Source organism: Astatotilapia calliptera, chromosome 10, assembly GCF_964374335.1.
Source record: "Astatotilapia calliptera chromosome 10, fAstCal68.1, whole genome shotgun sequence".
In the NCBI taxonomy this organism is placed as follows: Eukaryota; Metazoa; Chordata; class Actinopteri; order Cichliformes; family Cichlidae; genus Astatotilapia; species Astatotilapia calliptera.
The window spans coordinates 251,767-395,945 of NC_137431.1; the positions used below are offsets into that span (position 1 = coordinate 251,767).

General features: G+C 42.3%; 4 protein-coding genes and 1 long non-coding RNA gene across 17 annotated transcripts in view; 4 read left to right on the plus strand and 1 right to left on the minus strand.

Annotated features, from left to right (window-relative positions):
- The first annotated feature begins 4,964 nt into the window (after positions 1-4,964).
- On the plus strand, positions 4,965-34,033 carry LOC113009881 (uncharacterized). Of its 11 annotated transcripts, none has more exons than XR_013911834.1 (12): positions 7,926-10,199; positions 16,340-22,574; positions 23,313-23,440; positions 23,745-23,809; positions 24,223-24,676; positions 25,429-25,502; positions 26,217-26,359; positions 26,457-26,622; positions 27,231-27,319; positions 27,497-27,669; positions 31,059-31,286; positions 32,027-32,498. XR_013911834.1 is itself a non-coding variant. In XM_080307400.1 (9 exons), exons 1-4 carry the CDS (start codon positions 22,552-22,554, stop codon positions 24,310-24,312), a joined length of 303 nt encoding a protein of 100 aa, XP_080163526.1. In that variant the 5' UTR covers positions 21,218-22,551; the 3' UTR covers positions 24,313-24,676; positions 25,429-25,502; positions 27,231-27,319; positions 27,497-27,669; positions 31,059-31,286; positions 32,027-34,033. The 11 variants fall into 11 exon arrangements, 2 of the variants coding, with proteins under 2 accessions (XP_080163526.1, XP_080163525.1); XR_013911833.1 differs by having other exon boundaries at positions 26,217-26,309; positions 26,450-26,622; XR_013911840.1 differs by lacking the exons at positions 7,926-10,199; positions 26,217-26,359; positions 26,457-26,622 and adding an exon at positions 4,965-5,683 and having other exon boundaries at positions 16,804-22,574; positions 32,027-32,507.
- A 1,694-nt stretch (positions 34,034-35,727) lies between these two features.
- On the plus strand, positions 35,728-40,354 carry LOC113030463 (rab3 GTPase-activating protein catalytic subunit-like). Of its 2 annotated transcripts, none has more exons than XM_026181948.2 (3): positions 35,728-35,953; positions 36,245-36,347; positions 40,216-40,354. In XM_026181948.2, exons 1-3 carry the CDS (start codon positions 35,793-35,795, stop codon positions 40,255-40,257), a joined length of 306 nt encoding a protein of 101 aa, XP_026037733.2. In that variant the 5' UTR covers positions 35,728-35,792; the 3' UTR covers positions 40,258-40,354. The 2 variants fall into 2 exon arrangements, 1 of the variants encoding a protein (XP_026037733.2); XR_003273585.2 differs by lacking the exon at positions 40,216-40,354 and adding an exon at positions 36,861-39,583 and having other exon boundaries at positions 35,730-35,953.
- On the minus strand, positions 39,537-119,538 carry dmpk (DM1 protein kinase). Of its 2 annotated transcripts, none has more exons than XM_026181946.2 (15): positions 118,301-119,533; positions 101,265-101,356; positions 61,550-61,633; positions 61,279-61,374; positions 61,005-61,153; positions 58,795-58,888; positions 57,451-57,648; positions 54,361-54,609; positions 54,048-54,127; positions 52,569-52,665; positions 52,290-52,438; positions 49,640-49,737; positions 46,968-47,029; positions 46,702-46,776; positions 39,537-40,405 (listed from the first exon to the last, which is right to left on the minus strand). In XM_026181946.2, the coding sequence occupies exons 1-15, from the start codon at positions 118,464-118,466 to the stop codon at positions 40,316-40,318; spliced, it is 1,779 nt and encodes a 592-aa protein (XP_026037731.1). In that variant the 5' UTR covers positions 118,467-119,533; the 3' UTR covers positions 39,537-40,315. The 2 variants fall into 2 exon arrangements, 1 of the variants encoding a protein (XP_026037731.1); XR_013911832.1 differs by having other exon boundaries at positions 40,393-40,405; positions 49,636-49,737; positions 118,301-119,538.
- On the plus strand, positions 58,872-60,257 carry LOC145431514 (uncharacterized). Its single transcript, XR_013911842.1, has 2 exons — positions 58,872-59,423; positions 60,009-60,257. It is a non-coding gene; the product is annotated as an uncharacterized LOC145431514 (long non-coding RNA).
- A 16,404-nt stretch (positions 119,539-135,942) lies between the features above and the next one.
- The window catches only part of LOC145431331 (uncharacterized), a 9,879-nt gene continuing 1,642 nt past the window's right edge, over positions 135,943-144,179 (plus strand). Inside the window, exons 1-3 of the mRNA XM_080306948.1 lie at positions 135,943-136,191; positions 137,807-137,885; positions 142,817-143,064. Of these exons, the coding sequence (XP_080163074.1) occupies positions 136,166-136,191; positions 137,807-137,885; positions 142,817-143,064 (353 nt within the window). The 5' untranslated portion in view covers positions 135,943-136,165. The remainder of the gene's footprint in view (positions 136,192-137,806; positions 137,886-142,816; positions 143,065-144,179) is intronic.

A 144,179-nucleotide genomic window follows, 5' to 3' on the forward strand; every position in this document is an offset into this window, starting at 1 on the left:
GGGGGACGCTTTGGAGCTCTGCTGCTCAGCAGCAAAATATTTCAGATCACTATGTAAATACTCCAACTCTAAAACCAAGTAAAATAAATATGCTGCATATGTGTATAGTGCGTTCATGTGTGTGTGTGTGTGCGCTGCGTGGTAACGTAGGCGCGTGCATGTGTGCCCCGGTCACAGCTCCTTTCAGCATGGCCGGAGGTAAGTCACTGCCACGTTGCTCTCAGCTAATTAAAGTTTGTTCAGATCCCAAGCTGCAATGTGAATACAGCCAAACCGCCGCGTTTTTGTTTGTCATTAAGAGACTCATTCGGGATAAGTTTTGTGGAGGGCGGAGTTCACTAATATACACTTATAATGAGTTTTAGCCGAGAACGCAGCTAAAATGCTAGCATGCTAAGTTAGCCTGATTGCTAGCGGCTACTCGCGGCAGTCTTTTTTTAACAGCATGCACTCTTTTTTCCTTCGTCAGGAGAGGTGTACTGGCAGTCGCGTGACACACACAGATCAGACACATATTTCTGTGTTGCAGGTATGGAGATGTTCTTATGTTTTGGAGATGCTGTCTTTCATTCATTGTTTTTATAAGTACAGTGTTGTACTGCCTGTTAGATGGCGGTTATTAATATAATTGTACTGAAGTATAATGTTTGAACTATAAGTACCAGAATATTGGGTCCTGGTTATTGAATTGTATTTATCTGACTGTTTATTTGTTTTTGAATTATTTTGTTTATTGTTCTTATAAGTTGTTTTTGATGTTTTTTCAGTGACATATTATTTATTTTGTGCTTTTTGTTTTTGAGAGCTTAAGTTAATGTTTTAAAACAATTTGTTGTATTTGATTCATTATATTATTGTAGTGTTAATGAAGCTGCAGACACAGCTGCTTTCAGCATGGCCGGAGGAGAGGTGTACTGGCAGTCGCGTGACACACACAGATCAGACACATATTTCTGTGTTGCAGATGTGCAGTAAAGAGCCAAAGACCCAGTACTGTCTCCTGCCTCTTACTTTCACGCCAGAACACAACGCAAGAACAACAGGCGTAACACATGAACGGGTTACACATACTGAGGTGAGTTGTTGAGGATATGTCGAGCTGTTGATGAGCACGGCTGGTTTTGTGCTCTTATATACTGTTAGCCTGTTTTGCTGGCGTTAGTGAAGCTGTTTTCAACTGGATGTAACATTGTTGAACTCTGATGATTAATGAATAAACTCTCGATGTGACGACGTGAGCATGTAATTGTAACCCTGTGTTCATTTAGTCGTTTATTGTCACATTGTGCGCCATGTTATTGTTTCGGTGAAATGAATTTCTACAATGGCGGACTTAGACAAAATAGTGTTACTGTTAAGACACAGACACTGCAAACCTCATCTCTGGAGAAAAACCACAAGAACAACATCCAAAAGAAAGAAAACATACCTTAGAAACATGCCGGGTTAGAGGAGACGGCAGCACTGCAGAGGTGAGGACAGGCATCTGTTTGAAATAGACAAAACAGTAAACATAGTCATACAGACTCAGAGACGCTTTCCATCCAATCTGTCTGAGTTTGAGCTGTTTTACAGTGAAGAATGGGCAAATAATTCAGTCTCTAGATGTGCAAAGCTGGTAGAGACGTACTCCAAAAGACCTGCAGGTGTAACTGGAGCAAAATGTGGCTCTATGAAGAGCAGGGGGTGAATAGAAAAGAATGACACACTTTTCCAAATTTAATTTGCTTAGAATTTTGACAACCATGTATTATTTTCATACCACTTCACAATTATGTGCTACTTTGTGTTAATCTACCATTGAAACTGTCAATAAAAACATCTTTTGTTTGTGGTTGTAAGGTGACAAAATGTGCACAAGTTCAAGGACTATGAATGCTTTTTCAAGGGACTGTAATGTCAAATCACCCCACATGCACACATCAGTGCACAGGCATGTACACACATGCAGAGTTACATTATCAAAGAAGCTAAAAAAACAAGCTCTGCTTTAACTTTTAACTAAAAAAAAAGACTGCAAACTTTAGGAACAATATGGAATGAGTGATAATGTCATCATTCCATGAATTGAAAAAATTTGTTTCACCTTAAATCTTTTTTTCTTTTCTTAATTGCAAAAACTGTAAATTTGGCTCAAGGGGACCTGAAAGCCAGGAGACAATTTATTGACTTTGCCCACAATCTTATGAAGAAAAAGATTTCCAATAAATATTAACTCATTCACTGCCAGCCATTTTCAAACGTATGCTTTCAATTGACGTCTATACACGTCAATGGCAGTGAATGAGTTAATAGAGCAAAATCTCTCTCTCTTAAGTAGTTGTTGCCTAACCACGTCCTAACCTAGCAGTCATATACAGCTATTAATTAATCCTGCATTTTTTTGTCAAAGACATTTCTCACCATGAAATTACCCGATTACAGTTAGCCTTTGCAGTAATTTCCATAGCTTAGTACTGCAAAATCAACAGTAAAAAACTCTAAAGGATGTTAGCAGTTTAGTACTGTAATTTGCATGTAATTGTGGGAAAATTCCATGAGATTACACTATTTTTACGGTAACTCACTGTACTCATGGAAACAGCTGTAAAATACAGCAAATGTAACAATTGGTGATGTTACTGAGATTATACTATTACACCATCCGGATTTCTGTTGTTTTCTACTGTAGATCTAAGAGTAATTACTTAAATCCTCATTCAGAGTGTATTACTATAAAATGTGATTCACTGTGAAAGCAGTATAACATATAAACTACAATATACAGCATAATTTTTAACTTAAGGAGTAAGTTGCAGCCACACTAAAATTTAATTCCTTGAACTGAATGGAACCTCATATATTAATAAATGCATTTGTTTAGTCAAACAATGTGAAACATTAGTAATACTATTAATTAATAGTATACTTGTAAGGTTAGTATTGTGATAGAGTCGAGTATATTTTAATTATACCCTTGTAGACATTATGACATTATGCTAGTACAATTATGGTGAACAAAAAGTACATCTAAAAGTTAATTTCAAGAATACTGTTATGTACTAAAACGGGGGCCAATATAGTCCCAAGAAGCATTATTAGTATACGTACTAGGTAAGGTATACTTGGGAAATATAATTGAAGTATACTTATTTTTGTATGGCCAGCAACAAAAACTAATGGCTACATTTAGAGTAATGTTTAAAAATGACTTCATTTAGCAGGATGTTGCTTTTTTCTCTTCTTATTCTTTCTTATACTGGACCTTCATTTGTTTTGTATAAGGTGGTACTTTTTAAGACACCTCTGCCTAACGAGTGAACTGACCTAATAATATGCTCTGGTCGTCATTTTACACAAGGTGTCACATCCATGAAACCTACACCACTAACCAGCATCAGTCCTACAACTTCACTCTCAAAATTAATAAATTCTGGGACAAGCAGAAACTGTATTTTTAGCGGTGCATTTTGTTGCAGGCCAGACTGCTATTAAATGCTCTCCTAAAGCAATAATTCCTTTGTAGCACCACTTCGTCTTGGTTCAGAAGAGATGTCCTGATATACGTGATAATGTAACACATTATCACAGTTTAGCGCGTTGGGTTGTGTTTTTAAAGCGATTGTTACGTTTTTAAAGCTTTGTAATGCGACAGGTGCGATAGCCGACACCACACCTTCACCTGACGTACAACGTGACGTATGATGCACACGTCGGGTATTCACTTTCAAAACAACAATGGGGATAGAAAATATTGCTCGAGGTGGTTAATGCTCCTTTCGCTGGTTGCCAACCACCATTAAATAACAACAAGAAGAAAATATTGATCTGCTTCTCTTAGTTTTGCACGTTTAAGCCGCAATTCAGACTCAAAAAAAGCTGCAAAGCAGGAGAACAACATGGCCATCAACTATTCTGTGCCACAGATACAGTTCGCTGCAGCACAGAGTGATGATGAGACCGTTAACATGTGCAACTTAGAAGTAGTCAGAGGTAACTGGATGTTCAATCGGGTTAAATGCAAGGTTGATTGGATTATATCTGAAGGTCGTATGCTATTCGTGGTAACTCTGCTAGACTCCAAATTGCTGCTCGTCCATGCGGGAGTATCTCAAAATTAAATGAAACCACTTAACACTTTTTCCCTAAAACGGACTGACATGGGACACATTAAAGTTGGATCGGAACCAGCTAATCAGTCTGAAGGTAAGTGTTTTTTTCACTTATTCGAGAGAAGTCCGAAATGCGTTCTTAGTACTGTTTGTTTTGACTTTTAAGCTACCAGGATATTTTCATTTAAAGACAAAATGTCAATATCTCTGAATGTGGAGACTCAAAAGACTAGTTAGGTAATTTGCCGATGGATTTATGAGACTTGATAGAAACTTGGACGTTTGCAACAGGTGAATCGGTGAACTACCGAGGTTGCGCCCAAATGCTTAAAGCTGTTAGCTGGTCAGTGTTTTCAGGTGTGCTTGTACTACCTGTACGGTGCGGAGTGCTGACTAAGTCATGTTAAACCCATTAAAGCGTCGAGCTCAAATATCTTTTCATGTTTGTGCACTGCTCTCTTGTCGGCACACATTTTCTGTTTATTGAAGCCTTTTGTGAATAATTTTGATCATGTAAAAACTGGGAATTGGTCCCTATTGACAATACTCTTATTTTTTGCATTGAATATGTCATTCAGGAAAGGTAATTGGTCACTGAAGTTTTTGCAACTGTGTATTTCTAAATTTTGTGGCTTCAGTGCACGCAAATTTATATTGTTCAGTTTGCATGTTAAAAGCCTGCCAAGCACCCCAAGGCTGATTATGCTTGGTAAGAAGTCATTTATGACATAGAGCTGATTAGACCATATTAAAATTTCTGTTTGGCACAGGAGCTTTTTGTGGACACAGGTTGTTAGAGTTTGTATTGTTGATTGTTATTTATGCTTAGAAATATTTAACCATAGATGCTTAGAGGTGTATAATCAATTGTGTAGTGATAAGTTGTGTGATCTTTAACAGGCTACAGAGGCTTGGTGTGCATTCCACACCTACATCCTGGGAGCATGAGAGAGGTCATACCTTCTCTTATTGTTTTATGGTAGGATTAACGTAGCTACGTCTGTTTTAGTCTAAGTGCTTTTCTGTTTAGATGAACTGCTGGACTTCCTCACCGGGGGGGGGTCTAGTCTACCCTCTTCCTGACCAAGGATGTTTGACCCTTTGATCAGCAACACACACACACACACACACACACACACACACACACACACACACACACACACACACACAAGGTACTCTTTGTTTGTATGTAGACGTCGTATGTTAATGAACCTATGCATATTCATGTAACCTCAATAAAAGGATAGTGTATGGGAGGACGGACGAGAGCTACTGGGGTCAAGCGAAGGGACGGCGCTCTGTCCAATCTCTCCCGTGCACGAGTACCATGAAGAAGTTTGCCTACTTGCGTCTTGCTTGCAGTGTAATTATATTGTCTTAACGTTCCAGCGAATAGGTTCAAGCTACAAACCTAACATTAATTGGTCCTTCGATGCCGGAGCCCTGGAATCGCATTCACCGAGGGAAGGAGAGGCACGCTGAAAGACTGACGTCAGCCAGGAAGTTCCTGTGGATTCGCTGTATGTCTTTTCTCCTCGATGAATGGCGATTGGCGGGATTCGAGGCTGATATTACACGCTAAGCAACACCGAGTAAGTTTAGAGTCCAACTCTATAACTGTACGTCTTCGCCGCTCAGTGGGGCGTTGTCCGTGGCCGCTTAGTGGGGCTAAAATTACGTCTTCGCCGCTCAGTGGGGCGTTGTCCGTGGCCGCTCAGTGGGGCTAAAATTCGCCGTCTAAGTGGGGCGATGTACAAAGCCGCTCAGTGGGGTTTTTTGTACAGAAGCATTAAGTCGCAGAGTTGCGCAGTTCGAACTTTTTTTGGTTCGCCGTCTTAGTGGGGCGAAATACAGACCGCTGTGTGGGGTACTGTAGTGAGTTCTCCACCGCTCAGTGGGGTGTTGAGAAGTTCCGCGGGGTCCAGATTGTGCTGGACAGTAGGCCTATTTTGTGTTGTTTTTGTTGTCGTCGTCGTTGTTGTTGTTGTGTGGGTGTGTGCGGAGCAGAACATGTGGTCTGTGACACCGACTGTTGTTGTTATCATGGGTTTCTATGCAACCAAGAGTGAGTCGGAGGGAGACAGACGTTTGTGCTGGACTTTGCTCCTGGCAGCACAAAGTATTTATGTAAAAAAGAGAGAGAGCGACGGCTCCACAGCTGCGCGGGTTCACGCGAGCGCGGTCACGCGGGTTTCACGCGGACCTGAGCCGTGCGGTTAATCGCAGGCTTATAAATGGAAGAGATTAAGATGTTAAGAAGTTTTCAGAAAACACACCAGCCTTGAAGAGCGTGTGGAGAAGGCCAGCCCACATCAGCAGCTATGCTCTGGTGGGTGGCTGTCCCCCCACCCCTTGCTGACACAAAACGTTAACTCTTCAGCCTGTGTGCCAGACCATAGACGTAATTGAGGTGGATAGTTGTTAAAAGTAACCTACATTAAACTTGTGGTTGCTTAAATTCAGTACGATGACATGTGAGGTGAAGTGATATAGGTAAATATTTAAACTAATGAAGTGCATAGAGGCACTTGACCTGTGTGAAAGACTGTCGTCTTATTATGAACCATTGTTGAGATATACAGCACACCTGTGAAAACAACTAATATGCTCAACCCTGTATGAAACATCTAAAAGTACATGATGGAGGAGCTGTGTTGAATATGAAAGTGTAAGACTTTGCCGCTGTGGGCAGAGCATGCAACTACTGTGTGATGTTGCGTTGCAGTTTTTTTTTCTGAGCTGATGAGCAAGCTACACGTTATCAGATCAAGAGCTGTCTGGGAACTACTCAAAGAGGGGGAAACAGGGAGTGTGCAGCGTTTCCGTGAGCAGTTTTCCTGCATCTTGACTTGTGTGTAGAGTGTTCATAACATCAGCATCATGTTTTTGTTTATTTGTTTGTTGGGTTGAAAAATAGTTAAATAAACTGGTGATCATATTTACGGATCACCATGGCACATATCATCAGCCATGTGATTTATTTTTGCAGATGACAAAGTGAGTGTGAATGTGTCTGACGTCACAGTGTTTTTGTGCGCTGTGTAAAAGTAATTGCCTTTGATTGTGAGTGAGAGCGGTGATTCTGCAGGTCACCAGCTATTGTAACGAAAAAAAAGAAAAAAAAAAAGAGTGAAAAAGAAAAATCATAGGAAAAAGGTTTTGTGTTGATCAGCCAAAAACAACTACAATTTCATTTTCTGCTTTTAAGAAAAGACTGTTCACAAAAACACACACAGAGAGAGAGAGATGTGTGTTGATTAAGCAGTGATGATAATAATGAAATGTCTTAGTTTGTCACTTTCAGGTGAAAAGCAGACCTGAATCAATTTTCCACATGCAGCAGTCGGAAGAAAGTTATAGTTTAACATCATTGGAAACATGCAGGCCAAGTTTCTGGCTGACTTATTTACAGTGCCATGTGTCTCTCAACCTCACAAGCAAGCAAGCTCTCACCCCTCCCTGAAGACAAGGAATGCAGCTCCAAAGCAATAACATGATAAAGAGACAGCAGCAAGTCCTGAGCAAAGAGTCCCAGCAAAGCAGCAGCAATGTGGACAAACAGTATCAGAGAAGAAGAGCAAACCCATCATCCTGACTGATCGGATGGATGGCACTGTGTTTACAACAGGCTGTGACTTCACTGTGCATGTGAAGAAAACGTTTGAGGAGAACTGAACAGTTGGAGTTTGACATTTGCCACCTGTGGAGTAAAATGGCAAGAAGAGACAGTGGAACACAGGACAAAGCTGAAGGAGAACTGCCGGCTGTTTGGACTGTTGAAGTGGGAGAGGACAAAAGAGTGAGAGGACAACAGAGTGAGAAGACTAGGTGAGAACACATAGGAATTATTTAATGTGGGAAATCAAAATTTGGGTTAGCAAACCTGGGGAAAAGAAAACTGACTGCTTAAGTTGGAAAATTGAGACGGAGTCTGAAACATTGCGAAAATAGAAACATATACAAAATCACACACACACAAGCAGAACATGCATTAACCCTACTAACAATTCCAAACACAAAATGACTCATGAGGACTCATAGCACATTAGTTAAGAAATGATTAAATAATAGCAGAGAAATGTGTAGGAAAGGCACAAACACCCATGCAATGAAAATTAGCTTGTTATCTTTCATCAGTGTTAAAATAGTGTCAATTTAGCAGACACTTGTTATTAAATACTGAATTTATCCAATGCAAAAAATTGACTCTCCAGGTTGCAGGACAACAGTTTAACTTTTGTGGGAAAAAAGATCCTGGTTTGACCAACCAGTGATCAGACAATAAATTTAGTTGTTAATATAGTAAATTGGGAGAAGCTTCCTGCTTGATTAATGCAGCACAAGTGATTTACTGTATGAGGGAAATTGTCTTTTGTGATACTATTTTGAACATGCTTTTCTGTCGTCCTGTCAACTTAGTGGGTTAATAGCTGATATGCAAATTAGTTGATCGGTTTTAGATTAATGAAAGGTGACTGAATTCTAGTATGAGTGAATGAGATGTGTTGGAGTTGTTGTGTGTTGAGTGGAGACTCTAAAACACTGAGTTTCCTGTTTTGATGTGCGAGTGAATCCTGTATTTAGATACACAACTCTGAATACGTCAGAACAAACTTCTTTTGTGAAGTGCATGACAGCATGTCACATGTTTTATGATGAATGGAAAAGGAAAATTGAATAAAATAGATCTGTGGCCTAAATGAGTGAAGAACACAGACCTGGTGATTAAACTCATAAGTTAAAGAAGACATTAGGCTTATGTTGTGAGTGGTGCAGCTGATGGTTGGTTTGGAGTGAATCTAGCTGATGATTCTTCTCCTGTTGTGAAGTTGATGAGGAGTTTGTGTCATGACTTAACAAGGCCTTTTTATTTTGATACTTTCACAGTGCACTGAAAGTTTTGTTTGATAATCTCTGTTCTTTAAGCAGATCTGCACGTCGGGAATTAAAAGCGCTACACGTCGTCGAGAAAATTGTGCCAAGTGAGTTCTCCACATTTAAATGGACTCTGGAGAAAGCCACTTATTTGGGACAATTATTAAATGACAGTCCCAGTCCAAAAGGATTCAGCGATGTAATCCAAACTAAAGTTCTTCTTTTTCTTTTTGAAATGACGTCATTTTGCTGAGAGTGGAAACTAAATGCGACGATAGGTTCCACTATCAGCAAAGAAAGAAAGAATGAATGCATGAATGAGTGAGTGAAAGGAAAACAAACTGACTGACTGGTAAAAGCTGACAAGACTTTACTGATGTAACACGACTGTGTGAAGTTGACCCCCGCCTGGCAGGGGTGCAGATGAGTCTGTGTGTGCTTCCCTTTACAGAAGCAGAAAGATGACAGCAACACTCGAGGTTGCGTGATGATTTAACATTTTAAATGCCATTTTCTGTGTCTGTGAATTTACTATGTGTGTGTCATTCATTAGCTTGTGTGCTCACAGAGATAGCTGTGACAAAGTATGCAATACGCCGGCGCAAGCGCTAACATTTGCATTTTCGTTTTTACAGCATTACGGTTCTTCATGTGTTTGATCATGTGATTTATAGGAATACTGGCTAATGTTTCTCTACTACAAGATTTCTGGGTTTATGTGTGAAGAAAACTGTAGTTACAGGCTATATGTTGATGGAGAAATTAATATAGTTTGAGACATACTGTGATGAGACCAGTGTTACTTTTTCCACAGCGAGTGTTAACTTTATGGTGTTTTATGGCACCTCTGGAATGTGGATGGCCGACGCCTGCCCACCAGGATAGTCAATGTATATTGCTAATGTTTGTTTTTCTGAGACTGCATTTAGAAGATTCAGCTGAAGCGGACAAGTGACATGAGTAAAACAAATAAGAGATTACGGTAATTATGGAATAGTTTATTATGGGCTCATTTGCTGGCCACTTTTGAACCCATAATAATAATATATGAGTGGAGTGACTTTGCTTAAGAGAAGTCACTGATTACATTAATGTTAACAGAGTACATGGGATAATCCATGTCCGAGGTGAATTAGGGTAATAGTTGTAGTTACTGATTTGAGAAAACCTGCACATGACACTTGTCTTGCTGATGTTGAATGCTTATTACTCTTATGATACAATTGTTTACAGGTGTTACGGCTGTGGCCATAAGAACACTGTGTGGGCTGTTTGTTCTGTGTCTCTTTACTGTGCTTAAGACTCTCTACAGGTACCTCCCCTAATGAAGAGTAGTGAGCTGATTGGACCATGGAACAGGTGACCACATTCAAAAAGCCGCTCTGACAGCTCCAGAGAGAGAGAGAGAGAGTGTGGAACGAGCGAGTAGCCTGACAGCCGTCGCAGTCCTGACCCTGGTTTTCCCAGCCTGCGTTTATCTTGTGTATTTGTGGGAGTGTGAATTGTAAGCTTAGGCACTCGTGGGCTGAAGCGGAAGGGGTGAGCTGCCTTTTCTTTTGGAATCGTTTTCTCCTGTTTTCTTGGTCAGGGAGCGAGGGATAGCTCTGTCATTTGTTTGTTCTTTTTTCTTTCTTAGGGTTTAGTTAGTCTTTTCTGGTGGGACTTAGTTGGTTTTGTTTATTATTTTGGCCTGGGCTCACCCCGGAGCTATGCTTCTTGTCCTTAAATAAAATCACTTTTTTTACTTACAACTGGTTTGGATGTTTGGCTTGGGAACCAGGGCGGGGATTTGGTCTCTCTCTCCTCCAACCTTATGTGCGTCCCTACCCGCCTAGACTAGGGGCGTAACATAAATGGGGGCTCGTCCCTTTTCGTTCGTGTGATTGGTTCGTTTCCTTTTTGCGTTTGTGGTGGGGGGGAAACGTCGTGCGCGAGTTTTGCGGCTCTGGAGTGCGCGGATGCGGTTGGGTGTCTGCGGTGTTGTGTTTTCCTTTTTCGCTTTGCTCGTGATGTCGTTTGACATGGATGATTTTGCGCAACGTCCCTCCATTGAAAAGTTGGAGCGGTGCCCAAAAGCAGATTTGTTGGTAGTGGCTAACTTATTCAGGGTGGATGTTCCGTTGAATGCTAAGAAGGCGGAAATTAAACACTGTTTGGTGGAGAGACTGGTGGACAGGGGAGTGTTTGGGGGGCAGAAAACCTCGCCGAGTGGGTCTGGGAGTTTGGAGACGGCAGTGGGGGCGGAAGCTGCTGGGGCCGTCCCGAAGCCTTCCAAGGGGCGGATGCCGTCGGGGGCGGAAGCTCCTGTCGCCATTCAGTCTCCTGTATTTGACCCGGCTGGCCAGGTTGGGGCGGGTTTGGTGACGGAGGATCTCAGGCTTGCCCTTCGCTTGAAGGAGGTGGAGTTGGCGGCTAAGGCTAAGGAAGTCGAGCTCATGCATCTCCGCATTCGAGCTATGGAGCTTGATCGTTCTCGAGCGAGTGACGCTGCTCCCGTTCCTGTAAGTACACTCCCCGACACTCCCACCATAGACCAGTTTAACGCTAGCAAACAGGTTGTTTTGGTACCTCCTTTTAGGGAAGGAGAGGTTGACTCATATTTCACTGCTTTTGAGCGCATCGCAACCACTTTAAAATGGCCAAAGGATGTCTGGAGTCTGTTGCTGCAATGCAAATTAATGGGAAGAGCGCAGGAGGTCTGTGCGAGTCTTTCTATTGCGGACAGCTTGGATTATGAGGTTGTCAAATCCACTATTTTGCGGGCTTATGAACTTGTCCCAGAGGCGTATCGACAGAAGTTTCGTGCCTGTCGCAAGTTTGATAGTCAAACGTTTGTGGAATTTGCACGTGAGAAAACTGTCTTATTTGACAAGTGGGTGGCTGCCAGTCACGCGGAGGACTTTACTCAGCTAAAGGAGTTGATCCTGCTGGAAGAGTTCAAGACATGTCTCCCTGAAAACATTGTCGTGTATCTTAATGAGCAGAAGGTGGGGTTACTGTCTAAAGCCGCGGTCCTTGCCGACGAGTTTGTGTTAACTCATCGTGCTGCACTTTCGACAGAGCGCCGTGAGTACACTTCCTCACCTCGTCCTGTCAGAAGTTATAGGGTTTCCCCTAAGCGCCAGACACGTTCTGCTGCTATTCCTATGTCAGATCGCAAATGTTTTTATTGTCATGAAATCGGGCACCTCGTTGCTGCTTGCCCATCACTACAGCGCAGGGAGCAGGCCAACACGGTGAGGAAGCCGAAAAGTGTGGGTTTCGTTCGTTCTATGTCAGCTTCCACTTCACCTAGCAATGGAGTGGGAAGTGAAGGCTTTGATGAGAGCTACCGCCCTTTTGTGTCGGAGGGGTTTGTTTCGTTGAATGAAAAAGAGGAGGATCGGGTGCCGATCATGATTCTGCGTGACACTGGGGCCGCGCAGACTCTTATTTTGAAGGGTATTCTACCTTTTTCTGATGACTCTTTTTGTGGTTCGGATGCTCTTGTCTGGGGTGTAAAAATGGATGTACTGCGTGTGCCACTGCACAATGTGTTTCTTCAATCGCCGCTCGTTTCGGGTTCGGTACCGGTTGGCGTGCGCGACCAGTTGCCAGTGCCCGGAGTTGCGATGATTCTGGGGAATGATTTGGCTAACGGAAAAGTGTTTTCTACCCCGAGAGTGGTTGAGATACCGGTGCCTGATATTTCATTACCTAACCCTGTCGCTGAGGAGCATTCCTCCTCTGTTTTTCCTGCTTGCGCGGTAACTCGTGCGCATAGGCGCAAGTACGGTGACGTGGATTTATCTGATTCTTTTCTCTGTGCTGGTGGTGGTCCGGAGTCTGAATCTGAAACCCGTGTTCCACTGACGGGCGACTCTGAGGCGATGCTGCCTATTAGCCCATCAGTGACACCTCAACTGTCTTTGGAAATCAACAAAAAGGAGTTGGTTTCGGCACAGCAGAGTGACCCAACTCTTGTGAGTTGTTTTTCCGCGGCCAACTCTAGCGACCAGTACCCTCGTGTTTATAGTGTCGAGGATGACGTGTTGATGCGTACTTGGTATCCGCCTACAGCTGGTGATTTGGGTTGGAATGTGTTTAAACAGGTTCTGGTGCCTCAACAGTACCGACCCAAAGTTCTTGGTCTTGCCCATGACAGTTTTTCTGGACATTTAGGTATTAGGAAAACCTATCACCGCATTCTGCGTCATTTCTTTTGGCCAGGATTGAAGAATGACGTCGCTCAGTATTGTCGTTCTTGTCACACCTGTCAGATTAGTGGTAAGCCTAACCAAGTCATTCCACCCGCTCCATTACACCCTATTCCAGTTTTAGGGGAACCTTTTGAACACATCCTCATCGACTGCGTTGGTCCGCTCCCTAAAACAAAATCGGGTCACCAGTACCTCTTGACTCTGATGTGTGTTGCTACCCGTTTTCCCGAGGCAATTCCGTTGCGCACCCTTAAGGTTAAACCAGTTGTTAAGGCATTGGTGAACTTTTTCTCTATCTTTGGTTTACCAAAAGCTGTTCAAACTGACCAAGGCTCTAATTTCATGTCTAGGATTTTTGCTCAGGTTTTGCAGTCACTTGGCATTAAACATCGGAAATCTAGTGCCTATCATCCGGAGTCGCAAGGTGCGCTCGAGCGGTTTCATCAGACATTGAAATCGATGATGCGGAAATTTTGCCTTGAGTCTCAAAAGGAGTGGGATGAGGGGTTGCCGCTGCTTCTTTTAGCAGTGAGAGAAAGTGTGCAGGAGTCGTTAGGATTTAGCCCTGCTGAGCTGGTGTTCGGTCACACAGTGCGTGGCCCCTTGCGATTGCTTAAGGAGAACTTCCTGTCCGACACTGTTGCCCCTAAGGAAAATGTGTTAGACTATGTGAGCTCTTTCAGAGAGCGTTTGCATAAAGCGTGCGCAATTGCACGGGATGCTCTCAGTGCAACACAAGGTAGGATGAAGAGGAAGTTTGATGTGAAGGCTGTGCAGCGAAAATTTGAGGTTGGTGATAAAGTTTTAACACTTTTACCAGTCCCTGGATCTTCCCTCCAGGCCAAGTTCAGTGGTCCGTATACAGTGCAGGCGAAATTGAGTGACACGGATTATGTCATCGACACCCCAGAGCGAAGGAAAAAGTGCCGTGTGTGTCATATTAATATGATGAAGCCCTACTTTGCTGGTGGTGTGTCAACAGTTGCGACTGTGGGGGTGCCGGTTTCCGAAACTCGGTATGACCCAGTAGGTGACGATTTGGTTTTCGGTTGTGCTGTGGGCTGCGCACGACTTAGGAATTCTGAAATCCTACGTGATTTAAGGTCACATTTAACTGGGGTAGACGATGATGTCCGAAATGACGTGTGTCGGTTGATTGAAAATCATCCTAATCTTTTCTCGGACACTCCATCCTGTACCACCGTGTTGGAGCATGATATCGATGTGGGGGACCATCCTCCAATCAAACAGCATGCCTACCGGGTGAATCCCGCTAAGCGTGCTCTTTTCCAGACAGAAGTCTCTTATCTGTTGGAGAATTGTCTTGCTGTCCCTAGCTCTAGTGCGTGGAGTTCCCCATGTCTCCTAGTGCCTAAAGCGGATAAGACCCCACGGTTTTGTACAGATTTTCGGAAGGTGAACAGTGTGACCAAGCCTGACTCCTATCCTCTGCCCAGAATGGAGGATTGTGTTGATAGGGTCGGTTCTGCGACCTTCGTTACCAAGCTGGACTTGTTAAAGGGCTATTGGCAAGTTCCCCTAACATCACGTGCGGCTGAAATCTCTGCTTTTGTTACTCCTGACCATTTTCTCCAGTACACTGTCATGCCTTTCGGGTTGCGCAACGCTCCCGCCACATTTCAACGGCTCATGAATATCGTGCTGGGCGGCGTCTGCAAGTGTGAAGTGTATTTGGATGACATTGTCGTCTATTCAGACACCTGGTCAGAGCATATGGAGACACTCACTGATGTGTTCCATCGCTTGGAAAGGGCATCCCTCACCCTCAACCTCGCCAAGTGTGATTTTGGTAAAGCCATGGTAACGTACTTAGGAAAGCAGGTGGGTCAGGGGCAAGTGCGCCCTATCTCGGCCAAAATCCAGGCCATACTGGATTTTCCTGCCCCTCAGACTAGGCGTGAGCTTCGCCGTTTCCTCGGCATGGTGGGCTACTACCGGAGTTTCTGTCAAAACTTCGCGGACGTGGTCGCACCTCTCACTAGCCTCACTAGTGTGTTGAGACCTTTTGTGTGGACCTCTGCGTGTCAGAGTGCGTTCCGGGCTGTTAAGACTCTCCTGTGCAGTGCGCCAGTGCTGGCCGCCCCTGATTTTGCACGCCCTTTTAAGTTGGAAGTGGACGCCAGTGCAAACGGGGCAGGTGCCGTATTGCTGCAGGAAGACCATCATGGTGTGGATCACCCAATCGGCTATTTCTCAAAGAAATTCAATGTCCATCAGCGAGGGTACAGCACGATTGAGAAAGAGGCCCTCTCTCTGCTGTTTGCATTGCAGCATTTCGAGGTGTATGTCGGTGGCAGTCCCTCGCCTGTGATTGTTTATACCGACCACAATCCCTTGGTATTCCTAATGCGGATGCGGAACTCGAACCAAAGGCTGATGAGGTGGTCCCTCCTGGTGCAGGACTTCAATTTGGAAATCCGTCATAAAAAGGGCACAGAGAATGTGTTAGCGGATGCCCTATCACGTGTTTTCCCTTAAACATGACTGTCCAAAACATCTACAAAGGAGATGTCTTTGATTTTGGGAAGGGGGGTGTTACGGCTGTGGCCATAAGAACACTGTGTGGGCTGTTTGTTCTGTGTCTCTTTACTGTGCTTAAGACTCTCTACAGGTACCTCCCCTAATGAAGAGTAGTGAGCTGATTGGACCATGGAACAGGTGACCACATTCAAAAAGCCGCTCTGACAGCTCCAGAGAGAGAGAGAGAGAGTGTGGAACGAGCGAGTAGCCTGACAGCCGTCGCAGTCCTGACCCTGGTTTTCCCAGCCTGCGTTTATCTTGTGTATTTGTGGGAGTGTGAATTGTAAGCTTAGGCACTCGTGGGCTGAAGCGGAAGGGGTGAGCTGCCTTTTCTTTTGGAATCGTTTTCTCCTGTTTTCTTGGTCAGGGAGCGAGGGATAGCTCTGTCATTTGTTTGTTCTTTTTTCTTTCTTAGGGTTTAGTTAGTCTTTTCTGGTGGGACTTAGTTGGTTTTGTTTATTATTTTGGCCTGGGCTCACCCCGGAGCTATGCTTCTTGTCCTTAAATAAAATCACTTTTTTTACTTACAACTGGTTTGGATGTTTGGCTTGGGAACCAGGGCGGGGATTTGGTCTCTCTCTCCTCCAACCTTATGTGCGTCCCTACCCGCCTAGACTAGGGGCGTAACAACAGGTATGAAGTTTGATTTCACTTCCAGATTTTGCTTTCCAGGCCGTGATGGTGTGTATGCAGGCTCCTGGGAGAGCCAGGTGTTAAGCAAACTTAATATGCAACACACGCTAACATCTTTTATTGCAGGGTTACGGAGCTACTCCGGAGGAGGTGCCCTGATGTTGCCTGGGACATGATCTAGCTAATCTTTTTCTTTAAGACAGGGATCCAGGTTTGGTGAGTTGACGCATGGGAATGTCCATGCGTCAAGAGGTGGAGTGCAAGGATTAACATTAAACAATGTTTACTATTATTGTTGCAGTGATTTGTGTGATTAGCTGTTTATTTACAAGTATTAAACCTATGCAAGTGGTGCATCCATGTTCAGATGAGGCTTTGATGGCCTATAAGTGAAGTTCACTGAACTAAAGAATGTGGTTTGATGATTGTTGACATGCTCTCCAAATAGAAGTTTTTCTTCTTAGCAAGGAAATACAGGTGCAGCAGTAATCTCCTGAGAAATCTTCAGAGGCCCAGTGAGAAGCGTGAACCATTCCAGGCATAGCTGACAGCCAGGCAGTGGTTGAGGTCAAAGGTCAAGCTGGTTGGGGCCCATCATGAGATCAGACCTTGGAGCCACAGCAAGGACCATGAAACTGCCTGCAAAATAGAGGAGAGGATCGTCCACAAGATGGGAGCTGAGGCCAGGAGAGAGGCTTCAGGAGGATCAGAGATCATCTTCAGCACAGCAGACATCACACAGAGAGCTGTGCTACTGAGCTTCCAGGAGATTTTAAATAAAATGAAAGATTCAATATTGACGCTGAGGAAGACAACTAAGGTGTACGACGTGCTCTGCCTTAAACCTTCAGCAGCGTTGGAACATGAAAACTCGTGGGATGAGGGGAGCGTGCCAAGCTCCATCGACAGCGTAGAAGCAGTTCGAGGATGACATCATGATTCTGTGAAAAGCACAGGAACCAGAAGCTACGGTGGTGATGACAGCAGTTTCCTATGAACATCACCTAATGCTGTGCCACTATACTGTGCATACGATGACACTCTGAAGGCTGCTGGGATCATAACAGCAGTAAGACAACTGAACCCTGCACCCTTTCCACAGAGGTGTTTCTCTGCAGAGCGTGGACAATGAAGGAGTCATAAATATCCCCCTCGCAGGATGAAGGCCTGAAGTGAGGTGATGGGAGGCCATAAAACTAGAGTGCTGAGAGGTCTGCAGCTTTGGAAATAGCTGAGACCCATGTTGACAAACAACAAAACTAACTGGTATGTTTGAATGTTTATTCTACATACATTTGGACTCTGGTCCTATGAACAACGAAACAACTAGAAGAGACATTATGACGCCCTGCAGAACTCAAACCACTCTGCAGAGAGACATGTGATTTGCACACCCGGAGGAAGCATCACCAAGCTGAGATGTTTTTGAAAATGTTATCTTCTTAGTTTCACTATTAAATTAACAATTTCTTTGGTTGCTCGTAAGATGCAGTTTGCCATGAGATGAGCTCAATGAATGGGGTAACTGCTAATACATTTATTAAACTGTGTAACTTTTACAGTAATTTAGGGTGATTTGACATATGCTGAGTAAAAAAATGTTTGCATTGAAACTGTCAGACATGAGGTATGCATAACTGGGAACTTTCTAGCATAAAGGTCAAAAACGGGGGAATGTTAGAGTTTGTATTGTTGATTGTTATTTATGCTTAGAAATATTTAACCATAGAGGCTTAGAGGTGTATAATCAATTGTGTAGTGATAAGTTGTGTGATCTTTAACAGGCTACAGAGGCTTGGTGTGCATTCCACACCTACATCCTGGGAGCATGAGAGAGGTCATACCTTCTCTTATTGTTTTATGGTAGGATTAACGTAGCTACGTCTGTTTTAGTCTAAGTGCTTTTCTGTTTAGATGAACTGCTGGACTTCCTCACCGGGGGGGGGTCTAGTCTACCCTCTTCCTGACCAAGGATGTTTGACCCTTTGATCAGCAACACACACACACACACACACACACACACACACACACACACAAGGTACTCTTTGTTTGTATGTAGACGTCGTATGTTAATGAACCTATGCATATTCATGTAACCTCAATAAAAGGATAGTGTATGGGAGGACGGACGAGAGCTACTGGGGTCAAGCGAAGGGACGGCGCTCTGTCCAATCTCTCCCGTGCACGAGTACCATGAAGAAGTTTGCCTACTTGCGTCTTGCTTGCAGTGTAATTATATTGTCTTAACGTTCCAGCGAATAGGTTCAAGCTACAAACCTAACACAGGTATCCAGTCTCTGTTTTGTTAGCTCAAATTTCTGTAATTTCCTTTATAAACCAAGGTTGTTGGACATGTGTCTCAGTGAATCCAGCAAAGTAACAATATCACATTTCACATTACATATTACTGATCAACAGTAGTCTAGCTACACCAACAGCAGAAATACTGAAGTCAATACTGTAAAGTTTAACAGCAGCACAAACTATAAACTCCAAAATAACCATACAGTTGATTCACCTCCGGTAATTTAACTGGGCTGACTCTTTGTTAGGTGTGTTTAATGGGCAGAATAATTCCCAATTATGTACAATTATAATATGTTAAAATGGACTTATGTACATAAGGCCATTAATAATTAACTGTACGTAGGTATTTGCTTTATGACTATCTAGACAGTGTGAAGAAGTGAAGTATTGAAATTATTTTATGTTGCATAATGACAACATGTTACCCCTATACATTTAAGGACAAAGTTCAATGACCGCCACCTGCTGGATGGTGAGTGCAGAGGGGCGTGTAATTGTTGAGCTGGACAAAGAGAACACCTGTGCTGATGCAATGTCAGTCTTCTTTGGTTCATTCTATGTATTGAACCTGGAATACCAGGAGTCAGCGGGTGCAAGGTTTTTTGTAAGGATAAACCCTGAAGAGGGAACAAAATGTACCTCCAAGGTTGGGACAAGCAGGAAGACTGGGACCACTGTGAAGCGAAAGGTTGTTCACATTAACCCTCATGTCACAACTTTCCTCCAGTGGCTTACTGAATTTGAGTGGAGAACTTCAAATTAGGGAAATTAGTAAATTTCTTGTATAATTTAAGTGACCAATGTGTTGTTACCCATGTCTCCACAGATGATCCATGGCCCATGCTTTCTGGACATTTACACAAGACGAGCAACAATGAAGACAAGCTCTCTCGCCATCTTGCAAGACGCTGTCTCTGTCCAATAGGTTTTTTTGAGTGCAACAGTTTTGATTTTTTTTCCTTCTTTTACCCATCCATCCATCCATCCATCCATCCATTCGCTTCCGCTTATCCTTTTTCAGGGTCGCGGGGGGCGCTGGAGCCTATCCCAGCTGTCATAGGGCGAAAGGCGGGGTACACCCTGGACAGGTCGCCAGTCTGTCGCAGGGCCAACACACAGGGACAGACAACCATTCACACTCACATTCACTCGCACATTCACACCTAGTGGCAATTTGGATTATCCAATTAACCTATCCCCACAAGCTTCATGTCTTTGGACGGTGGGAGGAAGCCGGAGTACCCGGAGAGAACCCACGCAAACACGGGGAGAACATGCAAACTCCACACAGAAAGACCCCGGCCTGATGGTGGAATTGAACTCAGGACCTTCTTGCTGTGCAGCACCAGTGCTAACCTTCTTTTACCCGTTTGTTAAAAATTATTTCAGCTACTTACACTTTAATTGTCACATGTATTGGCTCACCCTACAAATCAATGAACTCAGTCCACAAAGCAAGATCAGGGTTCAGTGCAGGTCAGTCAAGTTCCTTCACACCACACACGCTCATCCATGTCCTTGTGGACCCTGTTTTGTGCAATGATTTGGTCGTGTGAGCCAGTATTTTGGACAAAGTGTATATAAAGGCAGACGTGTGGGGCTTGATATTATATCCATTACAATTCAGTTTATTTGTATGGTGCCAACAAAATGAATGCCAAGGCACTTCACATTGTAGGTTTGAGACCCTACAAAATATAAGTAAGGAAACCCAACACTTGAGCATGTGTTGTCTGCCATGATATGGATATGACATAATATCGTTATTGTTTGTACAACCATCTGAGAAAATAATGGATTACATGGTTTAGTAAAAACAAGTGCTTCCTCAATGAAAATATGTTTTCAGTTCTTTTCAGTTTTTGATTTTGGAAATGTGTATTTCAGCAGGGAAAAATCAGAATTGAAATAAAGTGGTGCAAAGCACATGAATTATATTTTGTGTGTGTGTGTGTGTGTGTCTATCCATCCATCCAATTTTTTTGGAACCCTCCAGTCTCTTACAGTATGTTACTGTTAACTGAAATTACGGTAAATTACGACCTGTTAAAAGAGTAAATGACCGCCTGTTGGGACACGGTATCCTCTAGCAGAGATGAATATTTTTGGTACTGATGATGCGTGATAACGGTAAGTTACTGGTTAATATATTGCAGTTTATTACCTTGCAGCGGGCTTACAGTGACATACCGTGAATAAGCGGTAGTATACCAATTTCTTAATCACAGTATGATGTTACTTTGTTGACGTAATTTACGACATAACGACATAACGGTATCTCACTGACATAACTGTCGCCAGTGAGATACCGTAAAAAAGGCTACGGTGCGTTACCATAATTTGTCCAAGAGTATTATACCACACCAGCAAAAAACGGTATCATCCTGCAGAAAGGTAAGCTAGCGTAACACGGCGTCACGGTATGACGCTGGCAGCAGTGACGCCAGTATGTTACCGTAAAGTGGCGATGAAAAGTCTAACGGTGCAGATACACGGAGTAATCAGAAAAGTTTAGCATGAATCTGGACATTAGATTTAAGATTTAAGTTTTAAGCTTATCAGATATCACTTGTTAGAAGCTCCTTACCGTTTGAAGAAATCTCTTCTCAATCTGCTGTCCTCTTCTGCTTGCATCTTTTTTTTTTCATCTAACACTGACGTTATTCCATGTTAATTATTTTTTCTCCGTGAAAAACACAGCAACTCATCTTATCCCGGGGTGCCAGGAAGTCGAGCTGCGGATCTCAGCAGAAAACTTTTCAAACTGATTCCAGGTTGATCCAGGTATACATTTGAAACAGGTTCTCCTCTGTGACGTGACAGTCGGAACGCATCTGCGTAACCATGGTTACAGGGGGACGCTTTGGAGCTCTGCTGCTCAGCAGCAAAATATTTCAGATCACTATGTAAATACTCCAACTCTAAAACCAAGTAAAATAAATATGCTGCATATGTGTATAGTGCGTTCATGTGTGTGTGTGTGTGCGCTGCGTGGTAACGTAGGCGCGTGCATGTGTGCCCCGGTCACAGCTCCTTTCAGCATGGCCGGAGGTAAGTCACTGCCACGTTGCTCTCAGCTAATTAAAGTTTGTTCAGATCCCAAGCTGCAATGTGAATACAGCCAAACCGCCGCGTTTTTGTTTGTCATTAAGAGACTCATTCGGGATAAGTTTTGTGGAGGGCGGAGTTCACTAATATACACTTATAATGAGTTTTAGCCGAGAACGCAGCTAAAATGCTAGCATGCTAAGTTAGCCTGATTGCTAGCGGCTACTCGCGGCAGTCTTTTTTTAACAGCATGCACTCTTTTTTCCTTCGTCAGGAGAGGTGTACTGGCAGTCGCGTGACACACACAGATCAGACACATATTTCTGTGTTGCAGGTATGGAGATGTTCTTATGTTTTGGAGATGCTGTCTTTCATTCATTGTTTTTATAAGTACAGTGTTGTACTGCCTGTTAGATGGCGGTTATTAATATAATTGTACTGAAGTATAATGTTTGAACTATAAGTACCAGAATATTGGGTCCTGGTTATTGAATTGTATTTATCTGACTGTTTATTTGTTTTTGAATTATTTTGTTTATTGTTCTTATAAGTTGTTTTTGATGTTTTTTCAGTGACATATTATTTATTTTGTGCTTTTTGTTTTTGAGAGCTTAAGTTAATGTTTTAAAACAATTTGTTGTATTTGATTCATTATATTATTGTAGTGTTAATGAAGCTGCAGACACAGCTCCTTTCAGCATGGCCGGAGGAGAGGTGTACTGGCAGTCGCGTGACACACACAGATCAGACACATATTTCTGTGTTGCAGATGTGCAGTAAAGAGCCAAAGACCCAGTACTGTCTCCTGCCTCTTACTTTCACGCCAGAACACAACGCAAGAACAACAGGCGTAACACATGAACGGGTTACACATACTGAGGTGAGTTGTTGAGGATATGTCGAGCTGTCGATAAGCACGGCTGTTTCTGTGCTCTTATATACTGTTAGCCTGTTTTGCTGGCGTTAGTGAAGCTGTTTTCAACTGGATGTAACATTGTTGAACTCTGATGATTAATGAATAAACTCTCGATGTGACGACGTGAGCATGTAATTGTAACCCTGTGTTCATTTAGTTGTTTGATACCGTTTAATATCCAGTACATCTATTGGGTGTTTTATAACATGCCCTGGAATCATTTTAAGTTTTACAATGCCGGTGATTTACGACTCTTTCGCGACAGTCAACTGTGGCGTAAACTCTGGCGGGTCTCAGAGCTAGCTTATGTGAGCCAGCAGTGACATCTATACATGCAGTAGCCTTAAAATACTGATTATTTATTCTCCTGCTAGGTAAGAATTTGTGTTTTATACGTTTATTGTCACATTGTGCGCCATGTTATTGATTCGGTGAAATGAATTTCTACAATGGCGGACTTAGACAAAATAGTGTTACTGTTAATTTGACTCTCTGCAGTGTTTAAATGCTTACATATACACACACAGTTACTGTCCCTCCACACGTAGGACTCAGTTCTGCTTCTATGCCCCATCTTTGTTTACTCTTTCCCACCCAACAAGTGCATAAATAAGATGTTAAAAACGTCATCATCATATCAAACATGATAGATTTGGGGGGAGTTTGTTTGGCACATGCTGACTGCATTCTAATTATAACCAGAAGAGGAGGCGAGAGCAGAGAACGAGAGTGCAGCAGTTTGGTCAAAGGAACAGGTGAAGAAGAGGTGAGCATCCAAGAGACGAGCAAGAGGACAGTTTCAAAGCAGACATTATGGCACAATAAAAGCTGTAAGAGCAGAGATTCATTCATATCTTTACTATTTTTCTTTAGCTTTTACTCCCGCTGCTTACAATAAATCCGAGATAAAGAACAAACAAGAACAACTCACATGGCATTGATTGTTTAGTTCAGTGTCACTCTGTGATTGTTTGACATTTCATATAAATGTGACTCTAAAATATAGCCAATAATATTAAAAAGCTGCTGTTACTGAGTGAAACTTGAAGGATTATGATAAACTTCAGTTCTTACTGAATCTGTAACATTGCTTTTTTAAAAATTGTTAAATTACTTTTGTGTCACTGTGCACAGTGAAAAGCTCACCTGATGTAGTGGTGAGGCCATGTTCACCACTAGATGGAGACAACCTGGCACAGGTATTTTCTATACACAAAATTTCACACTGAAAAGCCTTGGTGGGAATTGTTGTTTCATAGAAAGTAAAGGAAAACATGTCTTGAGGTCTTTTTCCAGTGTTTTCAAAATTGTGTTTTTCACATACACATCAAAACTTCACACAGACAAACACACACACAAAACAACAAAATATGTCAAATTAGGGAGGGCAGAGAGCGCAGCCTTTACATTGTTTTATTGTAGAGTGACAGGAACTGCCTATGAGCTTCTAATCAAGCAGAAGTGTTGACGGAAAATCTATCAAAGGAAATACATTGATGAAAATCAAAGAAGAGCAAATGTATGTGATGTTCCATTTTCCTGAGAGCTGATTGGCTGTGATGACTCCTTCAAGTACTTTGTCCTGCTAGTTAAGCCTGCTGTCTGTTCTCAGGCCTCCTCCTGTTTCACTGCCATATATCCACCACCAGAGGGCTCCACTGACCTGCCTGCTGACATCAGAGCACACCCCTGTGTCATGTGACCTGGCAGGAGTAGCAAAGCTGGACTCAGACCTGGCCCAGGCAAGTTCAAAGGCAGCTGTGGTAGAGAGAGTATATGGGCTCAAATTGTGCTCATAAATATTTTGTACTTGTAAATCAATTTGTGTGTGTATGGGATCAGAACGATGCCACCTTGAAATGAAACCGAAAAAAATATTGAAACTGAAATAAATGTACAGCGCGGCTGCGGTCACGGACAAACTTGCATGTGTCTGTTCGGGAATGGCAGATGCTGAGAGGTCCAGCGTTTACATTACCGGCTATTTCAAAGTGACAGCCTGAGGTGTTCTTCAGTAAATTGGACTACCAGACAGGAGGACCTGAGGCCCCACCGTATTCTTTTCGGTAAGTTAAATGTGTGTGTAAGCTAATCCATAACTTAGGTCCTTAGGTGAGCACTCGGCTGTCGGGGAAACTTGTTTTGTAAAGTTCGTTTAGCTAACCCGTGCAGGTGAATGAATTTACCCTGACTAAAGAAATCAAGAGAAACGCACCGGGCTGCTCAGTGACTAACCACGGTTACTGTACTTTTATTATGAGTATTATACTGTAAGAGCAACAGGCTGGACTCTGCTTCTGCTCCTGTGCAGAGCTGATTATTAATAAGAAGCTCGGTATACAGACAAGGATAACACAGTACCCGGGCTAGAAAGACAACTCCAGTTTGAGGCGCATGTCCTCCTGACATTTGGTGTTTGTGTTAACGATCCAATGGAAAAGCTTTGATGGGAGTGAGCTGTTCACTTGCACTATAGCACACAAAACGCTGCGCTGAGCACTGAGTGTTGCATCCGTGTACACACTGCATTGCTTCATATTTCCCTCGTAAAGTAGGAAATGGGTGGAGCAGTTTATTAAAAGGGTAAACGTACATGGGTTTGATTGTAAGGCCCAAACAGAGCTGGCACAGGTCTAACAAGCATGAAGGGACAAACTGAGTGTGACATAAGGAAATGCTTACATGTGTAATTATCTTGATTACTGGTGAAGGACTACGTCACATGTAATCAAACATGACTCATTACTTATAAAAACCCTTTAACTAAAAGTGTATCAGAAACTCTCCTCTACTGTTTACTCTGTTTATCACCCAACAGTGACCTCGACCCTCTTCAAGCTCCTCACTGGTCAGTTCGAGTCAGGACGGCTGAAAATCCTCAGTGTTTACTGGGTAAGTTAAACTGATCAGTGGGACACTCAGGGACAGAGACCATGATGCTTTGGGGCAGACCACAGAGGTTTTACTAGTCAGTACAGATTTCAAACACACCGCTACATACTACATTAAGGTCAGTGCATTAAGTGCACTGATCTTAATGTTGTATTTTTCTGGTTGCTAATACACTTGGATCCATTACAAACATACACATTGTTGTGTGATGTGTGAAGACTTTTTATGGCTTTGTTTTTTGTCCAAACAGCACAGAGGAAACTATTTCTAAGCTAAAATTCATGCATCAAATGATACGCAGCAGATAAGACGGATGTAATCAAGCTACCGATAGAAAGAACATAGTCAAGGACAAATAAAGTGTCTTTTTTTCCTCATTGTTCTATGTGTGGGCCTCCTACTTCCTCCCACAGTCCAAAGACATGCAGTTAGTGGGGACAGGTTCATTGGGGCTCTAAATTTCCCACGGTGTGAATGTCTGTCTCTGTGTTTGCCCTGCGACAGACTGGCGACCTGTCCAGGGTGTGCCCCGCCTCTCATGATAGCCCCAAGCACTTTACATGTGATGTAAAGTGGACTTTTCTTTTGTTGCCACATCCATGATTTAGAAAATGTTACACAGATGTTGTCCTGCTTCGCTGTGCTGAAGCGTGTGCTTCATGAAAAGTTTGAATAAGAAAATATCAGGTCAGTAACTGTTTGTGTTCCCTGTAGGTGAGGCTGTGACAGAACTCTTTAAACTCTGCTGTAGGACTGAGTGTACAGAGGAGATTCCTGGAAGAGGATACGCTGAAGATGAGGGCAATGGTCAGGTTCCTGGCTTTACTTGTTGAGTGACCATACTGCATTCTGGAAACGTGCGTAGCTTACTGGGAGATCTGGGCATCTGTGCTGACCCAGGCCTCAGCAATTGAACAGAAACTCTTGGATGTGTTTGTCGTCTGTAGAAAACAGTGATATCAGCTCTGCTTTGTCCAAGCTGACCGAGCCAGCAGCAACTGTGCCCATTTCCAAACTGTCTGTCTCCAACATGGTGCACAGTGCCCGGAAGCACATTCGCCGCCATCGACGCATCGATGAGTCGCCCCTTAACACCGAGATACTCAATTCTGTCCTTCTGGTAAGAGTTAATCATGTAACCTGTTTAAAAGGCATTAACTAGTCGGAGTTGACTAATACTTGACTGAGTTTTAATGGTTTCAGCTCATTTTATGAGGAAACTGATTCTGACAGAAGAGGTGTGGATCCCGTGTTAGGAGACGGTGAGCGTGATATTCAGAGCAGCAGAGACCTCGGAGCGTGTGGTAGTTTGACTCGTACTGATGTGGCTCCTCTGCTTCTTTTCACAAACAGTTTTTCCTTCCTGGTCACTGTTGAGCCCGTCACACTCAGCAGCTCGAGCTCGAGCTAAGACAGCCTTGAATCTTAAAACTACAGCCGTAATTGCATTTATGTCTTAGAGTGCTGGCCACAGATATTGATCCCATCTGACAGCAGCTCAGTAAAGCACAAGAGCGTCATCTTAAACAGGATATCAGGCAGCGTTCTTATTTTTATTGTCTACTTCTGGTCACATCCTGCTTTTGCCACTGAGCGATCAGCATCCTGTGTTTTATCATGAAGTGATGACTACGTGAGCTGCACTTGTTTAATTCTTCTAACATCTAGAAAACAACAGAGTTTCTAAATGACAGACTTATTTATTTGTGTTTGTGTCTCTGTTTCCAGATGCTGCTGTGGAGAAGTCTGACTGTAAGAATAACACTCAGCTGTCCAACTCCAGTGGGACATCGGAGCAAGAGAAAACCTCTGATTATGTATGTTTGCCTCTTCACCACTCGCACACTCAAGGTTACACTCAGGTCAGGTCCAATATAAGTTTCAGAGTGAAGACAGGCTCAGTGCTGTCAGTACTTTGTCAGGATTTTTATTAGAATGTATTAAATTTGGTGTCCTGCTGTTTGATTTCATGCTGGTCTTTTCCCTCGTTGTAGAACCTTTTCCACCAGCTGAAGTCAGCCCCCAGTGACAGTCTGACCTACCGTCTGGCTCTGTGTGTGTGTCTGGTCAACTATTACTACGGTGGGCTGCGGGCTGTTGGACACCTCTGGCAGGAGTTTGTCCTTGAGTTGCGTTAGCGGTGGGAAAATAACCATTTTATTTGTGGGTGGGTACCTCACAGGCTCGTGCTGCTTTGATTTTAAAGATGTCACACATATTAACATTTTCATTTTATAGCAGGTAAAATAAGTATTGAACACGTCAGCAGTTCTCTAAGCAAATATATTTCTAAAGGTGCTTTGATGTGAAATTATCACCAGATGTCGGTAACACAGGGACATTAAACACACAGACATTTATTTAGTACTTTATACAAATGTTGGTGATGACAGTTCATGGCAGCTTCTGTATGGAGAAACCAGTCCCATCATTGCTCATGATTTTGACCCACTCACCACACAAACAGTCTCTAAATCCCGAATGCTCCGTGGATCCTTCCCACAGATTCAGCTCAGGTGATTGGCTGGGCCGTTCCAGCAGCTTTACTTGATTTCTCTGAAACCAACAGTTTCCATTGGCTGTGTTTGAGATCATGGTCTTGCTGAAACATCCATCCTTGTTTCATCTTCATCATCCTGGTAGATGGCAGCAGATTTTAATCAACAATGTCTCCATTCATCCTTCCTGGAGTTAGATTTAATGGCTCAGTCCCTTTTGCAGCTTGTTATAAAGTTTTTATGCATAAGTTTTCTAAGCAATCACACATTTTTTTGGGAACATCAAAATCATAATGCTCCCACCTCCAGTGTTGCTGTGGTGTTTTTGGGATGCAGCCACCCAAACACGGTGTGTTTACAGCATTCAGAGAGTTTTGCTCTTAACAAAGGCAGTCGCACTTTTCTCCTCTCCCTTATCTTCCCTGCTTAGCCTCTTCTGTCCTTGTCTAGTCTCGTGTTTTTTGTATTACTTTTCCCTGGAACACTCTCTCACAGTCTGTTCTCTAAAACCTAAAAGAGGAATTATGGATTGGATCAACTGCTCCCTGAATGCAATTGACACCCCTTTCTCAACGAGAAGTCTGGGCTCGGGTGAGCCTGAGTGCTGAAGATATCTACCTATTCGGAACCATGGTAACAGGGTTCTGGCTGATTGGAGCTGGCTTGGCCCTGACTTATCGAAGAATTAAGAAAGCGGAACCGGCTGTTCAAACCCCCACAAGGCTGCCCGCTGGGATTCAAACGATGGGAAGAGGCGTGAGTTTCTCAAAATGGGCTCATTGAACGCAGCATGGATAAGATCTTGGAGAAGCTTACGGCTGCTGTGAATACTCAGAATAAGACTTCTGAGTGCAAATTGGATCACATCTTGGAGAAGCTCACTGCGGTCGTTGTTAACTTGTTATTTTCTGTTATATTGCGAGAGTACTGTTGCCCGCGAAGGGTTGTTGTTGGTGTGGAGAAAAATGGCGTAACAAATAAAGCGCTGGGAGTGAGACTACGACGTCGTGTCTTTTGAGTTAACAGTCGTGAGTTCTCAGAATCGGCTCTCTGAGCACAAGAATGACAACATCACGGAGCGCAAGTTTGATAACATCATGGAGAAGCTCACGGCTCTCCAACGGGAGATTGAGAGACCAGTGTCGGAGTGTTAGAACAGCTTTGAAATTCATATGAGCTGTTCGCACTAAAGTAAAAACCTCCATCACTTATGCGGATACCCCTTCGGCCCCAGCCGTGGGCTCAAGGCTGGAGCCGAACAACAACTCCCTGATAACGACTGTGTGTAGACTGTTCTTCCCACTCCATGCAAGGCCACCTGGGTTGGCTGGAAGACTGTTTACTTAGCCTGGCAGGGAGGAGGACACTGTCTCAGCTGAACTCTGGACACGCACACACTTACACAGACATATATATACACATGCAGATGTACACTCCTCCCCCCTCCAAACGCCTTCGACGCTTATTCCCCTCCGATGCTGACGGTGGATCAAGGAGACCAGCGCACGCAGGCCCGGATGTGCTGTCTACACTGGCTGTCTCTCACCCTTTACCCATCCCTGTTGCTTGTCATGTGTTTCTTTCGTGTATTAAGAGTTTTTTCATGTGCAGAGGTGTTTTTTTTCTGTTCTCAAACTGATCTCCCTGTTGGAGCTCAGTCTGGGGGGAGTTATTTTTGTCTCCTTATCTTTGGTGCATTGTGGTGCATTTTCCATTGTTATACCTCTCTGACCTGTCTTCCCCATGTGATGTTTGTGCCATGTATGTATGGTCAGAAGGGTAAGATGGCGCTGGCAAAGGTCGGCAGCCTTAACCCAATTTCCATCGGGGTCAGCCTTCAGGATCAATAAAGTTTTATTGAATTGAATTGAATTATGTGACCAAACTATATTAAAGTTAAAGCGTATTGTTGTACCTATGCATTACACTGGAGCAGAGCTTACATACATTCTTACCTGCTTACACTCATCATTCATTGGTGGAGTTGCCCACCCCTGGGTTAAATGTTTGTCTGTCTCTCTGTGTTCGCCCTGCGACTGGCGACCTGTCCAGGGTGAACCCCGCCTACATAAGTAAAAGAAATTCTTATACACACATTAGCGTCAGTGTGCCCTCGAGTTGCTACATGTCTGCTAGTTTTACTGTTCAGGATGTTTTGTGTGTGTGTGTGAACTGCCTGCAGTGAACATAACTGTGCAGTCACACACACAGTAGTCACAGAGAGTACTGCTGTGGTAGGGTGACCATAAAGAGGACACTGGGCCCAGTCATGAAGAACTTTAATAATACTGTTAGCTTAAAGAAAACGACGTCTTCTCTGTGCAGTTAATGAATGGGATATTAATGAATTAATAATAAATGTCATGTAGGCTTTTACAAGTAAACTAGTGTGAAATAAGAGGACTGTTGATCAGCCTACGCTGTGGAAAGCTGTGACTCTGTCACTGACACGTGTGGCATGATGGATGCAGTCATGCTGGGAGAAGCTACGTGAGTGCAGAAACCTCTTATCACCAGACGATCACGTGGTCGTCAGTTTTCAAACAGCTCATTGCAGTTTGATAAATCATCTTCAGAGGTTATTTGAACCTTGTCTTTGCAGAGACCTGCAGACCTGAGGCAGTAATGCAGTGATAATGACCAGCACACAGTGTAAGTCATGCTGCAGCTGCCCTGAATCTACAGTGTTGGTTATTCCCACCATGTCTCTATGTTTCTGATCCAGTGTGGACGAGCTCTTTATTCAGTCTGAACTGGTTTTAATACTAAAATACAATTGATTTGTTATTCATAGATTTTCAGATTTACTCTTACACAAAAAAGTAAAACATTTTTGTTGCCAGATCACACGTATTTACTTCCAGTCCTGAACAGAAGGAAATCGTTTTGATGCCTAAATGACATTTTATGTTCAGTGACAGCCTGGTGTGCTTGGGTCCATGAATGCAGTGGTGTCGTGAGTGGGCCCTGTTCGAGTCGTCAGTGCCAGTATGAGGTGTCAGTGAATATATTTACACATTACTTCATTTAAAGTACGAGTTTGTGTCTCTGTCCACAGGCAGCCAACCCCGGCTGTGTCCTGGAGGATTTTGTGCGCTGGTATTCACCTCGGGATTACGTAGAAGAGGAAGTGGTCGATGAGAAGGGCAACACGATGGTGACGGGGACACTCAGTCCCAGGATGAAGATCCCAGGCAACATGTGGGTGGAGGCTTGGGAGACTGCCAGGGTCACACCTGCACGACGCCAAAAAAGACTTTTTGATGACACCAAGGAGGCCGAGAAGGTCTGAAGCAGGTCGTTCGTTTTGCCACATGCGTGTTTTAAGCCAAACGTGTTTACTAAGTGGATCACAAAGTGTTTTCATGAATGTTTCTGCTGATTTTCAGGATCCGCTTGTGCCATGGGACCGTTTTGGCTCATGTATGTTGGAGAAGTCAGTTTAACACAGATCTGTGCTCACAGACATGTTGAAGCATTTTCACATGTTGATGAAAAAGGATCTGATGCTGTCACACACGATGTTTAACTGACACACAGCAGCTCTCTGTGGTGTGATGGTGTTAAATGAAGAACAACTTTAAACCAGCTTCTATTAATGATCCGGTCGGCTTTATGGGAAAGGGACAAACAGTAACTGGGGTTGTTTCCTCACCCAAAGAGGGTCCTGGATTTGGACCCGGGCAGGTCCCTGCCAAGCGTTTGCATGTTCTTCCTGCACATATGAAAGCAGAGCTCGGAGCTCCAGTTTGCACCATCACTGAAAATGTTGCCTGTCTTTTAAAGACATTGTTTATCCAAAAAGAGAAAGTTAAAAATAATGCTCACTGATAGTCTTATGACAGATTTAAAGATCTGGGTATGACTGGTCCCTCTGTGAATAACCATCATAGAGAAAGGTCACCGTTTATCTGGAGTCTTCTTCAGAGGCAGCCTGTTGGCTGTGCAAAAATATTCTGTTGATCTGAAAGAGCAAAAGGAAAACAGAAGCCAGGCAAACTAAACTTTTTGGGGGTTTGTCTTTAGGTTCTGCACTACATGGCGATGCAGAAACCTGCAGACCTGGCCCGTCACCTCCTGCCCTGTATACTTCATGCAACTATTCTGAAGGAAGAAGGTAAGTCCTCACCGTTTGGTTGAGAAACACGTTTATATGAAATAAAATCAGGGAAAATAACTCTAAGCCCACAGCAGGTAAATTACAGTAAGACCGAAACACAAAAAACTAAAGATATTAAAATAAGTACTAAGAAAATGAAATGCAACCCGAGATGTTAATGGAGAAAAAAAACCAGAAGCTGCATGAATAAAAAAGTAGAAATCTTGGACGCTGCCAGCATAATGCACAGGCTTTTGACGGGGCTCGCACACAAACACAAAGCAGAGGATTAAGCATCACCAAATATGTTTCCAAGCCAAAGAAGATAAGATGAAGCATACCTGCGCAGCGGTGGGTGATGAGGAGAGGCCGCAGCGTGTCTGACTTAAAGTGCAAGTTTGTGACAGTTTAAAGCTTAGCAAGCTAAGACGCCAAATATCCAGAGCACAAAGACAAGTCAGAGGGCTTTTTCAGACACACACTTCTAAACCGTCGTGCTCAACAGTGTCTCTGCTAAAACTGCGTCTGTGCTCTGCTCCTGTAAAGTTGCCTATCGAGTGCTTAATGATAAGGTGCATGGTAGCTGCTTTCCTCTGCAGGTGGACAAAGGAATGACTTCTCTGCAGACAGGCTCCTGGCAGAGCCACTGCAGAGGAACTCTTTATAATCACTGACTGTGAAACGTGAGGACTGTGTGGGGATGTGCAGACGGGGGCGCGACGGCTGGGAAACGAGGAGGGCTGCAAGTGGATGCACTGTATGATACACGCTGGCGTCTAGACAGCTCAGTCCTGAGCTGAGTGATGTAATGACTGATTGCATCGACACAGTCATTACATCAAAATACAACCCCTTTTTTTCGGCACTGAAATGAAACAGGCTCCGCCCACACAGCCGTTCTGTATCACAGCTGTGATGCAAAAAGATTTGGGCACCACTGGTATAGAGTGACTGGAACCCAGAACCTGGAAGTGTCCAGTGATGTGAGGGTAAAGGACGTCTCACTGTGTACTTTGGTGCACAGATGAGTTTGGTCGGTTCAGTGAATGCAGCCCATGAGCTGCAGAAAAAGCTCAAATCCTGAGCCCCCCAAGATTTGGGCTCAAGATGTGTTCTGCACTGCAGGCCCTTGGACTCCATCAGGGTTTGGGCCAGTTTTGAGCTCTTATAAGTATCAGAGATGGACACGTGATATTTTCAGGGCTGCGTAGGCATGATGGGTAGAACATGACCCTGGTGTTAAAATGCAGGTAAATGTGATTTAGTTTAGCTACCCAACCCTCACTGTGAAAGGAGCCTGGAAAGTTTCCCCAACATGAATTTCTTTCAGTCAAGTTTTCTCCAGTAATGATCAGAAATCAGATAAAACCCACTCTTTATTTTATTCTACACACAATAAATTGATAATTATTCCAGGATACAGAAAAGTCTAGATTTCGTCTTCAGACTGTCACATCTGGAGCAGGGCATAATTTGATTTGGTTTTTAGAAGAAGCTAAAGATCTTTCAGTCGTGTTGCTGTTGTTCCCTGACACCTGCAGTGCAACCATTAATTTAGCTAATGAGAGTTCACGTATAATTATAACAGGTCTTAGTTTCTGGATCGTCTCTAAGTTGACGGTATACTGCTAAGACCAGTTCTGAGTCTAGAGACAGCCAATGAGAGACACTAGTAAGGACATCACTGAGGAGAGTTTTCTAGTACTTTGGAGAAACCTCAATCAGCTAACGTCCTGCTGTGATACTCAGACCTTTTCTCTAATTAAACCAGAAAGCTAGTTTTCATTTATTCTGTAATATCCCAGAATGTTTCAGCAGGTCAGAAATGCTTTGGTGAATATCCAGGTTGTATGCAAATTAATTCTGATTAAGTCTGGACTACAAAATACAAAACATAGCAACAATAATGTCCTCGTTTCACTTCTTTAAAAAATGTATTTTGATCTTATGACACTTACTAAAAGCTTTACTTCCAGAGGTTGGCAGAGACGCTCTGTGCTGATAACACGTGAATGTGTGAAGGTTTGTATCATATCTATCTAATAGACTCCAGTTTGTGCATGTACAGTGGGGCAAAAAAGTATTTAGTCAGCCACCGATTGTGCAAGTTCCCCCACCTAAAATGATGACAGAGGTCAGTAATTTGCACCAGAGGTACACTTCAACTGTGAGAGACAGAATGTGAAAAAAAAATCCATGAATCCACATGGTAGGATTTGTAAAGAATTTATTGGTAAATCAGGGTGGAAAATAAGTATTTGGTCAATAACAAAAATACAACTCAATACTTTGTAACATAACCTTTGTTGGCAATAACAGAGGTCAAACGTTTACTATAGGTCTTTACCAGGTTTGCACACACAGTAGCTGGTATTTTGGCCCATTCCTCCATGCAGATCTTCTCGAGAGCAGTGATGTTTTGGGGCTGTCGCCGAGCAACACGGACTTTCAACTCCCGCCACAGATTTTCTATGGGGTTGAGGTCTGGAGACTGGCTAGGCCACTCCAGGACTTTCAAATGCTTCTTACGGAGCCACTCCTTTGTTGCCCGGGCGGTGTGTTTTGGATCATTGTCATGTTGGAAGACCCAGCCTGGTTTCATCTTCAAAGTTCTCACTGATGGAAGGAGGTTTTGGCTCAAAATCTCACGATACATGGCCCCATTCATTCTGTCCTTAACACGGATCAGTCGTCCTGTCCCCTTGGCAGAAAAACAGCCCCATGTTTCCACCCCCATGCTTCACAGTAGGTATGGTGTTCTTGGGATGCAACTCAGTATTCTTCCTCCTCCAAACACGACGAGTTGAGTTTATACCAAAAAGTTCTACTTTGGTTTCATCTGACCACATGACATTCTCCCAATCCTCTGCTGTATCATCCATGTGCTCTCTGGCAAACTTCACACGGGCCTGGACATGCACTGGCTTCAGCAGCGGAACACGTCTGGCACTGCGGGATTTGATTCCCTGCCGTTGTAGTGTGTTACTGATGGTGACCTTTGTTACTTTGGTCCCAGCTCTCTGCAGGTCATTCACCAGGTCCCCCCGTGTGGTTCTGGGATCTTTGCTCACCGTTCTCATGATCATTTTGACCCCACGGGATGAGATCTTGCGTGGAGCCCCAGATCGAGGGAGATTATCAGTGGTCTTGTATGTCTTCCATTTTCTGATGATTGCTCCCACAGTTGATTTTTTCACACCAAGCTGCTTGCCTATTGTAGATTCACTCTTCCCAGTCTGGTGCAGGTCTACAATACTTTTCCTGGTGTCCTTCCAAAGCTCTTTGGTCTTGGCCATGGCGGAGTTTGGAGTCTGACTGTTTGAGGCTGTGGACAGGTGTCTTTTATACAGATGATGAGTTCAAACAGGTGCCATTCATACAGGTAACGAGTGGGGGACAGAAAAGCTTTTTACAGACGACGTTACAGGTCTGTGAGAGCCAGAGATTTTCCTTGTTTGAGGTGACCAAATACTTATTTTCCACCCTGATTTACGAATAAATTCTTTACAAATCCTACCATGTGAATTCATGGATTTTTTTTTCACATTCTGTCTCTCACAGTTGAAGTGTACCTCTGGTGCAAATTACTGACCTCTGTCATCATTTTAAGTGGGGGAACTTGCACAATCGGTGGCTGACTAAATACTTTTTTGCCCCACTGTATGTGTATAAATGTGACAGTCTTGGGGTCTCATGCTGTCAGGATTGAGCAGACAGTTGTTCTTGTCCTGTGTGCAGGATTTCATTAACCAGCTGCTGAGCATGGAGACAGTCATCACTCAAGCTCGCTCGCTCAAGGCCAAGTTCTCCGTTCCTGAGGACGACAGCGGAGAGGCTGCTGATGAACTGAAGAAGTGAGTCGCAGAGTTTTAGCTGCGCTCACTGACAGCTTTGTTTGTGCTGTTGGTGACATGTAACCGTCTTCACCGTCACTACAGATAGTTAGTCAGTAACTTGTTGTCACGATGAATCTGTTTCACAAAGACGGCGTCTGAAGGATCACAGTCAGTTCACACGTTTCTTTCTCGCTCATGTTGGTGGTCTTATTTTATAGTTTTGGTGTCTTCAGGTTTCACATGTTCTTATTTAAGTGTTTTGTTTTGTGGGAATATTGTAACATTTTCCACATTGTGTGTTGTCTCTAGGTTTGTGAGCTCCCTGCTGGAGGAACCAGAGGTGGTAGTGACAGGAGCAGGCCAGGGCCTGGCTGGCAGTATAATCCACAGACTCTTCATCAGTGCTCAGAGGGTAACTCTCACTCTGCCTCCGTGTCCTTCCCACGTCTTGCTGTCAGTTTCATGCATACAGTCATGTATTTGTCATCTATAGAGACATCTTTAGAGGTACACACACACACCACACTTATTCAATATCAGCATCAAGAATAGGTCGGTGTCCCGGTCCTAGAACAAGACATGAAGTCAGCGCTGTTTTATTTATATATACTTCATGTAGATGAAACTGGAAGGACGTGGTCAGCACTGATGTAAAGACGCAGTGTTTTCTGTCAGTGTCAGGAGAGTCTGCTCTATTGTAACGTTGTTTCTTCCTGAAACACACAATTGCTGCTGCTGTGCTGTGAAGCACGTTCAGAGCTATAAGAACCAGTCTGTTAATTATCAGTTAGACTGTGTGACAATTCTTCAGGAAAAAAGTTGTGCAGCTCTCTCCACAGTGGAGCAGATCTCCTTCCTGTCTTTGACGCTTCTTTTTCTCTTTCTGCAGTAACAACTATTAATGTGCATTTGTATATGTTTACAGTGTTAGCAGAAACAAAGCTTTGGTGGCCGTGACTCCAGAGATGGAGCCGAGTATCTAATCGAATCATCGGTTTGTTCTTTAAGCCTTAAAAGTGTCCATGTGCTCCACACTGGATCCCAGATTGACTCTGATGCATCAACTGGAACATGAATTCAAAATCCTGCTCCTCACATACAAGGTCTTAAATAATCAGGCCCCATCTTATCTTAATGACCTTGTAGTACCATATCACCCTATTAGAGCACTTCGCTCTCGCTCTGCAGGCCTACTTGTTGTTCCTAGAGTATTTAAAAGTAGAATGGGAGGCAGAGCCTTCAGTTTTCAGGCCCCTCTTCTGTGGAACCAGCTTCCAGTTTGCATTCAGGTGACAGACAAAACTTTCCTCTTTGATAAAGCACATAGTTAGGGTTGGATAGGCAACCTTGATTAGTCTGCAATAGACCCTGTGCACGAGAAAATGCTAACTTCCTGTTTTAAGATCGGATGCAGGGTTGTACATTTCCGGTAGCTTTACTTTGCGGTCAATTGCTGCTGCAAAGATGGACTCCAAAATCATGTCCAAAATATGAAAACAGAAAGATGGCGTTAAGTTACAAAGAGCAGAAGGTGGGAACACGCACCACTGCTGTGTCATTAAAAAAATCAAATGATCAGTTTTGACGTTTGAAGCGTGCAGATCGATTGGTGGTTTACATCACTCAACACAAGCAGAACTGCATTACAGAATCAGAAGCACATCTCTGTATAGTGACAGTTCTTATGATTTAAACAGGCAGATGTTCAGCATTCAAACTACAGGTGAACAATAGTCAAAGGTTTCCCTGCTAGTCAAGTACACACCTACACAGCATGTCAACAAACCGTGGTAAGGGTCTCTATGCATGAGTATTTACGAAGGGTATGTTGTGACGTACCTTCAAAATTACAGCGGTCCCTCGCTATAACGCGGCCTCGCTGTTTCGCACATTTTTTTTGTGCAGGTTTGCATGGTTTTTTTTTTGTTTTGTTTTTTTTTTGCGCACAGCGCTTTGTGTTCTGCGTCCTGATTGGCTGCAGACTATTGTTGATCTCCTCCGTGCCGTCTCTCCTGTACAGTACAGAATCGCTGATTCATTAATGATTCATTGATGTTGAATTATCTCTCAGCTGCTCTGTTCTCATGTGCTGGACCTGAAAACACGGTTTGATCTTTGGTTTCTGTAATACTGGACTTATTTGTCTACGAAGGTTTGAACTTTGAGAGCTTAAACAAGAGAGAAACGTGTGAAAATGTTCATGCCTGTCTGAGTGTATATCAGAATCAGAATACTTTATTGATCCCCCAGGGATCAATAAAGTGTGTAGTGACGGGTTTTACCTTAAAACATCTATAATAATTGTAAAAAATAAAGTTGGCTACTTCAGATTTCCCCAATCGCAGGTTATTTTTAGAACGTAACTCCCGCGATAAACGAGGGAGCGCTGTATACAAATACTGAGAAGTATAAAATTTGAATCCTGTCTCTCTCTGAGGCGCGGGGGGAAAAAATATCGACAAGTCGATCAACATCATCTACAGATACATTCGACATCTCGAGAAATGTAAATCGCCACTTGATTCGTCCATTTGGTTGAAAAACCCGACCGTGAACAAGGAGCGAATATCACACCGGAAACTAAGCGCTATGCGCCGGAAGTAGCATATGCTAAGGCGCACACAGGTCTAAGTTATAGGTCTAAGTTCCCCATAATGCACTGGATGTTTCTTCTTCACTCAACATGTGTTAGTAGACCTCTCTGCATTCAGTCCGTCTGCCCCTCATCTATCGATGGATGTTTGTTAGAGGCTTTGGTTCCCACTGTCGCTCACAGACGGTCACCTAATGTTTCCTGTGTAACTGCAGGGTCTTTGCCTTATAACATAGAAGCAGCTTGAGGTAACTGTTGTTGTGATGCTGTGTGTGTGTAATAAAGCTCCCTTACTGACAGTGGGTCACCACAGCTTGTAGCTCCATGTATTTGATGTGGCACGTTTGCCCTCGCTGACACAACCTTAAAGGGATTTGTGTGTATGAATAAAGTTTATTGTTCATACAGTTCATTGCCGTATGTCTGTGAAAGGCTGAATGAGGGTTGTAGCTCCCTCAGCAGCTGTGGAGCGATGGAGATGTGGTTGGTTAGACACGCTGCTTTAGTTTACACTACAAACCACACTCACCTGTTTACACTCCTTTTGTGTTACAACCACCTTGTTACACTCAAACACCAGATGATGCATCTGAGCCAACTAAGGATTCACTGAGACTGAAGAAGCTCGAGATCATAAGAATTTGAGGCTCAGCTGATACAGTATCATAGGAGAATCCAACCATTGTATGTCAAGAGACTATAGGCAGTGAAAGCTCCATCTGGAGGAGGAACGACGTGGTTCAGAGCGTTGCCTCCTGCAGCTGGTGACATGTTCAGATTTCAGCTCTGTCGGTTAGAAAGTCTGTTTTTGTTTTTCATCTGTGTGTTGCTCTTTCATCCTTTTCTTCTTCCTGTTTCTTGCATCAAGCTGGCTGACTTCACCACTGATGAGGTAACCATGAGCAGTAAGCCTCGTGTCGCTCACAGTTACATTTAACATAGTGCGATAAACACACTCAGTCATTATAAGGTACATCCTCTAAAGGTTCACATAACAGACAAACAGGATAATAAAAATAATCTGGTTCTTTGCAGCGTCCTCAGATGAACAACACACGACATTATTACACGTCTCAGTATTTGTTACACTGAACACAAATATAAACACAACACTTTTGTTTCCATGAGCTGAACCGGATCCTGACTGGTTTTGCGACATGTGTGTCATTGTGCTACACATGTACGGCATATTTCAGAGTGGCCTTTTATTGTGGGCAGTCTCAGACACACCTGTGCAATATTCATGCTGTCTAATCAGCACCTTGACATACCACACCTGTGAGGTGGGATGGATTATCTGCCATAAACAGATATTGTGGTCAACAATTTCAGTTCTAAAGTCACACAGCAAACCATTGTTATGGAACACAAATACAAACTGTGTTGATACATAATACAAAAAAATTGTAGCAATATGGTTTGAAATGCGTAAAGGTAGTGTGTTAGGGAGCAATTTATCTGACTCGTTTCCCTTTCAGTGTTCACACAACAAAGTAAATTCAGTGTGTTCTGAAATCAATATATTTCTTCTATGACTTTCAGGCTGGTAAGCAGGCAGGGCAGGTCAGAAGATGTCTTCATCATTTCTTCCTCATTAGCTTCCAGCAACTGCTTTTCTCTTCATATCTTCTGTAACACATTCACAACAGTTGATATTAACAGTGTTTAACCTGCTTTTTCTTTTCAGGTGGAAGTTTGGAAAGCTGTGAGGGTCTCAGGCAAGGAGTGAGCAAAAAACAGAGGCTCAGCTCTTTTCTCCTGTTCTAGTGGTGACATCTTCAGAGAGCTTAGGATAAGTGTCTCCTCCATATTTGGAGCTTCCCCCCTTCTGCACACACCAGAAGGTATGATTCACTCTTTACTTGTGGCAGACGAATCTGTAGAACAAAGAAAGAACATTACAAAAATATTTTCTTTAATCATTCATTAAACTGAATTGTACATCATGTTTAATTTGGCCATTAGAGGTAAAGTATTCTTGGGGAAGACTAAACCCCAAATTGCCCCAATTCTATTTATACAGCACCAACAGCATAACGGTCAGTCGGTGCCTTTTTATATTGCAAGGTAAAGAACCTGTAATACCTATAACATATTACAGAGAAATCAGAGAAAAAATCAGTTTAAAAAAAAGACTTTAAGTGAAACTTGAAACTAACTGATTTGTGTCATCTGGCTTCATAGATAAATGTATGTTGTCTAAGGGAAGCATGTTTACCCACACAAGCTTGAATATATCAATAAATAACATTTAAATAAATGAATAATCCCCTTTTTACTAGTGGTATATTATTATGTCTGTAATACAATGTTATCATGAACATTATGAAATACTGCTCTGAGGTTCAACACAGAGATTAAACCCTGTCATAAGAAGATTGTAACATTCACTAGTAATGTGCTATGATACAAATCTAAATCCTGGATGAATTCATTCAAACAAGCCATTCCTCTACAAATGAATCACAGTTGATGTTTCTATTCCACATTTGATGATGAAAGTCTTTGAATAACCTTGTAGGAGTGTGGTCTAATAGACATTGATGCTTTGGATGAAGTAATTATTGAAGCTGACTTGGTAAGTTCAATAGGACCAAAAGTGTTTGAATACATGTCAGCAGTTAATAAAGTTGTTATACTTTCTAAGTACCTGGTGTTGCTGTGGTTTCTCTGTTGTGCTGTTGTTTGGTTGTTGTTTTTTTCAGCAGGTAACCAAGCAGATTTTCAGTGTGTGTGTCACACTGATCAGTGTCAATTTAGGATTCAATATCTAACCCAAGGATATTTGACAAGGAGACCGGATTAAAACATCAACACAACTGGACAAACCAGTCTACCTCATGAGCCACAGCCTCCCATAATTTTAATAGAAATCCAGTAAACCTTGCAGTGAACTCATATTTATCATTATACATCCTAGTAAGTATAGTGAAATAAAATGCATTCTTTTACAAAGTAGGAGCATTTACAAACACGTTTCATGAACGTTTAATTAAAAACGCGTCTTATTTCATAGTGTAATCATCACATAACTTTTTCAAAGCACACTTTGTCTTGAACCGCCCACTAATTATATTCACACTAAGTATATATCCACACAATAATATCAGGGATTTTAAAATCTAGTCCCTTTATTGAATTCACACTGGGTCTTTATGGACTCACTAGCTTAGCTTAGCTTGTAACCGACTCGCTAGCACCATGACCTTTTCACCTATCCCTCATGCCCATTCTTGCGCAGGGTTTCAGATGTTTTTGTTACTTCTGTGCATCCTATAGCAGTAATGATACTTGTAATAAATGTAGTCTGTTTCATATGGAGGCCAGAATCACTGAAGGCCCAACTCCACACCCTTGAAAAACCCATAGCTAGCTAGTCCCCTGTTGGTGTGCCCAAAGCTAGCATAGGCACTGTTAGCGCGCCTCCAGCAGATTGTCCCGAGCTCCTGGGAAAACAGGATGGCTGGGTGACGTGAGGATGAAGCATAGTCCTAAACAGAAGACCTCTGTATATCGCCAACCTGTTCTTTTTCTAATCGTTTTTCCCCAATGGGCAACGTTTGCTGAGAAAAAAACAAATTCATAGATTTATTACTTCTAGACTGGACTACTGTAATTAGTTATTAGCAGCATGTCCTAAAAACTCCCTGAAATGCGTTCAGTTGATTCAAAATGTTTTTGTCAGATCATTTCTCAATATTACTTACATTTACAATAATGGTTTATGCCGCAGTGGGGAATAGATTGTATCACAGTAGATGTCTTTCTGAAAGTGCTGTAACTACGTTTTTAAAAAAAAAATTCATCCAATGTTATCATCTTTAACGCCATGTGGCTGTAGCTCAGGAGGTAAAGCAGGTCATATATTGATGCAAGGTTGGTGGTTTAAACCCTGGCTGTACCACTCTGCATGCCTGAATATCCTTGGGCAAGATACTAACACTAAGTTGTTCTCCCATGCATCCATTGGAGTATGAATGAGTGTAATTGGTAGATAAAACGGACTTAAGCATAGAAGAATGTGATTGTGTGAATGAGGAATAAAGTGCTCTGGGAGAGTAGGAATCAGTCCTGTTACCATGTGCCAGTGCAGAGCAGCTACCTGAACTCTACTCCCACAGAGGTTGATTATCTTGTTTATAATTTTACATCTTTACTATGTACAACTCTGAAAAAGACCACTTCCAATCAGAAGTCCTTGACTCTCTGGTATAACTTTCAGACGCACACATTGAAGCAGATAATTTGGAAGCTGGAGAGAAAATGGCATCTAATTTAGAAGATCATAATTTAGCCTGGAAAAATACAACACATTACAATTCACCACTGAAGGAAACAAGAACAACCCTTGGTTTGTCTTCAGCACTGTAGCCAGGCTGACAAAAAGTCAGAGCTCTGTTGAGCCAAACTTTCCATTAACCGTAACTAGTAATGCCATCATGAATTTCTTCACAAATAAAATTTGAACAGTTGGAGAAAAAAAATGGTTGCATGGTTGTTGGCCAGCTCCCTTGGTGGTCCAGGGTAGCTCGGACTTTTTGAGAACCTGGGGCCACGGCTTATACCAGGGTGGCCTCTGGTCCTCTGTGACTCTTGCCCTTTGGTTGTAGGCACTCCATCTGGGGCCTCCCTCCTGTTGGGATGGACGTGCAGGTGTTGCAGAGATGTGTGGCCTCTGGTCTTAGGTACTCTTGGGGGCTGCGGATGGAATGGATCTCCTGGATCTACCTCTGTCTGCCTCTGACTCCTGGGGGCTGTTATTGCAGCTTCCCACCCTTATTTTCAAGTACATTTCATGACAGAGACACAGACATTCAGTCTCTTTCTCACAAACCACAAGACATCTGTGCATTTTCATATTTTTGTGTTCCAGGTGCTATATGTTTTTTCCAGTTGGTGATCCAGTGTGCATTTCTATTTGTACTGTATCCTTAGTTTGACCTCCTTCCTTTTTTTTCTCCTGCCTGTCCTGCCTTAGGATTTGTCATACTATAAAAGATATAGATATAGATCATTTAAGGAAAATGTGTTTGGCACAACAGTGCCTTCAGATCATAATTCTGATTGCAAAACCTTCTAGACAGGACAGGATTTTTGTTTTAAAAAAAAGAGTTTCAGTCAGGTTTCAGAGCTCATCACAGCACAGAAACAGCTTTAGTGAAGGTTAAAAATGATCTTCTTATGGCCTCTGACAGTGGACTCCTCTCTGTGCTGTCCTGCTATACCTCAGTACAGCATTCAATACTGTTCAATATATAATAATTTATTACAGCTTGCTTCCCTTGTGCAGTATCATTAGAAAGCACAGAGTACATTTTCACTGCTATGCAGCTTTATCTATCCAAAAAGCCAGATACCACACATCAATTTGTTAAACTGCCTGTCTTAATCTAAATGTCTTAAAGACATAAAGACCTGGATGACCTCTAATTTTCTGCTTCTAAATTCAGGTCAAACTGAGGTTATTGTACTCAACCCAAAATTTTAGATGTATGGTATCTAATCAGATGCTTACTCTCTGGATGGGGTTAGGATATGTTCTTCAATGATCACGTTAAAGAAACACGTAGGCCTGCTTTCCTACATGTTTCTTTAACGTGTAGAATGCAATATCTCTAAAATTGGAAATATCCTGTCTCAGAGTGACGCTGAAAAACTAGTTCATGCATTTATTACTTCCAGGCTGGACGACTGTAATTCATTATTATCAGGAAGTCCTAAAAACTCCCTGAAAAGCCTTCAGCTAATCCAAAATGCTGCAGCAGGAGTCCTGACAGGGACTAGAAAGAGAGCAGATTTCTCCTGTTTTGGCTTCCTGTTAAATCCAGAATTCAAAATCCTGCTCCTCACATACAAGGTCTTAAATAATCAGGCCCCATCTTATCTTAATGACCTCATAATACCATATCACACTAATGGACTGCTTTGCTCTCAGGCTGCTGGCTTTCTTGTAGTTACAAGAGTAATTAAAAGTATAATGTGGTGGGATGGATGTGGATGGATATGTGTGTCTGTGCAGTTTCTGTGTGTGGGTCTGTGTGTGCATGTGGCTAGGAATGGGCCTTGATCCTCAGGGACATTGTTATTAGGGGTGGGGGATTCCCTTCCTGCTGCTCCTCACTGGTTGCCACAGACCTACCCACTTCCTCGGGATTTGAGCGCTTGGTGACTCCGGGGTACCTGACTGGGCGTTTTGGCGTGGTTGGTCGGCTCCCTTGGAGATGTGGTCTGGGGTAGCTTGAGAGCCTCTTTATCATATGGTGGAGCACAGCTGGGTTTTGGGTGGTTCTCGAACATCTCGGGGACTGTGGCTCCATCTGAGGCTCGTGTTGGGGTGGCCGGCCTCCAGCAGGGTTGACTGTCCAGTGCCTCTGGTCTGACACCCCCATCCGAGCTGTTGGAGCTTGTTCCGGGACCTCCCTCTTCTCTTGGCTGGGGTGGATGCATGGTTGTCATCGGGCTGTGTGGCCAGGTCTCTTAGGTGCCGTGAACAGTCAGGATCTCCTGGGTCTTTCCCTGTCTGCTTCTGGCTCTAGGGGCATGGCATTATTGCAGCCGCTCATCCTCAATTTTCAAGTACGTTCAATGACAAACACTTATACACAGGCACTCACATTGCCTGTCTCTCTCTCTCTCTCTCTCTCTCTCTCTCTCTCTCTCTCGCTCTCTCACACACACACACACACAGAGGAAAATTGCATATTTGTTTGTTTGTGTTTTTGTGGTGTGTATCGTTTGTGTGTGCTTTGTTACAGAATCTATTCACTTCATCCTCAACCCCCCCCCCCCCCCCCTTTCTATTTTTCTGCTTTCTTCACTTATCTTTCACTAGTCTGGCCTTTACCCCTGTCTCGTCCTGCATAACAACATCTGCAAGACAGTCATATGAATAGTAAAATAAACTAAACCAATAAAACAAAAACATTAGACTACATGGATTCTATGGTGCTTCCCTTGGGAAAGCAAATATGGTTAGCACAACAAAGTATTCAGAACATAATTCTGCTTGCCACAACTGCTGGACAGGATAGGTTAAAAAAAAAAGAAAAAAAAAAAAGAAACTACAATGGGAGGCAGGGCCTTCAGCTTGCAGGCCCCTCTGTGGAACCAGCTCTGAGTCTGGATTTGGGAGACAGACCCCCACTCTACTTTTTTGATTAGGCTTAAAATTTTCCTTTTTGACAATGCACACAAAGCAAATCGTTGCGGCTGGATTAACACTGTATTAGGTCAAGGCTGCTAGGGGGTTCCCATGATGCATGAAGAAGAGTGTTTCTTCTTCACTCACTATGTGTTTATACACCACTCTGCATTTAATCATTGGTTATTATTAATCTCTGGCTCTCCTCTACAGTATGTCTTTGTTCTGTCTTCCTCCCCTCACACCTAACTAACTGGTCAGGGCAGATGGTCGCCCCTCCCTGAGTCTTCTTCCTGTTGAAAGGGAGGTTTTCTTTCCACTGTTCCCAAAGCACTTGCTTATAGGGGGTCATATGATTGTTGAGATTTTCTCTGTTTTGTCTATATTATTGTAGAATCTTTACCTTACAATAAAAAGTGCCTTGAGGCAATTGTTGTTGTGGTTTTACGCTATATAAATGAATTCAATATATAAACAATTTTAATGACAGTGACATTGCTGACAAATCTGTAGAAACTATATACTGACTTGCAAAATCTCAAATGATTTTTTGTAATCCACTACACCAAGTTCTGAAACTGTTTGAGAGTAGAGGTGATGTTATTTTCAGTATAAATAAATAGTACATTCAAAATCAACCCAAGACCCAAAAAGATATGAGCCCCCCAGAACAAAGCAAAACAATATTTTTTTATGTTTTGTACGGTGTCTTGTATATGAAATGAAGTATCAAATAAAAACATTTCACTGAAGACGTGTTGAAGCTTTGACATATTGTTGAACATCCCATAATTTAAATCTGAAAAATAATGTTAGGCCAAACAAGGACATAGAGTCTTTCCCAGAGTTATTTTAAGGAGACTTGCAAATTACATATTTGTTGAGGAAAAATCTATTCTACTCAACCAATGTGGAAGTTAAATGGGAGACACAGATTCATTTGATTGATGTTCCCGATCTTTTTACTCAGACATTCTAATGTAGAACACTAACTGTAACTGATACAATATTTCTATAGCATTATGTCTGTACCCTGTGGAACAGGAGCAGGTGGCGGTGGAGAGGAATCACCAGTGGGTAATGGCAGGCTGGAGGTGCTTTCCTTCTCTGTAACAAATGCAAGTTTTCAATAGTGAATGTACACAGAGACTATGGGTAAGCTAACTGTGACAACCACTGTAATAGTTTATCAAATACATTGGAGAATCAAACAGATACATGCTTGTTTTTAAAAAGTGCTTTGTTTCTCATGTCAGGCAGAGAAAGACAATATGAAAGTGGATTAAAGATAGGCTTACATCCCTTGTTGCTTCCACACAGTGGGCAGGCAGAGCAAGAGATGATGGGCAGCTACTCAACTCTGTCATTGGATGAGAGAGAGGAATGTCAATGTTTATGATGTGTGTGCACTGTTGCAGGCATTTGGCTGTTTGTGTGCACTGTTTGCCATCCACATTTGTAGTAACACAAAGAAGAGAGAGAACCGATTAAAAAACAGTACGTATATGAGATGAACAGAAAGAAAAGCAATGCGTGTAAATAGAGGAAGAAAGCAGGTGGGTGAAAGCTGTGAAGTCAAATTGACTACTCACTTTTTTAATAGCCCCAAATGAAGCAAGGCACATGCTTCATGTCACAGGTGTCGAACTCCAGGCCTCGAGGGCCGGTGTCCTGCAGGTTTTAGATGTGTCCTAATCCAACACAGCTGATTTAAATGGCTAAAAGACCTCCTCAACATGTTTTAAGTTCTCCAGAGGCCTGGAAATGAACTAATCATGTGATTCAGGTGTGTTGACCCAGGGTGAGATATAAAGCCTGCAGGACACCAGCCCTTGAGGCCTGGAGTTTGACACCCCTGCTTTATGTGTACATGCTTTTGCACCACATTTATCCATCAGTCCAGCAGTATCACTGATCTTTAAAAACCTCATGACACTGTATTAAGATCCAATTTTCTGCATACGAGCGGTATCTTTAGAATCGCTTTTTATCACCATGTTCTGACTGAGGCCTCCAATATAAACAGACATGGCCGGGATTGTACAGCACTTTGTTTATTCATAGTGGATCAGTGTCGTTTTTCAGGACAATACAGTGAGTTATACAGTATCTCACAAAAGTAAGTACATTTTTGTAAATATTTTGTTATGTCTTTTCATGGGACAACATTGAAGATTTGGCACTTTGATACAATGTAAAGTACTCAGTGTGCAGATTCTATAACAGTGTAAATTTGCTGTCCCCCTAAATAACTCAGCGCACCATTAATGTCTAAACCGCTGGCAACAAAAGTGAGTACACCCTTAAGTGAAAATGTCCAAATTGTGCCCAATTAGCCATTTTTCCTTCCTGGTGTCATGTGACTCGTTAGTTTTACAAGGTCTCAGGTTTGAATGATGAACAGGTGTGTTGAATTTGGTGTTGTTGCTCTCACACTCTCTCATACTGGTCATACTGGAAGTTTAACATGGCACATCATGGCAAAGAATTCTCTGAGGATCTGAAAAAAGGACTGATACTCTATACAAAGATGGCCTAGGCTATAAGAAGATTACCAACACCCTGAAACTGAACTGGAGCACGGTGGCCAAGACCATACAGCAGTTAAACAGGAGAGGTTCCACTCAGAACAAACCTCGCCATGGTCGGCCAAAGAAACTGAGTGCACATGCTCAGCCTTATATCCAGAGGTTATCTTTTAAAAATAGATGTATGATTGCTGCCAGCATTGCTGCAGAGGTTGAAGGCGTGGAGGGTCAGCCTTTCAGTGCTCAGACCATACGCCGCACATCACATGCCTGTCATCCCAGGAGGACGCCTCTTCTAAGGATAATGCACAAGAAAGCCCACAAACAGTTTTCTGAAGACAAGCAGACTAAGGACATGGATCACCTGTGGTCTGATGAGACCAAGATAAACTTATCTCAGATGGTGTCAAGGATGTGTGGCAGCAACCAGGTGAGGAGTACAAAGACAAGTGTGTCTTGTCTACAGTCGAGCGTGGTGGTGGGATGTCATTGTTTGGGGCTGCATGAGTGCTGCTGGCACTGGGGAGCTACAATTAATGGAGGTAACCATGCCATTAATACACAGTACATGCCACCATGTACTGTGACATACTGAAGCAGAGCATGAACCCCTCCCTTCAGACACCGGGCCACAGGACAGTATTCCAACATGATAACAATCCAAACACACCTCCAGAAAGACCAGTGCCTTGATAAATAAACTCAGGGTAAAGGTACGTGACTGGGCAAGCATGTCTCCAGACTTAAACCCCATTGAGCATCTGTGGGTGATCCTCAAATGGAAGGTGAAGGAGCAAAAGGTCTCTAACATCCACCAGCTCCATGATGTCATCATGGAGGAGTGGAAGAGGAGTGGCACCCTGTGAAGCTCTGGTGAGCTCCATGGCCACAGGGTTAAGGCAGTGTTGGAAAATAATGGTGGCCACACAAGATATAGACACTTTGGGCACAGTTTAGACATTTTCACTTAGGGGTGTACTCACTTTTGTTGCCAGTGGTTTAGATATTAATGGCTCTCTGTTATGTTATTTAGAGGGGACAGCAAATTTACACTGTTATACAAGCTGTACACTGACTACTTTAAATTGTATCAAAGTGTCATATCTTTAATGTTGTCCCATGAGAACATATAACAAAATATTTACAAAAATGTGAGGGGTGTACTCACTTTTGTGAGATACTGTATAGATTTCCACGTATCTTACTAAAATACCTGGATTAACTGGACTAAATTTAAAATACATCTTTATCTTAACGTGGACTAGACTTCTGTCTATTTCCCTGCTTTCATAAATGGTCACATAAATATTGGTTGACTGATAAAAGTCGACAAAGATCTTCACCATGTCAGAATGATATTGACTGTACTTAAACAGAGGTAGACTGTACGGACTGATGTTGATGACATGAAGATGATGGTGTGGTGAAGGTTGCTCACTTGCCTGTCTTCTTGGGGATTCTCCATTCCTGCATTTCTTCCCTTAATCTATCCATTTCTTTCTCCAGCTCACAATATCGCATCTCTGCTTCATGAAATGGTCTGTAGGATAAAGTAAACTCTGTTCAGTGTCTTATTCTAAAAATGAATTTTAATATGTTGCAGTTACGTCATAGTTAGGGTTTCAAAGTTGATCTGCAGTCAAAACCCTAAATTTTAGCATTGTAAAAAAAATACCTCATACTATTTAACGAACCTTTAAAACCTGTCTGTACTTGACAATGCTACCTACAATTCAGTTTTGAGATCCCTTCCCTGGCGCGTCAATCCCCACTTACATCTTGCGTCAGGTGACCTCAATGGGTACATATTAGGGTGAGGCAAGCTCTCACAATGGTTTCACCCAAAGCCTCTGCTGACAATGACCCACGGCTTTTATCACACCTTGGCTCATGTGATGAGTCACATGATTAATATGACCCTCTTAAAGGATAACACCGACTGGGGATTAAATACCTGGGATGCTCCACCATTTGATTTTAGAACTGAAGAAGCTTCTCGGATGAGAGGTGAAATGTCTTCAAAAAAATTAAACAAGTCTAGTTGCTTTCTTTCCAAGCTCCTTAGAAAACCATGACCTTGCTAACTGAGAACCTATGGAAGCAGAGTCTGGGGAGAAGGGGGACAACTTGCCCATCACTGGGGTTTAGGTCACTATGTGGTTAAGCAACTGCACAGTAACAGAAAGGCTCCTGGAAACTTTTCATGTTGTAGGACTGTTTGACACATCTCCACAACATTGCATGGAGGTCTGGGACAGTGCCTCTGGACTGGCAGACTGGAGTGGTTCCCCTGTTTTAGGAGAGGGACAGGAAGGTGTGCTCCAACTATACAGGATCACACTGCTCAACCTCCTTGGGAAAGTCTATGCCAGGATACTGGAAAGAAGAGTCTCTCCATTAGTCAAACCCCAAATTGAGGAGGAACAATGCAATTTTCATACTCGCTGTGGAATACTGGACCAGCACTTTATACTCTCGAGGTTATTCATGGGAGTTTGGCCAACCAGTCTACATAATGGATTGGATTTATATAGCGCTTTTCAAGGCACCTAAAGCGCTTTACAATGCCACTATTCATTCACTCTCGCATTCACACACTGGAGGCAGCTACAGTTGTAGCCACAGCTGCCCTGGGGCAGACTGACAGAAGCGAGGCTGCCATATCGCGCCATCGGCCCCTCTGGCCAACACCAGTAGGCAGTAGGGTAAAGTGTCTTGCCCAAGGACACAACGACCAGGACAGAGAGCCCAGGGATTGAACCGGCAACCTTCCAGTTACAGATGCGCTTCTCAACCCCCGGCGTCATGGTCGCCCCTACATGTGTTTTGTGGACATTATACCAATCCCTTTGAATATCCTGCGGGGAGTGCTTTGCGGGTATTGGGTGTGTGGCCAGTTGTTATTCAGTCCCTGTAGCGAGAGCTTGGTTTGTATTGCAGGCAGTAAGTCAGGCTCATTCCCTGTGGGTGTTGGACTCTGCCAGGGCTGCCCTTTGTCACCAATTCTGAGCCTAGTTTTTATAGATAAAAGGTGGTTCTGTTGGGTTCATCAGGTGGTGGCCTCCAGCTCGCACTGGAGTTTGTCAATGACAAACAGCAAACAGCAAACACCATACGAGGCTGAAACTATAGACACAGTGACCTCTCTTCCCCTGAGCTTCAGATCTTTGGACTAAGTTGTCTCTTTCAAAAAATAACTCAAAACTAATCTTTTTATACTTGCATTTAATAAAGTTTTTTTTTTAATGTATGGTATTTTCTTGTGAAGCATTTTGTGATCTTTGTCTTGAAAGGTGATATACAAATAAAATTTTACTTACTTGCTTGCTTTATCATTAACAGTATAACTGAGAAAACAATAAGAATTTCGCAATATAGCGCACTACAATTTTTTTTCTTCTGAATGTCTTTTTGTTATCTTGTATCCAGTTTTGTTTTTTGGTTGTTTTTTTTTCTTTACCTTAGTTGGGAGCTTATTTACATTATCTTCAATTGCTGAGATTCTCGTTTCAACCTGCATGATTCTTTCCTGATCAAGTCTTCTGGAACTGGAAAACTTGCCAATCCCAGGGCTGATCAACTTAGAGTTCAAGTAAACCTACTTGATCTGCTTTACAGTTCATGGAAGTTATTTATGGCCTAATGAAGGAATAAATGTCTAATACTAATACTCTAATACAAGTGGTCAGGTGTTAAATGTCACAGTCAATATGTATTTCAGAACAGATTTCAGAAGTCCAGTGGTGGTAAATAGTGCTGGATTGATTTTGTTACCACATTTCATAGTCACCATTATCCGTATGTAATATCTCAGCACATAAATTAACATGCATTGATAACAATTAGCCAGATGTCCATGATGTTAATGGCCTTTTGACCTCAAAAAGGAAATGCAAAATACACTGCAGCTTTTTCATATTGAAATATTTCCTTCAAGGACCAAACCATTTCCATATTAAATTTTTCTGAAAAAACTTAAGATTTAACATCCAATGAAGTGTAATAAATAAAGCCTACTGTAAATTGAGAAGAGATAGGAATTATATTCAGATTATGTAGATGGACTGCAGATGAGATTATATTAGCTGATACCTCTGCAAGTCTTCATCAAGTCCTGATATCGCCTCCTCCACTGTGGTGGTGTGGGTGGATGCAGCAGCATCTTGGTCTAAAGTAAGTGGAAGCTCAAACAGTGGAGGCAGATTGTCTGGTAGATTGTCTGTAACTTTCCATAGCTGACTCTGAATTTAAAGCACATGCAGATCATCAGTGGGATAAAAAGGAAAGTCCACTATGATAATTACATGATCATAGGTGTCTTTAAATGGAAGCTCTGAGGTGTATGCAGTTTCTAGAGTGAGATCGACTTACCAGTTTTTCGAGTCCATACAGATTCTCACATTCCCTAAGCTGGGTGTGGTTTATCTGCATCATGATATCTTGACTGCGGTCAACAGCACCTGTCTGACTATAAAATATAGACAAAATAAAGAAGTTTATTATAAGAAAAGTAATTTATTCCCTACAACAACTTTACCATGGGGATACTACACCCTGTATATAGGGACCTAGGGACTTCTGAAGATCCCCAAAGAAGGCACCCTTTCAGAGCCAAACTTGGCAATATAAACTCACCCACCTAGAATCCTGCCAGACTTGCCACTATCTTAGTTCTGCTTATGGGGAACACACCCTATCACACCAAAAACTTCACGGTCTTCACCAACAAGGTCTGCAAACTTACACTGACTTTAAAAGAAAACATAGTGTCCTGCGATATGGTCTCACTTTTCACTTGTATACTTACATCCAAGGCAGTGGAGACTGTCAAAAAACAACAACAGCAAGACAGTTCCTTTCGCAACAGAACCAATGCCATGTGCCATGGGTTCCCCAGTCTCACCCATTGTAGCCAAACTTTACATGGAGGAAGTGTAAAGTAAACCACTTTGCTACCTCTTAAGGATAGTACCTAAGAGGTAGGTGACCCACTCTACTACCTGAGCTACAGCCACTGGTAGGTATGATGTATTTGTGAATGACACCTAAAGAGTAAAATACTTCAACAATTGTTGAACTAAGGTGGTGGCTTAGTTCAACAATTGTTGGTGGCTTATGACACCAGCTGTCAACTGCCTATAATGAAGTCTTTTAATCCCCACTCACACCTTGCTACAGGTGACCTCAACAGGTCACATGTTAGGATTGGACACGGTCTCACGGTTTCTTTTTCTTGTTTTTGTTTTTTGTTGTTGTTGTTGTTGTTGCTTTTTTCCCAGAAACACCTGGTGCATTAGCTCTGCGTTGTTTTTCACACCTTGATTAACACGATTAATAGTGGGTCAACCACCACATCCAAAGGGGACAGACCCCTACTGTGGTTTTAATAGCTCATTCAAACCTTTGGCTTTAGAACTTAGGAAGCCTGAGGGGATAAGGGTAAGGACATAAATCAACTGGTAAATAGAGACCTTCGCTTAAACGCTCTCCTTTAGAGATAGGGCGAGGAGTTCAGCCAACTGGGAGGGGCTCAGAGTAGAGGAGCTACAACTTCACATGGAAAGGAGCCAGTTCAGGTGGTTTGGGCATTTGATTAAACTGCCTCCTTGGTGAGGTCTTCTGGGAGGAGGCCAGGGGCAGACCCAGGACACACTGGAGAGATTACATCTCTCGACTGGCCTGGGAACTCCTTGGTTTTTCCGTAGAGGAGGTGGTTGGGGAGAGGGAGGTCTGGGCTTCTCTGCTTAGGCTGCTGCCCCTGCGACCCAGCCCCAGATAAGTGGAAGAAGTTTGATGTGAAAGGTAGTTATGGTAAGTTAGCTGAACTACATAAGTTAAACTTGAGTTCACCTGGTAGCAGTGTAAGAGTATCCAACAAAAGCCAAGTGTACTCCTGTTGGAGCTCTGTCCATTACATCAGATAGTGTCTCCTGCAAAACATAACAGATTTCAAATTTTTCATGCAAACAACCACCAACTGCTCTTATTTTTTCAGAAGCTACACACATTTCCCATGTTGACCACACTGGCAGCTTTATAGGATTAGGTTGGTTTATTTATTAATGTTATATGCTGGCTATGAAAGTTAACCAAATATGTTTATATGAGACTTATGCCAGTGTATGGCACACACAAATACTAAATGAAAATTCTTTTAAGTTACCATTTCACTAAGACAGTCGTCGAGGATGTCAAAGTTTGATGTGTCAGTTGGATTAGAGACTTCAGGCAGGAAAGGTGCAGGGACTTTATGCAGGGAACTCCAGTCCAGTCCACTGAAAAACTGATGATTCCTAAATTCACTGGAGCCTTTCCTTCCAAGACGGACTTCCCTGTCACAGATCAGTTCATTGATGAAGGAACGAGCCTCCTTTGAAATCTCAGGGCCAGAAGAAGGAAACTCAAAATACTCCTAAGGGTTATCAAAAAAGGTAACAATTGAAGAAAGTTGTTAACTTTGTTGTTTTTTCTAGCAACATTATTTTGAGTGCTTTGATGCTGTTAAAAACTATGCTGTTAAAAATTATGATCCTGGCCTTGTTTTTGTGAGCATTCCATAAATTCTTGGTTTGTTTATGTGGCAGAGTGTGGTTTGTGGCTAGGGATGGGTATCGTTTAGGTTTTATCCGATACCGGTGCCAAATCTGTACTTTTGAAACGGTGCCGGTGCTCAAACGGTGCTCAAACCGGTGCTTAAAGAATGGAGAACACAAAATTGGTCCAAAAACCTCTCATGTTCAGCTGTTTTTTGTAAAAATATAACAATGTTAGCCTTTTCTGCAGCTATGGGGCATATATGGTATCACTCTTGGCTGGAAGCAGTGCTTAAACAATGGAAAAAACACAAACTTTGTCCTAAACCTCTCATGTTTAACTGTTTTCCACTTTTTCTTTGGTCATTTTAGCCTTTTTGGCCAGGGTGAAGGGAGTATCTGCCATCAAACAAGAGGACAGCCGCATGTAGCTATGATGATGTTTGCTAATGCACCTTACATGCATTAATGTAATAACGTGGTTAGCCTACTCAACGTAAATTAGCTACTCACGCAGAGAAGAACGGCTGCTGCTGCATCATCATCCTCATCATTCCTGCTACACTGGCAGGGCTAGGGGCCAGGACTCTCCTCTTCGGGGTTTTTGGGGGATGTTGCATAACAGGCACCACACCCGCAGTAGATGTGCTCGGTGTGAGGTCTCGCAGCAAGCTATCAAATACGGCGCATTTCTGGGCTTTTTAAAAAAAACGCTATGCGTCGCCAGGTGTTTCATCGGATTTGAGGTGTTACCTCCTTTGACAGTATCACAGTATCAGCTTAAAGCACTTGTTGCAGGCTGCTGAGTTTGCATATTTTGCTGTGAAGTACAGCCAGACTTTTGACCGCTTTGCCTTGGACATTTTTAATCTGTAGCTCTGCTCTAACAGAACGTACGTACCTGGCCCCGCCTACTATCCTCGGAAACGTAAAATGATTGGCTAGAATCTAAAGTGTATCACAGCTCAGGAAAAAAAAGCACCGAAAAAAAGCACCGAAATGTGCGCTGCTTTTCGGTCTGGTTACTACCGTTTATGTCAGAACCGGTGCCATCATGGCACCGGACACCGGTACCCATCCCTATTTGTGGCTCAGCTGCACTGGGTTCAGGGTGTGGTGTCAGGGGAGCCCAGGCAGAGGATCTTAGCCTGCCCACAGCAGCCAGGAGCAGGTTAGTGGATGTCCACTGGGCAGTAGTGGACCGCTTGGGCGTCACGCCAGAGGACTATTGCTGGCGTTTCCAAGAGGGGACGTTTCTTCTCTTGGACTTTTTGGATTTCAGCAGCTATTCAATAAACTGCTTGCCATAAGTTAAACCCAGTTTGCCTCCCCAGGTCTGCATTTGGGTCCTCACTTCTCGTCTTCCATCTTATGACAAACTTTTACACAAATATAAAAGTATACAGAACCTATAGCTATACACTTGTTATTATATTTATATACAGTTACTTCAGAAAGTATCCATATTCATTTAACTTTTGTAGATTGTGTTTTAGATTTAATTTAAAGCCCAATTGTGCTCAATTCCACACTTATCCAGTCCCTCTGTCAAAGTGTCAGTAAACAAGCATATAGTTAGGGCTGGACCAGGTGACCCTGAATCCTCCCTTAGTTATGCTGCAATAGACATAGGCTGCCGGGGGATTCCCATGATGCATTGAGTTTTTCCTTTCCAGTCACCTTTCTCACTCACTATGTGTTAATAGACCTCTCTGCATTGAATCATTTCTGTTATTAATCTCTGTCTCTCTTCCACAGCATGTCTTTTATCCTGTCTTCCTTCTCTCACCCCCAACCGGTCGCAGCAGATGGCCGCCCCTCCCTGAGCCTGGTTCTGCCGGAGGTTTCTTCCTGTTAAAAGGGAGTTTTTCCTTCCCACTGTCGCCAAAGTGCTTGCTCATAGGGGGTCATATGATTGTTGGGTTTTTCTCTGTATCTATGAAGCGCTATATAAATAAAATTGAATTGAATTGAATTGAAAACTTCAAATTGCCTTTGCTTGGCAGAAAACGCATTGCATGAATAGACTAAGGTGGTCAGTTTGAATAGAAACTATTATGTAATGGCCAGTTAATATACATTTAACATGAAACAAAATAATAATTGTGTTTATGAAGCTTAGAACAACTATGACCTCATTCCTTTATCAGAAATCACATGAAGGTTATTATGAACTTGATAAGTCAACCAAAGGTTTTTAAACCACCTATACATCATGGTACTATAACCCTTGAAAAAAATGTACTTTAAGTTTCTCCACTGACTTATGAAAAACAAAACTGAAACAAACAGACAATCCAGACTAGCAGTGCTTATTTCTGTTTACACTGCATCATAGATATTAAACTGGTGCCATTATGCTATACACACTAGGTTGTATAAACAAATGAATAAAAACAGATTTAAACATTTGGAAATATTTAGTTACAATTTTTGTTTCAGTCCGGAGAATTACACTCAGATACTGTCTTCTTTAAAAACCTTTTTGGTCTGGATAAAGTGATAAAGGCCCATTTGGTCCATTATAATTGTTGAATTATGTGCCAAAATTGCATTTTGTTATTTTGTTTGTTTTACCAGCACACAGACGGATCATTAAAAATACTTGCAACAGAAGTGAATGGAAATCTGCCATCGCTATTAAAATGTGTGCAGAAATTTTATTATACTCCAAATTTTCATTTTGGCATTTATATGACATTAAAGCTACTTGTATGTACCTGAAAGTGAATGATCTTGGCATATGTTTCAGAGATGGACTCTGCATAGAAAGGTGTGGTCCCCAGCAACATCTCATAAGCACAAATGCCCAGAGCCCACCAGTCACACTCAGGACCATAACCTCCACCTCCCTCAACTGCTCTTAAGATCTCTGGAGACAAATAGTCTGGGGTCCCGACTGCTAAAGACGAGTGCACCTGCAAAGAAAAGAAGATAGATTTAAAAAAAAAATAGAAATAACTAAAAGCCATGACCTGCTTCAAGGAAATACTAGAATGTAGCAAAATCATCGCTGCGTGTTTTTAGTCCTGTCTTAAAAATGAACAAATAAGGAAGCTCCATGACAAGTAAACTGAGTTTTTGTTGTTGTTGTTGTTTGTTTGTTTGTTTTTGTTTTTTTAATTACAGCCGAGGAGGTCAGATGCGCCCTCCCTCTGAAAGCAGTCTTGTCACAGACAAACAGAAGAAAATGGTATTGAGTTGAAAAGGAACACAATTTGTCCCGTACTTCAGCTAGAATGAAAAAAAGACTCAAAGCTGGAGTTATTAAGTGTCTTTACGCTGCGCAGCTGCCTCTTCTTCTCTCATTCTCTCTCCCTCCCTCTCCTGTTGCTACTTCAATCGTGAAACTGATCAATGATCAGCTGATTGGCTTTTCTCTCTTGTTTGTTTATCGCCCACTTTGCACCAGAAAGAGAAAACCAGCGGATGTCGCGCTAAACAACAGCAGCAGATTTAAGCTCGATGAGCTGTTGTTAGAATTGATTTAATATTACTTTCTAGTATCAGCTGATGTTTGCTGGGTCTAGCAAAGTTTTTACAGGGGGGGCAGGTAGGGCATTAACAGGGATTGGGGGGCACAAAGAAATACTTTTCTTTCTTATTCTCATTTAAAATGTCTAGCTTTTAATAAATAATTATCTGACTCTTACAGCCAGAGTGGTCATAATGTAAAATGTATAGAAAACATACATATATACCAACAAGACAGTGTGCATCACTGTCACAACACCATTTGTGTTCATTCAAAGGCTTCATGGCTTTTCCTATAATACCTGGTGGGCTGGTCTCTAGTCAAAATGCCCGGTCCGATTTTTTTGTCCCAGTCCAGCCCTGTCCGGGTCAAGGGATGTGCAGACCTTCCTCTCTCCAGGTATTGCGTGACATATTGTAATCTTTACTGTAAAACTAGACTGTTGCTATGAGTTAGTTTAAGAATGTAACTGAGAATGTATGAGAGCACTACTTTTAGGAGACAGTGTTGCTTTTTATGCACATCTTTTTTTGTGAAAACTAATGTCTGTCTGTCTGTCCGTTGTTACTTGCACACAATGAACTCTCACCATCCCATCATCAAGTAGCCTCAGACAGGAACCAAAGTCTCCCAGTCTAATATGCCCATCAGCTGTCAACAGGATGTTGTCAGGTTTGATGTCTCTGTGTAAGAAAACAGGTAAATAGGGCTATTTAACCTCTAAATGTCAGATTTCATTAACAAAAAAAGTCATTATGATCAAATGATTATAGTTTGTTTATGTTAGTCAGTTTTAGGAAAGAGCTAATATTAATATTTGAACCTCATATCTCTGATACATATATTTTAGATAATGTTTCTCTGCAAACTCGGTACACAGAAAATTCAAAAGTGTTAAATGTTTTGGTGTTAATAGTCTTCTTGCAAAAGTAGAGTTAATTTTACTCTAAGCAGAGTCACATTCTTTTAATGTAACTCTGAGGTGTAAAATGATAGTAGTTAAAATCAAGTGTTAAAAATGAGTGTTTCTCTGTCAAATCTGGAGGTGTTACAATGGAAACATTAACTCTTGACCTCTTAACTCTGAACTCCTACAGGGGCTATGACACCAACAGAGTAAATTCACAGACTCCGCCCCCAGCACGGCTCCAATCGAAGCTGAAGTGAAGCCGTTTCAGAACATTTTGCTCTACATATTTGAGTTGTTTGCCATGCTTGGTAAGTCATTTTTCAAAGATTGTTTCAATTATTATTATGAGCTTTTACTTCTGTGGCTCTTTGGAGTTGAGACAAAGCTGTGTGAAAGGCATTAGCCATGTTGCTCGGTGATAGCATAATATTCTGTTTTAGCTAGCTGAAAGGTATTGTTTGCAGGCAAATACCACAGCCTTGAAAAAAAGCTTGCATGTGAATTTTCAGTCAAACTTTTGGTCAAATACACCTAAAACAATGTCTAGAATGTGAAATGTTGGTATAATGGTGCTACTTGAAGCCTGAAAACGATCGCCCATAAAAAAAAAACGAGCAAACAGCAGTAGCTGACGTCCTGACTGGGTTCTACGTTAGCATAGATCCCTCCAGAGTTTTGTGCACACGGTTTAGGTAAAAATTAAAAAGGTTGAGGTTTTACATTTAGTTCAGTATTACCTGTTGCCTGTGTCTTTGTCTTTTGGGAAAATACTTTACACAAGTAATGGCTCAAAGAGGATTCCTTTTTTTTTTTTTTTACTGTGCTGCAATTGTTTACTGGATTATTTGTGCCATTAATTAGTGTCAACTAATTTTTATTCAATCTCCACACAGGATATGCTTGTGAAGATGGAATATGGGGGAGAGCAGAAGTGCGTTGAAGTTCCACAAAGTGATGAATGAAGGACATGCATATTGTATTGAAGAAATAAGTGATGAGAATGCTGTTATTTGCATTTACCATGTCAGACCTTTTGATAAACAAAATTCTAATGAAAGTGAGAACATGTACACTGTTACATCTTTCAGAAAATGTTTTGAAATTGTGGTGCACAGTTCAGAATAAATGTTTTTCAAAAACCATTGCATCTTTTTAGTAAATGTTTATTTCCAAAAGAAATTTCTAGAAGTTCAGAACAGTAAAATTCCCGCTTTTTAGAATGAATTAGAAGATAACTCTTACGTAGTTAAACTAAAATACTCTTTGAGAGTTAATATATAAACTCTTAACACCAAGTGTTAAATTATCAACTCCAGACAGATTTGGTGTTTAACACTAAATCAGAGTTAACGTACCAACTCTCCAAAAAGAGTTAAATTAACCCTTTCTGGTGTGGACCCATATAGACACTTTAATAGTGTTGAAATCAAATCCGACAGTGTTAATTTGGACATGCTGGATTTGCTGTGTACTTTGCTTCACAGCCAAACTAATGTGACGGTAACTCGATTTCAATCCTTTGAGTTCAAAGTTTATTTTGCACAACGACACTGATGAGCTAATAAGACCAGAACAGTTTTACAAACGAACAACAGATATTAATAATTAATAATAATCAATAACGCAATAAGATCACGTGACAAATATATTTCAACGTGTATGTGACAGCAACAGAAGTGAAATGTATGCTTGTGTATTTCTTTTGAATTTATGTATATCTCGGTATGTGGGTAATATTTTTTAACACATGTAAAACTGACAATTTGATACAAAAAGATGTTTTTTCATGTTTACATTCCACTTGAAATTTCAATTGAATGAAATATTTTCTGTTTTTTAACTGCAAACAGAGAAAAACAAAAAAAGTAAAAAATCAATAAGCAGTCTACCTGTGCACATAACCCAGTCTATGGACTGAGTCAATGGCCATAACCATCTCTGCCAAGTAGAACTGAGCCATGTCCTCAGGGATCCGATCCTCAAATTTACTGAGGAGAGTCAGCAGGTCTCCACCTACATAATAATCCATCACCAGGTACTGAGTGAGAAGGGATTGGAAGGTTGTGAAAATTAGTAATCGGATTCAAGTTAAATATAAAATGCTAAAATGTAGACAACACATTTGTAAAACATATTTATCTGATTGACCATGTATAAACATACCAGGTAGTTATCATCTTGAAAGGCATAGTGCAACTCTGTGATCCAGCGTCTGTCACCCCTTAACAAAACTTCCCTCTCTTCTTGGTAACATGCTGTCTGTGTAAAGCATGAAGAGAACTCGATGCCAGACAAATGAAAAGCAGCAGGCAGAAAAATATAATGCTGAATTATCAATAACAAAAACCTTATAGATTTAAAGTTTGAGTCCCCATTATGTTGTCATAACCCTATTCTTAGTGTTGTGAATGTGAGGTTATCTGTGCTTGTGTACCTCTCCTCGCCTCAGCATGTCCCACTTATTCATAATCTTCAGAGCATACACTTGTTGTGTGTTTCGCATCTTTGCCACTGCGACCTGTGGTAGTGACAAGACCAAAAGCAGCACAATAACCACTTAAACGATTGGATGCACAAAACGAGAAGACTGTCACAATTGGTGATTTGTCTAAAACATTCTAACAGTGAGAGATGGTCGTGTTCTGTATCGAATTATGTACAAATGAAACATTGCTTATTGGAATATTTGAATGTTTTGACAAACACTCATTCACCTGCCAAATATCAGAATACTTCTCAGTATAATAGCTCAAAGCATTGCTTTGGGGAACTTTTTTTTGTTCTTTTGGTTGCTCTTTTTCAATTCAGTTTGTTCAACTGAGTTCTATTTATATAGTGTCAAATCACAACAACAGTGTTGCCTCAAAGCATTTTATACTCTAAGGTAAAGACCCTGCAATTATACAGAGAAAACAGAGAAAACCCCAACAATCTGATGACCCCCTAGGGGCAAGCACTTTGGCAACAGTGTGAAGGAAGCCAGACTCAAGGAGGGGTAGTCATCTGCTGCAACCAGTTGGAGGTGAGGGGAGTAAGACAGTAAGAGAGCCTGATGATTAATAATAACTACCTGCAGAGTGTTGTATAAACACATAGTGAGTAAAAAGAGATGAATGAAGAATTCTCAGTGCATCGTGGAAAGCCCCCAGTGGCCCAAGCCTATTGTAGAATTAATTAAGGGAGGAGTCAGGGTGACCTAATCTAGCCCTCAAAAAGGAACATCTTAAGCCTAATCTTAAAAGTAGAGAGGGCATTTGTCTCCCAAATCCAAGATGGTTTCACAGAAGAGGGGCTTGAAAGCTAAAAGCTCTGTTTGCAATTCTGCTTTTAAATATCCCAGGAACAGAATCAGAATCAGAGAGACTTTATTTATCCCCAAAGGAACTCCAAGTAAGCCAGCAGTCTGAGAGTTAAGTGCTCCTTTGGGGTGATATGGTACTATGAGGTCTTTAAGATAAGATGGGGTCTGATTATTCAACACTTTGTATGTGTGGAAAAGGTTTTTAAATGTGATTCTGGATTTAACGGGGAGCCAATGAAGAAAAGCCAGGATTAGCAAGATCTGCTCTCTTTCTAGTCCCTGTCAGTACTCTCCATGCATGTAATGAATTACAATTGTTCAGCCTACAAGTAAAAAATGCACGACCTAGTTCTTCAGCATAAATCTGAGACAGGATGCTTCTAATTTTAGAGATATTGCACAAAGATATTGCTGCAATGCACTGTGTTGGTGCATGGCAATTAAGAAGAAGTAGGTGGCAGAATTATATCCTTAAACATAGTTTAAGAACAAGATCCAGAGTGTGATTAAAGTGGTGGGTTAGTTCTATTCTGTTTTGAGCAAAGGCAATTGAGCCTAATAATCAATTAAAGGCCATCTTGATGCTGTCATTTTCAGTATCTGCACTGATGTTTAATTCACCAACAATAATTATTTTCTCTTAGCTGAGCACTAAATCAGATAAGAAAGTCTGAGAAGTAAAGTACAAAAGCCCAGGTGGATGATAGGTAACAACAAATAATAAAATAATAAAATACTTTAACCCTAAGTCCTCAAAAACACATCCACCTTTGATCCTCGAGCCAAAAAACGGCCACGCCCAAAAAAGTGCTATAAAAATGTTATATATTAATATTTTTTTCCACTTTAAATGAGTCAGTCTTTTAAAACTACTTCTGCCTGAAATATATAAAGTTTTAATTATATTTCAGGGGTTTTAACCCTTTAAATCCCAGTTTCTTTACATGAGCGCACTGGTTTTTTAGCCGAAAAAAACAAAAAACTTAAAAATTTTCCAGAAAATACATTTGAAGTAATATTTGATTGTTATTATAATTAGGCCTTTATATGGGACAAAAATTGCCACCAACATTCATTTTGATCCATCATTTTTTTTTTTTTTTTTTGCAGGGGCAGTAAATATCATGTTTTCACGTTTTTCCACCACTAAATGCTTATTGCCTTGTTGTTTTTTAAAATAAAATAAAAAAAATATGTAAATAAAAATACAAGATCACTTTGAACCAGAGAAACATTTATTTTAGAAGGATAAACTTCAACATTTATGTTGTTGGGAATGTAGAAATGTCATTTCCTCTACTGCCAGACTGGCTCGATTTATGTCCACAATATAGTCCACACAGTCACTGTAAAATGAGACGCCAAGGAGGTTGTGGAAGCCACCGATTTATTCTCCTCCTGCAGGAGTAGGTGCCAACAACCTAACAAAAAATGAAAACAAAAGAAAAGAAAAAAAACCTGTGTATATTTTGGACAAGAATGGGCAAGAATGAAAAAAATGCGTGCGTAACTGACACGTAATGACACGTACCTTTTTGCCCAAATCTTTATACCATATTTCACCGGCTTTTTTGGAATGTACTGCCTGAAGCTGCACCTGCCTCTGAATGGGACGAGTTTTTCATCCAAACAGGTCTCTGTCTGGACGCACAGCATCTGCAGGTGGTGCGCCCACACTATGAAGGCAGCCATCTGGCAGCCGTTGGTATAGTTTGTCTTCATGTCATCGGCATTGCCTGTCATCATGCCGTCAAGCGCAGCGTCCTGATGTGATGAAACCTGTTGTGGGACATCGTAGCCCGGATTTCCCACTCGAGAGGCAAAGGATTGTTTCATTCTTTGACCTGTAAACACCGGCCAAAGTGAGCAGCCCACGTGAGTAGCACGAATTTCCTCTGTCCATATTTCGCTATTCTGCGCCTCCCGTATGGTCATAAACTTGATCCCTTAGGAGCTGTGCACAGCTGAATATAGTTGCATATCCAGAGACAAAGAGGAGTTGAAAAGGGTGCAGAGAGAGCTGAGGGGACTGATAAGGAATGGGAAGGACAGCTACAGGCAGAAGATGGAGAACCAGCTTCAGCAAAACAACGTTGGTGAAGTCTGGAGAGGCCTCAGAACCATCTCGGGCCACAAACAGCAGAACTCTCTGCCTGGGAGGGATGTGAGATGGGCAAATGAACTGAATCATTTCTTCAACCGATTTGACTCAGCCATGAGGCAGTCTACAACATCGGCTGCAGACTCACCCACCCCCACTGCTGCTGTTCCACCTCAGACACTTCACACCTCCTCTATTCACCCTGCTCACTCCCCCCCACCCCCAACAACAGCTTCCAACACACACTCAACACAAGGCTCCAGCCTGTCTCTCTCAACCACCCAGGTTAGGAGGGAACTGAGGAGGATTAATGGCAAGAAGGCAGCGGGCCCAGATGGCATCAGCTCGAGGGTCGTCAGGTCCTGCGCGGACCAACTGTGTGGGGTGATGGAGCACCTCTTCAACCTGAGCCTGAGGTTGGGAAGAGTCCCACAGCTCTGGAAAACCTCCTGTGTTGTACCAGTGCCAAAGACTTCACGCCCCAAGGACCTCAACAGCTACAGGCCTGTGGGTCTGACATCCCACCTGATGAAGACCCTGGAGCGGTTGGTCCTGGCTCAGCTTTGGCGCCTAATAAGCTCATCACTGGACCCACTTCAGTTTGCCTACCAGCCTGGCATTGGAGCGGATGATGCCGTCATTCACCTCCTACATCGTTCCCTCGCTCACCTGGAGACCGCTGGAAGCACTGTGAGAATCATGTTCTTTGATTTCTCCAGTGCCTTCAACACCATTCTTCCCTCAGTTCTAAAGGACAAGCTGGTGAACTCTGGAGTGGACCATCACCTCACTACCTGGATTTTGGACTACCTCACCGACCGACCACAGTATGTGAGGACTCAGGGCTGTGTGTCGGACAGGGTCGTCTGCAGTACGGGGGCCCCACAGGGAACGGTTCTGGCTCCGTTCCTCTTCACCATCTACACTGCAGACTTCTCCCACAATTCCACCCAGTGCTTCCTGCAGAAGTTCTCTGATGACTCTGCAATAGTCGGCCTCATCACTGATGGGGACGACAAGGAGTACAGAGGACTGACCCAAGACTTTGTGGACTGGTGCCAGCTGAACTACCTCCAGATCAACGCCAGTAAAACCAAGGAACTGGTGGTAGACTTCCGCAGGCACAAGCGTTCTCCACTGCAACCACTGAACATCCAAGGTATGGACATTGAGGCTGTGGACAGCTACAGGTACCTTGGTGTTCATCTGAACAACAGACTGGACTGGACTCATAACTCAGACGCCCTCTACAGGAAAGGGCAGAGCAGGCTGTACCTGCTGCGGAGACTCAGGTCGTTTGGAGTGGAGGGCCCACTCCTAAAGACCTTCTATGACTCTGTGGTGGCTTCTGCTATCTTTTATGGCGTGGTCTGCTGGGGCGGCAGCATCTCTGCCGGGGACAGGAAGAGACTGAACAGGCTGATCCGAAGGGCCAGCTCTGTTCTAGGATGCCCTCTGGACCCAGTGGAGGTGGTGAGTGACAGGAGAATGGTGGCTAAGCTGTCATCCCTGATGGACAACATCTCCCACCCCATGCAGCAGACTGTGACAGCACTGAGCAGCTCCTTCAGTGGGAGACTGCGGCACCCACGGTGTGGGACGGAGAGATTTCGCAGGTCTTTCCTCCCCACTGCTGTCAGACTCCACAACAAAGACTTTAACTGATCAAGCACACACATCCATACATATGCAATAATACTAAGTGCAATAATCTTTTCTGTCATCGTTGTATTTTTACTCAGTTGTATATAGTATTTGTATTCTATTTTTATCTTATTGTATATTTATTTTATTTTATTCTACTGTATATAGTATTTTATTTTATTCTATTCTGTACAGTTGTGTACTGTATTTATTCTTATTGTATCCTAATTTTTGCCTCATAACTTTTGCACTGTCCACTTCCTGCTGTGACAAAACAAATTTCCCACGTGTGGGACTAATAAAGGTTATCTTATCTTATCTTATATATATATATATATATATATATATATATATATATATATATATATATATATATATATATATATATATATACACACACACAGTGTTGGGAAGGTTACTATTAAAATGTATTCCGTGTCGGGCTCGTAGCCAAAAACTACCTTTACTTTGTTGTATGGGTCAACTTTGCTAGCGAGAGACAGAGAGAGGTGTTGAAAGGCTGCTCCAACGGAACTTATTGTTTCAGAGGAAAACACAAACACAGTGTACAGTCGAGTCTTAATAGCTTACTTACAACTGGGCTCGTCAGGAACTCTTTTGTGCTGCAGTGGTTATTATTATATTTACATGCTTCCAGCTCCCGTTTCTGGTCGGTGACAACTCGTACTTTTCCACTCTCCTTTTTCTCCCTCCCTCGCTCACAGACACATAACAGGTATGACAGTCCATTCTCCCTGCAGCACAGACTACACTGCCCATGAGGCTACATTCTTTAGGGCGATGCCTGTAACACTCTGCCTATTGCCATCATATTAAATAATTTTAAAAAATATTTCTTCACGTCATTATGAGACACGAGATTGAGACACAGTCATTTGAGCCTCTTAATGTTTTGTTTGGGTTTCCATCGGCGTGGAATTACCAGAGATAGAGAGGGCATAGCCTACCATATGAAACAGGGAAAGACCGCCGTGTAATTCTTTTATTTCAACAAAGTAACTGTATTCTGAATACCACCTTTTTAAACGGTAACTGTAACGGAATACAGTTACTCATATTTTGTATTTTAAATACGTAACGGCGGTACATGTATTCCGTTACTCCCCAAAACTGTATATATATAGTTCGGCCGCTGTGTCAATCACCGGATCAAGGCGATATGGCTGCTGTGACAGTCGCCGCGTGTGCCAGAAATCAAGTTATTTTTCCATTTTTCTAAGTACATTGAACAGCTTGTTTATGATCTCCTCTCCCCTGGGTACAGTGTCGAATCGTTTCTGCCTCTGAAATATCCGTCATGAATCTCATAAATCATCTGTGAAGGACAATTGTCTAATCACTCTCCTGTATCCTCACATTTTCTCATACTCCTACTCTGTGCGTTTATGGGCACGTTTTCTGTGCAGACAGGAAAAGTCGTCAAAATGACATACTTCAGCACTACGGCTTATTCTCATTTATTCTCATAAAAAGTCTGCATCAACAATCTGAGTTTGAAGCCAAATAAAGTCAGATTTGGTTTTGGTTCTAGCTTTTATAGTTATTTGTTTTTATTGCAGTGTGGCATTTTAAGATTTTTGAAATTAGACACAAAGATGTCCAAAAAAAAACCTTTTTTTGGCACAAAGATCTTTATTTTATTTTTTTTAGGCAAAAAGACCTTTATTATTTTTTAAAAACACACATGCCATTGTGCAGCATTGATAGTGACAGAAAAATCATTGTAGTCAACAAAAAAAGTGGGAAAAATAATGAATTTTGGACCATTGCTTTAAATGTGAAAACATGGCGCCACCTGCTGGCCAAATAAAAAAATTACAAATGTAAGCCCCCGACTCCCCAGAAAAGTCCAGAACTGCATTCATTTATGTTATGATAAATTTGGGATGAAAAATAGGGTTTATGATGGTTTTCAATGGGGCGTTTTTTGCCACGAGGACTAAAGGTGGATGCATTTCTGTAGCTTAGCCATTTTAGGCTAATCTAATGAATTTAGACCACAATTTTAAAATAAAATAAAAAAATGTTTGGCAAGTTTGGCTATATTTTATTCAACACAGTGAAAATGGCTTGAAATTAAAAAACACAGTGGCTGAAAAATGGCTCGAGGACTTATTAAGGGATATTAATACAACAAAAGTAATACTTTAAAATAATAATAATAAAAGGCTTTCAAATGAATTGAAACTCTGTCTCCAGCTGTGTGTGGCACGAAAAGTTAAGGAGAACACAACTCAAAGCAGCTTTATTGCTGGAATTGCAGAAAAATACAGACCACTAACCACAGCTGGACTGGCCATCGGGGATACTGGGCATTTGCCTGGTGGGCCGATGGTAATTTTTTGTTTGCTGGACCAATTACAGACGAGGAGGTCGGATGCACCCTCCCCCTTGCTTGGGCAATGGCTCTGAAAACAATCTTATCACAGACAAATAGAATAAAATGGTATTGAGGTACTTCAGCTAGAGTGAAAAAAAAGACTCAAAGCTGGAGTTAGTCTGTGTCGTTGCTGCACACCTGTTTCTTCTTCTTTCATTCTCTCCCCCTCCCTCTCTTGTTGCTGCTTCAATCATGAAACTGATCAGTGATCAGCTGATTGGCTTTTCTCTCGTTTGTTTATCGCCCACTTTGCGCCAGAAAGAGGAAACCAGTGGATGTCACGCTAAACAACAGCAGCAGGTTTATGCTTGATAAGCTGTTGTTAGAATTGATTTAATATTACTTTCTAGTATCAGCTGATGTTTGCTGGAGCCACAGCCATAAAAGCTGCTGGTGTTGATATCGGTTTGGATATGTGGTGAGAGGGAAATGTGAACATGAAAACAAGAGATGTCCTTACTAGTGATGCGCGAATCATGAACGAATCGTTCAATACTCGAGAATCACTTTACTGACTCATGAATCATGATTCACAAGCCCAACTGACTCACTGACTCATCCCTGTTGCCGTTAACAGTAATGTATCTAGCTTATAATTTAAATTGTGGAGAAAAACACAACATCCAGTATCTTAACAAAAAAATTTCTGCTCTGAACTGGAAGAAAACTGGAGTAGAAGCTCACATTAAGACAATAGCTCCTCGGTTCACAGTAGCATCGCTGTGCTAACATGCTAACAGCACATTTGAGCTACTCCCCCCCTCCCTCCTGTGCTGAATCATAGAGCGAACGAATCACTCACCCCCTCCCTCCCTCCTAGCTCACAGCTTCTTCTTCTTCTTCTTGGTTGGCAACCAATGTTAAGGCGCATTACCGCCCCCTGGCTCACAGCTCAGTGGACATTTAGATGAGAAAATATATATTTGACACATTTAAGGAAAATACTAATAAAATAAAAATAAACAAAATAAATGTTTATTAAGCAATTTTGATAGGAAATTGCTTAATTTTAGAAATGTTTTTGCTGCTATTTGCTCTATAAAATAGTTGTTTTCTTTTAGAATCATTCATCTTAGCAGTAGGATTTACATGAAAAGAGAAACAAATTAAGTTTGAGTGAAAATGTACATTTTTTGCACTCTCTGGTCAACTGACTCAAAAAATCCGATTCACTTCAAAGCTCGATTCAATAAAAAGAATCAAATTTACCATCACTAGTCCTTACTGAATCATCAGTGAATCATCATGAACAGGTGATGGAGAAACAGGTTTACATTTTAGGCGACATGAATGACTTGAAGGGAAGTTATGAACTGTTTCTGAGAGACAAATAACACCAGGATCCTTTTCTATGTAGCTGACAGCTGGTAACTGTGCAGGGGCGGGTCTAGCAAAGTTTTGCCAGGGGGCCAGGTAGGGTATTAACAGGGAAAGGGGGGCACAAAGAAATACTTTTCTTTCTTATTCTCATTTAAATGTCTAGCTTTTAATAAATAATTATCTGAACCTTACAACCAATGTTTTCATCTGATGTAAAATGTATAGAAATCATACGGCGCCGAGTATGACAGCCTCGTCGCAAGCTCCCCCAAGCAACAGCTGGTTTTTGTGTTTAATTTTACTTTTCCTTTATTTTTTCACGAGTAGCACATGTCTCCTTGTGTACGACCGACAAACCTTACTATTTCCATACTGTATATGAATGCTACTTGTTTTGCACATGTCCAACTGCAAACCTCTGTATATTTTAATTTATTGTTTATTCTATTTAATTAAAAAAATAAATAAATAAATAAATATATATATATATTTTTCTATGCGTTTGCACCTTTCGTCCACACGTAAACGGCATTTTTGGTCACTGAAAATGGAGATTTTTAAAAACTCCGGCCAGGGTGGATATTTTTGAAAACTCCGTTTTTGCATTTACGTGTGGACGAGAAAAACGGAGAAAACGCAGCGTCAAAGATGTGCGCATTTTTTGACGTCACACTGTGCGCCACGTTATTATTTCGGTGAAATGAATTTCTACAATACCTTTACTGTTAATTGTACTCTCTGCAGTGTTTAAATGCTTACATATACACACAGTTACTGTCCATCCCCACATACGACTCGGTCCTGCTTCTATGCCCCAGCTTTGTTTACTTTTTCCCACCGAGGCTTCTAGTAGTGATGTGCGGATCGATCCTGAAATATCGATTCCTCCGATACCAGTCATTTATGTTCTAGAATCGATTCTCACATTAAAATATCGATATTTTAGTAATTTAGGGTAAATTTGTAGTTTATCATTAACAGGAACACAGTGGAAAGAAACTATAACATTCGGATTGTCTACATTCAAAGGATCTACTTGCTCTTCCGCCTTTCATAGTCATGTGCGAAATACGGCTGTATAAATGTCTCGCAGCCCCTTGGCGCGCGCACTCACAACAATGGCTGAGCCTAATTGTGCGGACGTATTTTACCTCCACAAACAGCTGAGACGTGGTTTGGATACATGTGGCAAAAAAGTGCTCCACGAGTGAGGTGTTGTGGCTATACTTTCCCAACCTTGAAACCTCAGAATTAGGGAGACAATCAAAAGGGCACATTTTACAGTGTTTATTTATCGGATAAAATACGTTAAATGTCACCATCACCGAAACAGCGGGGGTGTCCAAATTCAGAGGCTGCTTCCACCTGAGGACCCGGCCTTCGCGGTCTAAAGAAAGCCAGGTAGTACGTCACGAGTTCCCTCGGTGGAGTGAAACTCTGCCGTCTGTTCCTTGCTATCTAAAATATAACCGGGCGCTGACGTAAACTCTCGACCGTCTCACACTTTCTTTAGTTTTCTGTTTGATGATTATTCAGCTGTGTGAAAACCCCAGAGGAACCCACCCGAGGGATTAATAAAGTTTAATTTAGTTTAATCTAATCACTTTAATCTCAGCCAAACCGATTTATTCACGAACAAATAAAACACTGAAAAAGCCAAACAATAACATTTTTAAGTTATCAAAGTGACTTATATATCATGTTTAACCCGAGTAGTGAAAGACCGCGGGGGTTTGAAGACGATGTGTCGGCTCAGATATTTGAAGTTTACACAGCTACATTCTCACCTGAAAATATGTCAAAAGTTGTTTTTTTCTTTTTGCGACCCAGAAAGAGAAATAAGAGTAATATTAAAACTAAGTAGCTGCCGCCATTGTTGGAGACTGGAATTGGCTCAGCCGCGCTATGAATTCTGCAATATGGTTTTTCAATTTTGTTGTCCAGGTGGAAATTCGGGAGAATGGTGGCTCCGGGATTCTCCCGGAAAAATCGAGAGGGTTGGCATGTATGGTTGTGGCAACATCACTAACCTTGTCAAACACCTCAGAGTAAATCATATCACAGAATATGACGAGCGTATGTTGAGGCGAACTGAAGAGGAGGACAGGACAGGTGCTGCTAGGGCGAGACAGACGTCTCTCATGGAGTCCTTTAGTGCTGCAGGCAGGCAACGTGTTCAAATAGTGCACAACTTCAGGTTTTTTATTTCTATATGATGAACTCTGCATTATTAAGTGATAAGAACAAGTAATCTGATGTCCTGTAATCATTATGATGCTATAATTTGAGATACAATAAATAAAATACGTTTTTGTACAAAGTATCGATATCGGATCAGTATCGTCGATACCACCCTGGATATTACTTGGTATCGGATCGGAAAGGAAATCGGTGGTATCGCACATCACTAGCTTCTAGACTTCTGATTGGCCAACATTTCTGCACGGTTAGGAATATATCGCCACCTGTTGCTTTGGCATGTTCCTAGCAGCGTTTTCCTTCATTTCTGCCTTTCCGTGTGGACGGGATTATTTTTTAAAATGAAAACCGAAAATCTCCGTTTTCAAAAATACCGTGTATGTGTGGACGTAGCCTCAAGGAACAGATAAACAAACACAGAGACATGACTGAGGAAGATGTAGCGAGGTACAGAGAGAGGGAGCCCGAGAGAGAGAGACAGAGATAGAGACAGTGAAACATGGAGACTGGACAGAGACAGACAGGCTAGCAATGAAAGGGAACCGACTAAACAAGAAACTGAGAACTAGCAAACTCAAAAGCATAACGAAATAATACACTCAGGAAATAACAAATTAACTTGTACCTCTTTACAGAAATAACTAACAGGTCCAGGCAAACTCAAATCCTGGGTCAGATGACTAAACTGTAAAAACCAAAATTGTAATATAAAAGTATTTTACTGTGTATTTTACAATTTTGTACTGTTTTTCTAGAATATCATTAAATTTACATAAATAGACTGTTATTTTACATTTCAAATGTAAAATAACGTAAAATCACTGTAAATGTAATAAAACATAATTTTCTTGTTTTTTAAGTATATTTGTCTGTACATATGCATATGTAGATTGTTAAAATACATTCACAAATGTATCATAATTTCACAAATATTTGTCCATTATTTGAAAAATTGAACTGTTAAATTCAAATGTAATGCTATGGAAAAATATATAAAATGATTCTTATAAACTTTTTTTTTTTTACATCAAATAATATTATTTAGGACGTTCGTGGCTCAAGAGTTTGCAGTTCGCCTTGTAATCAGAAGGTTGCCGGTTCGAGCCCCGGCTCGGACAGTCTCGGTCGTTGTGTCCTTGGGCAAGACACTTCACCTACCACCTACTGGTGATGGCCAGAGGGGCCGATGGCGCGATATGGCAGCCTCGCTTCTGTCAGTCTGCCCCAGGGCAGCTGTGGCTACAGCTGTAGCTGCCTCCACCAGTGTGTGAATGTGAGAGTGAATGAATAGTGGAATTGTAAAGTGCTTTGAGGGTCTCGAAAAGCGCTATATAAATGCAATCCATTATTATTATTTAAACCAACTGTTAACTGTATATTTCTGTACATTTAAGTATTATTATTCATATTGCTGCATTCATTTACCTTGTTTATAGGTAATTTCATTGTTTAATCACGTTAAAATGTTCATAATTTAATGTTTAAAAGCACTTGAAAAAGGCAAAATCCCATGTAAAATTAGGGCAACAAACTGTATTGTCATTACTGAAAATAACCGTATTTTTATGAGAAAGTTATTTTCTGGTATTATTTTGGTGCCCCAGCTGCCGGAAAATTACTGTTTTTTTAGGATTTTTTTTTTTACAGTGTAGTCAATATGGATTGCCTTTAGTCTTTGTTGGAACCAGTGTTAGTGGTAGTGGTTCACTGCCTAGCTCTCTTGCTTGCTGCTGTGTTCTACCATCGATTTGTTCCTCTGTGCAGAATACCCTGGAGGCTGGAGAGAGAGGTCTTGCTTTCTGTGGGAGATTCTGTGACACTAAATAGTAGTGGATAAAGATGGCGCCGGGTGTCATGGCATGCCGTCTCTCGGTTCTGCAATATTTATGTTTTGTGTTCTTAGTGGTGTCCCTGCTAGTTTTAAAAACCCACTCTTTGTTGGTGTATGAGCGACAGACGCTGCTTAATATCCGTGACTCACTGCTGAAGCTTCCCAGCGTTAGCGAGCGATGTGGAGGACTCCCGCCGCCTCTGGCGTCGGTACCGGAGGAACTGCATCGCCGTGATCCCCCCTGGAATCCTTCGAAACGGAAGCGCTGGAGAAATGGACATATGCACGGAACGAGCTCTGGGAAGCGTGTTTGGGTCAGAACTCGGATGCGGCGGGTCCTTACCATCGGCGACCCTGGCTGTTTAGGACTTTATTTTGGCCTCAAACAGCGCTGCCTTCTTTCTGTTTACCCGACGTCATCGGAGCATGCTCACCCGACAGTGCTTTATTGGTCGCCATGCCGACGGGATATGAGGTGAGGTGGAGCAAATATGAACAACCTACAACTACTGCCTGCTACCACGGATGGACAGAGAGTTAAATTAGCTCTCTTAAACGCAAGATCTGTATCAAATAAAACTCATGTTCTTCGGGACTTTTTTGATACTCATAAGCTGGACGTCATGCTCCTAACTGAGACATGGCTGCGCGTTGGTGAAGTGGCACCCTTGCTGGAACTTTGCCCCTCCGATGCCAGCTTCTTCAGCTCCCCCAGGTTGTCTGGGAGGGGAGGCGGGGTAGCCTCTATCATCAAAGACCTTGTCATGGTCCTGGGTCGTGTGACCCAGTGTGTTATGTTTAGCCTATTTTGATGTTTATTGTTTGTTTAGGTTCTCTAAGGTAGCCCAGCCATTTGTATATATTACCCTTGCATTAAGTCTCCCTTGCCCTTCGTGTGTTTATGTCTGTGTGTCTTGTACTGTCAAGTTCATGCTGTCAGTTATGTCATCTCCCCTGTACTAAGTTTCCCTGGGTCATGAGTCCTGTCTGCGTGGTTATGTTTAGTTCTTGTCATGTCTAATTTCCATGTTTCCTGTTTTACTTTGTAAGTCTGTATTCATTGTCAGTGTATTCAGTTGCACCCTCCTGTCCTGTCGTTAGGTTCATGTGTGTCAGCTGTGATCCCATGTGTGGCCACTTCCCCTGATCATCCCTCATGTGTATTTAGTCTCTGTGTTTCATGTAGTCTGCGTCGCGTCGTCTGTGTTATCTCCCCTACCCCTTGTCATAGTTTCCCCAGCCTTAACTAGTCCTAGTTTGTACTTTGTTTAGCCATAGTTTTCCCAGTCTATGTTCAGGTTTTCCCTCAGTTGCTTTGCTGCCTTGTTCCTTAAGTTTTCGGCCCTAAATAAAGGCTCGCCTTCTGTTAAGTCCGGTTTTGTGTCCTCACCTCTGTTTGCTCTTGGGTCCTCCACTCACTCCACACGGTCTGCCCCGGCGGTCCGTGACAGTCCTGGTGTTTTTACCTCATTTGAGTCCCAACTCCTGACTTTAAGCTGTCCTGTGGTTCTAAATATAGTCATCTACCTAAATATAATGACTTGTTTATTTCAGAATTTTCAGACTTCTTGACATGTTTTATCGCTCACTATGAAAGGATTGTTATAGTGGGGGACTTTAATATTCATCTGTGTTGTGAGGATAAACCCCTGGTCAAAGATTTCTTAAATGTAATTGACTCCTTAAACTTCACACAATTTGTGTCTGGGCCAACACGTAAGGGCCACACCCTAGACCTTGTCTTGGGTTACGGACTGAATGTATCAATGACTGAAAATTGTGTTTTACCTATCTTAGACCACTCAGCAATTTTATTTGATATTTTAATCCCTAAATCTCCAGTTTCTGAGAGGGGAAGATTGCCCCTCAGATCATCTCGTTATATTAGCCCCGAAGCAGAGTTAAATTACATCTACCTGATGTGTTGGACCCTATTTTTACCCAGGAGTTATGTGTGGACACCTTGACTGCGAACCTTAGTAATACACTTCTTGAACTACTGGACTCTGTTGCTCCCGTAAAGAAATTAAAATGTCAAAAAAGGAACCCTATGCCTTGGCTAAATGAGGAGCTCTTGAATTTGAGAAGAAATTGTAGAAAAGCAGAGCGTCACTGGAGATCTTCCAGACTAGAAGTATTTCTCCAGGCTTGGAAGGACTCACTGTCTTCTCTTCAATCAGCGATGTCGGCAGCGAAAGCAAATTATTTCTCAAATCTTATCATGAGTCATAAACATAACTCAAAACTCTTATTCAACACAGTGTCGCAACTTACAGAGAGTAAGTCAACTCTCTGCTGTTCTAATTTGATAGCTCATGACTTTCTTACGTTTTTCAGAGACAGGGCTGCAATACTTAGAAATCAGATCACTCCCTCCTCAAGCTGTTCATTAGACTACTCGGCTGCTTTGCCTGTTGGTGCTGATGAACTGTTCTCTGACTTCAAGGTTATTTCTCTGTCTGGATTAACTAAGGTTGTAAAAGCAGCTCGATGTACAACCTGTTCTTTGGATCCTCTACCAGCCTGGGCTATAAAGGAACTGTGGTCAGTACTAGGACCCTACATTCTGTTTCTTTTAAATACTTCATTGACAACTGGAGTCTTCCCTGAATGTTTTAAATCGGCTGTGGTCGTGCCAATCTTGAAAAAGCCTGGACTGGATGTTGACATGGTCGCAAACTATAGACCCATCTCACATCTGTCTTTTTTATCTAAAGTCTTTGAAAAAGTGGTTTTTAAGCAGCTCACTGAGCATTTGTCAACAAGCAATCTGTTTGAAGCATTTCAGTCTGCTTTTAAACCAAATCACTCCACAGAAACAGCTTTAGTCAAAGTGGTAAATGATCTGCTGGTAAATGCAGACAATGATCGCACTTCAGTTTTATTACTGCTGGATCTAAGTGCTGCGTTTGACACTGTGGATCACTGCATTTTATTGGATAGGCTTGAACATTTTATTGGAATTACAGGAAATGTTTTATCATGGCTGAGAGCTTACCTGCTTGGGAGGTCTCAGACTGTTAGTTTTAAAAATGATCTCTCTGAGACCTGTGCAGTGAGGCATGGGGTCCCTCAGGGCTCTGTACTTGGACCATTGCTGTTTTCTATGTACCTGCTGCCTCTTGGTGTTCTTTTACGTTCTTTTAATGTAACCTTTCATTGTTACGCTGATGACCTGCAGCTTTATGTTCCTTTAACCATTGAAAATTGTGCTTTATTTCTTTTTTATCTTTTTAGTTTCAAATAGTTGTACAGCACTTTGTTTGAAAGCGCTTTATAAATAAAGTTATTATTATTATTATTATTATTATTATTATTATTATTATTATTTTGTTGCTGACTAGAAACCAATGTCTTTGATTGGGGAACTTTGTTGTGTAAATAAACTTGTTGGACTTTCTGATAGTTTTAGTTCCTTCTGTAAAATCTTTTTGGGTGAGTGGGAAAAGTGGAGATTTTCTGACTCTCACTCATAACAAAACATGAACAAAAATAAAACATTCATTTCACCTTTCAAAAGTAGCCTTTCTCGTGGAGTTAATGTGGTAAATGAACTCCAAAATGGGCACAGGCAGTCCCAAAAACTATTGCTGAGCTTTCTATTGATGACTTTGTTTCCAAGTTCAATGTGTTCAAGTTCCACACTGGGGGATCCTAGCGCATGGATCCTACCTTACTTCTGGCAAGGTAGGAGTGTTGCTGATTATTCCTTTGGCTTCTGGATTTTGGCTGGAGAAGCAGGGTGAAAGAGAAGGGCTCCCCAAAGTGCCTGTTTACATGATTTGTATGATGAATTGAAGGGGGAAATGGCTGCTAAAGACCTTCCTAGATCTTTAACAGCCTTACAAAATTTTCTTGATTTATCATAGGCAAAATTATTAATTATACTCCTCATTTTTACTCCCTAAACCACAACCAGTAGTTGTCCCTGTAGTGCTCTAAAAGTTAAAACTAGAATTTTAAAATGGAACCTAAATCTGATTGGTATCCAGTGCAGCGACTTTAACACAGGGGTCATATGAGCTCCCTTGTTTGAGCGGGTCAGTAGCCTTGCTGCAGAGTTTTGGACAACCAGACGAGCTAGCCTTTTCTTGTTTAGACAAGTAAACAGACTGTTACAGTAGTCGAGTCTTGTAGAGACAAAAGCATGTATTATCATCTCGAGTTCGCTTGTAGACACGATGGATCTAAGTTTTGAAATGTTCCTCAAGTGAAAAAAGCAGGTTCTTACTATCTGATTTAAATGTCCCTCCAAAGAAAAAGCTTTATCAAATATAACACCCAGGTTTCTGAGGTTATGTTTCTGTGAGGAACCTAAGTCACCCAGTCGCTGTTTAATATCAGGTATTGCATTGTCTGGTAAAATAATCAAAGTTTCTGTTTTGGCCAGGTTTAGCTGTAAGCAATTATTGTTCAACCATTGTTTAATGTTGGTTAAACAGTTAATCAGATTGGAGAGCTTATAATAATAATGGATTGACAAACTGACAGAAGTGAGGCTGCCATATTGCGCCATCGGCCCCTCTGGCCAACACCAGTAGGCGGGAGGGTAAAGTGTCTTGCCCAAGGACACAACACCCAGGACAGAGAGCCCGGGGATCAAACCGGCAACCTTCCGGTTACAGATGCGCTTCCCAACCCCCTGAGCCACGGTCGCTCAGGGGGTTGAACAGAATAGGTCCCAGCACAGAGCCCTGAGGAACTCCACACAACAACTCTGTAGATTCCGACATGATCTGGTTTGCAGACACACTAAAACTCTTTTCAGATATATAAGATGAAAACCAGTCTAGAACGGAGCCAGACATCCCAACCAGGTCTCTCAGTCTGTGTATCAGGATGGTATGATTGACTGTATCAAAGGCTGAGGTAAGGTCTAACAAGACTAGGACTGTGTATTCTCCGGAGTAGCAACCGTTTCCAGTAGCAAGAAGTAATCCGGTGAGGTGGAAGAGCACACAAATGGTGGGGGGAAAGTTTTTCTATAACTGTCCCAATCATCATAAAGACGTTCCATAGACTCTTTGATGTGGAGCAAGGAAAACTGGTCATAAATCACAGCAGCATAGCTCCATATATTAAACGTCAGGGCTAATATAATAGCATAAAATACAATAAAACGCAGGCAGGTAGAAGTCAAGCCGAGCAAAGGCACCATCTTCCTGTCACAGTCAGCTGATCGCTGAGGAAACTGGACTGAATATAGTTTTGTCCAGTGATTCTCAAAGTGTGTGGTAGAGTCATGACAGGTGGGGCATAGGTTACTTGGCAGAAATACTTCCCAAATAACAGAAAAGTCATGCAGAACTAATGCTTAACACCAGAATCACTTTTATGGTGGAACAAAGAAAGTCACCTCAGTTATATTAGTAATCTGTGCATTTAGTGGTCTCACATCCGTAGATGGCCGTTGAAATGGTGAATTATATGATAGTTATGAAAAGAAAAACAGGTGTTGCATCTGAGACAAATGAGGCAAGTGCTGATAATAAGCCAAAAATAAATTTTGATGAAGCTTATCTTGCTCTTGGTTTCAAGGTGAATGTCCGGTAGAAGATGGGGAGAGACCTGTGTGTATTTTATATTTGAAAACTGGCAGCTGACAGACCAAAGAAATTAAGAATACAATTGGAGACATCACACCTTAGTGACACTAATACGTTAGTTTAGTTCTTTCAAAGAAAACTTGGAGAATGCCATCAACGGGAAAAAACACTTCGTAAAATCTCCATTAGTACGACAAAGCACCAATGACATCTCACAAAGTTGCATATAGAATTGCCCAGTGCAAGAAACCACACATGATAGCAGAGGACCTCATACTCCATGCACCTTTAGATATGGTGTCAACAACGGGGTGACTGTAGGTCAGGTGATAGAGCAAGTGACCTACTAATGGGAAGGTTGGTGGCAGGGGCGGAGGAGGGGGTGGCTTACTGGGCTTAAGCCCGGGTTGTTTTGTCAGAAGCCCGGGGTCTTTTGGAGTGTAATTTTTTCATAGTTAGATGCCTGGCTGACAACTGTATAAAACAAAAAGTACACACAATATTCGAAGCACATAGTGCACACTGTGGGAATTTACGACTGTGCGTGAATCCCCCTGATATTGGTATGATCCGAGCTCAGACACTGAGCGAGAGGGCGGGGCCGCTGCTGCCTGTGAGTGCGCTGTTGGAGAAACGCAGCCAGCCATACTAAGGAGAGCTCAAGTTTGACCAGGTACCAAAGCAAATCATTCGTACCGTACAAATAATGTAAATATGACGGTGAATCACGAAAGATTGATATCAAACTGATCACTTGACCAATATTACGTTACTTGCTCTTCAAGTGAATCAACAAATGGCAAAATGAAAAGCCGAACAAATGCTATTTTTTTAAGAGAGTCTTAGCTTACGCGTGTTTATTTCATATTTTCAGTTCTTACCCTCCCTGACTAAATCGGTTTCAGTTATGTACTGAAATATAAGAATGGACATTAGAGGCTTCTTTCAAAGAAAAACTCAGGTAAATGTTATTTTATATATTATGCTTTGTATGTTGTTCAGTATATTTCTATGCAAAACAAGAGGGATTTCAGTACACAGCAGGATATTCACATTTGTAACCAGATATTTACATACACTTTAGGGAGAAAACATAAAACATTTTTACTGTACAACATCAATCTAGAGTAAACTTTTGTTTTAGATAAATATTGAAACATCTTTTGAATTAGTTAAATGTCAGAATAAAGAGAGACAGAGCTTCTATTCTTTATCACTTTGATCAAATTTAGGAGCACATGTACACTAAGTTTGTTAATTAATAAGAAAACTCCAGACGATTCCATTCTGAGCTGAAGAAGCTTCTGATTGGTTCGTAGAGTCCATGTGAGTAAATTGGTGGCACACCTGTGGATGCATATAAGGCAAAACACAGAGCCTGTTTCTGTGACATGGGAAAATCAAGAGATGTCAACCAAAACACCAGGAAAAGAACTGTGGAGCTCCATAAGTGTGGCTCAGTTTGAATACAATTTGGTGCCATTTATAATTAAGAAATACAGATAGTTTCTCTCTTTACTCTTAAAGTTAACAAATATGTTTTTTATATTTATCAATCTAAAAAATAAACATTTAGTCTGATTTGATGTTACAATTAAAAAAATGTTTGTTTTGATCTGAAGAGTAAATATCTGGTTTCAACTGTATATTTGATGATTGTCAGCACAAAGAGGGAGAGAGAGGAACAGAGAGGGAGGAGCAGAGAGGGAGATGGAGAATGAGGACAGAACAGAGATGAACAAGAGCAGGTGAGACACACATGTTAGTCAAATGGTTGTTTACCAGAAGTATCACCGTATCATAGGTCCTCATGTATCTTGTACCTAGTGTTTCTTTTTAGGTTTGTTATTTTTCAAATTCTATATTTATTAAGTTTTGCAGCTTGTTTACACAACAAGGCTAAATAATTATATAAACTTTTCTCAATCTAAATAGTGGACTTTGGTAGAATTTAAAAAATAAGTGTAGTGCAGGTCTATGATGATTTTTAGTGCTACTATCATCTAGTTCTGATTCTGGTTCTGTCTTGGTTAAATCCTCAGTAGTCCTGATTTTGAACTGTTGTAGTCCTGTTTTAATTCCGGATCAGTTCTGGCTCTGGTTGAATTGGGGTTTAGTCCTCGTGTCTTGATACAGCCCCAACTTTGTTCTGCCTTGCTGCTTAATTAAAAAACTAGTTTAAGGTGTCCTGCACATGTGATATATATTTTTCCTGATGGGTTTAGATTTTATTATTGTCATTTGTATTAGGAAATATTTAACCATATATTCTTAGAGGTGTATAATCAATTGTGTAGTGATAGGTTGTGTGATCTTTAACAAGCTACATCCTGGGAGCATGGGAAGAGGTCGTACCTTGTCTTATTGTTTTATGGTAGGATTAACGTAGCTACGTCTGTTCTAGTCTAAGTGCTTTTTGTTTAGATGAACTGCTGGACCTCCTCACCGGGGGGGGTCTACCCTCTTCCTGACCAAGGATGTTTGCTTGTGTGCTTTTATGACCCTTTGATCAGCAGTACCACACACACACACACACACACACACACACACACACACACACACACACACACACACACACACACACACACACAGTATTCTTTGTTCACATGTATACCTATGTGAGATGCTATATGTTAATGACCCTATGCATATTCATGTAACCACAATAAAAGGAGTGCTATGGGGAGCCTGGCTGAGAGTCTGATGGTGGTCAAGTGGTGGAACGACGCTTGGCTCCAGCCAGGTCTCCCTCATGCATGAGTAAACCAGAGAACTTTGGTGCCTTGTGTCTTGCTTTTTGCTGCGTAGCAGATTGTCCTTAACGTTCCAGCGGATGGGTTCAAGCTACAAACCTATCATTAATTGGTCCTTCGAGAGCCGGATACCTGGAGTCGACATTCACCGAGGGGAAAAGAGACACGCCGACAGACTGACGCCAGCCAGGACTTATAGAGGTCCTGCAGCAAAGTCCCGAGGCGTGAGAATTCATCATCGGGCCGGTGGATTAGCCGTCTGTTTTTTCTCCTCGATGGATGAAGATTGACAGGATCCGGGGCTGATGCTACTCGCAATAAGCAACACCAAGTAGGTATGTGAAAAATCTTAGCCACTGTGTGAGGCTGAGTTGTAAAGTCTTTATCACTGTGTGCGATAAAGCGCGTGATCACTGCTATGTAAGTCTTTGCCACTGTGTGCGGCAAAGCGCGCGGCCCCTGTGTGAGACTGCGTTGAGACAATAGGCTTAATTTTTGTTGTTTGTGTGCGAGGATATTTTTTGTTGTGGTTGTGTGAGTGTGTGCGGAGCAGAACGCGTGGTCTGTGACGTCAGCAGCTGTTGTTGTTATTATGGGTTCCCAAGCAACCAAGAGTGTGTCAGAGGGTGATGAGAAGTTTATGGTGAAATTCGCTCCCGGTAGCGCAAAGTATTTAGGACATTGGCGCAAGAAATATGATTTTGAAGGTAAATTGGTTGTAGGACAATGTCAAATGTTAGTAGACCAGTTGACAGTAAAGGCAGCTTGTGCAAAAGGGAAATTGAAACAGGAGAGAGAGTTACAACTGACGTCCGCTAAACTGTGGTTAGAGCAGGCGCAGAAAAGAGAGGAGGCAGTGAATGCGAAGAGAGCAGCTTTGCAGGCATTAGCTGTGAAACCTGAAGATGAGACGGTGCGGTCTACTTCAGTGGTGCTGACGTTAAAGGACCAACAGCGTAGAGCAGCATTAGAGAGAGAGAGAGAGGCCAGAGAGGAGGAAGAAAAGCAGGAGCAGGAAAAGAGAGAGAGAGAGGAGGAGGACAGAGTACGGCTGGAGTTTGGGGACGCCGCAGCAGAATATTTAAGCCCTTATAACACTAGATCCAAAGCTAAAGGGGATAAGGCGAGTGCATTTGCTATGCCTGCCTCCCCCTTCCATGATACCTTTCCCATGGTGGAGGTTGCGAATCCCCATTTTGGTATTGAAGATGACCGAAGCCGTGTTATTTGTGTTTACAGGCCATGGACTGAATCTGAATGTGCAGAGGCATGTAAAGATTTAGGAAACCCGTTGACTAATGTTGATGAATTTATCGCCCAACACAAGCAACTCTGCTCCTCATACTGTTTAAACGGTCAGGAAACAGAAGCCACCTTTAGGAAGTGTCTCACATATAACTGGGCTCGGGTGCGAGGCACCTACACAGGGAGGGATGGTAATACCGTCCTACCCTATGGCCATGCAAATTTAAGAGGCCAAGTTGACGGGGTTTATGAGCGTCTTAGAAATACTTTTAAAGCTTCTGTAGATTACAACAAAATTGCCCAATGCATTCAGAAGGCAGGAGAAGATGTTCATGAGTTCAGGGCAAGATTAGAGGAAGTTTTCAAAGAACATAGCGGCCTTGAAGAGAGTGCAGAGAAGGCCAGTCCATATCAGCAACAGTTAAAACATGCTTTGATGAATGGCTTTCATTCACCCATTGCTGATTTCATCAGAAAACAAAATGTTAGTCATAACACTGACGGGTCCGTTGAATGCATGAACTGGGCCCGCCATGCACAGGAAGTCATTAAAAATAAAAAAAAGAAGTCACAAAACTCTGAGGCCGCTGCTTTCTTAGCGGATGAAATCTTTTTCCAGGGACAGTTCAGACGGGGAAGAAATAGAGGCGGAGGTGAGAGAAGTAGAAGAAATTGGGGCCCTAAAGAGAAACGGGACAAGAGATTTGATAAATGTTATGAATGTAGAGAAATGGGCCGTCACGCAAGGGAGTGTCCTGATCGCATGCCTGAAGAGTATAAACGCCCTGATCCAAGAAACCCTTATTATAATAAATGACTAGCACCTGTTGACACTGCTAACACACATACATGTACAAATGATCCCTTACTTTGCCAGAATTTACAACAGCCTGTGTTTCAAACTCTAGATTTGACTGAAGTATTGTTAAATCTGTCAGGGAAAGAAGTAAAACCAGTTCGCACGTTAACTGTGCAAGGCAAAACTGTTCAATTTCTGTGTGATTCAGGTGCAGATAAAACTGTTTTAAAAGATCATGTGTCAGGAGTTGATCCTTCAAATGGCACAATTTATGTGAAGTCTGCAAATGGTCAGTTAAATCAGCATAGAATCTCTAAACCAGTGTGGATTAGAGATCCTACCACAGGAGAGGCAGCTCAGGGTTCAGTTGTAATGTGCCCAACTTGTCCGGTGAACCTCTTGGGAAGAGATATGATGATGAAACTTGGAATTTCAATAATTCCAACATCCATTGGGATGATAGCTGCAGGAAAAGGTGAAACTGCTGAGACAATGGTTCATCAGGACAGTGGGGATTTGCATTATTACTGGACACTTGACCTGTCAGCCTCCAGACCTGATCAAATAAACTGTAAACTGTTAGCTGCAGCTGAGGAAATGTTGACAACGAGCCATGACATACAGCCACCAGAAGACTTGCATGTCACACTGAGATTTAAGACCATGCCTGGGCCTGATGAGGCCTACACAGATAAAGTGCTGAAATTAGGGCCACAGAGAATCACCATAAAAGCAATATATACTGATGGTGAAACCATGGCTGGATGTAGTGTGATCCTTTCTGAAGCTGCACAACAACTTTTTACAGGGCGAACACCACATATTTCACTGACAAAGAGTGGCACAGCTGAGTGGACAGACTTAGCATCTTTGGTGAGACAGGGGGAGAGTGTTGGAATGTGGCAGCAAGCTGGAGGGGGTTGGGAGACAGACGTGCAGCACAGCATCTTTCGTAAAAAGCTGGGATGGGTGACACATACTACACCACAAACACATTTAATGGGGGGTGAGGATGACACAGCAGAATGATATGTTGTAGATGTCAAAGATCACCCGGAGCTTAAACAGGTCCCAGAGAAGCTCTGGTCTACTGGGAAGACTGATGTGGGGTTAATAACAACAGCGAGTCCAGTAGTAATAAAGCCCAAAACGTCTTTTAGGCCAAGAGTGAAGCAATAGCCCTTGAAGCCTGATGCAGTGGAAGGCATTAAACCAGTAATAGAGGATATGATTAAAGCAGGGATACTAGTTGAAGCTCCACAAGCAGTATGTAACACACCCATGTTCCCAGTTAGAAAGGCTGATTCACAGTCGTGGCGCATGATTCAAGATTTAAGAGCTGTAAATCAGGCAGTGGAGAGCATCGCTCCATGCGTCCCCGACCCCCACACCTTATTAAATCAGCTTAAACCAGACATGACACACTTCACTGTGGTAGATTTAAGTAATGCTTTCTTTTCCATACCAGTACATGAGAATTCACAAGGCTGGTTTGGTTTCACGTATCAAGGCAAAAAATACACATACACTAGATTGCCGCAAGGTTTTTGTGATAGTCCTACAATTTTCACACAGAATATTACAAATTGTCTGTCTGATTTTGTGATTCCATCACATTCACAGATGTTGGTATATGTCGATGACATTTTAATTGCATCCAATTCAGAGAAGAACTGCAAAGACATATCATTGGCATTGCTGACTCACTTAGCTGAGACAGGTAACAAGGCCTCACTTTCAAAGCTACAGTGGGTAAAGACAGAAGTGAAATTTTTAGGACATCTGCTTAGTGCAGCAGGGAAAAGCATACATCCAGAGAGGAAAACAGCTATCTTGGCAGCACCTAGGCCAGTGACAAAGAAACACATGATGCAATTCCTAGGGTTGCTAAATTTCTGTCGATCGTGGATGCCCCATTACTCTGAAATTGCGCAGCCATTATTAGATATGATGTACAGTAAACCTTTAGCTATGTCAGACAGTTTAAGTTGGACCCCTGAGGGGGAGCAAGCTCTGTGCATGCTGAAACAGATGCTGACAGGAGCATCAGTCTTAGGACTTCCAGATTATAACAAGCCTTTTGTTCAAACTGTTGACTGTAAAGGACATTTTATGACATCCATGTTAGCACAAAAATGTGGAGGTGGAATGAAGCCAGTAGCTTATTATTCTAAGAGGCTGGATCCTGTGGCTTGTGCCTTACCTCACTGTGTGCGATCTGTGTGTGCAGCCGCTGAAGCCGTAAAGTGTTCTGGTGAAATTGTTTTGTTTCACCCTTTGACCCTGCTGGTTCCACATGAGGTTGATGTTTTATTGCTGCAGACTAAAATGACATTCTTGTCACCTGCAAGACACTTGTCTTTAATGTCACTGTTGCTCTCCCAGCCACACATAACTATTAAGCGGTGTACAACTTTGAATCCCTCTACATTGTTGCCCACGGAGGAGGAGGGTACACCACATGTGTGCAGTGAGCATGTAGAAACACAGTGTAAACCTAGAAGTGCTGAACTGCTGCCTCTGACACAGTAGACCACAATATTCTAATTTCTCAATTAAATGATGTAGCGGGTATTGGTGGCACTGCACGTAATTGGTTTAGGTCTTATTTGTCAGATAGAACTTTCTCTGTCAGCCTTCTCGGTTCCGAATCATCTTTTGCTCCTCCGTCATGTGGCAACCCACAGGGCTCAATTTTAGGGCCACTGCTCTTTTTATTGTATCTATTGCCTCTGGGTTCCATCCTTAGGAGGCATTTCATTGTTATGCGGATGACTGCCAAATTTATTTACCACTAAAGCAGAAGAATGGCATCTCCATAAAACCTCTCTTGACATGTCTAGATGACATGGTTGGCTCTAAACTTTTTAAATTTTAACGAAAAGAAAACAGAAGTGTTGGTGTTTGGACCTAGTGGTCCCTGTGAGTCCTCTGTTGATTTAGGATCCTTGGAAGTCTATTTTGAACCTGTTGTTACTGACCTTGGTTTTAAGTTGGACAGTGATTTTAAATTGGACAACCAAATCAGAGCAGTGGTGAAGTCCAGTTTTTATCATTTAAGGCGACTGGCAAGAGTAAAATCTTTTCTTTCAAGGCAGCACCTTGAAACAGTGATCCATGCTTTTATTTCTATTTTATTTCTATTTTTATGTCAGTCATTGCTCTCACGTCTGCAGCTGGTTCAAAATGCGGCTGCACGACTCCTAACAGGAACTCGAAAAAGAGAGCATATAACCCCTGTGCTAGCCTCTCTGCACTGGCTGCCTGTGTCTTTTAGAGTTCATTTTAAAATTCTTATGTTTGTTTTTAAATGCCTTCACAGTCTTGCCCCGCCTTACCTCTCTGAGCTTCTTCATCCCCACACACCCTGTCGGTCTCTCAGGTCAGCTGACCAGCTCCTGGAGGTACCGAGATCCAGGAGGAAGCTCAGAGGGGACAGGGCCTTCTCTATCGTGGCTCCTAAATTATGGAATAATTTGCCCTTGCACGTTAGAGAGGCCCCTTCACTGTCCACTTTTAAATCATGTCTTAAAACCCACTTTTATTCCTTGGCTTTTAACCTCAGTGAGACTTAGTTTCTCTTTTAATTGAAGTAGTTATTTAATTAATGATTTCACTCTTCTTTTATTTGTTTTTTATTTATATCTCATGTAATTTTATTTTACAGTTCCAATGTACAGCACTTTGTGTCGGCTGTGGTTGTTCTAAAATGCTTTATAAATAAAGGTGATGAGGATGGAGATAAGTCCAGAGTCAGCTGCAAGCAGAAGATCATTGATGATTTTTACTAGAGCTGTTTCTGTACTGTGACATGAACGGAAGCCGGACTGAAACTGTTCGTACAAGTTATTTCCAGTGAGATGACGATGAACCTGTGCAGCCACTATCTTTTCCAGAAATTTTTGCTAAGAAAGGGAGATTTGAAATTGGCCTGAAATTATTTAGATTGGAGGGATCTGAACCATTATTTTTCAGTATTGGGGTTATTATAGCAGTTTTAAGAGAAGAAGGAACAGAACCAGATATAAGAGAAGAGTGTACGATATTAGCAATCAGTGGGGCAAGAGACGAGAATGAGAGTTTAACAAGATTTGTCGGCAGTGGATCAAGTTTACACGATGATGACTTTAAGTTAGTAATTATGGAAGATAGCTGAGTTATTGTGGGAAGTTCAAAATTGGATAGATAGGATGACAGCTGAGAAGGACAAAAAATGCATATAGAACAATTGACCATATCCCAGGATGAGGGCAATTGTTGATAAAGATTCTCAATCTCGGTGTAAAAAAAAGTCCATAAATTTATTGTAAACTGCGGCAGAGTGTGTATGTATGGCAAAGGTATCTGGGGGTTTAACAACATTGTGCAATGTAGAAAACAAAGTGCGAGTGTTTCCTTCAGCGGATTCAATAACAGAGGTGTAGTAGGCAGATTTGGATGGATAGCTTCTTTATAATGTTGTACATGACTGAGATACATGTCCTTGTGAATAGTAAGTCCTGTTTTCCTGGAGAGACGTTCCAGGAGGCGTCCAGTAGCTTTAAGTTGGCGAAGTTCAGGTAAATACCATGGCGCAGAGTGAGAGAAAGAAACAGAGTTTTTTGGGGAGCCAAGGTATCTTTCTTATAAATCACACATCAATAACCTCACCCGTTCTGCCTACTTCCATCTACGCAACATTAACAGATTGCTTCCTTCTCTTTCCACCCAGTCTACGTCCATTCTTGTCCACAGTCTTGTTACCTCCCGTATTGACTACTGCAATTCTCTTCTGCATGGTCTCCCCCAAAAATCCCTCCATAAGCTTCAACTGGTTCAGAACTCTGCTGCTCGCATTATCACCAGAACCCCCTCCTACCAGCACATTACCCCTGTTCTTCAGGAACTTCACTGGCTCCCTGTGAAATTCCGGATAATTTTCAAACTTCTTCTGCTCACTTTCAAGGCCCTTCATAACCTCGCTCCTTCTTACCTTTCTGACCTGTTAACCACCACTTGTTCTGCCCGTTCACTTCGTTCTTCTTCTTCTGTCCAGCTTACTGTACCTTCCTTCCGCCTCACCACCATGGGAAGCAGAGCTTTCAGCTGCTCTGCTCCCAGGCTGTGGAACTCTCTGCCCCCTGAAATAAGAAATATTGGTTCTCTCCCCCAGTTTAAATCCCAACTCAAAACTCATCTGTTCAAATCTGCATATTCACTGTGAATCCACTGTTTGTTCATTTTATCTTGTGCTTTATTTTATTGTTCTTATTCTGCCATTGTTTTACTAATTGTTTTATCCTATTGTAAAGTGTCCTTGGGTGACTTGAAAGGCGCTCATAAATAAAATTTATTATTATTATTATTATAAGAGGTTGATAAGTTCATTGTTATAGTGAGATACCAGGTCATCTATGGAAGCTGAGGCATCAGTGATAGGTAAATTATTAATGCCATGGGAAAGATCTGATAGATCAATGCCCCTAATATTTCTAAAAGTAATTGAGCGGTTTTGTTTATTTTTGTATAGTGGGAGACTAACAGTGAATAAAACTAATTTATGGTCTGAAAAAGGTATTTCCAATACAGCACAATTCTTTTTTTTTCTTTTTTTTTGTGTCCCGTTTGGATCTTTAGCATCAGAATTGTTGTCTTAAGGCCAAGAAAGATGCCAAGCGGATTTATTTCACCAAGTGGATCATCATGGCCTTGCCATATTGGTCCATTTGATTGACCTTTATTATAATTATGAATTTATTTTATTTTCGGTTGCTACAAACGGGACAGACATGACTGTGGGATAGGACAGGGAGAAAGAATGAAAGAAAGAGAGGGAGAGAAAGAAAACCAAAGGGAAAAGAGACGGTGAGAAGGAGGGGAAGAAAGAAAGAAAAACAAACAAAACACCTGGATCACCTGTATGGAGAAAAAAAAACAGAAGAGAAAGCAAACAAAAAAAAAAGAGCAACATAATAAAAAACAGCACCATCACAATAAACTAGCTAGCAGTAGATAACAGTAGATACTAAATATTAAACGATATTGTGCAGCACGCAAGATAGACAGCGCACAATGTGCTTTGAGGCAGCAGCTAAGAAAGCTGTAGTCCGCGTCTGTGAACACCCGTGTGTACACCTGTGTGCACACCTGTGTGGATCAGCATGCTTGTAAAAAGGTTTCTCCATGTAACGATCTGCTAGGGAGTGTGGGGAGCCATAGCCCCGTCCCCCAGGGCATGAAGCAGGTATGGAGGAGATCCAGGCCCCAGATATCGAGAGGCCCCAGAGTACAAGGACCCGAGGAGGACCACCAAAAGGGGGGGAACCGTGCCACCCTCCTGGGAAGAGCTGAGTAGAGCCCCAAAGGAGAGGTCACCCCGCAGCTACGGAGCAGAGGCCAGAGGGGGTTGCAGTGGCGTGCCCGCGGGCTCTGCCGGCAGCCAGCTGTGCTAGAGAGGACCGAGCTTCAGGCCCAGAGGCCTAAGGGCATCCCACCCCCCGGAAGGATCCCAGCCGGGCCACAGGCGCCCGGCCCTGCCAATCGGCCACCAGGAGTGAGGCGGTACATACATGAGCGCCCAGCGCCAGACGACAAGGAACACCAACACACCAACGTCTGAGGGCATCAGCCACCGGCAGGGAGTGTGGTGAGGGGAGATAGGCCTCCGTACTTTAGAGGGCCTGAGATGTACCCAGAGAGGCTGAGTCTAAGACCCAACCTGACATATAGACACAGACGAACAGGCACACGTGGACACAAACGTGCATTCCCACCCCCATATGCACAACCAAATACTCGGCACTCACCCAACGTGTAGACAGACACAAATAGACACTGCACAGACAGTCACACTCCCCAAACATACTCTATATCCCAGGTCCAGGTACCCCTGCCCCCAGAGGGGCAAGCTGCACCTAGACCCAGGAGATGTAACCCTTCTCTCTGGGGTGGAGGCAAGCGGACCACCTCCTTATCTGCAGTAGCAGGGAGGCCCCGCATCCCAGACCCCAGTCTGACGGCCAGCACCTCCTCCCAGCCCCCCAGCCCTGACGGTTAACAGAACCGGGGTGAGTGAAGACCTCAAATCTCCCTACGCCCGCTCATATGTAGTGTTGCTGTGTGCTGTTCTAAAGTGCATTTAAAACTCAGGAGAGCATGGTACTTGCTTCCTCTCAGAGAGCAGCACAGCTCCTCCCGAAAACCCTTAGTGTCTAAATGCATTTAAAATTGAGGGTAGGGCACCAGCGCCAGAGGTGGGTTGGAATACACCGGCCATCCTCTGGATGCTGTGAAACGTGCCCACCCCCAAGGCCCTATATGTATGTGTTATGTGAGAGTGTGAGTTGTCCAATTCAGCACAATTCTTAGGGGTGACACCAATACAGCAAACAAGATCCAAAATGTGTCCTCTGGAGTGTGTGGGAACGTCCATATATTGGTGTAAGCCAACATTGTCCAGACAGGATATAAAATCTCTTGTGGCTGAATTTGATGTGTTGTCCATGTGGATTTTAAAATCGCCCAGCAGTAGTATATTTGGAGATAAGAGTAGGATTACGGCAAGAAAGTTAGAAAAATCAGTTAAAAAGTCAAATTTGATTTTCGGTAGACAGTAAACAGCAACTAATACTGTGGGAGTTTGTCCATTAATTTGAATCAGCATGGATTCAAACGAGGAGTAGGCAGGAGCAGAAAGAGAGAATACCTTATACTTCCTGTTGTACAGGATCGCGAGGTGACCCCCACGTCCCAACACACGGGGCTGGCAGGTGTAAACAAATCCAGGTGGAGTGGTCAGATTGAGATCGGCGAAATCATTTGGACGCTGCCAGGTCTCCGTCAGACATAGAAAGCCAGGTTATGATCATTAAGAAGATCATAGACAAGAGGTCCCTTGCTGGAGAGGGATCGGACATTAAGCAATCCGATGGAAACGGGATAGTCGCCGCTAGCTTTGTAAGCTGACCGGGCAGGGCTAGCAAGCACACTACGGTCAGCAGTCTGTCCACCAGGCTTCCTAGCGGAGCGGCGGTGAGATGACCACAAGGATGGTATCGGGTTCCTGCTGTCAATCCTGTAATTCCGTCTGGATCCGCAGTGGACATACTTTCGACGCGGGACCAAGGGGATGCCAGGGTGTAGCCGGCGGAAAGGTCGAGAGGTGCTGGAAGCGCAGAATGAGTTGGTCTGATGTCGAGTATCTCAGCGTGGAGGAGACGGGCTGGAGTATGGACTGCAGAACAAACCCAGTGAGAAGAGTCCGGAAGAGCAGCACCTTAGCAGTAGTCATGATGTAAGCAAGCAAGCAAGCAAGCAATTCATATAGTATATACAGGGAGTGCAGAATTATTAGGCAAGTTGTATTTTTGAGGAATAATTTTATTATTGAACAACAACCATGTTCTCAATGAACCCACAAAACTCATTAATATCAAAGCTGAATGTTTTTGGAAGTAGTTTTTAGTTTGTTTTTAGTTTTAGCTATTTTAGGGGGATATTGGTGTGTGCAGGTGACTATTACTGTGCATAATTATTAGGCAACTTAACAAAAAACAAATATACAGTGGGGCAAAAAAGTATTTAGTCAGCCACCGATTGTGCAAGTTCCCCCACTTAAAATGATGACAGAGGTCAGTAATTTGCACCAGAGGTACACGTCAACTGTGAGAGACAGAATGTGAAAAAAAAATCCATGAATCCACATGGTAGGATTTGTAAAGAATTTATTCGTAAATCAGGGTGGAAAATAAGTATTTGGTCACCTCAAACATGGAAAATCTCTGGCTCTCACAGACCTGTAACGTCTTCTGTAAGAAGCTTTTCTGTCCCCCACTCGTTACCTGTATGAATGGCACCTGTTTGAACTCATCATCTGTATAAAAGACACCTGTCCACAGCCTCAAACAGTCAGACTCCAAACTCCGCCATGGCCAAGACCAAAGAGCTTTCGAAGGACACCAGGAAAAGTATTGTAGACCTGCACCAGACTGGGAAGAGTGAATCTACAATAGGCAAGCAGCTTGGTGTGAAAAAATCAACTGTGGGAGCAATCATCAGAAAATGGAAGACATACAAGACCACTGATAATCTCCCTCGATCTGGGGCTCCACGCAAGATCTCATCCCGTGGGGTCAAAATGATCATGAGAACGGTGAGCAAAGATCCCAGAACCACACGGGGGGACCTGGTGAATGACCTGCAGAGAGCTGGGACCAAAGTAACAAAGGTCACCATCAGTAACACACTACAACGGCAGGGAATCAAATCCCGCAGTGCCAGACGTGTTCCGCTGCTGAAGCCAGTGCATGTCCAGGCCCGTCTGAAGTTTGCCAGAGAGCACATGGATGATACAGCAGAGGATTGGGAGAATGTCATGTGGTCAGATGAAACCAAAGTAGAACTTTTTGGTATAAACTCAACTCGTCGTGTTTGGAGGAAGAAGAATACTGAGTTGCATCCCAAGAACACCATACCTACTGTGAAGCATGGGGGTGGAAACATCATGCTATGGGGCTGTTTTTCTGCCAAGGGGACAGGACGACTGATCCGTGTTAAGGACAGAATGAATGGGGCCATGTATCGTGAGATTTTGAGCCAAAACCTCCTTCCATCAGTGAGAACTTTGAAGATGAAACGAGGCTGGGTCTTCCAACATGACAATGATCCAAAACACACCGCCCGGGCAACAAAGGAGTGGCTCCGTAAGAAGCATTTGAAAGTCCTGGAGTGGCCTAGCCAGTCTCCAGACCTCAACCCCATAGAAAATCTGTGGCGGGAGTTGAAAGTCCGTGTTGCTCGGCGACAGCCCCAAAGCATCACTGCTCTCGAGAAGATCTGCATGGAGGAATGGGCCAAAATACCAGCCACTGTGTGTGCAAACCTGGTAAAGACCTATAGTAAACGTTTGACCTCTGTTATTGCCAACAAAGGTTATGTTACAAAGTATTGAGTTGCATTTTTGTTATTGACCAAATACTTATTTGCCACCCTGATTTACGAATAAATTCTTTACAAATCCTACCATGTGGATTCATGGATTTTTTTTTTTCACATTCTGTCTCTCACAGTTGACGTGTACCTCTGGTGCAAATTACTGACCTCTGTCATCATTTTAAGTGGGGGAACTTGCACAATCGGTGGCTGACTAAATACTTTTTTGCCCCACTGTATACCCATTTCAATTATTCATTTTTACCAGTGACACCAATATAACATCTCCACATTCACAAATATACATTTCTGACATTCAAAAACATAACAAAAACAAATCAGCGACCAATATAGCCACCTTTCTTTGCAAGGACACTCAAAAGCCTGCCATCCATGGATTCTGTCAGTGTTTTGATCTGTTCACCATCAACATTGCGTGCAGCAGCAACCACAGCCTCCCAGACACTGTTCAGAGAGGTGTACTGTTTTCCCTCCTTGTAAATCTCACATTTGATGATAGACCACAGGTTCTCAATGGGGTTCAGATCAGGTGAACAAGGAGGCCATGTCATTAGTTTTTCTTCTTTTATACCCTTTCTTGCCAGCCACGCTGTGGAGTACTTGGACGCGTGTGATGGAGCATTGTCCTGCATGAAAATCATGTTTTTCTTGAAGGATGCAGACTTCTTCCTGTACCACTGCTTGAAGAAGGTGTCTTCCAGAAACTGGCAGTAGGACTGGGAGTTGAGCTTGACTCCATCCTCAACCCGAAAAGGCCCCACAAGCTCATCTTTGATGATACCAGCCCAAACCAGTACTCCTCCTCCACCTTGCTGGCATCTGAGTCGGACTGGAGCTCTCTGCCCTTTACCAATCCAGCCACGGGCCCATCCATCTGGCCCATCAAGACTCACTCTCATTTCATCAGTCCATAAAACCTTAGAAAAACCAGTCTTGAGATATTTCTTGGCCCAGTCTTGACGTTTCAGCTTGTGTGTCTTGTTCAGTGGTGGTCGTCTTTCAGCCTTTCTTACCTTGGCCATGTCTCTGAGTATTGCACACCTTGTGCTTTTGGGCACTCCAGTGATGTTGCAGCTCTGAAATATGGCCAAACTGGTGGCAAGTGGCATCTTGGCAGCTGCACGCTTGACTTTTCTCAGTTCATGGGCAGTTATTTTGCGCCTTGGTTTTTCCACACGCTTCTTGCGACCCTGTTGACTATTTTGAATGAAACGCTTGATTGTTCGATGATCACGCTTCAGAAGCTTTGCAATTTTGAGACTGCTGCATCCCTCTGCAAGATATCTCACTATTTTTGACTTTTCTGAGCCTGTCAAGTCCTTCTTTTGACCCATTTTGCCAAAGGAAAGGACGTTGCCTAATAATTATGCACACCTGATATACGGTGTTGATGTCATTAGACCACACCCCTTCTCATTACAGAGATGCACATCACCTAATATGCTTAATTGGTAGTAGGCTTTCGAGCCTATACAGCTTGGAGTAAGACAACATGCATGCAGAGCATGGTGTGGACAAAATACTCATTTGCCTAATAATTCTGCACTCCCTGTAGTATTTATATAGCACTTTCAGATCAGCCCCCAGCTGAACACAAAGTGCTGTACACTTGACATGCCAGAAATGATACATTGAACATGTTAAAAAATAAGAAAAATAAATAAAATAAATAATAATAATAATAATATAAAATGAATAAAAAATATTTAAAAAATAAAAAATAAGATGATTATTAAAATGACATTTAAAATAATAATATTAGCACAAATAGCAAAAACAATAATAAAATAGTATAAAAATGTTGATGAGAATTACATTTAAAACAATAAAATCAGCACATTAGATTAAAATAATAAAATCAGGGTCAGACTGTGTCATAAGCCAAGGAGATAAAATGGGTTTTAAGACGTGTTTTAAAAGTGGACAGTGAAGGGGCCCCTCTAATGTGCTGGGAAAGATTGTTCCACAGATTAGGAGCAACAAATACAGTCCAGAAACCGGCTATCCGAAGACAGCGCAGCGGCTAGCAGCTGATGCTGACAGCTGGTGCTAATAGCTAACAGTAAATGTGTCCAATTGCTGCGGGCCATTCAGTCCTTATACAACCGTTGCAAGAGCTTGGTCCGCATAGCCGGCAATAAGTAGGACTCGTTCCTGATGGGTGATGGGCTCCGCCAGAGCTGCCTTTTGTCACCGATTCTGTTCATAATTTTTATGGACAGAATTTCTAGGCGTAGCCAAGTGGCGGAAGGCTTTCACTTGGGTGGTCTCAGGATCTCATCTCTACTTTTTGCAGATGATGTGGTTCTGTTGGCTTCATTGGTTGATGGCCTCCAGCTCGCCTTGGAATGGTTCGCAGCTCCACTTCCCCTGCCGGTGGCGGACTCCCTCAGGTATCGGTGCGTTGGTGGTTCTTTGTATCTGGGGGTGGGCGTCCGGGTACACACCGGCTCACTCCTTGGCGGCCGCTTATTGGGGCTCGCTCGGGCCACTTTGGAGGTGGGGTGCCCCCGGCCTCTCGGCCTGGGGCTCGGTCACTCAGGCACAGCTGGCTGCCGGCGGAGCTCACGGGCGCGTCACTGCAACTCCCCCTGGCTTCTGCTCCGCAGCTGCTGAATGAGCCCTCATCTGGGACTCTCCTTAGCTCTTACTGGGACAGTGGCGCGGCTGCCCCTCTGTGGGTCTTCCTTGGTCTCTTGTGTTCTGGGGGCCTCTGGATGTCTGGAGTTTTGATCTCCTCCATACCTGCTTGATACCATAGAGGACAGGGCTGTGGCTCCCCACACTCTCTAGCAGATCATTACATGAAGGAACCTTTGGAATGCAAGCATGCTGATCCACACAGGTATGCACACAGGTGTACACATGGGTATTCACAGATGCGGACTACAGCTTTCTTGGCTGCTGCCTCAAAGCACACTGTGCGCTGTCTATCTTGCGTGCTGCACAATATCGTTTATTATTTAGTAACTATTGATATCTATGACTAGCTAGTTTATTGTGATGGTGCTTTTTTTTTTTTTTTATTATTATGTTGCTCTTTGTTGTTTGCTGTCTCCCCTGTTTTTTTTTTGTTTTTCTTTCTCTCCATACAGGTGACCCAGGAGTTTTTTTTTTTTTTTCTCTCTTCCCCCCCTTCTCACCGTCTCTTCTCCCCTTTGGTTTTCTTTCTTCCTCTCCCCCTCTTTCTTTCATTCTTTCCCCCTGTCCTATTAAAAAGAAAGAAAGAAAAAAAAAAAAAGGATGACAAAGGATGAACTGAAGCTCCGCCATCACGTGATGTCACATGCTGCTGTTTCTGATGTCACTTCCAAAAAAAAAAAAGAAAAAAAAAAAGGAATGGTTCGCAGCTGAGTGTGAAGCGGTGGGAATGAGAATCAGCACCTCCAAAGCTGAGGCCATGGTCCTCAGCCGGAAAAGGGTGGAGTGCCCACTCCGGGTCAGGGACGAGTTTATTGTCCCGCAAGTGGAGGTGTTTAAGTATCTCGGGGTCTTGTTCACGAGAAGGAAGCAGGGAGCGGGAGATTGACAGACAGATCCGGTACAGCGGATGCAGACGCTGTACCGGTCTGTTGAGGTGAAGAGAGAGCTGAGTGTAAAAGCGAAGCTCTCAATTTACCCGTCGATCTATGCCCCTACCCTCACCTATGGTCACGAGCTGTGGGTAGTGACCGAAAGAATGAGATTCCGAATATAAGCGGCGAAAATGGGCTTCCTTTGAAGGGTGACTGGCCTCTCCCTTAGAGATAGGATAGGGTGAGAAGTTCGGCCATTCGGGAGGGGCTCAGACTAGAGCCACTGCTCCTCCACATTGAAAGGAGCCAGTTGAGGTGGTTCGGGCATCTAATAAGGATGCCTCCTGGGCGCCTCCTGGGTGAGATTTTTGGGGCATGTCGCACCGGGAGGAGGCCCTGGGGCAGACTCAGGACACGCTGGAGAGATTATATCTCTCGGCTGGCCTGGGAGTGCCATGGTGTTCTCCCAGACAAGCTGGAAGAGGTGGCTGGGGAGAGGGAGGTCTGGGCTTCTCTGCTTGTGCTGCTGCCCCCGCAACCCAGCCCCGGATAAGTGGAAGAAAATGGATGGATGTCTTTTCCTGCTACTATTTAGGTTGCTTTCAGTCTACACTGGATCATTGAAATAGTTAGTGAATCTGGTTCTCTTGTTTGTTGTTGTGGTCTGCCTTCAGCCTGTAAGTTACTTAACTTGTTTGTTCTGTGCAGAAAACCCTGGAGATCAGAGAGAGAGGTCTTCTGTGAAGACTTCTATGAAGTTAAGGAGAGGTAGAATTCCCTGTTTTGTTTGGACATTAGACTTCACTGACAGAAAGCCTTTCCCTTGTGAACTTTATTGTATAAATAAACTTGTTAAACTTTTGCTGGGTCTATGATCCAGCATTTTGTGTTTATTTTTGTATTTATATTGAAAGGATGCTAAGTTCTAGGATTATTATTTGTTTGCCTTGAGTTTAATTTATATTTCTCCTAGGTTTTCTGTGTTAGTCTCATGTATTTTTTGTCTGTGTGTTTCATATTGTCTAGCCGGTGTTAATATGTGGACTGGTGCCAGCTGAACTACCTCCAGATCAACGCCAGTAAAACCAAGGAGCTGGTGGTAGACTTCCGCAGGCACAAGCATTCTCCACTGCAACCACTGAACATCCAGGGTATGGACATTGAGGCTGTGGACAGCTACAGGTACCTTGGTGTTCATCTGAACAACAGACTGGACTGGACTCATAACTCAGACGCCCTCTACAGGAAAGGGCAGAGCAGGTTGTACCTGCTGCGGAGACTCAGGTCGTTTGGGGTGGAGGGCCCTCTCCTGAAGACCTTCTATGACTCTGTGGTGGCTTCTGCTATCTTTTATGGTGTGGTCTGCTGGGGCGGCAGCATCTCTGCCGGGGACAGGAAGAGACTGAACAGGGTGATCCGAAGGGCCAGCTCTGTTCTAGGATGCCCTCTGGACCCAGTGGAGGTGGTGAGTGACAGGAGAACGGCGGCTAAGCTGTCATCCCTGTTGGACAACGTCTCCCACCCCATGCAGCAGACTGTGACAGCACTGAGCAGCTCCTTCAGTGGGAGACTGCGGCACCCACGGTGTGGGACGGAGAGATTTCGCAGGTCTTTCCTCCCCACTGCTGTCAGACTCCACAACAAAGACTTTAACTGAACAAACACACACATCCACACATGTGCAATAACACTAAGTGCAATAATCTTTTCTGGCATCGTTGTATTTTTACTCAGTTGTATATAGCATTCGTATTCTATTTTTATCTTATTGTATATTTTTATTCTATTTTATTCTACTGTATATAGTATATTATTTTATTCTATTCTGTACAGCTGTGTACTGTATTTATTCTTATTGTATTCTAATTTTTGCGTCATAACTTTTGCACTGTCCACTTCCTGCTGTGACAAAACAAATTTCCCACGTGTGGGACTAATAAAGGTTATCTTATCTTATCTTATCTTATCTTTACGTCTCTTCATGTTTCCTGTTTTATTCTGAAAGTCTTGTGTTTCCATTTTCCCTGATCACCTCTTGTCTGTAATAAGTCCTCTGTCTTCCTTTGTTCAGTGTCAGGTCATTTCTTTTCCTTCCATGTCTTGTCATAGTAACCTTAGTAGTCATAGTCACCATAGTCATCATAGTTATCACAGTTGTCATAGCTGATTTATAGTTTTCATAGTTACCTCAGCCATGTCACAGTTTTCATACTATATTTTCTACACTATGAGGCAAACTTAAAATCCTTTAATTTTCTCAAAAACCAACAGTGCGCCTTATAATCCGGTGCACCTTATGCATGAATTCTGGTTGTGTTTACTGACCTCGAACCGATTTTATGTGGTACACGGCACTCAAAAATCTGTCAAAAATGTTTTAGTATGACTTTGGTAAGCTATGAAGCTGCACCGCTTGATGGATTGTCAGAGCATTACGGCTACGGTAGTTAGGAACCTCGCAGAGTAATCTGGGTCCTAAACTCTGTCCCTTCAGGTCCCGAACACTGCGGCATCACTGACAGTTAAAAACTATCTAAATTCTTTCATCTCATCCAGGCATCCACGAAAACAGAATGTATTAAATTTAACGGAGATAGAAGTTAGCAGGAGGTTAGCTTGCTAGTTTCCACCTAAACATGATATAGCATGTTCTGACTGAGAGATTTCTGAATAATTAAAACGCACAGCTCTGCTAACACTTCCAACATAAATGAAGACAAAAAAAAAACCTAAACAGCAGTGACTTTTGTAGGGTTACTTAAGTTGGGCTAGCTGGTATATAATGAAATGATGTGCTATGTGATCACTAGCTACACAGCTATGTTAGTATAACATACACAGTGAAGATGGAGGATGAACACTAACTTTTTTCCATACGATAAAAGTTACCGTGAGGGTTCCTGATGGTTAGGGACTAATGCAATTGCATAGCAGGATGCTATAAACGGACTAAAGTTCAGTCAGGAGAACAACTGAGATAATCCATCCACAATACGAGGTTAGTCATTAATATACTGCAACAACATGGGAATAGAGCCACTGCAGAGAATTCAACATTAATGAATCAATGGTACGGAAGTGGAGGAAGCAAGAAGAATGAGTTGAGTGAGGTTTTTTTGCCTTATAGTCTGAAAATACAGTAGTTTTTTAGTTTTCCCATTTTAGGTTTCAGTTTAGTTGTCGCTCCTGTTTTGCCTTTGCTCGTGTTTTACGTTCATGTCCACCAGCCATAATAAATAGCTCACTCTTGGTTTCAACTTCAGTTCACCTCTCTAGTGTCTGCTTTTGGGTCCTTTTCACAAACTCACTGGCATACCCCGCCGTGACAGAGTTCTACCCATTTTGGTGGCCTTGACATGTTGATATTAAAAGATCTAGTAGAAATGATTAAGAAGAAACTATGTGGAGTGTAAGTAGTATCATTGCAGACAGGTCCAGTTCCTTTCAGTAAAACCCCATTCCACATAAAAAGGCAGCTAAATAATTCATATTCTTAAATGTAGAATTTAAGTCAATACCTAAAAATTATACTCATATAAAGTAGTAGGTACAATTCTCGCTCACCTCGCTGAATGTGCCCCGGCCAATCACCTTCAAGATGTGAAAGTCTTCTCTTTTGATGCGGGTTTTCTTAACCTCCTTTACTAGAGGCTCAGCTGTGACAAAGGAGAGAAGAGACAATGATTTCAATTATTTTACTTTATTATTTCAGTGTTATTTGAAATAATGGACCTAAAAATGGTAATGCAGTGGCATTATTTTAAAAATATCATTTTTTCCTAATTTAACAATTTTGCAGTAATTTATCAGTGTGGGACAATTTATTAGTGTGCTCTAAATACATTTTTTTTCTTAAATATATATTTATTAGATTGAAACAACAAAGAAAAAGAGATACACACAACTGTTATACAGTAGGTTTCACAATTATTGCTTAAGCTGATGTAATAAATTACAGCTTAATAACACATTCTCATAACTTTTAATTGCTTTTATCACTTTACCCCCTACCCATCCCACACAATAGCCCTGTCCCTTAAGCCAGTTTAAAAAAACCCACAACAAAACAACAAAACAAAACAAAAAGCAGAACAAAACAACAACAGCAACAAAAACAGAGAATTTACTGAGTAGTGCTAGAAGTGGGGAAAAATATTTCAGGAATTGCCCCAACACCTTGTAAAATTTCCTGCTGGTATTACTAATTGAATAATGGATCATTTCGAGGCCTAAATAACACATAAGGTCCCTCAGCCATTGAGCTACTCCATCTTAGCAGGGTTGCATGCCTAGCCACAAGGGAAGTGAAAGACGGTGTGTGACACTGTGACAAGATCAACTGTGCATCAGTCTCTCCAGTGGTGCCAAAAAGTGTAGCTAATGGATTAGGACCCACATGCTATCCAAGAATTAGTGCCAAAGTTTGAAATGTGTCTCTCCAGTATTTTTCTAGATTAGGACATTTCCGAAACCTTGGGGGTGGGCACGCTACACAGCATCCGGATGACCATCAGGGTGTACAACCTCACCCCTGGCGTCGTTGCCCACCTCTCAATTTTAAATACACGTATACATTGAGGGCTATCAGGAGGGGCTATGCGCTTACCTGCTGCTCTCTGGCAGGTAGCTCCATGCCCTCCTGGAACACACATGCATCAACACTACTTATGAGCGGACGGAGGGAGGTTTGGCGTCTTCACACCCCCCCGTTCTCTGTTGCCTGTTGGGGCGGGGGAGCTGGGAGGAGGAGTCGGCCATCCAATTGGGGTCTGGAATGTGGGGCCTCCCTGCTGCTGCGGAGTTGGGGCGGTCTGTGTCTCTCCACCCCAGGGAAGAGGGTAACACTACCAGGGTCTGAGTGCAGTTTCCCCCTCCAGGGACAAGGGTACCTAGATCTGGGGCTTAGAGTACGCTTTGGGAGTGTGATTGTGTGTACAGTGTCTATTTATATCTTTCTCCACGTTGGGTGAGTGCTGAGTAATTGCATATGAGAGTATGAGGGTGGGAATGGATGTTTGTATCTGTGTGTGCCTGTATGTTTGTGTCTATATGTCAGTTCGGGTATCAGACGTCACCTCTCTGGGGACATCTCAGGCCCTCGAAGGTATGGAGACCTATCTCCCCCCACCACTCCACGTGCCAGTGGCAGATGCCCCCACACATTGGTGCACTGGTGGTTCTCTGTGTCCGGGGATGGGCGTCCAGGTACGCACCGTCTCACTCCTGGTGGCTGCTTGTCGGGGCCTGGAGCCTGGGGCTCGCTCGGGCCCCTTCGGGGGGTGGGGTGCCCTTGGCCTCGGGCTTGGTCACTCTGGCACAGCTGCTCCACGGCTGCTGAGTGACCCCTCATCTGGGACTCTCCTCAGCTCTTTCTGGGATAGTGGCACGGTTGCCCCTCCGTTGGTCTTCCTTGGTCTCTTGTGCTCTGAGGGGCTCTGGATGTCTGGAGCCTGGATCTCCTCCATACCTGCTTCATGCCCTGGAGGACGGGGCTATGGTTCCCCCACACCCTCTAGCAGATCATTACATGAAGGAACCTTTTAAATACAAGCGCGCTCATGCTCACAGGTGTACACACGGGTGCTCACAGACACAAACTACACCCTCTTTGGCTCCTACCTCAAAGCACACTGTGCACTGTCGATCTTACGTGCTGCACAATAATGTTTAATATTTAGTATTTACTGTTACATTCCCATAGATCATCGCGATGATGTTGTTTATTATATTGCTCTCTTTTTTTTTTGCTTGTTTTCTCTTTTTTCTTTCTCAACAGGTGATCCAGGTGATTGATATATGTATTTTTGTCTGTTTGTTTTGTTGGTTTTTGTTTTTTGCCCCTTTATCACCGTTCCTCTTCCCCGCTGTTTTTCTTTCCCTCTTTCTTTCTCCCTTTTCTTTTCCCCAGTCAAGTCTGTCCCGTGTTTAGCAAGTGAAAATAAAATAAAATAAACAATAAAAGCAAAGGTGAATCAAATAGACCAATACGGCAAGGCTGCAATGGTCCATTTGGTAAAGTAAATCCGTTGGGCATCTTTCTTTGCCTTTAGACAGTAATTCTGATGGCAATAGAGCCAAACGGGACAGGCGAAAAAAAAAAAAAAACCCAATACCAATAAGTTTGATGTGTCACATGGCCCTCTTCCTATTGAAAAAACAAAAGTTGTATCCAAGATGGCCGACTTCTAAATGGCCACCATGGTCACCACCCATCTTGAGGAGTTTGCCCCCTCACATATACTAATGTGCCACAAACAGGACTTTAATATCACCAACCATTCCCATGTTATTACGGTGTATCCGTATAAATGGCCCACCCTGTACATTAAGGTGCATATCCCTGACATTGCAGCTGCTGCTATTGGAAAATTTAGTGTCTGAGAATGTCTGAGAAAATGTCTGATCTGCAGATATCTGAAAAAATGTGTATATGGGTGTGGTGGGGCATGGTCTGCAATGCTGCTGCAGGTGAGATGGATGCACCTGCGTGGCATCTGCTATCACGCCTTGCACAGTCTGAGTAGTTGTGTTGTGGATGTGTCGCCTGGCAGCTGGGATGCTGCAGCCATTCATGTGTGTAATTAGCAACCATGTGCCTCAATAAAGCATGTTGAAAAGCTTGAAAATATCTTTGGGTCTGCCTTGTTTTATCACAGTGGTGCCGAAACCCAGGATGGGGGGCACGGCAGACCCACAAACTGGCCGCCAAGGGGAGGAGTTGGCCTGAATGGTGGCCAAAATGGCCAGCACAGAAGAGCTGTAAGACTGGACCCAGCAGCATCTACAGGTAATGAAGAATCTGGCACTCTCACTCTCACCGGCATTCCCCGACAGCGTTGGCGTGGAGGAGGTCCAGGCTGTTCTGACGACCATGTCAGGCCCCAGGATGCGACAAGCCAGGACATAGCCGGCCGCCGCACCCATCCCTACTCATCAAGTGGTAGCAGCTTATGCCCGGCAGGGATCTGTGCCCGTTCCTGCTCCCTGGAGGAGGGCCGCGGAGCATCTCCTGGGCTCACCACCAGCTCAACCACCTGCTCAGCAAGAGCCGGAGGTCAGCTCATGGAGAGCGCAGGAGGAACCTGCCACACTGTTGCTGGAGGTGCCCAAGGGTCCGCGACTGCCAGTGTACAGGAGGCATGCCTGCTGGCGGTGGAGGAGGTGGACCAGCTTTCGGTGAGCCCCGGCTCACTTCTACGTCTACTGCGCTGTCGCTGCTTGGCCCCCTGGACCAGTTCCAGGGCTGCCGCTGGGTACGCAGGGCGTCCCCTGGATCCACATTGTCACTGGCGCTGCTGGATATGTGGGCGACCGCCAGAGTGGTCACATCCCTGTCCCTCACCAGGGCCCAGGAGCACCAACGGTCTGGGCGGGGGGAACAGTAGGTTCGGCTAGATGGCTTGCCGGCCTGTCGGGCAATGGGGGTATATGGCGGGGCGTGGTCTGCAGTGCTGCTGTAGGTGAGATGAAAAGGCTTTGCACAGTCTGAGTTGTTGTGTTGTGGATGTGTCGGCTGACAGCTGGGATACTGCAGCCATTCATGTGTGTATTCAGCAACCGTGTGCCTCAATAAAGCATCCTGAAAAGCTTGAAAATGTCTTCGGGTCTGCCATGGTTTATCACAGTGGGAGATACATATTTTAAGATGTTAAATTTTTTTAAGCCTAAATGCCTCCTCATCTGAGCCCACACCCTCACCGTGAGCCAGACAACTGGATTATCAGTTGCTCTTGTTTGGGGGTAGGGTGGGTGAAAATCCAATCAGAGCCAGAATAGATGAATCTGTAGCCAAGTTCAACTCCATGGACACCCAGGAAGGGCAATTATCTTTGTTTTGGAAATAGACCCAAGATATAAGCACGTATTTGCTGCCCGGAAGTTAGGCAGTGCCAGGCCTCCATTAGTCCAAGACTTTTGATGAAGAGCTTTATTCAACTGGGGGTGTTTACCTCTCCATATATAAGATGATATAACTGAATTTAAAGAATCAAAGGATTTGGGAATAAATATTGGCAGCAGCCTGATTGAATGCCTTCTTCCCATCTAAGCAAAGAATGCACTCAGGATTCTGACTGGAACGGGTGTATAATATATCTAATAGACAACAGATATTGAAATAAGAGTAAAGATTCTTAATGAAACCAGTTTGATCTTTTGATATAATGGATGGGAAATTATTTTCCAGCCTGCGTGCCAAAGATTTAGCCAAAATATTACCATCGACATTTAATGTAGAGATTGGCCTGTAGGACAAACATTCCACTGGACATTCCTCTTGGGACAAGAGTGATACTTGCCTTGAAATAGGATGGCGGAAGTTTACAACACGTGCATGAATCCGCTCCGATTCATGCACATTAGACATAATTGAGGTGAAAGCAATGATGAAAATGCTTTGAAAAATTCTATGGGAAATCCATCAGGTCCAGGTGATTTTCCACACTGCAGTGAGGAATTAGCTGCGCTCAGCTCCTCTTGCATTATGGGTTTGTATAATCTATTTTTACTATCAGAGGAAAGCGTAGGAATGTTCAAAGCGTTAAAAAGTTATCCATTAAAGTGCTTTCCTGTGGGAGTTCAGAGGTGTAAAGTTGAGAGCAAAAAGTCTTAAACATATCATTAATTTTGGAAAAATCCAAGGTGATATTACCATTATTCATTCTGACTTTTGTGATATGTTGTTTTGCCTGAAAGCCCCTTAACTGGTTAGCTAGCGTCTTACCTGATTTGTCGCTATGAATATGAAACAAACTCTTACTCCTCAGAAGCTGACCATCAATTTAGTGTGTTTAAAGGAGATCAAATTTAGTCTGAAGTTCCACGCGCTTGTTGTATAAGTCTGGGTTTTTTACCGTAGCGCAGAGCAGATCTATTTCTTTAATTTGGTTAACTAAAGTAAGTGATTATATACGGGCCTTTTTTTTATATTTGCTGTTTAGGAAATAGTTTGACCCCTGAGGAAGGTTTTCAGTGTATCCCAAATTATTAGGCTATAAGTTACTCCTGTGGTGTCTGTGAAGGTTCTCAGTCATCCAGGTCTTCATAGTCTAAGGAGCTAAAGAAAGAAAAGCGTCTGGACTTCTTTACAACACCAAACTGTCTGCCATCTATAATCCAGTTTTGAGATCCCTTCCCAGGTGGCTTAATGCCCACACATCCTGGGCCTGTTGGCCTCAGTAAATCACATGATAGGGTGGGGCTAGGTTTCACAGTGGGTTCACCCGAAACCTTGGCTGATTGTGACCCACACTCGCGTTCACAGCTTGGCTCGTGTGACTAGGTTGAGGATCAATAGGGGGTCCGTGACCCTCTTGGGGACACTCCCATAGGGCTCAAAATCTGGGACTCTCCACCAATTGCTCTTAGAACTGAAGAAGCTTCTCAGATGAAATGTCTGCAAGAAAGTTCAAGAAGTCCAGACGCTTTTCTTTCCAAGCTCCTTAGACTTTCTCCTGTGGTATTTATTTGTAAAAACGAGCTTATTTGTTCCTAAATGAATTCTAGGAGGTTGTCATCTGCCGTACAGTTGAATTAAAATGCCAGTGTCGTCTGGATTGAGGAACATCAGGAAAAGTCTTTGATAACACATTTTATGGTATGATATTACTATCCTCTGGTATTCACGGGATTGGACCCACGAAGACAACCGATTATCTGAGAAAATAATCAATCCTAGAATAAGTATGGTGTACCTGCTTGTAAATCGTAGGAGAGAAGAGAAAAGAAGATGAATCTGTAATGCTGAAACATGAACAAAAGTCCTTGCATATCCCAAGAGTAGGAGAAAATCAGAAAAATCTACTCACAGGGCTGTCCCTCAGCCCTCCGTAATGACCAGATAAACGTAATGACCAGATAAACAGGCTTTCAGGGTAATCTGAAATCTGGCAATCTCCAGCCGATCCTGTCTTTCCTGAAGACCTCACTAAGCAGGTCCACAAAGAATTCTGTGGAACGAACCTTCAACGCCTTCAAGTCCCAGAATACGCAGGTTTTGACATCTATTTCTTTCTTTCTAAGTCCGTTACTTTAGCCAAAAGTTTAGTATTAGACTTGCTGAGGTTGGAACAAACATTGTGGAGCTCCCTAACCCACTGACTTAAATAGTTTCTAAACATCTGAGTCATTGACCATGATCTTTCACTGCAGACCGGACTTCGTCAAACTTCGACTCCAGTAGGCTGAAAGATGTTTTGAAATCACTCACCAATGCCTTCCTGTGCTGCTCCAAAAGTGAGGAAGTGGCCGCCATTTTTAACTTTGGTGCCTCATCCTCCTTTTCTTCTGCTATAGTGTGGTTTGAGGCCAATTTATAGCAAGCAAAAACCAAATTCAGAATGCTTAACAGAAAATGTACGCAGTTCAATAGCTTTGTCCGTGGAGTGGATGATTAAGGAGTGGAAAAAGTAGAGAAGAAGTTCAAGACATGTTGAGCAGGTAATTTAGCCATTTAAATCAGCTGTGTTGGATTAAGGACACATCTAAAACCTGCAGGACACCGGCCCCAAATCCAGGTAAATCCAGGGCTGAACCTGGGTTGGCTTTGGGGACCGGGGCTGGGTCACCTTCCTTTTAACCCTTATGTTGCACTTCTGTACCAGTAGACCGTGATGTAACAATTAAAAAAAAATATTAAAAATATTCCCCTCTCACCCCTGCACGCGGTCTATCCTTCAAGCTCGGGTCATCTACCAGAGGCCTGGGAGCTTGAGGGTCCTGCGCAGTATCTTAACTGTTCCTAGGACTGCACTCTTCTGGACAAAGATCTCGGATGTCGTTCCTGGGATCTTGAGCCACTCTCCTAGCTTGGGAGTCACTGCACCGAGTCCTCTGATTACCACTGGGACCACCGTTACCTTCACCCTCCACTTTTTTTCAGCACTTCTCTGAGCCCTTCTTGTGTTCCTTTCTTCTTGATGTTGCTGTCATTCGTTATCACTACATCTATCACTACAGTCTACCGGCACTATGTCCGGTTGGTTAGCCATCAACAGTTTGTCCGTCTGTATCTGGAAGTGCCACAGGATCTTAACTTGGTCATTCTGCACCACCCTAGGGTGTGTCTCCCATTTTGACCTCAGGACTCCCGGGTCATACTCGGCACAGATGTTTCTGTACACTATGCCAGCTACTTAGTTATGGCGTTCCATGTATGCCCTGCCCACTAGCATCTTGCACCCTGCTGTTTAGTGCTGGATTTTCTCAGGGCATCTTTACAAAGCCTGCACCTGGGGTTTTGCCTGGTGTGATAGACCCCAGCCTTTATGAATCTTGTGCTCAGAGCTTGTTCCTGTGCTGCCATGATTAGTGTCTTTGTCGTATCTTTCAGTCCAGCTTTGTCCAGCCACTGGTAGGACTTCTGGATGTCAGCCACCTCCTTTATCAATGACCTGAACCTAACCCGAAAGATAGGATCATGGCGAAGCTTGAAGAGTTGTGTGTTTCCATGTTCAACGTGTTTTGTTTTACTTCCCCTGTGGGTTCATTATGTTCATTCCAGTCAGCTGTTTCTCCATGTGTTTCCACTTCCCCTGATCAATTCCTGTGAGTATTTAGTCAGTGTGTTTTCATTCCATCTTTGTTAGGTCATCTGTGTTGCTTCCCTCTATGTGATGTAAGGTTAAAGATTTCATGATTCTGTTCAGGTTCAAAAATTTTAGAGAAGTTATTTGTTAATACACTTGATAAATATATTGAGAAGCATAATCTCCGAAGTGATAACCAATATGGCTTTAGAGCGAAAAGGTCCACTTCGATGGCAGTGATGGAACTTGTAGAAGGGATATCTACTGCAATAGATAATAAGGAATATACTGTTGGTGTTTTTATAGACTTAAAGAAACTGGAGAAACTGATCAGGAGGGCTAGCTCTGTGGTCGGCATGAAGCTGGACACTCTGGTGACAGTGGCAGAGAAAAGGACACTAAAGAAACTGATGGACATTATGGACAATGCCAGACATCCTCTGCACACGGCCATTAACAACCAGAAGAGTCTGTTCAGTGACAGGTTGCTTCTCCCAAAGACAAGAACTAACAGACTTAAAAACTCCTTTGTCCCACACGCCATCAAACTGTTTAACTCCTCTCTGGAGGGGAGAGGGAGGGGAAACAGGAGGACAAAAGAGGGGGGAACAACTAAGCTGTAGTGCCTCTTCACCTCACTGTGCAATACCTTTTGTGCAATACTTTTGTAAATAGTCAACGGTGCAATAGACTCAATACTTGAAATGTGCAATTCACTTGTATTTTTATTTTTATTCCTATTTATTCTATTTATCCCCTTTGTATATTTTATTTATATTGTCTCTGTATTTATATATATATATATGTGTGTGTGTGTGTGTGTGTGTGTGTGTGTGTGTATTATATATATATATATATATATATATATATAATATTCTGTAACTCTGTAACTTCTGTCGGTGCTGTGCTTTTTTGGAAATCGAATTTCCCAGAGGAACCCACCCGAGGGATTAATAAAGTTCTATCTAATCTAATCTAATCTAATCTAATCTAAAAAAGACGTTTGATACAATTGGTCATTCTATAATAATGAATAAACTAGAGAGATATGGTATAAGAGGGATGGCATACAAGCGGATGAAAAGTTACCTGGATGACAGAAATCAATAAGGTAAAATCTAAGAAGTTGAAGGTAACTTGTGGTGTTCCTCAGGGCTCTGTGCTGGGACCTAAATTATTCATATTATATATAAATGATTTATGTAGTGTTTCCAAACTGTTAAAATGTGTATTATTTTCTGATGATTCCACTCTGTATTGCTTAGGTAAAAACCTAGAACAGCTTCTGACTACAGTGGAAAAGGAGTTAAATATATTAAAAAACTGGTTTGATATAAATAAGTTATCGTTAAATAGAAAGAAAACAAAATTTATTATTTTTGGCAAATATCGGGGTTAATGGAATTGAAATTGAAAGAGTATATGAAAATAAATTTATTGGAGCGATAATTGATGATAAGCTGAGCTGGAAGTCTCATATAAACCATGTGAAAACAAAAATGTCAAAAACCATTCTCTACAAAACTGAACTGTCCTGAACAAGAAATCCTTATACACACTTTATTGTTCTCTGTTGCTTCCATATATGACTTACTGTCTAGAGATATGTGGTAATGCATATAAAACAAATACTCTTCCTATTTTCAAGTTACAAAAAAAGAGCTATAAGAATTATAAATGAATCAAACTATATAGAAACAAATAACATTTTGTTCTGAATACCCTGAAATGTTATGATTTAGTTGAATATAAAATGGCACAGATAATGTATAAAGCACAAAATAACTTGCTTTGCCATAGTACTGTCAGGGTCCTGGGTCTCCTGACCCAGCATGTTTAGTTCTTTGTGATTTTTGTATTATTGTACTTGTGTGAGTTATTCTATGGTTTCTAGTTTCAATCCCTTGCCCTTCATGTTTCTGTGTCCCCTCTGTTCTGTGTAAGTCTGTGTCTGCCTGTTTGAGTTTCCCTCTGTGTATTTTGGTTCTTCGAGTCCTCTGCCTTATGGTTTATGTCTCTGTGTTTCTTAGTTGCTGTCTCCACCGTGTCAAGTTCGCGTCTCTGTGTGATACTTCCTGTTTTACTTTGATGGGCGTGTCTTATGTGAATGCGTCCTGCTTTGCTTGTCTCGTCAGTCCTGATTTCTCCCAGCTGTGCCCTCCTTCTGTGTCTCATTCCCCTCGTTACTTCCCAGTGTATTTAAACCCTGTGTTTCTCTGAGTCAGTGTCGTGTTGTCCCTCTTGCTGTGTGGATCTCCCTGTGTGTTTTAGTTGATTGTTTCCCAGTTTAGTTTACTTTGTATGCCCATTTTTCTGTGACCAGCAAATAAGGCTGTGGTTTTGAGTTCATCCCTTGAGTCTGTGAGTCCTGCACTTTGAGTCCTCATCTCCTGCCTGCCACACGGCGTTTCATGACAAGTACTCAGAAGCTGTTTGAAGTCAGAGTTTCAATATGACTTAAGGGGATCAGATTTGTTTAAAAAAAAACAAAAAAAACAAAACAAGATAAGGACAAACATAAAGCAGAGATGTGTTTCTGTTAGAGGAGTTAACTTGTGGAATAGTTATGACAGTGATTTAAAAAGGTGGAGTTAATTTTCCTTGTTTAAAAACGTGTAAAAATAGAGTATTAGAAAAATATATAAATCAAGAATGAAAAGAGCAAAAATAATAATACTGAAACTCTTGTTTTGCATTGATTATTTTTATGAAATTTAATTTAATGTAGTTACTCATGTGAGGTGGAAAGTTTTTTTTTTTTTGTTTGTTTGTTTGTTTGTTTGTTTTGCTTCATTCTTTGCTTCGAGCCCTATGTACATGAGCTGCATGCTTAAAAAGATCTGTTGTTAAAAGGGTTGGCGTAATAAGCATATTCTTCAGCCAATACCTTTTGATTAGCCTTGTCTCGTGCTTTCTTGCTTTGTGGTAATCTTTATGTATTCACTGAGATATTTGAATGCTAATCAATGGTCATGTTCATGTTTCCTCATTGTAGTTTCTCGCATGCAGTGTGGGATGAGGGAGATCGTGACACAGACAAAAGAAAACACAGGGCTTAAATACACAGAGAGAGCAATCAGGGAATGGGATACTGGAGGGAAACACAGCTGGGACAAATCAGGACTAATGAGACAAGGGAAGCAAACACAGACACATTAACATGAGACACAGACTTTCAAAGTAAAACAGGAAACATAACACAGAAAGATGGAATTGACAAGGGGATACAGCTGACAGGGGAGACAGAGCAACCATTGAACACAGAGACTGAAACCAGAAGGCAGACAACTCTAACAAAGAAACCAAAAGACTAGAAATGATAAATAATGGCAAAATCAAAGTTCAATAATATTGTAAAACTGAAAACTCTGGGTTGACGACCCAGACACCCTAACATTCCCTCGTTTTACCTCGTTTTGTATTTTATGTTTAATCAGCCATAATGAATGGCTCTCCTTTTGTTTAAACTCATTTCTGTCTCCTTCCGTGTCTGCACTTGGGTCCTCCTTCACAGTCTGCTTCTGCAGACCATGACAGAATTATGGAGTACTGGGTGGGATTCATACTTGTTTTGCTTCCTGGTTGGTGTAGAGTTTTTGTGTGTGTGTGATTTTTTTTTTTTTTTTTTTTTTTTTGCTTTGTTTTGTTTTGACTGATGGGAAATGAACTAATTAACTGATAAAAACCCAGAATGGATTTCTTTTTCTTTTCTTGTGAATGACCTGAATAACAATAATTACTGATTCCAATGGGAAATTCATGTCTGACATAGCTCATCTGCTATATGTATTTGAGTTAAAAATATGTGGGGGCAAATTATTTTCTGCCTCTGTCTGTTTTACGTTATAGAGAGTAGAGTCTTCTTGTAATGATGGGATGTTTTTGTTCCATAAAGATATTCGGGATCAGGGTTATTCAGGATGGCTTCTAACATATTTAGATTGCATCTCTCCAACACCTTCCCCAGTGTGTCCAGTATGACTCCAATTACAGAGCCAACTTTTCTCATTAGTTTGTCCAGTCTCTTTGCATGCCTTTTCTGATCCTTCCTCTCCAAACGGCATAGAACAGCACACTTGTCACCACAGGCTGACAGAACAGCACCTGCAGGAGTTTACTAGAGATGTCAAGTGATCTTAGTTTCCTTAACAAAAAGAGGTGATTTTTCCCCTTTTGTATAGTTTGTCTGTATCCAGGGACCAGTCTAGTTTGTTGTCTAGATATAAACCTAAATATTTATATTTTGTTACCATCTCTATGCCCACCCTAAAAACCTTGACAGCAGGAGGCCTGAATCTTCAGAAATCTACTATCATGTCCTTCGTGTTAGAGACTTTAGATATAAGGTTGTTTTTGTGACTTCAGTTGCTGAAAGTTTTTGAAAGCTTCCCAGTCCATTCCTGATACACACCACAATGGAAGTGTCATCCAAGTATTTCTGAATGGGGTAGGTCTCAAATTTGTATTTGAAGTCTGCTGTATATTTACAATGTGAAATCTAATGGAGCCAGGACAGTCCCTTGTGGAGTCCCTGTTTGTGAGATGATCTGTGGTGATTCAAGACCAAAGTCTAAAAGAAAAGAAAATTCATAGAATTCAGCACTAACTTTTCAAAACCTTTCGATGTACTAGGACAAGTGGACACAAATAATGCCACCAAATTGCTTTCTACAGCATAAGATGGAGTTAAACGTACCTAACTGTTATAAATCAAACAAACAAAAAACACAAGTTAATAGATGGACATGTGGTCAGCAGTTTGGTTCAGGGGTCTTATCACAGTAAGACAACTCTGGGTTTAAGTTGGCTGAGACTGTTCTGTGTGAAATTTTCATATTCTCCTTGTGCTAGTATACAGTGACCTGCATATACTCTGGCTTGTTTTCACAGCTCAATAATCTGCATCTTGGGTTGATTTGTTGATTCTTAGCATGTATGGCACTCATAGGGTGGTACACACCTGAGTGCCACGATAAGGCTCTGTGTAAATAAAGTGGTGCATAAATATGCGTGAATGTTTGCTTGTAACGTGGCTTGGAGTAGTTAGAACTAAAAAACTCCTATGTAATTGACAGTCCATTCCATTCCAGTTGGACCCAAGTCAAATATTCTTAAGCAGAATACTATCAGGTATGTACACTTTTTACATATGTGAATGGAGATATCCCTAAAAGTGAAATTTGCATTCCTTTCTTTTTTAGATGTGGCCAACTGGTTCCCAAAAAACACAGATGCCTCTTATAACCTGTGAGTATGCATACTGCTCCCTGTTCTGTGTCCTTGCTGTTAAGCATAACATTGTTCTGTTTTCCATAAATGGAGTTCCTCTTCAGCATAGCAACTGTCAGATTTGGACTCAGTCTTTACAACTAAAAATAGCAGCTATCGTTTATGAATAGAGGGAAGTTTTCCAGTCCATTATTTTTTGTTTCATTCTCAGGTCCAGAGAGGAATATGGGTGACACAGACGTACAGCGTAAACTTTTTAGATGAAGAAAGAACAGTTTTAGATATACAACGTATTGCAAAGTTACTTCACAAAAGTGTGAAAAGTCACCCTCATATTTAATTTAAAAAAGCAACAAACATTTAAAAAAACAACAAGCCAATTCTCTGGGTTAGTAGACTAAAAGTAATATATAGAGTCCTGTGGTGCTTTGATGCTTTTTATTTTATATAATGAGATTGTTATTTTCATGTCATCCACATCACTGATCCTTGGACAGTCACTGCACATGACCTAATAAATAACCTAGTTCTATCAAGGCTAATAACCGCCAAGGCTCTGAAAAAATGTCTCTCTCCCAACTGGATAAAACATTTAATTGACCCAGAAGGAAAAGGATGTAACTTGTGACTTGTGGTCTAAAATCACTCAAGGTGATTTTTAAGACTAGGAAAGTGCTATATAAATGCAAATGCGTTATGTTTTGAACAGGATATGTTTGAAAGCAGTCCATTGGACTAGAGTTGATACACTTGACAACAAGCTCCAAACTGTGCAGCATACTGCCTTAGCCTGAGGAATGTGTCTAACTGCACTGGTTTCCACACTTTCTGTTAAAGGTGTGTTACGGTCCGGGCCATAATTCGGATCCCGGTGGCTGTCTTTTTTTGTTCTGTGTTTAAAAGTCTACAGGTCATTCCAGAGCTGACGGCTGCTGATTGGCTTCCTGATCAAGTGGCTGTTTTGAAAAACCCTCTCCAGCAGTTGTCTCGGGACAGCAACTGACAGCAGCAGCAGATCCGTCCTTGGCCTCCAAACTCTGTGACTTTTGTGCACATGTTTTGCTAAGGACTGTTGAGCTTTGTAAATAGATTACTTTTCATGTGTAAATGGGTGCGGAAGCAGATGGGGTGAACTGCCTTACTATTGTCTGTAATGTTTTCTCCTTACTTATTCAGTTAGGAGTAGCACTTGTCTTTTGTTTGGTTTTTGTTTCACCTAGGGTTTAGATAGCACCTCCATTTCTGAATAAGCTTGTTTTGTTTGTTCTCCCTAGAGTTAAGCTTCAGTTTAGACAAAATAAACCACCTTTAACTTGTAAATCGGCTTCTGTGTATGGTTTTGGGAACCAGGGCGGTGTCACTTTGCTTTTAACCCTTATGTTGCGTTCCGGTACCCCTACACCGGGACATAACAGGCGTTAAATATATTAAACAAAAAGTGACAGTATTCTACAGTAATAACAGACACTGATGTTATTAGAATATCATGTGTATGTGTGTGAGAAATACAAAGATACAGTAATTGTACTGCTGTGGGTCATTGTAAAGAAGCAATTGGAAGGAACAAGCTCCTAAATCCCTCTCTGACACACTGGTTGCCACAGCCTGTCGCTGAAGGAGTTGCTCAGTGCTGTCAAAAAGACCTGCATGGGGTGGAAGGTGTTCTCTAACAGGGATGACAGCTTGGCCACCATGGTTGACACCAAGCTTTTTCTATTTTTTGGAGCTGTAATAGAAAGTGCCACCAACATATGTTTTTATTTTTATATTGGATTTTGCATTTGCTACCGAAATGGTTTTTGCTACCAAAACTTCTGTTGACCAGTGCTGTTAAGATAGCATTTTAAGAGTATACAACAAAGAGAAAAGAAAAGAAAATGCAGTAATGGAGTCATGGCTCGTTCCTGTAAATATTGACACTGGCTTGGTACCCATCAATGACATCTTCTGTTTAGGTAGCCATGTAGGGAGGTAAGACACCATAAGCAAACCAGACAGAAAAAGAGATGGCACAAGAGGACTATGAAAACACACGTTCCTTTTGTAGAACTTGGTTTGATGTGGTTTGTTAATGTGTGTGTGTGTGTGTGTGTGTGTGTGTGTGTGTATGTATGTATATGTGTGTATGTATGTGTGTATATATATATATATATATATATATATATATATATATATATATATATATATATATATATATATATATATATATATATATAAAAAATACTGACCGGTCTCTAGGCCTGTGTGACTGAGGTCTAGGAGCCAAGTTAAATTGCATTTTGTGCTGCTCTTCCACAGACATCTATTGCACTTTTGCACCTCTAATGTACAGCAGACTAAGTAGAAGGGAGAGCAATAAATGAGTCATTTATCCATAATAAGAAAAAAAGATCATTAACTGTGCTGTGAGAATGCCTGATTTACAGTTTAGTTATGTAGAATCAGAAAAGTGCAACAAAAAATCCAAAATAAGCTACAAATTATAATTTGTATATGTAGAATTAGAGCTGAAGTGCTTAGCGAATTAAAACACTGATTCTGTATTAATTCTTGTCTAATCATTTAATTACGTGAAATTCAAAGGGACTATTTTCTTGCAGTCAGTGGTGTAACTCTGAATACTTTAAGTAATTTCTAAATACTTGCATATTTTTGTTAGTTAATGATTTAATTGTAGAAGTTATTTTTACTGTAATATTTTAGTGCTTTTTTACACTTCTTCCTGCCTACAGTAACTATTATTGTACTTAACCATTTTAGTTGTCTATTAAAATTGTTTTATTGAAAGAGATATTTGTGATGCTCTACCATCTCAGCATAGAATAATTGAATATTTTCCCCTTAGCTGTGATGCCCATGAGTCTTCCACCTGTGTGAAGCAAGATTATTTCTTGTGACGTTCACACTCTTTAGTCCAGCTAAAAACAGAAATCTGCTTGATTGTTGATCAGGTGGTTTCCTGAAACCAGATCCTCATTCTTGAACACATGTTGTGTTAAATTTGGAATGTCACGTCACTGAAAAGATGATAGCTTCTCCACCCTACTGGAAAATACAGTTGGTATACTTATAGCCAGTCACACGTATGGATCAATTCTGTCAATAATGAGGAAGAAAGAGGGGATGCAAAATCAAAAGACGAACACAAAAAGCAGCTTTATATGTAAGCTGTGATTCTCTCTGTGGGATTATATCATTATATCTGGTATTAAATCACTGTATTCTTGGCAACCTATTGCCTGTTCAACCATCCTTGGGGTGACAGTGAATTCATAAGGGAATCATAATGTATATGAGTATGATTCCATCAAACGTATTTACACAGATAATGAAAAATTCCATAGATTATGCCCACTTTGCTACTATGTTTGAAGGTTCTCCATGCATGATCCCTGTTCTGTAAATACTTATATCCTATATCTAGTAAAATCATTGGCAGTTTCATTATACTTCAATTCCACAGCCTGCTGCTACGTCTAAACTACAGATTATATGACCAGTGAATTATATTCGAATGAAGCTTAACTGTTTAAGATGGGAAGAATGTGGATTCTAAGTTACACATATTTACACCAGTGAGTCATACTTGTATGTCCATCCATTAATGAATAATAAGTAAAGTTCTGGTTTTCTGTTCTGAAATGTAGCTCTTAAACAGCACGAGTACAAGTGAATGAGAGACTGAGAGCAAAACAAAATGGTTGCCAAGAAGCATATAATGTCCAGCAGAGTAATATTTAGAGATATTATAAAGGAGCAATTGTGAGGAGTTGGCTAATTACATACTTTTATATACAAAATAAAATACCTAATCACACACACCTAAAACAAGAGGCAAGAACTCACCCCACTGGAGAAAACCAGAGACATACTTCTCCCTTGCAAAGGGTGAAGAGTAGAATTCCTGATAGACGCCAACCAGTAGATCCAACAGTGTTTGGAGTCCAACAGGTCCTGTGGTCCGGTGGCCCTCTGCCAGATCAGATGCACCTAGGTCAGGCCCCGCTGACATTTTTCCCAGGGGGTGAGGGCTTGGTTGTTTGTTTTAGTGCTGTAGTGAAGCCCTGGTGTCCATGACTTTAAATCTTCAGTTTGCAGTTTCTCCGGTTTGACTCTTTAAAATTATGTCTATAGTAACGGCTTTCTCCAGATCACGACCTAATTCTACTGCAAACCCCTCCTCAATTGCCTTTCCTTTCTAGCTGTTCTGCTTGATCACAGAACATGAGCAAAGGTTTTCATACAGACATCCTCTTTTTTTATCATATTCTCTATCCCTCCCTCAGTTTACTGTCACTTACACTCTCCCTCGCTTGTATGTCTTTCAGATGCCTGGATGTCTGTCGGGGTCTCTCCTTTTTCTTCTCTTCCCATAGCCGTGCGTCTGTTAAGCCTGCAGTTTCTCCAACTCTGACTCAACACCTTTTTTGGTCTGGATCTCCCTCTCGCTGTCTTTCAGCTGCCCCTTTTCAAAGTAATCCAAAGTTCCTACTGCAACAGTTTAAGGTAATAGCAAAGCACTGAACTGTTCAGAAACAATTCCTCTTTTCATTTTGTGCATTAGTAGCTCTTTGTATTACCAGCCCTTGTTTGCTTTTATTCCCTGTCCTTCCTCTTGTGATAGAGCAAAAAGGAACTGCTGACCTGAATCAGTTCTAGATTTTGCTTTTGTTTTGAAAATGTAAATCTCTTATTTTGTCAACTGTCCAAAATCTTTTTTTAGTTCTCTTCATTTTTTCTTCTGTCCCACCCTTCTCGTCTCTCTGTTATCCTTCTCAGTTCTCATCATGTCATATTTTTGTCACTCATTCTCTCAGGAATGCAGTAGAAGCCGTTTCCTCTCATCCAGTTCAATGGAGTTGAAAAATTGTATTGTTAGGGTTAAAATTGTTTGTTCATCTGTTACTACTGTTTGTATCCCTCTTTTGCCCTTGGCTGCCTGAGCTGTAGTGGTCTGTCTGTACTCTCTTTAACAAGATTTTTTTTCTTGTCCCCAACTTTTCCTTCTTTGACATTCCAAACAACCTGCCTCTTTTCCTCTCTCTCTTTTCCTTTTCTCCCTTTTCTCCTCCTTATTTATAAATACACTCACCTTACACTCAACATCACATACATTATATATGTGTATATATGAGTGAGAGAGAGAGAGAGAGACAGTCAAACCTATAATTATTCACACCCCTGGCATATTTTGACTTAAAGTTGTTTTTATTCAACCAGCAAGTGTTTTTCTTTTTACCAGAAATGACACAGGCATATGTACAATGTACAAGAGGCATCATTGTGGGAAAAAAAATTCTCAGCTTTTGACATTTGAGCAAAACGTTTTATGTCCAGAATTATTCATACCTTTCACAGTAACCTATAGATAAGCCTTTATTGGTTATTGCAGCAATCAAACACTCCCTATAATAACAGACCAGCTTTTTGCATGTCTCCACAGGAATTTTTGCCCATTCGTCTTTAGCAATGAGCTCCAAATCTTTCAAGTTGGAGGGTCTTCTTGCGGTCACCCAGATGTTTAGCTCCCTCCACAGATTCTCAGTTGGATTCAAGTCAGGACTCTGGTTGAGCCACTGCAAAATGTTAATGTTTTTGTCTCCTAACCATTTCTTCACTACCTCAGCTATGCGTTTTGGGTCATTGTCGTGCTGAAATATCCACTGGTGCCCAAGGCCAAGTTCCTCTGCAGACTGCCTGATGTTGTCGTTGAGAATCTTCATGCATTGCTCTTTTAATGGTCCCATTTACTGTGAATAGGTTCCCTGGTCCATTGGCTGGAAAACACCCCCAGAGCATTAGGTTCCCACCACCATGTTTGACAGTGGGGATGGTGTTCTTTGGGTTAAAGGCTTCTCTTTTTTCGCCAAATGAAGGAAACATAATTGTGACAAAAAAATTCAATTTTTGTTTCATTTGACCATAGGTCAAATGACCATAGGTTTACACACCCACATTCTAACCTGAAAATATGATTAAAGTTTATTTTGTGACCCAGAAAGATTAATAAGAGTAATTTTGGTCGTGTCCAAATTCATGGGCTGCATCCTCCTGAGGCCGCATTTGCAGACCGATTACGTCACAGCGACACGCCGAAGGCTGTAAAAATTCGTAGACTCCTCCGAATGCAGCCGACAAATTTGTCCTCCTTTCCCCCGAATTTGAAGGATGGGTCGGGTGTGTCCTTCGTGGCCTATCACATCCCAGAATTCATAGCCAAACTCCAGTTTCCAATAATGGCGGCCGCTACTAAGTTTTAAAATTCCCCTTCTAATCTTTATGGGTCACAAAATAAACTTTTAACATATTTTCAGGCGAGAAAGTAGCTGTGTAAACATCAAATATCTGCTTGATTTACCAAGGTATTGCATATTTGCGAAAGTGCTTTGACTTTTCGGAGACGTCTGCTACTATTAAATTCCGGTTCTTTTTCCTGAATTCCTTTGCCGACAGAGAAAGACTGGACTCAGTGGTCAAGCTCAAAAAAATCATCTTTATTGTACATTTCCGGAAACGGAGAACTGTAGACACGAACACGCACCCACAGTTCTAAAAACATTGCAAGCCAAAAGGCGTATATATAGTTCTGCTATATGTCACACACAGTTTTGATCTGGAGTGCACTCTGCTTAGTTTCACTTTCTGTATGCCACGCTTCCTGTTCTCTGCACAAAGCGTGCAGTCTCCTGTCAGCCTCCGACCTGGTTTATACTCAAAGTTGGCCCTCTCTTAAACTGGAAGCAAACTATATTAAAACAAGTAACAATAAGCACTAAATATATATTTATTTCTTACACTACCCACCAGCTCGATAGCTAGCCGGGAGCTCGAGGGTCACTGAAGCCGCCGAGAACGGCACAACTCCCGGCACATCATTTTTAGATCACCGCGGACTTTCACTACTCAGGTTAAACGTAATATATAAGTCACTTAGACAACCTAAAAATGTTATTGTCAGGCTTTTTTCAGTGTTTTATTTGTTCGTGAGTAAATCCGTTTGGGTGAGATTAAAGTTATTAGATTAGATAAAATAAAACTTTATTAATCCCCTGGGTGGGTTCCTCCTTGGTTTTTACACAGCTGAATAAACGTCAAACAGAAAACTGATTAAACAGAAGTATGAGACAGTCGAGAATTTACGCCAGTGTCCTGTTATATTTTAGATAGCAAGGAGCAGACGGCTGAATTTATTAAACTCCACCGAGACAGCGGTGACGCTAATCAGAAGGCTAGACTGTCCAATTTCCCCAGCCTTTTACTTTGGGCCTACCCGACCTTCTGAGGACCCGGCCCACGTAGACCGCGAAGGCCGGGTCCTCAGGAGGATGCAGCCCATGAATTTGGACACAACCTTTAAAACTTAGTAGAGCCACCATTGCCGGAAAGTGGAGTTTGGTTGGGCCGCGCTATGAATTCTGGGATATGGTGGGCCACGAAGGACACACCCGACCCATCCTTCAAATTCGGGGAAAAGGAGGACACATTTGTCGGCTGCATTCGGAGGAGTCTACAAATTTGGACGGCCTTCGTCGTGTCGCTGTGACGTAATTGGTCTACAAATGCGTCCTCAGGAGGATGCAGCCCATGAATTTGGACACGACCTTTGTTGAAATGAAGGAATTACACAGCGGTCTTTTCCTGTTTCATATGTTAGCTATGCTCTTTCTATTTTTGGTAATTCCATGCTGGTGGAAACCCAAACAAAACACGCATTAAGAGGCTGTAATACCTGTGTCTCAATCTCGCGGCCCATGTCACCCCTACTTGCAGCCCGCATAATGATGTGACGAAATATTTTTTTTAATTATTGTTCAAAAAATTATCTAATATCTAATATGGAGGCAATAGGCAGAGTGTTACAGGCATAGACCTAAAGAATGTAGCCTCATGGGCCCAGTTGTAAGTAAGCTATTAAGACTCGACTGTACACTGTGTTCGTGTTTTCCTCCGAAACAATAAGTTCCGTTGGAGCAGCCTTTCAACGCCTCTCTCTGTCTCTTGCTAGCAAAGTTGACCCAGACAACAAAGTAAAGCTAGTTTTCGGCTACGAGGCCAACACGGAACCCGACGTATTAGCCCTTTACTACGGTTCGGAGCTGCAGACCTGTTTTATATACAAATAGTTTTCTATACAAGATCGCTGCAAAAAGTGCAGCCGTACCTAATGTCCACCCTACTGTTACTCATTTTATATTAAGATTTAAAAATCTAGTTGGTATCGGTATGGCAAGTAGCCTTCAGTAACAGTAATAAATCACACAGCAAAAGTACATGTAGTTGTAAAAAGCATGATAATACAGTATATTAAGTAATCCAAAGTATTCAGAATACCTTACTCTCAATGAGTTACGTAACGGAATACGTTACAAAATACATTTTGGGGCATGTAAAGGTAACCTTCCCAACACTGCTATTGGAGTATGGAGAAGTTTATTTTAAACAAAATAAAAGTTTTGGTTAAAAGTGATCTGGTGTTCACCAGGCACAGGCTGGAGCACAGGCGTCAACAAGTCCAGAAACCCGACGCAACGGTCTCAGTTTTCGGCAAGGTTCACAGTGGAGGTTTAGCCTGGGAGACCATGGGCAACGAGGCCGAAGAGCATCATCAAAGCCAACCATGGGCACCAAGCAGGCATCAACAGCATCCAGGAAACACAGACACACAAACAATCTTGGGAACAATCCAGGCGCTGGTCGGAAAACACCAGAAAAATGCCTTAGGGAAAACCTCAGCTTCACCAGCCGAATCCTCCTAAGCTACAGCCGAAATTACATCATCAAATTAAACTATTGGAAGTATTCTTTAAATTCAAAATTGTATTATAGGTCTTATTGATCTTGATCTTATTTTTAGGCAACGTAATGGCTTTTACACACGTAAAATGCAAAATTTCATGTGAAGAGACATGCCGACCGAGTCTAATATCAGGATGAATGCCCCTTTTCAGGCTGTCATTTTCAGGGTCTATATGAATTTTAAAATCAATCAAACTGTGGTTGATTCCTGAGCTGGAGTGGAAGAGGGGAGTGCTGATTCTTTCCTTTCCTTAACTCATAACATATTAACCCTGCTGTAGCCAGGTTTCTGTAAGGCAGCATAAATCAATATCCTGATCATTTATTAAATCGTTTACTAAAAGGGGCTTAACATTAGAGATTATTGTCCACATTTCACCATTTTATTCTTTGGTTCAGCTGAGGATTATATTATTCATTCTTTTTATTTTTTTCTTTCTGCTGATTTTTGGTTGGTTTTTTTGTGGTCTGGGAACTGGGGGTTTGCAGACGAGATGCTCCAGAGAGAGACAGCTTCTCGCTCCCAACTCGGGACGGTCATGTTTTATAGGGTTTATTAAATTTGGCCAGATTCCTAGAAATAAAAGCAGCTCCGTCCAAAGTGGGATGGATGCTGCCTCTCCTAACAAGAGGTTTCCCATTGGTCCAAAAAGCTCACCTCGTTTTTTGGATGCAACTCAAACAGGCAGCACTTTAAGGAGAAATCAGGCTAAACATGTCACTCCTGGTCTGAGTGGGGAAGGGACCTGAGAAAACGAGCCCAACATTTTGATGCATGCTCAATCATCCAGGTAAGGAAATCTCCAAAGGTTGATTCTGTTCATCTGGACATAGTGTTTTTTTTGGAAGAAACGTTTCATCACCCATCCAAGTGACTTCTTCAGTCTCTGCAGGTTTCCCCAATCTTATAAACAGTACATTTGCATAATGACTGAAACCAGCCCACTGAAGGAACAATGGGCTAGGAGGTCAGTTCCTTCATCATAATTATGCAAATTCTCATGACCATTGATCAACAATCACTGATCAATGGCCATGAGTACCATTCACAGAGAGTTGGGGAATGGCTGTAATCCCAGCATTGTAAGATAGCTTCAGATGCCGACAAAACAGGATTACTCCTAAAATTCTATAAATGAGCTCTTTCAGTTAAAGGCTTCCGGGCAACAAAAATCCTCCAGAAGGCACAGCACCAGCTGCTTAATGAATGGGTGAGGCAAACAAATTTTACCATTGATGTGGGTAGGTGGGGATGGTGCACAGTATTGCTAAACCAGAAAGACTATCATGAGAAAATTTTGTCACTGCTCCGTGACGAAAATACTTATGAGCCCCTTAAACGAGACCCAGGAAGTGGCTACAGGAAGAGGGTGATAGACTGTCTGAAGCATTTAGAACAAGACAAGGCTATTGACCGGACCTCATACCTCAGGCTATACCCAGGGGAAACTACACAAAGTCTGTATGGTTTATCAAAGATACATGAACAGAATGCACCTTGAAGACCGATTGTCTGTATGATCAACTCGGTCACCTATAACATCTCTAAGTTTCTGGCTTCGACTTTCAATCCGCTGGGAGGCAGCTCTGAACACCACATCCAGAACACCTTGGATTTTTTTGAGAAGTTGAGAGATGTCATTATGGAGGCAGGTGAAACCATGGTCTCGTACGATGTTACATTTCTCTTCACTTGCATCCCAATCACGGAAGCATGTGTTTGCTTTTGGAACTGTGTCTTAATTCCAGCTACTTCACATACAAGGGTCAGCTCCACAGGCAGAAACATGGGTGTGCCATGGGTTTCCCAGTTTCACCCATTGTGGCCAATTTGTACATGGAAGAAGTGGAAAAGAGGGCTTTGTTATCCTACCCTGGAACACCACCAAGTCATTGGTTCAGGTATGTGGATGACACCTGGGTGAAAATCTAATTTAAACCGGGTCAAGTTGAACTACAAACACCACCAAGTGTGGTTCAATTTCTTACTCTTAAAACCCCAAAATTACTATCCAAAAAATACAGAATGCTTTCTAAAACAGATGAATCAATATCACTTCCTATTGCAAAATGGGAAGCGGATTTATCAGTTAACTTAGACCAAAACTTCTGGACTCAGATTTGCTTAAAAACCTTTCATCTAATTAGAAATCCCAGTCTTCAATTAATTCAATACAAAATACTACATAGAGTGCACTATACAGGTCATCGGATGTTCAAGATGGGTTATACATCTACCAACAACTGCTCACACTGTCAAACCAATACACCGGACAATTACATCCAGGCTCTTTGGTTCTGTCCACCAGTTCAGAAGTTTTGGCGCGAGACATGTGAGGACTTGTCAAAGTGTCTGAAATGTAACATTCCAACTTCCCCCTTAGTGTGTTTGTTGGGCAGCTTAGATAATGTCACTACAGATAAGAATATGGCCCATATGGTTTTCACTGCCCTATGCATAGCCAAGAAAACAGTCCTCATGAACTGGGGAAAAAAAAAAATCTTAATTCTAACCAATATAGAAATTATCTATTAGATTACATTAGTCTTGATACAGCCTCTGCCACCACATCAGATCAATTGCTCTGGGCTCCTTTGATTAGGTCCATCACCTAGTGGGGATGGGGGGTCATAGTTTGGTCCCACCTTCGCTGTTGTAATTGGTGTGGGGGTAGGGACAGGCTTAGGGCATCAGGGGGGTTCCCCAGGAGCATCTTCCTTGGGGGGGCTCAACCCGGGGTGGCAGTCATGGCCTATTAAGGACTCTGTTGGCTCTTAGGTGACGGTTTCCGCGTGGCTGCATGCAGCGGGGCTAGGGGAGGGTCCGTGCTGACGGACGTGGGTTACTGACCTGGTAGCCTGGCTGCCCCTGGGTGGGTCCCGGACCGGTGTAAGGTTCTGGAGGCACACCGTCTCTGGGCTGGGGCCCTAGCCGGGCCTCGGGTCCTGGTTGTTATGTTGCCGGGGTTGTGGGCGGGTGGGTGTATGGGGGCCCGGGCCTGGCGCAGCGTTCCGCCAGTGCATCGAGCCACCTTGGGGGCTCTTCAACTGGTGGGGGAGGTTGTTACATCTTGCAGGAGGTCTCCTCTCTTCAGGAACTGACTCTGCAGGAGGGGGGAGATACAGGAGAGGTGGAGGAAGATCTCAGCCTGGGTGTCTATTGTCTTGTGTAGTCTGGAAGATGAGTGGATGACAGGGTGGGTGCAGTTTTCTCTGTGGTGGGGTCAGGTGGGCTGTCCCGGGCTCTGTGGGGCCGGGCGGCGCTGCTGTTCTGGGCCCCCTTTCCCTGGCGGGTTGCGGAGTATGGGGGTGCCTACTGGGTTCAGCGGGGGAGCTGGCCCCGGGAGGGGTCACTTGCCCCTCCCTTCCTTCCCTCCCCGTCTCCAGCTGCCTCCCTCTTCCCGCTCCACCACAATCACCCACACATGCAGGGCCTTGGGGTGCAGGTATGTCACCAGGGTGCAGGGGAGGCATCCCCCCTCTGTCCCTTTCTGGCTGCCTCTGCCTCAATTTTATCCCACAACTTAGACATTCACATTACTCACACTCTCATAACACATACATATAGGATCTTGGGGGTGGCCACGCTACACAGACTCCAAAAGACCATCAGGGTGTACACCTCACCCCTGGCGTCGTTGCCCACCTCTCAATTTTAAATACACGTGGACACTGAGGGCTATCAGGAGGGGCTATGCGCTTACCTGCTGCTCTCTGGCAGGTGGCTCCATGCCCTCCTGGAACACATGCATCAACATTACATATGAGAGGGTGGAGGGAGATTTGGAGTCTTCTCACACCCCCGTTCTCTACGACCTGCTGGAGCGGGGGGTCAGGAGGGGGAGTTGGCCATCCGACTGGGGTCTGGAGTGTGGGGCCTCCCTGCTGCTGCGGAGTTGGGGCGGTCTGCTTCTCCCCACCGCAGGGAAAAGGGTAACACTACCTGGTTCTGGGTGCAGTTTCCCCCTCCAGGGGCAAGGGTACCTAGACCCGGTTCGTAGAGTACGCTTGGGGAGTGTGATTGTGTGTACAGTGTCTCTCTATGTCTGTCTCCACGTTGGTTGAGTAATTGTATATGAGAGCATGAGGGTGGGAATGGATGTTTGTATCTGTGTGTGCCTGTATGTCTGTGTCTATATGTCAGGTCGGGTATCAGACGCCACCTCTCTGGGGACATCTCAGGCCCTCTAAGGTATGGAGGCCTATCTCCCCCTACCACTTCCCCTGCCGGTGGCAGACGCCCTCAGACATCAGTGCGTTGTGGTTCTTTGTGTCCGGGGATGGGCGCCCAGGTACACACCGGGTCACTCCTTGGTGGCTGCTTGTCGGGGCCTGGAGCCTGGGGCTCGCTCGGGCCACTTCGGGGGTGGGGTGCCCTCGGCCTCTCGGCCTGGGGCTCGGTCACTCTGGCACAGCTGGCTGCCGGCAGAGCTCACGGGCACGTCACTGCTACCCCCCTTGGCTTCTGAGTGACCCCTCATCTGGGACTCTCCTCAGCTCTTTCAGGGATAGTGGCGCAGCTGCCCCTCTGCTGTTCTTCCTTGGTCTCTTGTGTTCTGAGGGTCTGGAGTCTTGATCTCCTCCATACCTGCTTCAGGAGGATGGGGCTGTGGCCCCCCCACACCCTCTAGCAGATCATTACATGAAGGAACCTTTTAAAAACAAGCGCGTCCATGCTCACAGGTGTACACACGGGTGCTCACACACACAAACTACACCCTTTTTGGCTCCTACCTCAAAGCACACTGTGCGCTGTCAATATTACGTGCTGCACAATAATGTTTAATATTTAGTATTTACTGTTATATTCCCATATATCATCGTGATGTTGTTTATTGTATTGCTCTCGTTCTCTTCTGCTTGTTTTATTTTTTCCTTTCTCAACAGGTGATCCAGGTGATTGATATATTTATTTTTTGTCTGCTTATTTAGTTGTTTTTTTTTTTTTGCCCTTTATCCCCGTCCCTCTTCTCCGCTGTTCCCCCCCCCCCCCTCTCCTCTTCCTTTCTCCCTTTTCTTTTCCTCATTCAAGTCTGTCCCGTATCTAGCAAGTGAAAATAAATAAATAAAATAAACAATAAAAGGTGAATCAAATAGACCATTACGGCAAGGCTGGGATGGTCAATTTGGTAAAGTAAATCCGTTGGGCATCTTTCTTCGCCTTTAGACAATAATTCTGATGGCAAAAGAGCCAAACGGGACAGGCAGAAGAAAGAAAAGAAAAGAAAATGCTAACATTGGAAAAACAATGTTACATTCATAAATTCAATATTGATTTTAAGCAACCTCCAGTTGATGTAACTGAGTACTACTAATGTGAATTGTTATTTGACAGAATCGACATTTGTCCTTAGCCATCAGTTTCAGGTTTCCTTCAGTGTCGCCTACTCTGGCCCCAGAAAACAAACAACTAGGGTTGCTGGTATATCTTTGTATTTCTAAAATTTGCTCCACGGTCAGTGTGTCAGCCTGTTTTTTCTGTCAGGTGTCGCTGTGTGCAGGCAGGAATAGGACCCAAAGTGCAGGCTCACGGCAGGCAAAAGTGTATTTCAAAACTCAGCTTTTATTGCTGGATGGCAAAACGTAACAAAAAAATCCAAAATAAACTTACATGAGCAGGCAGACGGAACACACAGCATAAATGAGGGTAGATCACTGTTATGGTAAGGACTAACTCAAGGGTTCATGCAGCACCCTCTGGTGGTTGTGCCGTGTGTATTGTATGTTGCAGTTTGGCAATAAAGGGAGTCGCCACGATAAGACAGAGCTGTCCCAGTGTTGTTTATGGCGTTGCTATTAAAGTCACGAGAGCTACCAAAACATGGTGTCAGAAGTGCTCGGGAGAGAAGAAGAGCATAACGGAACACGGAAACTTCCTCACCGGAGAGAACTCGCCCTGCAAGGTTGCAATAACAGCCACAGTAAGAGCTAAGCTAACAAATTAGCAAGAAGCGCTAACTAGCATCTCGCGACTAGCAACATGGCGGCCGCACCAGCAGCCTTTCAAGTATCACCGCCGTCAAAGTTTGATTTTTCAAAGCCGGAAGAGTGGCCGAAATGGATCCAACGCTTCGACAGGTTCAGGATAGCATCCGGACTCGAGCTACAATCGGACGAAAACCAGGTTAACACTCTGATATATACAATGGGCGATGAAGCTGAAGACGTGATCACCTCATTGAACCTGACCGAAGAGGAGGCGAGTGAGTACCACACTCTCAAAGACAAACTCGAGGCACACTTTGTAGTCAGAAGAAATGTTATCTTTGAACGTGCAAAGTTCAACCAAAGGCAGCAAGAAGCAGGAGAGACTGCAGACGGGTTTATTACATCCCTATATGCCTTGGCTGAGCATTGTGGCTACGGGGCGCTGCACAGTGAAATGATAAGAGACAGACTCGTTGTCGGAATAAGAGACAAGAGACTCTCGGAGCAACTACAAATGGATGCGGAGCTCACATTAGAAAAAGCAGTGATACGGATTCGCCAAAGTGAACTTGTTAAGAAACAACAGGATCTTCTTAAAAACAACTTCAAGCAGGAGAATCTTTGCAACGTGGACATCGTTAAAGCAAAAACGAAACACTTCAAACCACGAAAGACTGTACCACAAACCACGGAGAGGAATGTGAAAAGCCAATGCAACCGATGTGGAAAGACACCCTTTCACAGCAAACACCAGTGCCCAGCCAGAGAGGTACTCTGCAATCAGTGCAAAAAGAAAGGTCACTACGCAAGAGTATGTAGGTCTGGGGCAGTGGGAGAAATACGTGCAGCGGGTGGTAACAGAGAAGAAAGAGAAATAGCATTTCTGGGAACAGTAGCCTCAGATAGAACAGAGGATGCGTGGTTGACTAAAGTAAAAGTTAACAATGCAGACTGCTGGCTAAAAATTGATACAGGAGCGGACGTAACCGTCTTGCCTGAAAAAGAGTACAACACTCTAGCACAAAAACCGCAGCTGCAACCCACAGATCTGAAACTATATGGGGTGGGAATGTCTCCATTAACAGTTAGAGGGAAATTTACTGCTAACTTGAGCACTCCAAGCAAAGCTACAGTACAGCCTGTGTATGTAGTAGCAGACCTGACACAAGGATTACTAAGCCGCATAGCGAGCGTAGCACTCGGGTTAGTGGCTAGAATAGAAACTGTGTCACTCACTTCAGTAGAAACAGTGAAGCAGCAGTTTCCAACACTATTCAGTGGGTTAGGCCGGATGGCGGGGGAATAAAAAATTGAGCTTAAAGCAGACGCCAAACCGTTTGCCCTGTCAACTCCAAGAAGAGTCCCGCTTCCCCTGTTACCCAAAGTCAAAAGAGAGCTTGCTCGGATGGAAGAGTTAGGTGTAATCTCCAGAGTAGAGCAGCCTACCGACTGGTGTGCAGGAATGGTTCCAGTACCTAAACCAAACAGAGATGAAGTGCGTGTGTGCGTGGACTTGACCAAACTAAATAATTCTGTGAAAAGAGAAAGACACATGTTGCCATCAGTTGAGCACACCCTAGGACAGCTAGAGGGCGCAAAGTTGTTCTCAAAACTCGACGCTAACTCAGGGTTTTGGCAAATACCTTTGTCCAAACAGTCAGCTCTTCTCACAACCTTCATCACGCCATTCGGAAGGTTCTGTTTTAATAGACTTTGTTTTGGCATATCTTCGGCCCCCGAACACTTCCAAAAACGAATGTCTCAGCTTTTAGAGGGGCTGGAAGGAGTCGTCTGCCAGATGGATGACATTCTGGTTTATGCTGACACACAAATCCAGCACGACAAGAGACTGATCGCAGTCCTGGAACGGCTCACAAAAGCTGGGGTGACATTGAAAAGTGAGAAGTGTGAGTTTGCAAAGACCTCAATCAAGTTCCTCGGACAGATCATCGATGCTGCAGGAGTCAAAGCAGACCCGGAGAAAGTGAAAGCAGTCAGCAACATGGAAGCGCCCACGGATGTGGGTGGAGTGAGACGATTCCTAGGAATGGTTAATCATCTAGGCAAGTACCTTCCCCACTTAGCAGAGAAAACACAGCCGTTGAGAGAACTACTCAGTACCAAAAACATGTGGTGTTGGAGTGAGGCTCAACAAACAGCATTTGACAACATTAAGGCAGAACTGAGTAAACCACCGAACTTGGCACTCTACAACCCCAAAGCACAAACAACAGTATCAGCTGATGCATCCTCCTATGGACTAGGAGCGGTGCTACTTCAGAAACAAGAGGATGACGCAACCAAACCAGTGGCCTTCGCTTCAAGAGCATTAACCCCCACGGAACAGAGGTACGCTCAAATAGAGAAGGAAGCGTTAGCCATAACCTGGGCATGTGAGCGATTCTCTGATTTTCTTATAGGCATTGAGTTCCATGTTGAGACAGATCACAAGCCTTTAGTACCACTTTTGGGCTCCAAGAACTTAGACGAACTGCCACCACGAGTACAAAGACTGAGAATGAGATTAATGCGGTACTCTTTCACCATCTCACATGTCCCAGGCAAACACATCGCAACTGCAGACGTGCTGTCCAGAGCACCAGAAAAAACTGTTTGTGACGAGACATTAAGAGACGAAATGAACCTGTATGCACATCAGGTGATTTCAGGTCTTCCTGCAACAGAGGAGAGACTACAACAAATAAGAGAGCAGCAAGACAAAGACGAAACACTAAAACAAATCAAACTCTACTGCAAGAATGGCTGGCCGGACAAACTCAAAATACCAGGTCCATGTTTCCCATACCACCAGCATGCAGGGGACCTGACTGTTGAAGATGAACTTCTCCTAAAAGGTATGCGTATAGTTATCCCAAAAATATTACAAAAAGATGTTTTGACACGACTGCACACAGGTCACCAGGGCATTGTAAAGTCCAGGGAACGAGCCAAGCAGTCGGTATGGTGGCCAGGACTGAGCTCTCAACTACAACAGCTGGTAGCAGAATGTGAGACGTGTGCAAAGGTGAGACAGCAACCCAGAGAAACACTCATGCCAACTGAGTTTCCTACACGGCCGTGGGAGTTAGTTGGTGCTGATCTTTTTGAGTGGAGTAACAGCCAGTATTTGGTTGCAGTGGACTATTTCTCACGATACATAGAAATAGCTAAGCTGTCCTCTACCACATCAGCAGCAGTGATTGACCACTTAAAGTCCATATTCGCACGCCACGGCATTCCAACAGAGTTAAGGTCGGATAACGGTCCACAATTCTCCTCAGAACATTTCCAAAAGTTTGCTTCAGGGTGGGGCTTTGCCCACACCACTTCCAGCCCGAGATTCCCTCAGAGCAATGGTGAGGCTGAAAGAGCAGTGAGAACAGTAAAGAGCCTTCTACAGAAAGAAGGAGACCCATATCTTGCTCTCATGGCATATCGCGCCACACCACTTGCCAATGGACATAGCCCTGCAGAGCTTCTGATGGGGAGGAAACTTCGTACCACAGTTCCCATACTTCCATCCTGCCTCAACCCAGGCTGGACAAACATCACTAAACTGAGAGAGAGAGAAGGGAAGGAGAGAGAAAAACAGTGGAAATGGTTCAACAACAGACACAGAGCACAAGACCTCACAGGACTACACCCAGGAGATCAAGTCTGGATAACAGACATGAAAACAAATGGAACTATATCAGGCAGAGCAGAGACGCCGCGTTCTTACCTTGTTGAGACCCCGAGAGGACTTCTACGTCGAAACAGGAGCCATCTCATCACACTAAAAGAGACCAAGACGGAACCGACAGAACAGCAGATCCCTGTCATACCAGAAGACAGCAGCAGCCCGGTTTCGAACCAGGCACAGCAGTGTCTTACACCACCGAATGACCGGATTACTGAGAAAAGATATCCCACCAGAGACAGAAACCCACCGAGGTACCTTAAAGACTTTGAAGTAGGTAGTAGGTACTCTCGAGCACCTGAGTGACCAGCCAGGGGCAGAATAATCCCCTCACTCAGCGGAAGGATTGGGAAGTCTACCCCACCTTCATAGTTGGATAAGTTCACACAGTTAAATAAAATAATTGTTATAAAGTGGAAACAATAAATGTCCGTTACAGAATAAAAGTTAACGTAACAGCATTGAAATATTCAGCTACAAGTTAAGTTGCAGTGAATGTAGTGTTGACATAAATGTGGATTAGCACAGGAAACATTATGGTTATAATGTACTCAGAAAGGGGGATGTTATGGTAAGGACTAACTCAAGGGTTCATGCAGCACCCTCTGGTGGTTGTGCCATGTGTATTGTATGTTGCAGTTTGGCAATAAAGGGAGTCGCCACGATAAGACAGAGCTGTCCCAGTGTCGTTTATGGCGTTGCTATTAAAGTCACGAGAGCTACCAAAACAATCACAACACGGACACAGAGAAACACAGGGCTTAAATACACAGAGGGAGCAATCAGGGAATGGGTAACAGGAGGGAAACACAGCTGGTGCAAATCAGGCCTAACGAGACAAGGGGAAACGAAACCAGATACATTAACATCAGACATTGACTTTCAAAATAAAACAGGACACATAACACAAACTGAACTAAAGACACAGACTCACACGCAGGCACTGCAACAGAGGAAACAGAGATGTGGGACCAGGACAGACACAGACACTGACTGGACACGGGGATGTCGCAGACAGGGGAGACAGCAACTAAGGATTACACAGAGACAAACCATAAGATATAACTCTAACAAAGAAACCAAAGCATAGAAATGATAAATAATATATAAACTCAAAACCCTGGGTCAACGACCCAGGCATCCTAACATTTTCAGCTATTTGGGGCAATCTGAGATGAAATATCTTAAAAAAAACTTAAAGTCCAGTTGCAGACTACCATGACCTGGATGACTGAGAACCTGCATAGACTTAACATAAGAATGTTTGTCATTTTCTCTGTCATGTGCTTTGTCTTCCTTTCATTTTCTTTGGTTTGCATTCATTCGAAATTACATTTTGTTCATTTCATCCCAAACATTTACAAACTCTTTTAAACTGTTCACGTTCATTAAGTTTTTCTTGGTTTGGTTATTTTCACTACTGATAAGCAGAGATGGGCAGTAACTGTAATCTGATTACTTTTTTCAAGTAACGAGTAAAGTAAGGGATTACTATTGCAAAAACGGTAACTAGATTACTGTTACTTTCCCGTAGGAACGCTGTGTTACTGTGTTACTAAAACCGTGATCTTTTTTTGCGAGAATGTATCATGACAGTGACGTAAGCGAGTGCGACGTTTGTGACAACAGCTGTTTGCAGATCAACAATGGATCATATATCGAGTGCGGAGAGAGTATGAGCGTGCAGCGTTTAAAGCGTGGAAGTACTGACCTTACTTTGAGTTTGATTCCATAAAAAGTGACAAAAGCATTAGTGTCCGTTGTGCGTGGGAAGAAAACTTCTTTTTACAGCGAAAAAAACCCCTAAACTTCCAACAAGCACCGAGTAGCTACGACGTAATGGGAAACTCACAGAGAAACTCGTGGATTCTTCCACTGACCGCGGCACACCTGCACCAGGGTAAACCTCCGCCTACCCTACTCCTGCTTTACAGGTGAAAATAGAGTAAAAGGACCCCTAGTCTTTGACTTTATTTATTTTCTGCTGTGTTTTACTTGCATCTATTTGAAAGACTGAGTGTAAACACAAAAAAAAAATTATTTTATGTGCTGGAATGTGCAGAAAATAGGTTTAAATGTTAAACAAATTTCTTCCAGTCAGAGAAACAAGTTTTTAAAAGGGACTTTTCCATTTGATTACATTTTGTATGATGGATTATGTAGAAAAAGTAGAATTGGGCTGAAAGATCTATCGCTTTATCACCTCTTCAGGTTGTAAATCGTGTTTTTAAAAAGTAACTAAGTAACTAAGTAATTAATTACTTTTGAAAATAAGTAATCAGTAAAGTAACGGGATTACTTTTTTGGGGAGGTAATCAGTAATTAGTTACTGATTACTTTTTTCAAGTAACTTGACCAACACTGCTGATAAAAGCACTGGGCTATCCAAACCATTGAATTCACCATATGGCACTGTAATGCCAAAGTATCTGTGGGCGAGATGTGCAACCCCAACGAATGTGTGTAAATTTTAGAATGTACTTGGGTGCAGAAAAACTCTATATATAACTGTGCCATAGCCTTCAATAGTTTGGGCCTTGGTGACTGCTAAAAGCATACAGATACAAGTATTCAAGTATTCAATTAGAATAATCAGTGGCAAGTCACTAAATAGACAATAGCACTGTTACAGAATAGCACTACCCCCTCGGTGGACTGGTGCTGAAAACACCTGTGATATGATTGAGCTTCACATAATTTATTAATATTTACTAAGGTGTTAGTAAAACATTATCTCAAATGAATTCCAACATGTTTCATGTGTTTAATTACATGAAACATGTTCTTATGATTTTAAACTAAATTCTGTTCTCATAATAGTAGTTCCCACAGCCTTAGCTGGGAATTTTATTACTATGACATCAACAACTCTGCTGACTAATACATATTTGAAGCTATATGGAGGTAAGCTTGTAGCATTAATTATGATGTAAAATAATCTCCCTAACTGGATGAATGTGTGCTGCCAGGACAGCTCAGCTGTTAATCAGCACGTGCCAAGTCACGTGTTGCTGCACATGTTACATCAAGGTTTTGTTTGTAATTAAAGGTGACACTGAGACGGTCAGATTGGAAAGGAGGTTTGCACACCAGTGTGTATGCCAAGTGCTGCGTGCGTCACTAAACATGACACTGTTGGACAATGAAGGGAAGAGAACCAGAGGAGGAAACTGAACCTGTGATTAGCAGGAAGGACAGGAAAGTGACTGATAGCACCCAGTAACTAACTTTTAACTGAACTAGTGTAGGTTTTTCCATTTTCCTTGGAATACCTTTTTAGTTTTGTGCGCAAAGTCTTTGGGCCAAACATGAGCTGCATTCCTGCCTCACATAGGTAAGTTACAAGATTTAAATACTCTTACCTTCCACCTACCCACTTTCTAAAGGTTTGAGGATATGAATTGTGTGTTATGGTCTTTACCTTAATGATAATAGAAAATGCCTTGTGGTGACTGCAGTCTGAACTGGCAACAAATGAAGTAATTAATTATTTAATAAATGTGTGGAATAGAGCTGTGTTGAACTACACAGTGACTATACTAAATATTGCTGACCAGTATTTCAAAAGACCTAAATGAATGGCAATGCATATACAGAAACCTATTGTATGTTTATTTATATGTAATATGCCATAAAAGTCTTTATGAGTAGGTCTGGTCTTTCTGTTACAAATATATTAATTACAGCACATATATTTGAAAACTAGTAGTAGTGAAAACAAATGTTCTTGTACCCTTCCCCCCTCCATGGGGTTGAGGCATTAATCAAGCTTGTACTTAGTAATTAGCTGCAGATTAACTCAGCAGGAGAAGCTGTCTCCCTCCGTATACCTACAGTATACCATATAACACTTGACATTTTTCTCTACTGCAAAAACCCTGTAAATCATTCCTCAGTCCACTGCTTCCTGTAAACTTGAACTAAGCTGGACATTCCTAGAACCCTGTTGGAAATCTCTAGACTTTGAGAGTGTGAGGTCTCTGATAGTTAACATGCAGATTTCATCCTTACGCATTTCAGTCCAGTCTACTAATGCCCATCAGCACCTTGTATAAACACTACAGTTTCATAAATGTGTCATGTATATCTTATCTTTGATTTTTATACCTTGAGTTAGATATTCTTTCAAAACCAATTTAGAAATTTTGAACCCTATGTCGCCAAAGTGTTTCAAAAATATTTGTGACAGGATTAAAGAAATGATGGAATGTCTCACATCCAATGAGGCTACGCATGTAGGAATAAAAACCATATCTCAGAGAGGCACACTCTGGAAAGTAATTCATTTCCATTCAGTTTTATTTATAGAGTGCTAAATCACAGAAAAAGTTGCCTCAAGGTGCTTTATACTGTAAGGTAAAGACCCTACAATACTATGAAGAAAACCCCAACGACTCCCTGCTTGGTCCGCCTTTGGGCAAGGACTTGGCAACAGTGCGAAGGAAAAGCCATTTAACAGCAAGAAGTCCAGGCTCAGGAAGAGGCAGTCATCTGCCTCAAGCAGTTGGGGGTGAGGGGAGGAAGACAGGAAAACAGACACATTATGGAAGAGAACCAGAGATTATTAATAACTAATGATTAAATGCAGAGTGATGTATAAACACAAAGAGTAAACAGATGTGAGCAAAAAAGGAACACTCCAGCAGCCTAGGTTTTCTCTAACTGAGGGTTCAGGGTAACACGATCAAGCCCTATCCACGAAGAGTGTTTCACCACTGCGGAGGCTGTGTCCTGCGCAAAATGTGAGGATGGCATTCAGATGACCAACACCAAATCTTTATCAAGTGAACGGGAACTGAGGAGATTACTAGAAGCCAAATACAGAGTGTGTTGCTAAAAGAAGTAAAACAATGGCAATCACACCCCTGGCTTACATCTTGTGTGTGTGTGTGTGTGTGTGTGTGTGTGTGTGTGTGTGTGTGTGTGTGTGTGTGTGTGTGTGTGTGTAGTATGAACACCATTCTCACTCAAGTTGAATCTCAGATGGAGGAGTGTCCAGTTCAGAGGAGAGGAAGCAAAGCCTATCAGGTAGGTTTTTTATTCAGTTCAGTTTTATTTTTATAGTGCCAGTTCACAAAAACAGTTACCTTAACCTCCTAGGACTTGGCGTCTACATATGTGGACATCACATTTTAGGTTATTTAGACCAAAATACTCAATTTTGCTCTACATGGGCCTGATATCCACTTATGAGGACAATATACTGCTACTGTTCTATCAAAATTTTAAACGAATATCCTCATATGTGGCTCTCAATTTTCTTAAAAGCAAAGATGAGTAAAAATAAAATCTGGTAATTCTTTGTTTTTACATTCATCGGGCCCCAATAAGCCCAAATATCAAAGAGAAATTAAAAATGCATGCTGTCTATGGGTAACCCTGTTAAGAGATCTAAGGTTTTTACTCACTTGAAACGTCTAAATTCTGACATAGCATTTTTACAGGAGACTCATCTTCGCATTAAGGATCATTATAGGTTATATTGCCCTTGGGTAGGTCAGGTCTTTCACTCAAATTTTAATTCGAAAGCTAGAGGAGTGGCCATTCTCATTAATAAGAAAGTTCAATTCTCTTCGACCGATGTTATTGCTGATGGGAATGGTAGATACATCATTGTTGCTGGTACCCTAATGCAGAAAAAGGTTTTGTTGGTAAATGTATATGCCCCGAATTTTGATGATGCTGAATTCGCTAATAGATTGCTGAGTAACATCCCCTTTCTGAATACACATTTGCTGATCCTTGGTGGTGATCTGAATTGTGTTTTTGATCCAATTTTGGATCGATCTAGTCCTCGTAATTTGACTCCATCATCTATGTCTAAAACATTCTCAGATTTTATGAAACAGAATGATCTTGTTGATCCATGGAGATTTTGCAACCCTTCAATCAAAAAATTTTCGTTTTTCTCTCAGGTCCACCAGTCTTATTCCAGGATTGATTATTTTTTCATTGACAGAACTCTTAATTCATGTGTTAATTCTTCCGACTATTCTGGTATTGTAATATCTGATCATTCTCCTCTGCTATTGGATGTTCAGCTTTCTAACCAAAAACGTAGTCCTCCACTTTGGAGATTTAACTCTCTCCTTCTGGCGGATAAAGAATTTTGTGAATTTATTTCAGGCTCTATTGAGGAGTTCTTGTCCTTCAATCAGGATGATTCTGTTTCATATTCTCTGCTATGGGAGACTCTTAAATGCTACCTGAGAGGTCAAATTATTTCTTACTCTGTCCGTGCTAATAAAAAGATTAATGCCAGGCTTAAAGAACTTATAGCTGCAATTAGTAACCTTGATCAATGTTATACACTGAACCCTTCTCCAGAATTACTGAAGCAGCGCCTTGATTTGCAAGCAGAATTTGATCTTATGTCAACCAAAGAGGCTGAGCACTTATTACTACGCAGTCGTGGCTCATATTACGAATATGGTGACAAGGCTAGTCGCTTGTTGGCACACCAGTTACGACGTCAGGCCTCCTCGCGTGTGATACCCAGTATTAAACACTCTTATGACAATATTACTACAGATCCCTTGGAAATTAATTCTACCTTTAAAACATTTTACTCTTTGTTGTACAGGTCCGAATTTCCCACGGATAAAGCTAAAATGAATGCATTTCTTCATAATCTTTCAAACCCTGTTATTGGTGCTAATGATGCGGGGCAATTGGACTCCCCATTATCTGTTGAAGAAGTATTAAAAGCTATTACAGTTATGCAGTCTAATAAAGCCCCGGGCCCGGATGGGTTTCCAATTGAATTTTATAAAACATTTATTGGTAAATTGGCACCATTGCTTTTGTCTGTGTTTAACGAATCCTTGGAAACGGGTTCATTACCGCCTACTTTCACACAAGCAACCATAGCGCTCCTTCTCAAAAATGACAAGGACCCAACCTCCTGTGGTTCCTACAGGCCATTATCTCTGCTTAATGCCGATGCAAAGGTATTGGCTAAAGTAATTGCATCTCGCCTTGAGGATGTGCTTCCTCGAATTATATCTGAAGAGCAGAATGGCTTTATAAAGGGACGGCAATTGTTTTTTAATACCCGTACACTCTTTAATGTTATTTACTCAAAGCGTCTATCTGAACTTCCTGAACTTGTGATTTCTTTAGATGCTGAAAAGGCTTTCGATAGGGTGGAGTGGGAGTACTTGTTTGCAGTTTTAGAGAAATTTGGTTTTGGCGATAAATTTATTTCCTGGATTCGGCTTCTTTATTCATCCCCTAAAGCCAGTGTTCATACTAATGATGTTTACTCTGATTATTTTGCGCTGGGTCGTGGTTGTCGTCAAGGTTGCCCTTTGTCTGCCTTACTCTTTGCCATTGCCATCGAGCCTCTGTCTATTACATTGAGATCTTCTTCTGTATTCAGGGGAATCATCCGTAATGGAATTACACATAAAGTATCATTGTATGCGGATGACTTGTTATTATATATGACTGACCCTGCATGCTCCATCCCTGCTGTTTTAAGTATTCTGGAGAACTTCAGTTCGTTTTCAGGTTATAAATTAAATTTGGGGAAAAGTGAGTGTTTTCCTGTTAATACGGCAGCACGACAACTTCAACAGTCCGATCTACCCTTTCGTCTCAGTCCATCTGGGTTTAAGTACTTAGGGATTAACGTGATTCGCTCTCTAGCTGGCCTTAAATCAGAAAATTTGTCTCCTCTTATATCAAGGATCGCATCTGATATTCAAAGATGGGGTAATCTCCCCCTTTCTTTAATCGGTAAGATTAATGTTGTTAAAATGAACATCTTACCAAAATTTTTATTTTTATTTCAGTCAATTCCCTTATTTTTGCCGAAACATTTTTTTGTTTCACTGGACAAGATTATTGGTTCTTTCATTTGGGGAGGGAAGCCACCTAGGGTCTCTAAAACTTTGCTGCAGCGATGCAGATTTAGTGGAGGACTTGCATTACCTAATTTTTTAGTCTACTACTGGGCCGCTCACATCCATAAACTTTGCTACTGGCTAAAATCTTCTGGTTCCTCGTGGTGTAAATTGGAGCTGTCATCATGTAAGGGCTCTTCTTTACCGGCTTTGCTCTATTCCTCTTTACCCGTAAGACCCTCTCTGTACACTGATAATCAGGTGGTTCTTAACACAGTCAAAATCTGGTTTCAGTTTAGACGTCACTTTAATTTTGTAATGCCGTCTTCCTCGGGTCCTCTAAGCGACAACCATTTGTTTCCCCCTTCACTTTTGGACTCGACATTTTCAGTGTGGTGTGACAAGGGTATAAAACAGTTCAAACATTTATATGTGGATGGTGTTTTCGATAGTTTTCCCAACTTGTCTTCTCGTTATAATCTCCCTATTACCCATTTGTTTCGCTATTTTCAAATTCGAAATTTTGTTGCCAAGTGTTTTCCAAATTTCCCCTCTTTGCCTCCAGAACAGCAGTGGGAAACTACGTTATCATTTGTTCCTCATCACAGAGGAACCATTTTGAAACTCTATGATGCTATCCTGTCTTTTAGTAACCACTCTAATGTTAAGCTTAAGTGTACATGGGAAGGAGAACTGGGAATTCGAATACATGAGGAGTCTTGGGAACAGGCTATAGCGAGGGTACGATCTTCCACCTCCTGTGCTCGTCTTGGACTTATTCAATTTAAGGTCATACACAGGGTGCATTTCTCTAAGTCTAGACTTTCTGAATTGTATCCAGAAGTGGAAAATAAATGTGATAAATGCCACGGTTCTCCTTGTCACCTTAGCCACATGTTTTTTCTGTGTCCTGAGCTGGAAGGTTTCTGGACAGGGTATTTTGCTATTATGTCAACTGTTCTTGGGGTAACTCTTCATCCTTGTCCTCTGATTGCTGTATTTGGGATTCCTGTTCGTTGTATGTTTTTTTTTTTCATATATATATATATATATATATATATATATATATATATATATATATATATGTATATTTACTTAGGAAAATGAAGAAAGGTTGATTGTATTTTGGTAACTGCAAGTGCTGTTGTTTTCTTTTTTCAATAAAAATATTTTCCAAAAAAAAATGCATGCTGTGGAAGAGTTCGGGTCTTAGGAGGTTAAGGCACATTAACATTCAACACAAGCACAAGCAGAGAAAATCCCAACAATCATATGAACCGCTGTAAACAAGCACTTTGGCAACAGTGGTAAGGAAAAACTCCCTCGTAACAAGAAGAAACCTCCTGCACAACCAGGCTCAGGGAGGGGCGGCTAACTGCCTCAACTGGCTGGGAGTGAGGGGAGGAAGATGGGACAAAGGACACCCTGTTGAAAAGAGCAGATTAATAATAATTAATGGTTAAATGCAGAGTGGTGTATAAACACATGAGTGGAGAAGAAACAGCAGCTTATTGCAGGACTCAGGACTCACCTGATCCAGCCCTAACTATATACTTTGCCAAAGAGGAACATTTTAGGCCGGATCTAATGACAGTTTTTACAGTTAACACCACCACATGAGATGTAATTAAAGCCCAGACTTTCATTTTAATTCAGTGGGTTTAACAAAAGTAAACCATTTAACAGTTACAGCCATTTATGTCACTGTGCCTGATGAAACACACGTTGAGCAGTCGCTCACTGATATTGCTATCACATGTAATGAAACCTTCTTCAAAGTCATTTAGGTCTGTTTCTCTCTTTATTTTGTTTCAAAATTTCAACTTTTCAGAATATCAGCCGTGTAATTGATGCTGCAGAGCTTGTCTGAGTAGCATCTTCACTGTGGTTTTCATTTCATTCCTTTTTATAATAATAATAATAATAATAATAATTCTGTTAATTTGTAACCAGTTGGCATTTATTTCAGTACCTGAAAAAACTAAGGAGGCTGAGAACATCATCTACTGAAATAAGATTGTATTATTTATGAGCACATGACTTTCAGTCCTTACAGTTACTTATTTTCAATTTACATTTTTTAAGAGCATTATGAATTTGTTCCCTGACCAGATCTTCCCTGAAGCCAACATGAATGAAGAGTCAGATTATCCCGAAGACTTTGTTTATAGGAGGGAGCGTCTTCCCTCTATTGTTGTGGAGCCCACAGACCACAGTGAACAGGAGAGTGGGGAGCTGCGCTGGCCTTTGGGATGTCCAGTGGGTAGCAATGTGGAGGAAGAACTTGATGACAACAGAAGTGCTGATCACATGACAGAGAGCTCTGTGGATGGACAGCAGCAGGAGGACAAGGAAGAAAGGTAAAGAGCAGATAATTATAATTTCCAGCACTGAGTCTGGGTCCTGGGAACAGCCATGGAAGCAGAGGAATCTGCTCCCTGAGAAATCAAGGCACTTCATACAACTTGCCTCTTTAACCCAAGCACTTTTTTCACAAGTGCTTACTATCTAGCATTTATCCTCTATTGCAGTGGTTCCCAAACGGTTTTTGCTAGGCCCCTCTTTGTTTTACAAGAAAATCCCACTGCAGTTTATTTCACACCTCACACCTTTTGTAAACAATGAAACTAATAAAAGTAAACTGCAACAAATTACAGGTTGGAGTAAAATAAACTACTACCTCTTTTAAATAACAGAAAAACAAACCATCTTTATGGTGTCATTATTTTGCATGTGGTTGTTTTTTTTTTACCGTGTACTAACATTCAACACTGCTATCAATTGATGCAATAGATATTTTTCAAAAAATGCCTCTCTGTGCAAAACAACTGTTGGAATCTGTTGGTCCATGATGTGGACAGCCCAGCGTGTGCTCCCGACGCAGGGGAAACAAATTCTGCCAGGGATACTTACCGTGGCACCAACGTTGTGCAGGTGAAGCCAAAAGCAAGATATCCTTCATCACATTTTCCAGTCTTTGGCTTGGAAAGAAGTTGGTTTGGAAGTGTATTTGGCGATGCTTCATCTTCCGCTTTGCCCCGTCTCTTATGCAAGCAATGCCCAAGCATTCTTTTTTTTGTTCATACCACGCCGCCCTTGCAATGGCTGTGCTCCCAGACTTTGGGAGAACCACTGCTCTAATGGATGCACTGTAGAGCAGCTTGGGGTTAGTATCTTGTCCAAGGATATTTGACATGCAGATTGGGGCAGCCAGGAATCAAACCACCAGCATTCTAACTAGTAGATGACTGCCTCTAACTCCTGACGTAAAGCCACCCCAAACAACAACCACTCTCTGAAAAAGGGAGGTGCTCTCACTTGGTGTTGGCTCTCTCTGTGCTGCAGCATTTTGGATACAACTACAGGCTTTTCACAGTTTTTACGACAACCTGATAATAATGTATGTTGTTGTTGTTCTTTCCTTTTTAATCACTGAGATAGAATTTAAGAGATAATGCGCAAATGGAAGAAAGCA

What these genes read in the sequence shown, in the direction of transcription:
- dmpk (XM_026181946.2), bottom strand. Translation starts at nt 118,466, where the DNA reads ATGTCAGCGGGGCCTGACCTAGGTGCATCTGATCTGGCAGAGGGCCAC. An exon ending in GCCGGGGCACATTCAGCGAG is followed by an intron (nt 61,634 to 101,264) that starts GTGAGCGAGAAT and finishes TCACTACCACAG; the next exon opens with GTCGCAGTGGCAAAGATGCG. An exon ending in AGACTGGGTTATGTGCACAG is followed by an intron (nt 58,889 to 61,004) that starts GTAGACTGCTTA and finishes TTTCTTACACAG; the next exon opens with AGACATCAAACCTGACAACA.
- LOC113009881 (XM_080307399.1), top strand. Translation starts at nt 22,552, where the DNA reads ATGAACGGGTTACACATACTGAG. An exon ending in AACGGGTTACACATACTGAG is followed by an intron (nt 22,575 to 23,312) that starts GTGAGTTGTTGA and finishes AATTATAACCAG; the next exon opens with AAGAGGAGGCGAGAGCAGAG. An exon ending in ATGGAGACAACCTGGCACAG is followed by an intron (nt 23,810 to 24,222) that starts GTATTTTCTATA and finishes GTCTGTTCTCAG; the next exon opens with GCCTCCTCCTGTTTCACTGC.
- LOC113030463 (XM_026181948.2), top strand. Translation starts at nt 35,793, where the DNA reads ATGCTGTCAGGATTGAGCAGACAGTTGTTCTTGTCCTGTGTGCAGGAT. An exon ending in GCTGCTGATGAACTGAAGAA is followed by an intron (nt 35,954 to 36,244) that starts GTGAGTCGCAGA and finishes TGTTGTCTCTAG; the next exon opens with GTTTGTGAGCTCCCTGCTGG. An exon ending in TCTTCATCAGTGCTCAGAGG is followed by an intron (nt 36,348 to 40,215) that starts GTAACTCTCACT and finishes TTTTCTTTTCAG; the next exon opens with GTGGAAGTTTGGAAAGCTGT.